This window comes from Diabrotica undecimpunctata, chromosome 3, assembly GCF_040954645.1.
Source record: "Diabrotica undecimpunctata isolate CICGRU chromosome 3, icDiaUnde3, whole genome shotgun sequence".
NCBI lineage: Eukaryota > Metazoa > Arthropoda > Insecta > Coleoptera > Chrysomelidae > Diabrotica > Diabrotica undecimpunctata.
The window spans coordinates 156,692,393-156,836,571 of NC_092805.1; the positions used below are offsets into that span (position 1 = coordinate 156,692,393).

Here is a 144,179-nt window from a genome sequence, read left to right on the forward strand (position 1 = left end):
GGTTAGGCAAAATTGAAAAAGAAAAACACCTAAACACACTTCGACAGCCAGAACAGCCGCCTACGAGATGGTACAAAACTTGGTCTTTGTCGTCTCAACTGTTACTGCTGAACCAATGAAGAAAACACAAGACGTATTAGTAATGTAAGAAGAAGAAGAAGAAAAAAGACTATTTTTAAACCAATTTTTGTTTTTTTTTTGTACGGTTGCTCTCCGATAATTCGCCTCTAGTTTGTACAGAGTTATAAATTGTTTAGTTATGTTGATTTCTGCCATTTCTAGAGTTTGGAGCGATTTATTCAGTTTCGTCATCCCAATGTTTGCTAATCTTTTTCCATTTATACTTCGTTCAGCAGCAGTTTTAGCAATTTTAAGTAGATTTATTTCATAATATTCTTCAGACTGTTTGACGACAAATTTCTAAATATAACTGTTTACAAATATTTCACTATTTTTTATAAGCAGTGTATCTATATTTATGTATCTCACAACATGATTTACACGTGTCTTGTGCAGCTGTGCTTCCAAACTATCGTAGTAATTTTGTCTTATCAGTTATTGTAGTACGTGATGACCTAATTTATTTTTTACATTTAATAAAGTTTGGCCACAAAGAATGGGTTCTTCCAAAATGAATGTGACAAGGGGATTAATCTCGGAATTGACAAGATAAGATGAGAATAATCCAGGAAAAACAAATTTCGTGTATTGGGTATTAGTTGTGAAATTTTTATATAGTTTATCTTTAACAAATAAATTAATATAACCATTAGCGGTGAGCTTTTCAAGTTTTTTATGGGAATTGGTTTAACTTCGATTTTCGACCCACTTTCTGTGATCTTGCAACATACTTTCACAAATAAAAAATATCTCCTTTGAGTTTTTTACTTTTCTATGAAAATATCAAGTACATGGGGCAAGTTCAGTGAACTAAATAATTTAAATGACAAAAACGCAAGAATTAGTGATTATCTTATATCAACATAGATATGCAATATGGAGAAAAGTGTATCAAATTCATTAGAAATGGCAAAAGATTTCAGTTAAACTGGTGCTGCATTTCTAAGATCTTCAAATATAAAATTATGTTAAGACATTAATCCACTGGATAACAACGCCAATAATTTTATATACAAGTCGAGTACAATATAAAGAGGAAATTTTATTCAGGTAATAGTAAGCAAATATTCTTCTTTTTCTTCTATCATACGATAATGCAAAGTTTTAAAAACGCAGATAATTTAATGAATGAATGACCAACATTAAGAACAATTATCAAATACATAGAGGAGTGTGCCCAAATCCTAATCCCTCCTCATAACGCGGACCTCTAGCCTTACGTACGTAGCTCAATGAGGAACAATTTTTGCAGTGCATCCTTCAGGTTGGATTCAAATCAACTCCTTCACTCAATGGTTTGTACTTTATCGACTTTGTCCATCCTACAAAGAAGAAAACTGTGCTGTTACTCTTAGATGGCCGTTATAGCTACACTCAAAATATTGAAGTGATCGATTTGGCCAAAATTCACCATGTTATCATAATGTCGATACCACCTTACTGCTCACACAAACTTCAACCTTTAGGCAAGAGTTTCATGGGTTGTCTCAAAATTTTTGCAGTGAGGAAATCAGGCAGTAGTTAAGAAATAATGAACGGCCACTTACAGCTTTTGACATAATGGAGCTCTTTGGCAAGCATACGTTAAATGTCAAGTATCTGAAAATGCAATCAATGGGTTTAAAGCCACAGGAATATGTCCACTGAGCAAGGAGCTGTTTTTGATGCCGAATATATTGAAGAAGCAAACAAAATTCAAGATTCTTCTTTCTACGAATCCATGCCAAAGCAAAAAATGGCAGGTAATGAAATCTTTACAAGGATCAGTGAAAAATGTGTTATGACGATGGATGAATCACAAGTGAATGTAGAGTTTGACCTGGATCAACGGTTAACATATCAGAGCAATCCTGTGTTACGATCTACATTTGATATTCCTCATAATAGTCCCATATCGTCTATGATAAGCCCGTTCGAGAGCACTCTCATTCCAAAAATCAAAAACGGAAAGCCTGCAGTTTAAAAATCATCACATCTTCGCCTTAGAAATTCAAGTTGCCAAGAAATGGAATCTAAAAATGCTAAAGAAGCCATGAAAACTGAACAGTAAGAACGTGCTTGAGGTTTCTAAAGAAAACCGCGACAGAAGACTTGCCAGCAGGATCTTCTAAAAAAAAGAGCTATTAAAGAAATGTCTCTATTTTGAGAAAAATATAAAGGAATCAGACACCGAAGATGAAATCAGTGTCTCTTCTAGAACATCTGAATTGGACATTATTTGGAAGATTGTAAAGGGAAACTTTGGGTATTCTGCATTATGTGTTCGTGGTATATAATGGCATGTCTTTAACAAGAGCAAGAAACAGCGGACGTGACAAACGATGAAGCTTTTGGGTTAGAAAAAGACAATTTAGCAACACGAAAATAATGGAGAATCCTCTGAAAAATCTAATGGTGAAGATCATACAGAACTTTCGAGAGAGTACGAAAATTTGGAGGAAAATGAAAATAAAAAGAAAGCCAATAGATTAGAAACAAAAAACATGGAGGAATCTAGAAAGGGAAGACCAAGAAAGGGTCGCAAGAGAGTCGAAAATCAATCTCGAAGACTTTTATATGAAATCAATAAGCCATACGTAAGTCAAAAGGACAAATCCGTAGAAGCCAGACAGTTTAGAGATTATCGCTGCAAAGACAATTGTTACGATAAAATAAGTTTAACAGAAATACTATAAGAATTTAACAGATTTTGGAGACTTAATAACTACCAAGCTAAATGGCTCTATGTATCATCTTCATTCATGGTTGTGCATATAAAAAGAAAAAGAGCTAAAATATCGACTAGAAGAACTCACAGAAGAATATACTACGTAGCTGGTAAAGTAGTATATTCAAACTTAGGTATTTAAAATAAAGTTGGTTCAAAAAAGTCATTAAAGAACATAGAAAAGAAAAGACGAAAAATGCCTGAAGATAAAAAACAATGAATTACTAATCACATCAGCAAATTTCCAAAAAAAAGGTCGCATTATTGTAGAAACCAAAGTGAACCTAAGACATAATGTTTAACTTGTATAAAGAAGAACATCAGGATAGTGTTTCTTTTTCTTCCTATAAACGGATATTTTATGACAAGTTTAATTTGCAAAGAAAAAAACTTAAAGAGGACACAAGCAATAAATGCGACAATTTTGCAGTTCAAATCCAAAGTTCTACATCTGAGCAAGAGAAAAAAGAATTTTGTGGCTTAATCGAAAACCTGTCTCTATCCCAAAACTGAATGACATAATGTCATTATTGCAGGTTATTCCATTGAATGCTAAACAATTCTACGAAAATATCGTAGGCAATGAAGGCATTCAAGAAGACATTGACAGCTTTAATGGATCATTTTATAGGTATTAAAGCTAAATTTAATAAAACAATATCCCTAATATGTATAATACATATTTTTTATTTTGAGACATCAGATTAAACGCCAAATATGTCTTTTAATCCGGTATTTTACTCAGACATATCGTTAAAAATCATTAACGAATTAAGCACCTTTGATCTATCAAAAAATATGAAACATGTCAGTACTATATTTTAGAAATATGTAACACCAAAAACAATTTATAAACTTTAAACCCATTTTTCTCAAAACTACACTTTGGCACTTTTTGGCACTTCTGGCAACTGTTATTACATAACGCGGTCCATTTCTGTTTGAATTCAAATTTCTTCAAATTCAAATAAGCAACATTTAAAGAAAATTGAAACAAAGTTTCAGCTTCATAAGTATTAAATGAATATACTTTTAACTAAATAGCAAGTGCTATTATAGCGAGTGAGTATTAGCGACTTGAAAAGCGCTCTCAATCAATACTTTTTGTTCACAGACTATTTTGCTTTTTAAAATAACGATTTAACAGAGTAAACAAATATACCTAATTGAAAAATATATTTTGAGTAGGTAACTTTAATTTGATGTTTAATAATGTTATAAGATGGATGTAAATCTTTATATTTTGTACAAAATTGTTCCATGGCGCTCTTAATTCAAGCCTACCTGTTTGAATTTGTACATATTTTCATTATTACAATTTTAACTGACAATACCTGAATGACCAGTTATTTTTTTAAATAAAATTTATCTTGTATCCATATGCTATTGATTTGATTATTTATCAGCATAATATTTAGTATGCAATAATTTAAATAGATTATCTAAGAATACATTTTTAAATTCAAACATTTAAACATCATGAACCGTTCCTCGATTTAAAAGTCAACGTGGCCTCCCCTAAACGCGAACCGCTTGGACGAATCCATTCTCTTCGTCTCACCTCTCCCACACTGCAACTCGCGTCAGTTCGCGTCAGCGCCGAGCAGTCGAGTCAAGCACATTTTCGATTCCACTGTTGTATGTGATAGTCGCAAACGCGTTCGTCGTCGATTTCAAAACTACGATCGGTGAATTTGTTTATGGATATTCATCAATCTACACGAAAACTGTGTTTTTGTTGTTCCTGAACTGTTGTTAGTGTGTGTTAACGACAATACGCGAAGTCTTTTGTGCCAGAAATTTCGGAAATTCGCCAATATTTGTGTGAATTTGGTTGCATAACCTCAAACGTAAACAAAACGCAAAAACATGTATTATAAACCCATTGAGCTTGTGTCATCCAAAACGCCACACTTCTGCAGACCAGAAATAAGAAAAGTCAAGAGAGTTCTTTTCGGAGCTGTCGATCACCTCGCCACTCAAAGATTCGTGGACGAAGAATTAGAAAAAGTCAGAGTGACGAAGTCAGAGAAATGGAACTTCGACTTCCAACATGAACGATCATTGAGCCCAAGCGGAGATTACCAGTGGAAACCTGCGACTCCTGTTAAAAAGCAACCTTTAAGTTTGAAACATGCCATAATTGAATTCGAAGGTCAAGATTTGTACCCCATTCCCGATGATATTATCAGACCTATTCCTATTATGCTTTCATCAACGCCGAGAGAAGAGGTGACGTCACCCAGAAAAACGCATCCAAGAACCCAACCACAGCGTCTTATTACCGGTGAGTAATTGATATAAATATAACTACTTTCAATTCTAATTAGACCATTAGCGTCTCAGCAACTATAGTAAAGGGTCTATTATACATTATACCTTCATAATCTTCTATTAGATAAATAAGTTTTGATGATTTCATGTAACAAAATATTAAGGAATTAAGTACTCTGGACCATTATTTATAAAAAAGTTGATTTTAATATAACTCAACTAAAATCGTCAAATGAGATATTTGTATCTTTTGCTTTTCATTTATGTTCATTTGTGGATTCTGAACTTAATCCATATTTTAAAATTCTTCTGAAATATCTTTGGTATGGTTGATTATTTGTTTTCGTCCTTGATTTTAATCTCTCATTAATACTCAATATCATATCCATTAAACAAGTAGGTATTATACATTCGTGTTCATTCTGAACCAAAATATTTAGATATGGTATGCTTTTGAAAGCCATCTCATTTAGAGTATTTTGGCAAAATAATCAAATGATTTGGTTACCCATTTTAAATCAATTAATGTCGTTTAGAGAATTCAAGCATTTTTAAGGACATGAATTTAAGATTTCCTATTCTTTCTTTTGTATTACTCCATTGTAATTCTAAAGTTCTATATTTTATCTAACTTTCTTTGCATACATTTGGCGTACATTTTTATTTCATCAGAAAATGTGCTATTGTATGATAATTATTGTTTTGAATGCATTTCGTAGCTCTGCTTGTCTTTTAAGATATTTATTTGTTATTGTACCGATTCAATTATTGGTTGTTGTATTTTAATGATACATGTAAATATGTTGATGGTTTTTTGATCTTATTTGTTAGTCTACTTTGGTCTACATTATATTGTTATGGTTTTATAACATTTCATTTTTACTTTTTCAGTTTAGTTTGCTAATTTTAGAGCTTTCTTAGCTGTGATTTTGCTCGTCTTAGTATAGTTGTGATTTGTAGATTTGAAGGCTTCTTAGATCTTTCCACACTGTGTCATAAATCATTATGTGTGCACCCTACACCTTACGTCGATATTTTAGTACAAAAGATTAAGTTGCATTAAATTCCCTTTCCAATTTTTGAATTTATTCCCACTTTGCGGCTTTTTGGTATATTTCAAAATCGCTGGTTCGATAAAAGCAGAATTAGCCACTTCTGTAGCAAAACTGTTCTTAGGCAATATCTTTACTAGTAGTTCCTGGCTTCTATATTAAATTTTTTGCTCTTTTATTGTTAATTCTCTCTGAAATATTTTTGGTATTTACCTATCAGTGAGTGCTTTTCTGATTTAAGTGATTCCGTTTTGTGAGAACACATTCATATCTGATATTTGGTGTTAATTCGCAATATTGTTTTGCACCCATAATAATTGTTCTAACCCTTTAAAGTGCCAGATGGCTAGTCAGGTCACCTTGTTTTATATGTTGAGCTCTTATAGTAAAGGTCAATTTTTATAGCGATCGTACTTACATGTGTATCTAGAGAGGGAAGGTCTAACATTTTTCTAAGGCTTTTATTTATACTTAATTCTTATTCTCTATTTAATAAAAATTCTAATCTTTGCATATATTTTCTCTCTTAAGAACGTACTTACGGTGATCTCTGATTCCGATTGAACAAACGAGTCGTAATTTTCTTTATAACCCGATAGTTTCGTATTCATATTTATTATCTTTTGACTATTTTAATTACTTAATCTTAAAGTTAATAAATATTTCTCGAAGAAATATACGTAAACCTCCATTTTGTGGAAGTGTTTGAATTTTCGCGTTAACGAAGCTATAAAAAAGATAAAGGTAGTGGCTATATTTTATGTTGTTTTAAAAACATGATGAATCGATCATGAAATCAATATACGACCTTGCATTGTACTACCATTTATTAAAATATCTGATGAATAATTGCTAAATTGAACATAATTTTGAATACAATTCGTTATTGATTGCTCTCTCGTTTAAGTGCATATAACGCTACTCGAATACCGGCAATTATCCTGGCTATTTGCAATGTGTAGATAATATGTAGATTGGTAGATTTGGGTCCATGGGAGTACGGAGGATTCGATTCGATACGAAAACATTAATCCCCTTTTCATTCTTTTGAATAACTACTTTGTGTAGCGTTTTAGCTCTTCAATGCTCTTCAATGTTTATTCCATTCGATTTTTCGTTTTGCTACTTGCTTTTGATTGCCTGCCATTAATGTGACTTATCCATCTTCTACTTAGACTTCTTTATGTTGATTTCTTATCCTATAGAAGTTGCTCTCCAGCTATTTTAAGTATGTTTCTTTACTCGTTTATAGTCGCCACATGCTTCTTTTGTTCCTAATGATCCACATCTTAAATATGCTTCTCGTTTTTCCTTGCATTTTCCATTCACTTCCTGTTGAACTGTCATTTTTTTGAGTTGGTCTTGTCTTTTTAGTGGATGATTTCGTAGTGCTTCCTTAGCTTCCATATCAATAGCATTTTAGTTTCTAAATTGACCCAGTATTCATTTAGAGTGTATATTTGATATTGCCGAATATTTTCTTATTATGAAATCAAAACAAAATAAATTACTGCTGTACCGGACAGAGAACAATTCTGTAGCACTATCTCTTTTGGCCAATTTCTGTATTTATTATAGTATTGAAGCCCATATGTTGGTTCATGGGCGGCTTTTTCGATTGTGAACCGCGTGTTGGCTAATGTGGCATGAGTTTGTTAATATCTTTGAAATATTTTAACTTTAATAGTGATAGAGGGCTCGTTTTTAAACAAATACCCTATCTTGTCAAGTACTTTTTGCGTGATGGCGCCTCGTGCATGAAAAATACGCTTACGCTTTATCTTCTTCTTTACGTACCATCTCCGCGACGGAGGTTGGCAATCATCATGGCTATTCTGATCTTGATGCTACCGCTCTGAATAGTTCGATTGATGTGCATCCGTATCATTCCCTCAAGTTATGCAACCATGAGATTCTTCTCCTTCCTACACTTCTCTTGCCCTGGATTTTCCCTTATATAATTAATTGGAGTATGTTGTATATTGCATTACGCATAACATGTCCCAGGTAATGCAGCTTTCGTGTCTTGATGGTTTCCAATATTTCCATTCTTTTGTTGACTCTTCTCATGACTTTGTTGTTTGTTACATGCTCGGTCCATGATATCTTCAGGATTCTTCTATACACCCATAGTTCAAATGCTTCCAACTTTTTAGCAGTCGACGCGTTAAGTGTCCATGCTTCTATCCCGTAAAGCAGAGTCGAGAAAATTTGCTAGCCTAACTCTCAAGTCTAATTTCAGTTCTCTTGCACAAAGTACCTTTCTCCTGTTATTGAAGTTTGTTCGTGCCAAGTATTGTGCCAAGATAATTGTAGTTTTCCACTTGTTCTAAAGTTTTACCGTTAATTGTCAGGCTTTCATCATTATTTTGGGTTTTTGATATCCTCATAAATTTAGTTTTCTTGGATGTTCATTGATCCATATTCTTCTCCTTACTCAACTATCTTGTTCATTAGCTTTTGGAGGTTGTCTGCTATTATGATAGTATCGTCCGCATATCAAATGTTATTAATTGGTGTTCCATTGTCCTTTATTCCTGCTGTGTCTTCCTCAAGAGCTCTTCTCATAATTTCTTCAGAGTATGCATTGAATAGTAGTAGTGCCAATACACACCGCTGTCGCACTACTCTTTTAATTTCGACCTCTTCTGATCTGTGTTCATTAATGCGTATGTGTGCCCTGCTGTTTATAATATAGATTTGTTACAATTCGAAGGTCATTGTATTGTAATTGTTTTGCTTTGAGGATGTTCATTAGCTCTTTGTGGCGGACTTTATCGAAAGCCTTGTTGTAATCTATGAAACAGACGTACATATCTTGGTTCAAATCCAAGCATCTCTGGATTAGTACGTTGAATGCAAATAGAGCTTCACGGGTACCTACGCCTCTACGGAATCCAAATTGGGTTTCTTCAATATCCATATCGAGTATTTGGTAAATGCGTTTATGGATGATCTTCAAAAACATTTTAAGTGTGTGAGACATCAGGCTTATGGTACGCTTTATCGCTTTCGCGCTAAAAGCTGCTCGAAGTGCGTGGGAGGTAGGGGGAGCCATTCGGAGCAAATAGTAAATCGGCGAGTTCAAAATCACAAGGTTTTTAATTTTTTTTTAATTCTCGAACGACAAGAATTTCAAATGTGATATTTTCAGACACCTATTTTAATTGCAAAATGGGAAATTTGTATAAACAATTTTGTCATTCAATAATCGTATTTTCTTTCTACGCTGTTTTTGTTTCTTAACTTGCAAATTATATAATGAAGCGAATTTTTAGTTTTAGTAATCATATAGTTTTGGTTTTAAGACAAAATCTAACTCAACTCTAATAATTTATAAAAAAATTAATTTATTTCAGCAGTCTTATAAAAAGTATTACTTAGTTTTAAAATCACTAAAATAATAATTTTAAAATAGTAATATTTGAAAAGGTATTTTTATTTGAAAAACACTATAACTGAAAACTGTAAGTAACTATGACTGAAAAATTTAAAGGAATTTTTTTTTTCGCTTTTTTCCTAATTATTGCTCTTATTTTTTAAACAAACACTAACTTTTCAATTTCTAGCTAGTTAAATACAGTATACTCCCTCTATAACGAACACGGTTATTACGAGGTTTCGCTTATAACGAGATACATTAGATGTCCTGTGAAATTTCTATTGAACTATAACCGTCTATAGCGAGGCAAATTTGGTTATAACGAGAGAGAATAATTTATATTTAAATGGGAATAAGCCACAATTAAAGGTTAAAATACATAAAACTAAAATATAAATTAATTTAAAATGCCACAAGAAAATAGCTTCAGAACAATAGAGAGAGAATAAGATTCAAAAACGTGTTTTTTACGTTTTTGGTCGGGTCGTGGCTATAAATAAATACCTTTTCAAACAGCCCCTCAATAAACTTCTTTGCAATGAATAAATACAACTGTTTCACATCTTTAGAAAATATGATAGAATGATACTGGACCATTTAAAGCAGTTAAAAATGACAGAATTCTTAAAATTGCAGAAGCAATAGTTTATGTTATCCTTGAAAATACGCTTTATACATTATGTAGTTGGAAACAAATATAAGTACAGATTTTTTGTTTTAACGTATATCATTGATAATAAAAGTAAACAACTCTTTTATTATGTTTTAATATATTTCATTGACAATAAAAGTAAATAACTTTTTTTCAAAAACGCCATTCAAACAATATTTATTAGCATCTTATATTGCTCCGAATGGCTTCACTATAGGAAATTAATGGTGTAGAAAACTACAGATTCATATGTATGCACAGTATTATTATTGTCTGATATAACGAGATCCGCTTATAACGAGGTAATTAGTCTGTCATTTCAGTTCTCGTTATAGAGGGAGTCTACTGTATTATGTAAAATTAAAAAACGAAAGTTTTATCTTGCGTACTTAGTTTTTTTCATAGGAGCAATATCTCTTGAGTTATCTAGGTGAAAATATAGGCGCAAAAAATAAACATCTTTGAGTTTTTCAGATTTTGTTAAATAAAAAATTCAAGCGTTTGCTCCTAGCCATATCGTGATTATGGTAGAAGGCACATCCTGAAGTGATTTAACAAAAAAAAAATAGACTCATATGGAAAATGTCCATTATGGTCAGCTTTTTGACATATTCTGCCAGGACTATAAAGCGTTATTTAAAAATATATGAAAGATTTCGTGGTCCAAAATTATGTCAGGTAAAGACGTTTTTATTTTATTTTTCAGGTTAGTCAAAGTTATAATTGTTGGACTGAAATGGTACTGCAATTCCATTATACTTTTTGAATTTATTTGGATACTTAATTGCACCATTTCGTGAATATTCTTAAACTGGTATCAGGATTCTTGTGTTAAAATATCAATATCTCTAAAATTACCGCTGCAAAATTAATATTTCGTTGTCATATCACATACAAAATAAATTTTCTACACGTCCCATAAATAAAGTTTACGTATTTCATTATGTTCTTTATATTTTTTGAGTTATTTATAACTCAGTTCTTATATAATTGCTTGTTGTACACTAAATATAAATGTCACGCCTCTGTGCGATAACTGTCGAGTGTTCACTGCTATCCGGCAATTTTTGCGTCACCAAGGTATAATATAAAGATGGCCGAATAAATATTTGTTGTTATTGTCGTTGTTATCTCCCGTTCTGTTTAAATTGGGTTATTAGTGGTAATTTTGATCTTTTTAATTAATGAGGTGATACATCGAACTGTGATATCCAAAATATAGAATTTTTGATAAAAGCACGTCGTTTTTGATAATAATCGGAATATGTAGGTAGATAATCATGTTGGTTCCAAAAAATGAGGCCCTTGTAGGTGTCGTAATATAGATTAAATGAGCGAATGTCCATTTAATTTGATGTAAATACATATTTTCCTCACAAGTTGGGACCTGTACAAGTTCGATTGTATTGACTTATAGTGTATTTTTATGTATGAGAGAGTAATAAAACAATAAATTATGTATGCAAATCCCTAAACTGTTGATACGGGTGACTCAATGAAAAACAGATATTTGTCAACAAGTTTACAGAAGTATATAGGAAAACAATTTTAAATTGAGTATGACCACCAGGTATAAAGGTTGGAGCAGAATAGAATACAATAGTTGTGAGGGTTACTAATCCCTAAATAATGTTGCCAGTGTCGGAGTGATGGAGGTTAACAGGTACTAATGAATTTGCAAGAAATGTAAGATGTTTATTTTATTGGTTATATATAACCAATAAAAGTTTAATAAGTACCTACCTATTTGCAAAATAAAGTTTAATTCTTTAGATAAAATAAAACGTTTTATTTTATCTGAAATGAGTGCATTCCACGAAGTAAGGGTTTCAACAATCAAACATTTAATTCTTTAATTCCAGGAATCTACGACAGTAATTGACTAGATAATTACCTTCTAAACTTATTCCACAGAAAATGTGATAGTGGGTTTTTCCATTTTGTAGGAAGGTCCAAGTGGCGTATTCAAAATTCTTAACAGTTCACTAAAAGTAGGTACTTCAGTTGCAAGGTGCAGTTTATTGTGTATACTAGTGTTATGGAAAATTTGGAAATGCCGTGTAAACGCCGAAAAATTGGTCCTTTAACAGTTAATGAAAAAACATTAATATTTAATTGTTTTAAATCATTTACAGACAAACGTTTATGTGAAAGTGTTGATGAGACCGTTGAGTTAGTTAGCAGTACACTTGGTGTTGGAAAATCTACGATTTACAGAGTTATTAAAGAAGAGAAATGTGGTAGTTTTCAAATGCCACGTAATGCTCCAGGGAAACCAAAATTTCAAATAGAATATCATTTTAAAGAAGGACTTCGACGGAAAGTGCATGAATTCTTCTTTAGACAAGAATTTCCAACATTGGATAAAGTTCTTGTCTCAGTTCGAGATGATAAGGATTACCCAGAAATGAGTCGAAGTACGTTATGGAAACTTTTAAAAGAAATAGGCTTCCGCTGGAAAAAGAATCCCAGAAAGTCTATTTTATTAGAAAGAAGCGATATTGTCATATGGAGAAGACATTTTCTAAGAACCATAAAGGAAATGAGAAACCAAAAAAGAAAAATATTTTATCTTGATGAAACATGGATCAACGAGGGTCATACACCAAATAAATTTTGGCAGGATGAAACTGTTACAAGTCAAAGGCACGCTTTTGTAAATAACTTATCTACTGGTTTAAACCCACCATCAGGAAAGGGACGCAGGCTGATAATAGTACACATTGGCAGTTCAGACGGTTTTGTTGAAGGTGGTTTATTAACTTTTGAATCAACTCGTACCGGTGACTACCATGAAGACATGAACGCTGATGTCTTTCAAGAATGGTTCGAACAAATGATAGATCTTCTTCCTAAGAACTGTGTAATAGTAATGGATAATGCAAGTTATCACTCCAGACTTATAGAAGGACTGCCCACAACCAAGTGGTTAAAAAAAGACTTGCAGAATTGGCTGAGTTCAAAAAATATTACGTACCATCCCGGATCTATAAGAAAGGAACTTTATTCGTTGTGTGCCCTTCATAAAGAAAAATTTAAAAAATACGAAATTGATGAAATTGCCAAAAATCGTGGAATGACAGTACTTAGATCCCCACCATATCATTGTGAATTAAACCCGATTGAACTGGTATGGGCACAGATAAAGAGTGAAGTTTCAAGAAAAAATACCACTTTTAAAATTCATGATGTTAAACAGTTGTTTTTGGAGGCCGTAAATAATGTAAAACCTGAAAACTGGGAAAAGGCAGTAAATCACACTATTAAAGAAGAGGAAAAAATGTGGAAGCTGGACAATATTACTGATAAAATGATCGAGCCAGTTATTATAAATCTTGGTTCTGAAAGTTCATCTTCTGAATCTGATTTGGATTTGTAACAAGTAGCTGTAAGTTTTATATTAATATTTTTATTCATCTATTTAACATACCTTAGACGGTTTTAAAAACTCTTTTTCTCTTTTGTAATTTATAAAAATTAAAAAAAATGTGAATTTTTTAAAACTCTTTTTAATGTAGGCCAGTCAGTTCTAATATAGTGTGTGATAAAAGAGGTCACTTTTGTTTACATACACATAACACTTTATAACACTGAAATAATTCATTTATTTTTTACAATTATTCAAAGTAATTTTTCAATTAATCTTGAGCACGCCCATGGAGTGGTCGGAGGTACCAGTTAAAATTATGCTAATTACTCTCTTGTTCATAAAAATAAACTATAGCATGAAGCAAATTTTCACCTCTAAAAGCCTCACCCTACCTCTCAAAATTCGACTTCTGAAATGTTATGTATTCCCGGTTTTGTTATATGGAATGGAGGCGTGGACAATGACAGCAACATTGATGAAAAAAGTAGAGGCCTTCGAAATGTGGGCTTACCGACGTATATTACGTATATCCTGGACTGAGCACGTGACCAACGAAGAGGTACTACGCCTGATAGGTAAAGAGAGAGAGGTAGGAATAAGTATAAATAAAAGAAAATTGGAATACTTGGACCACGTTATGAGACATAATAAATATAGAGTACTACAGCTGATCGTTCAAGGGAAAATAGACAGCAGAAGGGGTCCAGGGAGGAGAAGACACTCGTGGCTCCAAAACTTGCGGCAATGGTTCGGATTGTCATCTGCTGAACTATTCAGATCTGCCGTAAACAAAGTCAGAATAGCCATGTTGATTGCCAACGTTCGGAACGGACAAGGCACATGAAGAAGAAAGACCGTTTTAGTCTGTCGTTTTTTGATCTCTGATTATTTTCTTAGTCTTTTGACGATTTCCTATCAATCACTTCCGAATCTTTGGTGATTGGCCACACAATGGTTCTGGACCTACAACTGCTTCTCTGGAGCCTTGTATTGTCAACAAATCTGCTTGTTCATTCCCATGCATCCCTTCATGACCCAGCACCATTACAGAGACTTTATTGTCTTTTGCCAGGTTATTGAGTAGATCTTGCTATTCCTCACCAGTTTTTATTTGGTGAGTGGGTTCTTTATGTCTAAAATAGACGCTTGGCTGTCTGTATTAATATTAATTCCCTTTGCGTTGGGGTTTACGTTCAGGATTTCATCAATGCATGTCTTTTTCCAAGGTGAAGAACTCCATGGTTTTGTACAGAAGTGAAGGAAAAATGTAAAGAAAAGAAAAAAGGTTACCTGAAATACATGTCAACCAAAACACAAGACACGTACCATAATTAAAAGGCAATTAGAAACAAAACACATGCACTTTTAAGAAAAATAAAAAATGATCACTGGGAACGCTTTTCGAAAGAAATGGAACATGATTTTTACGGTCTGCAAAAGGAAGTAGAACCAAAACACATAGAAAAGGATACGTGGATTGATTACCTAAAAATGCTATATGCAGAGGAAGAACAAACGACGCTTGAACCGGAAAAACCAGAAATTATCACAAATATAGAACTTACTATAAATGTAATGTACAGGAATTTCGGAAAATACTTGAAAACCTGAAGAACAGAAAAGCTGCAGGTAAAGACGGGATACCAAAAGAGTTAAAATATTGTGGAGCAGCAATGACAGAACAATTAACAACATTAATTAATCAAATTTTAAAACACAATAAAATACCGGAAGAATGGAGCACGAGCGAACTAATTCTACTATTCAAAAAAGGAGATAAAAAACAGCCAGAAAACTACAGAGGTATAAACGTGTTAAATACTACGCTAAAACGTATGTACAACTAAAATTTTACAAGTGCTAATAAATCAGAGGGTAAGTTTAGAAGATGAACAACAGGGTTTTCGTAGTGGAAGATCGTGTACAGATGCAATATTCGTTATAAAGCAAATTACTCAGAAATCACTAGAGTATAATAGACCAGAATTTCTGTGTCTGATTGACCTAAAGAAAGCGTTTGACAGAGTAAGACTCAAAAATGTAATCCATCCCCTAAATATTATAAAAACTATGGAAAAAATCTACCAAAACAAAATGGAAGTCAGAATAGATGGACAACTTACAGAACCTATAGAAATAGGCAGCGGAATAGGACAAGGTGATTCATGCTCTTCAATTTGATCATGGATGAAATCATCAAAATCGTTAACAAAGGAAAAGGATATAGAATGGGAAACAAAGAAATCAAAATACTCTGTTACGCATACGACGCAATATTGATAGCCCAAGATGAAGGTAGTCTGCAAAGACTGGTCCACAGATTTAACATAAGAGGAAAAGAATTTAGTATGACAATCTCATCTCAGAAAACTAAAACAATAGTAGTCAGCAAAGAACCAACCAGATGTAAAATAGAAATTGATGGCATCAGTATTGAACAAGTAATGTAAATAAAATACCTGGGAATTACACTGTCTAGCTATGGAGACCTGGACAAAGAAGCGAGAGATCAAGTCCAAAAAGCAAGTAGACTGGCAGGATGCCTTAATAACACTATATGGCGAAACAGACACTAGAAGAACATTAGAAGAACATGTAACAGAATTGCTTATAAAGAGGAAGAAGAAGAAGAAGATCAATGCACACCACCAAAGCAAGTACTTCAGCCTGTAACACATCTGTATGGACATTTGTATTGACCTAGGCTATGATTAAGTTACTCTAAAATATTTATTACGGTAAATTTTATGTCTCCACGCATTATTTATCGACAGATGTTAGTTCTTTATTCGTTAGGATCAGTTCTGGTTTATTTTTTCACAAGAATACCGTTCTTGAGATTAACTACATCAATCTTTCATTCATTAATCTTAATCCGAACCCGAATTATGATTACTGGATTACGGGCATGAAAGACCTTGTTCATAAATTAACGTTATCAATTTCATTCGGTAGTTTGTTTTAAATTGTTGATGTATTCCTCGACAAGTGACAAATGACATTAAGATAAATGGATCCTTTTGTAATTAATGGATCCCTTAAGACCAGCCCATAAGATAGAAATAACATTATGTGATTAAATTGTGATTTACTTTATTGTTCTTCTGACGTTTATTCTTCTCTTTTTTACGTTAAATGGAATAACCAATGGAAATAAAATAATTAAATATCTTAATATTGAATCGTTCCAAGAAAAACAAAAACAATAAAATTAACATATTTTAGCTGTGTTTATTATATTACAGGATCCTTATTTATAGTAAAATATAAATATTAGGTGTCAAATGAAAGTTCTTAGCAGCGTGCCAAAAAACCCTCACTAACTTTAGGTCACTAACCTAAAAAACAAAAAAAACATAATAACAAAGTTAACCGTTTTATGTCCGATGTGAATAAAGTGAAAGTTATGACTTACTCTATTTACCATAAAACGTGTTTGGGATTTAAAAAATTTACATACCAACAACTATTGGTCATTTTAACACATATTTCATTAAAGTTATATTTAGATTAGTCATCTGGAAACACTCAAGGGTGAATATATTAATTGTTAAATTTGTTTTTGTGACAATTTAAAATCCCCTACATATTCGAGCTCCATTAATCTCTTAGATTTTACTTAATATTTGAATTAAATAATAAAATATACCTGTCTCGTATAATATCTGGATTGTTATCAAAAAGTTTATGTATAAAGCAAATAGGTACATGAACCCAAGCTATGATTCAATAGCTCTATCGATTTTTGGGGTTAGGAAAAACCGTTAGAGGAACACCCTCTCTGATCGTCACATGTTTACTAGATTGAGCGTGCACCCCCGTCTCGCGGCCTAGGGCTCTAATGTGTTTCGATTGTTTTGCATCTGTCTGCTATGCCGATACAAAATAATAAACAGCTGTGTCAGAAGCACGATGCGATGCTACTATATACGTCACGATTTAACTGGCGATTTTGAATATATGCACATGTGGTTTTCTCATACGAACGCACAAGCGTGAATATAGGGGTAGTTATAGTGATGTAGTTTGGTAATTGTTGACGTGTATGCTGAATTTTATGCCAATTTGATTTGTAGGTAAAACGTTATTCGTGTTAAAAAATTTTTTCAGTTAAATTGTGGTAAATATTCTGGTAGACAATTTTATCGGAAACTAAACTCCAGAAACAGTTTGTACAGTTAAGTAGTTAGTCCCTATACTCAAAACGGGAAACCCAATGAAATGCGACAACAAACAAGATTTACTTAATTCTATATGAATACAAATAATAGGATATACCACAGACTACAACCGTACGCAGAGAAAGTAATTGATTGTTAAAAAACATACTTCTTGTGACTTAAGGGTAACAATAGTTAACAAGGTACAAATGATGCAGATGATGTAAATATCACACACATCGCACATAACGATAAATATCGCAATATCGCACATAACGATAAATGCTGGAGTTTTGAAATGAACACTATCATCAACTCGAATCCAGGAAAACGGAATCCGTTAAAGATCGGTGTTAAATGTAACTTAATTCCTTGCAATTAACGATATCTTGGAACAATGTCAACAACCGGTTAAAGGAAGACTGTACGCAAACGATCTGGTTCTCCTACTAAGAAGAACAAATCTAGAATCCACCGAAAGAATCCTTCAAAGCACATCAAATAATCTCCAGTAATGGTCTGATAAAACAGGACTCAGCTTAGCTAACGAAAAAATAAAATGTTTTATCAAAATGTTCTCAAAAAACAAAAAGAGGATAATCCAATTTTAACATTGAATGTTAAGAATCTGATCTTTGTAAAAGAAATAAAATTGCTCGGTCTTACATTTGACAAAGCATTGGTTTGGAAAGGTCACATTAAAAATCTAAAAGGTACTTGCCAGCAAAGACTTCAATATGCTGCAAAGGAAAACAAACACGTGGTATTAATCTGGGTTCCATCTCATATTGGAGTACACAGTAACGAGGTTGTGAACCGCCTAGCTCACGAAGCAGCTACAAGTGATGGTCAAGTTCAACCAAATAGAATAGTGCCAAGTGATCTTAAATTGTGCTTAAAAAACATAGTCAGTTGTGCGTGGCAAAACAAATGGTCGTAGTGTTCTGAAAAACTTAGTCTAAGACAATTCTTTACAAAAACAAGACTTTTTGTTACTAGGAAAAAACAAGTCCCCTTTACTCGACTCCGACTTGGTCACATCCGCCATACACATCTTTACCGAATCAAAAGACACAACCCAGCATACTAAAAAAAACAGCCACCCTCACCAGCAAAACTAAATGCCGGATCTACAAAACAACGATTAGACCAGTGCTCGCCACATTGGCTCTGAAAACTATGTACTGAAAAAATAGGATGAATCGTAACTAGCAATATTTGTAAAAGATCATTAAAGAAAATGGCATTTGGAGGAGGCGATACAACTACCAAGTGTACGGAGAGCATAATTCGATAAAACTGATTAAGCTTAGTAGGCTGATATAAGTGGATCATGTATAGCGCACCAAACAACAACAAAACATGATAGGAAAGCGACCAAAAGTAAGATGAATAGACCAAGTCCAAGAAGAAGTGAAAACAGTAGAAGCTAAAAACTGGAGAGCAACCTCAAGTAGTTAGAATTAATGAACAGAACTATAATCAGGTCGTGGGGTCAATGTTCATGAGTCTATTAAGTTTTAACCATCTTTCCTCCAACTTTTTCTTTACGGCTCTGTTCTCTGCTATTAGATGTGGAAATGTTAGTTCTTCCTAGACTAATTATTCTCAGTCCTTCCTTATTTATTGTTCACTCAGTGCTTTTCTAGGACACTTATGGACGAGAATAGAACGCTAACACTCGTTAAATTTCTAGGAGATTTTCATTTCGGGTACTATCGTACTCATTTCCTTAAACTCTAAAAGTATATTATTAAATAAAAAAGTTGATTATCGCTATTACATAATAATTTTTACTATATTCAAGTAAATTCGTTTTTTTGTTAAATACTTCTGTAAATATTTAACTTTTGTAATTAATAAAAGTATTTTTCGTAATTCCCATTAATTAGCTTTCTAAACCTAGCGGATTTTATCTGATTCGGCGCTTACTATTCAGATGGAATATAAGATATCAGATACAGTATCAACTAAACCGTTTTTATTGTTGACCGAGACATCTCGTAACGCAGGAGTGTCCTTGAATGTTTCCCGCCATCTTTATATTGAGATTGTTGATTAATTATAATCGTGCTATTCATTAAAAAACAGTTACCGCCGAATTTTAATCTAATTTGTTTGGTCGATTGTGTATAATTCACAACAATGTAACGAGGATGAGCCAAAAAGTGCACTGTCTTTTCACAACAAACACTTTAACGCCTAACGAGTTTTTAATTGCCTAAATATTAGCCTGCAGTTGTCCAAATTTCATTAACAAAAGCATTATACAGCTGTACATTTTTTATTTAAATGGTTTGGTCATATCCAGTTATTTGTTAGACAATTTTAGAATATACCAGCCGCAAATTTTTTGCAGTAGAGTTTAATATGTATTCTTCAATGTATGAGTTTTGTTTATATAATTATTACAATAATGATTACTCTTTTCAAGTTGTAAAATGTATTTTTTCAAATTAAATGCGAATAATGTTGTGAAACAGATCTTTCTTTGCATTTTGACAAGATCAAAACTATAACAGCATGACCAACAGTCAAGTATGGAAGAGTCTTTTGTCCTCTCTGTGCCAGGTCCTGTTTCTGTCGCGTATGTCATTATTTGTCTGATGATCTTTCACTTCTTTCCCGATATTTTTATTGGTAACAATAAAACACTGAAAACTTTTGTTTTCAACAATTCCACAAACATTTATTATGATTTATTATCACTACAGCTGTTCTGACAAGTTCCCTTTCTTAAGTGTGTTAAATTAGGTGTTTCTTAAGGTTAAATGCGTACATAGAATTTGTTTTTCTATTATTGAAAGCTCTTTTGTGTTCTGCTATATGTTTGTCAAAAGTTTTACCCGTTTGACCGATGTAAGTTTTTGGGCAGTCGCCACATTTAAGTTTGTATACATCACTGTGTAAGTGCTTTTTGTTTTTTCTCTTAATATATTTGCTAAGTTGTTGTTTATTGTGAGAGCTTGTGTTGTTTCTTATATAATAAAACTCTGAAAATAGTGATTTTTGCAAATTTTGGAGTATTTTTCGATATATTTGTTGTTTCTATATTTATACATAAATATTTTGTTAAAAAATTACTAAGTACTAGAAATTGAGCATTTTTTTCAATATATTCTGCCACCATGTTTCAATATATTATGTAATTGAACTCATGAGATACAAATGGAAAAATTAAATTTGATTAGCACGCAATTAAATCAACTTTTTAGTTTAATGTTACCTACATGTAATTACAAATTTTAAGCTTAATAGCGCTTCTTCGTAAACAATTATCCTCTGGTGGGTTTATCATATTATCCCTCATCATCCTCATTAAAAAAACCTCTGTAATAACCCTTGAGACGTACACGTAACGCCCTTTCGAATTGTTTTTCATCCTAGACGCACCGTAGTTTTTTACCCACGATGGGAACATAACATACCAACGGATCATTAGACTCATAAAAAAGCTAGAGGTACCAATTGGACGGTCATCATCCCGTCTTGATCTTCTGTTTTTGGGTTATAGGTGAACGTACTGGTCAAGGTGATCAACACACACGCATCTTACGCATACGCAAGTGTGTTTATATAGTGGATTTATACATGTAAGGCCACAAGGCGTTCATCCGATGTTGCCAAGTCGAACAAATCAATATTCATAAGAAACTCATCCTCTTCGAAATGACCGTATTTACGAAAAGCATATGGCAGTATAATCTACGACTTAAGGACTGAAAAAATACATATGAAAAATTAAACACTGGAAAATAGAATGAAATACAGTAACAAATCTATTACAGGAATTAAAAACTGGGAATTCAACTGGGGAGAGAAAATAAGTGTATATAGGGAAAACGTCTTCTTGTAGTAGTTATTGGGCGTCACATACTTCTGGATTTCTAGATTCTAATACGGATTTCATGGGAGTGATCTCAATCTTCGTTCAGATTGCAGTGAAATTCCGAGCTCGTGTCACTATAATTAATCGATTAAGTCCCTTTGGGTTGTCAGAAAGTAAAGCGGTGACGTCAGTTTATCTGAAATTGTTTATGGAAATCCCGTTAATTGATTAATTAATTAATTTATCTTGAATGTCCTCCAAAGGTTCTCAAAAGAGATTAAGAGGTTAAGAGTAGATATTGAATAGCGTCGGCGACAAAACATATCCGTGACGAACTCATTGTAAATTGCTCAGAGTACTAAATGAACTTTGTTGTTTAAAGATATAGGCATAAAAACAACAAGCAAATGAAAATAAGAAGAAAGTGTAGAACATAGAAATATATGTAAGCTAAAAGGACAATTCTAATGAACGGATATGAAGCTGGATTTGAATAAATAATTCCACCTATTGTATGAAAAGCCAAAATTCTGGCAACATAGCCCACTAGACCAGACAAACAACATCCATGCACCCCTCCGCGATGATGTTTTCGACCGTAGGCCATACAAAACCTTCTGGGGTCTTTAAATCTATGCTCTAACCAAAATAAAGAAATGTTTTGATGAAATAAAAAAAAAGTAGGAAGGGAAGAGTTTATTAGGGTTGACTGCCCTTTTGAAGGGTAGCCAGGTAGAAGAACATGGAGATGCGGTAACGTAGGTGGTTGGTAGGCGGACATTAATATAATTTATTGTTGTTTAACAGAACATATTTAAATCCAGAATAGGAGAATAGTTCTGTCAACGAATAATAAATTTGTAAGTTCTTGTAAATAATGACACTACATGAAAATATTCTAAATAAAAATCAGATTTCGACTTAAGTTGAGCAAATTCGACCGCAGCTCGAAATAGTCCTGAAGTGGCCAAGGAAAACCATTTTCGTAAGTTCTGGAGCCAAGATATTCTTCTTCTTCCTGGTCCCCTCTTTCCGTAGACCTTTCCCTGTAATATAAGTTGTATCCCCATAATAATTATGAACAACAAATTGGCAAAAAATTCTAGATTTAAATTTTTTTTAACCATCCCCCTATATTATAGTTTAGCTTTAAAGATTCTCCCACCAACTATTTGCTGAATCATAAAACGTAGAAGTCATTTCGTAGTTTATATGATGTTTTAGTAACGTATTCATTAAACATGACGGATGGGCAGCATTTTATAAGACGATTTTAAGTGGGATCATATGGCAAGTAGTAATACAACGTTTGAAAGCTCTTGGCTCACTCACTATTATAGATCTTTGTGCTATTTTGTGCGGTGCTTTAATAAATTCTGAAAGTACTGTGAAAAATTTGATAGCCTTGAGCTTTTATAAAAAAACGCTTATATTATTGACCTTTTTCTGATGTGAGATTATATTAGGTAAAACTTTAATGGTATTCTCGAAGCGGTAATAAAGGTCTTCTCGAAGCGGCCACTCAAATATTTTTTGTCGTTACTCTCACAAGAATCGAGGAACATACTGAGTCAAGCAAAGGAGCTCTCAAATTATGTATTGCTTGCCTTATGATTCTATTTAAAATAATTTCACAAAATGTTGCCTCATGCAATTTTTAATGATTGTGTTAATAAAACACCATAATTACCAAATTATTTATAGGTTTCAGTTTTATTGTTCAGAAAATCGTTGGAGGGGGGGGGAGACCTTTATCACATTAATCTTGTATCCTTATTAGTTAACAAACCGCTTGTGAGATAACTAGGAAGCAGTGCAATTTAAGTATGTATAAAATAAATTTTCAAGTATTGGTCGAATCAATTATTATACATTTGTTAATAACCAATTTGTCCAAGAAATTAGTAACTTTGTTTATATTTTTTTTATTTGCGTTCAAATCTATTGCAAGTTTGTGGTGGGCGTATTGTGAGAATATATTTGAATAAATTTCGGAAATGAGGAAAGAATTATTCATTTAAGCATCTCTTACGCCCACAACGGGCTTGAGGACATATTCCGTATTTGTAGCCTTGATTTAAAGTGGCTAGAGATGGAGAACGTGTTTGGAACCAGATTTTAGAATTATTCTCGATGAATTTTGAAAAAGAGATAGGTGGGTTGGTTTTGAAGAGCACCCAGTTCTAGTTTGTCTTTCCCTCCGGTAGAAAAATAAAACCATCTTTGTTATTTGTAAATATCTGTCATATTATATAATAATAATTATATAATATAAGCTGCAAAGCTATAACACGATCCATGGAGTGCAAAGAACATTTTATAATCGATTCGATAATTTGTCTACAAGAAAGTTTTCTTTGATAATATTTTAAAGCATATAATGACAGGTTGGACGACTAAAATTCAGTCCAAATACCTGATGAAAACAATGTCGAAATTGAACTCCACTGACTCAGGTTTTAGCAACAAAAATACCTAATATAGTGACGAAGTAGAGATCATCTGCTATATATGCATGTGTCTTGTGTCAACTAGCGATATATCCCTGGAGGCGAATTTATCAGTCAACCTTCTTCTTCATGTGCCTTGTCCGTTCCGAACGTTGGCAATCAACATGGCTATTCTGACTTTGTTTACGGCAGATCTGAATAGTTCAGCAGATGACAATCCGAACCATTGCCGCAAGTTTTGGAGCCACGAGTGTCTTCTCCTCCCTGGACCCCTTCTGCTGTCTATTTTCCCTTAAACGATCAGTTGTAGTACTCTATATTTATTTTTCTTTATACTTATTCCTAACTCTCTCTCTCTTTACCTATCCGGCGTAGTACCTCTTCGTTGGTCACGTGCTCAGTCCAGGATATACGTAATATACGTCGGTAAGCCCACATTTCGAAGGCCTCTACTTTTTTCATCAATCAATCAGTCAACCTGAAGAACAGAAAACCAGCAGGTAAAGACGGGATACCAAACGAGTTGATGAAATAATGTGGAGCAGCAATGACAGAACAATTAACAACATTAATTAATACAAGTATAAAACATAATAAAATACCGGAAAAATGGAGAACGAGCGAACTAATTCTACTATTTAAAAAAACAGATAAAAAACAGCCAGAAAACTAAAGAGGTATAAATTTGTTAAATACTACGCTAAAACTAACAACTAAAATTTTACAAGTGCTAATAAATCAGAGGTTAAGTTTAGAAGATGAAAAACAAGGTTTTTGTAGTGGAAGATCGTTTACAGATGTAATATTCGTTATAAAGCAAATTACTGAGAAATCACTAGAGTATAATAGACCAGCATTTTTGTGTCTGATTGACCTAAAGAAAGCGTTTGACAGAGTAAGACTTAAAGATGTAATCTATCTTCTGTAAAATACAGAAGTTCCTCTAAATATTATAAAAACTGTCGAAAACAACTTAATAACACTATATGGCGAAACAGACACATTAACACTGAGATGAAGTCAAGAATTTATAAAGCCAGTGTAAGATCAATAATGGCATATGGTTTAGAACCAAGACTCGACACAGCTACAATTAAAAGGCTACTGGAAACGGTAGGGATGAGAGTACTGAGAAGAATTACAGAAAATACTCGGAGAGATCGAAAGAGAAGTGAAGACAGAAGAAAATGTAATGTACAGTGTATAAATGAATGGACACAACATAGAAAAACAGAATTGAATAACCACATAAGCAGAATGGAGGAGACCCTTGTCGTCAAAATAGCAAGAGATAAGTCACCAATTGGCAGAAGTATCGGACGACCGCGCAAAAAAAGGAGTGACAACCTTCCACAGAAGTATTAATCCGCCAATGAACAAGCAGAATTGCTTATAAAGAGGCAGAAGAAGAAGAAGAAGAGGTATATTTGCTGTCTTTCATTTCTATGGTGTCTTACAATGTTTATTATAATCATTATAAATCTTTGTACTAAAATCTGGATCTGAATTATCATCAAGATTTGGATATTTTTTATGCTTGCTCAATGTTGGCTCATCTACTATTTTCTACAGGTAGCGTAATAGATTTTTGATAAATCTCAAAAGATTTTTGGAACTGTCTAACCCTTTTCGATTAAAATTTAACGACTTTGGGACCAAAAATCGTTGTTTCATTGTTTTTTATTTCTAATTTTATTTCACTAGCACCGAGTTAACCTTCAGTTCGTATCTTATATAACAATGTTTTAGTTGTTCGATTATTCACACCGATGACCTAGAAACCTGTTTTTTCAAATAAGAATGTGTAATTTGCGTTTTTTGACAATTACCGGAATTTATGAACCTTTGCCTAATTTTAATAAATATCTACGCACAGCTGTAACCTTGTGTGCGTGTAGTTAGAGATTAATAGTAATACAACATTAGAAAAAACTGTTATGTTACGGTATTCTTGGTCAAAAGCGGGAAGAATGTGAATAAGCGGAAATATTAATGAGTTATAAGTTTGTTTACTCTTCAAAGTTTACTAATAGATGAAAACCAAACAAGAATCTCACGGGAATTTTTGTTGAGTAAAATTATCATATTTACCTTTACATGTAAACACTTAAAATTTCGAAAGTCTGATTCAAAAGGGTAAAAGAAAAGAAATTTAAATATAACAGTGTTGGTTGATTTTTTACTATTATTTAGATTTGGTATAAAAAAAATAGTGGTACAGTAGACCAGTGTAGTGGTAATTTTTTTTATTTATTTATTATTTCTTTTATAGACTTATATAGAATAAAATTATAGAATAAAATTGAAAAAGTTTGCATGTTATATAACGAACTCTCCTCATCTCGTAAATGGACTCGTTCAACTGTTTACTGTGACCACGAACCGCTAGTTGACGCTCGCCGCAACATTTTAAGTATTCTCTCTCCTCAATGGAAGTTGGCTGCTATAATTGCCTCTTAAATTCATCATCAATGTTTCTTAAAGCGGACTACCAGTGCTCATATATTTGGCAAACAAATTTATTAATGAGAAACCTATCGTTTGATGGTCGCCAACCTTCGGTAGAAGACGGCACATAAAGAAGAAGACAACAAATTTAAGATTATACCGAACTCTGATCCAACAAACACTTGCTGTAAGACAGTGACAGGCAGAGACATGTGGCAACAATGGTAGAAGGAAGATTGGCAAAAATACGTTGATGAGAGGTGTATACGACGAAGAAGGACACAACTATGAAAAAAAATGATTATAGGTGTGTAAACTAAAGAGCATATGTTGCGAATTTTTAGGCTCATCTTTAAGTTTTCAACAATTCTATAATTTCCTACTCTGTTGTTTGCCAACTTCCTTAAGTCCCCAAAAGAAGACCCCTAAGAAAAGTCATGTCTCTAAAATTCGTCAAAAATCAATGAATTTCAACAAAATCTAGAAGAAGCTCTTTCTTTAGACCAAGTAGATAGTGACCTCGAGAGCACTTGGATCTATCTCAAAGATAAGATAGTCGAGGCTGCAAAAGACTGTGAAGCAGCGGTTTCCACGGGCCGTAAGCCGTGGATATCCGATAAAAAATAAAACTAGATACGGAACAAACGATGAATACAGAGCGTTATCGAAAGAAATCAGAGAACAGTGCCGGAAAGACAAAGCTGATTACATCCCTCAAATATGCAGAGAGATAGAGGAACATGGCTGTCGAAAAGAACACAGGGATTTATTTCAGAAAATCAAACTCCTTACCAGAGAATTTAAATCTGAAACGTGGTCTGTAATAGATAAGGAAGGTAATCTAAAGACTGATACTGTCGAAATATTGGAAACATGGCGGAGCTACTATGGCGAGCTATATAAAAATAACGAGGTACCAGCAGAAAATCAGTGGTCCTCTGACTACCCTAGAGAACCTACTGTTTTACTCGCTGAAGTCAAAGATGCCATTAAATCGCTAAAGAGAAATAAATCCCCAGGCATTGATTCAATACCAGGTTAAATCCTACAGTTTACGACAAGACAAAAATGAGATTGAAAGTTGGGGCACTGGAACACAAACCTTGGACTGGGCTTCTTACAAACTCAACAATGGAACATGTTGTTATCCTTCAAAATTGTTGCAGGCGACACAAATCTCTTAGTTACTTAGAAAAATAGAAATAGTGATTACTCTTTTAAAACTGACATATTACATAGAGTATAATTCACTATTTTCTACAAATTTGCCGGTTTCTTTCCTACCCAACCAAACACGACCGCTAAAGTTGGGAAAGACAGATCTATCTCTCAAAATATCAAGAGGAGACTGGTGAATGCCCTTGTATTATCCATATTTCTATACGGGGCAGAGACTTAGACACTTCGCAGACGCGAGCGCCAAAAAATTGATGCCTTTGAGATGTGGTGCTGGAGAAGAATGCTGCGCATACCATGGACAGCTCATAGGACAAACGTTTCCATTTTAAACCAACTCGAGATTAAAAAGGCTGTCCACAATATGTCTGCAACGTATTCTCTGCAATTTTTCAGTCACGGGGTTCGCAGAAGTGACTATCGTTTGGAGAGATTAATTGTTTCTGGAAACGTTCCGGGGAGAAGATGAAGAGGACGATCACCAACTAGATGGTCTGACCAAATTAAGAATTTAGCTGGAAACCCATTCTGCGAAGCTCTCAGAGCAGCTGAAGATAGAGACCAATGGAGAAACATTGTTAGGAATATTGGAAGAATCTAAGGCAACTACAGGGGAATCTCACTAATCGGTACTACATATAAGATATTAGCTTCAGTTGTACTAAAACGATTACTGCCATATACAGAGGAAATTATTGGCGATTACCAATGCGGCTTTAGGCCTGGAAGATCAACAATCGACCAAATATTTACTATCAGACAAATGCTAGAAAAGTATTGGTAATATAATAAAGAAGTACACCAGATCTTCATAGATTTCAAACAAGCATATGATTCCATAGATCGCTTAAAACTGTAGAGTGCAATGATGGAGTTAGGCGTACCAAAGAAGCTGACCATGATTGCGCGAATGTGTGTCAACAATTCCTTTGCACAAATTAGAATAGGAGGCAAAACTTCAAAGGCTTTCGGCATAATCACCGGACTCAGACAGGGAGACCCGCTGTCCCCATTACTATTTAACCTAGCATTGGAATATGCAATGCGAAAAATCTATACCAGAGTCAAACCAGACATAACTGCCAGAGGAGCAAAGATTATTCTCGCATTTGCAGATGATGTAGATGCAGTAGCACAGACAACACTGGAAGTTAAGAATATAGTATCGAACTTTGAAGAAGCAACACTAAGCGTAGGCCTGGAAATAAACGAAGAAAAAACTAAATACATGGTCGTATCAAAAAAGGAACGACAGCGAATAAGACAAAACATTACCATAAACGATCATAATTTTGAGGTGGTCAAAGAATTCAAATACCTAGGAGCAACAATTACCAGTGAAAACACAGGAGAACGGGAGGTTGAAATACGAATACTGGCGGGAAATAAATCATTCTTTGCCATTCAACATCTAATGAGGTCAAAGCTTCTCTCAAGGCGTGCCAAAATCCAAATGTACAAAACCATAATACGACCAGCAGTGACATATGGAAGTGAAACATGGACATTGAGAAAGAAAGAAATCAATAAGCTATTAGTATGGGAACGCAAAATCCTGCGAATTATATAAGGTCCTTGCAGGGACAGCGTGACAAATGAATGGAGGAGCAGATACAACAATGAAATAGAGACTCTCTTCGGGAAAGGAAACATCGTAAGATACATAAAAGCCAATAGATTAAGATGGGCAGGCCACGTGGTACGGAGTGATGACGACAGACTGATTAGCAATGTGTTTTGGGAAAGACCAGATGGTAGAAGATCAACAGGAAGGCCTAGAAAAAGGTGGAAAGACCCAGTCAGGGAAGACCTGGAGAAGATGGAAGTAAGGCCATGGGAAATAATAGCACAGGATCGGAATCAATGGAAGGCGATAGTAAACGCGGCAAAAATTCACGAAGAGTTGTAAAAGCCAATGATGATGATGAATATTGGAAGAAATCACGATCCTCACTAATGGGGAAACGACACGAGAGAGAGAGTTGTTTGCCAATCATACTACTTTCTGAGAGACTATCTAGATTAACTGTCAGAAACAAAATAATTCATTTTTGGTTTCTATTTGTAGTAAAAATGAATACCACATTTTTTATAATTCTCCACTACTCTACAACCAACTGCAGTATTAAATATTTATTGTTTTTTTTTATTTATATTCCTTCATACTGTTTGTCGATAGCATGTCGTAGTCTTAAAATAATTCTACCAGTTCCTGTTTAATAACTAACCTTACATTACTTTTCGTTGACATTATAAATATCAAAATATTTTGAGGTTCCGATTAGTCATTATCATGTTTATTCGATTGTTTATTTTTATACCTTAATAATATCAGGTCGATATATTTATTTTCGAATTTATTTAACAAGATATTTAAAAACTTGTTGATACTTGTCCACCACAGTAAGTTGTAGATAAATAAAAAACTGGTCAACGGATATTCTTTATCGTAATAAATTCCAGACAGTTATAGATTCTTAAGGTCCTTAATATAAAAATAACGTTATAGAAATAAGCATACTTAACGTACATAAATTATATAAATGAGTACATGATACTCATTATTTTCTCGTACTTTTTGCCGGTTTCTTCGGTTTTCTGTCTTTTACTTTAGTTTTTTTACGTTTTTGTCTAGTTTTCCTCCCATTGCACGACAATTCCTAGATTTACCAACTTCTCTGAACTTACTCGACTAATTCCTTAATTTATCTGCTTTCGTATATTCCTCACATCCTCCAATAGTATCCTTTTTCGTCTTTTCTTTTCACTGCTTCCTCTTTTCTTATGTCTACACTTTTCCCCCCATGTTCTCTATGCTATCTCCTTTTTCCAATTATTTTTCTATTTCTGTCTTATCTTCCTCCTTTTTACGCCATTATAATCTGAGCAAACCTTTGATCTGTCTAGGCTTTTTTATTCCCCCCTGTTCTTTAATAAACAACATTTTTTATGAAAGAAAAATATCTACAAACATCAAAAAAATTCTTGTTTTTCCTGGTCTTAAAAATAAACTAAATTAGTTTCGCACATTAAGTAAACATTAAGTCAAGAATGACAGAGATAATTGTGTCAACGGTCCAGTGCCTTTTGGTATCAACGACAATAAAGGGGAGATTCGAGCAACGAATATGTAAGTTTTGCTTTAAATAAAAAAAAATTGTACGGAAACTATTAAAAGGAGCTTAATATGAGCAAAACACAGATAAGGCAATATTTTAATCGATTGAAAAATGGATGTGCTTCTATTGAAATTGATCTGCGTTCTAGCCGGTCTTCCAGCACAACAGCAACGTAAAATATCAAGCGGTTGAGACTTACAATTTTATTGAAAAAGCTCGTCGTTTAAAACAACAGGATAATGGAAACTTTTATGGTAGATTTGTTGATTTACCACGTTGATTTATTTTTATTATGAAGATTTTGTGCACCATCAATAAGCTCCAAGAGGAAAGACAATCAACAAAGAATTGAAAAAGATTAGCGACTGATTTTTTCATCACAATAATGCAGCAGCATATGCATGCAACAGTTTTGGCAAAATACAGGGCTACAACTCACCAGTCTCTATACAATCCTGACATCTAGCACGCTGTGAAATATTGGTGTTTCCAAGCTGAAAACCGCGCCTAAAGGGCAACGTTTGGACGCTGCATGTAGACTATTTAAACTAATGTGACGATGATAAAGGTGACACTGAATGAAATTACAAAAACTAAATTTTAGAATCGATTTAGCAACCGTCAGAAGCGTAATATTAAATCTATTGGGGAATCTGCACTTCGAAGGATGCTACGAGCTGGCTCATCATCATTATTAGCAGTTTTGAGTCCACTGCTGAACATAGGCCTCCCGTAAATAATTCCATTGCATCCTATTTTACAATAAAAGTACGCAAGACTGCATACCTTGGACACATACTGAGGAATGATAAATATAGTCTTCTGCAGGTCATCATGCAGGGTAGAGTCGATGGCAAAAAGGGAATAGGTAGAAAGAGGAATTCATGGCTGCGAAATATTCGAGACTGGACAAACATGACTGTAGACGAATTATTCCACGTTGCAAAATACAGAGAAACTTTTAGAAATGTGATCGCCAACCTCCGTTAATGGGACGGCATAGGAAGAAGAAGAAGATCCTATTTTGAGCATCCCGAATCTAGTTGTTTTGGATACGCTTGATGTCGTGCGACCATCTTGTTAAAGGACGTCCTTGGTTACGATAAGGATCGTGTCTCCATCTTCCATCTCTAACTCTGGCAACATGTCCTGTCTATTTCTATTTCAGCGTTGTAATTCTTTTAGCTGCGTCCGTAACACCAGTTTTTCTCATATTTGATTTGAAATTCTGTCTAAGTGATATATTCAACATCGACCTCGCCACTGCTCACTTTGCCACTTGTTTCTTATTGATTGGTTTTCTGTTAAGGGGCAATGTTTCTGCTCAAAGACCTTTCTTTTCAAGTACATGGGAATATCTGATCTAAAGACTTCCCTCAGTTTTCCGTGAGCTGCCCATGTTAGTCCTATTTTTCTGTTTAACCTTGTTTGATTGTCTCTTTCTAATTTAATCTCGTGGTCCAGTTACTTATGGGTATAAACTTGTTCAATTTGCATGTCGTTGATTGAAAGGCTTTTGGACCAGTACAAGGTTGTTCATGTATTGTGTTTTGGAAAAGTTAATTTTAAGAATAACTCGTGTAAAGGAGCTCTAAAGATCTTGAAGAAGATGGCAGACATGATCTACCGGGTCTGCAATAAGGACTATATCATCTGCAAATATTGCAGAAAGTTTTTCAGAAACTCCCCATTTATGCAATTGTTGTTTCTCATAGCACTCTGTAATAAAGCGGTGAATAGTTTAGGAGAGATGGTGTCTAATATGTACCCCCATCCCCCATCAAAGGGAAATGTGTTTGTGTCGCCATAGTACATTCTAACTGCAACTGTTGCGCTATTATTATATGCCGAAGAAGAGTTGTGGACAGAGTCAAATGCTGAATGACGGAGAATAACGTCTGGATGATGAGCTGGATGACGAAGAATAAAGCATGAGATGGTTATTAGCTCGCTTATTTTTCGGACAAACTTCGTACTGCAGCTAAAATGTACATGTTTTGGGTTTGCAATAAACCCGAAATCTCCGAAAATTGCTATTTTTGCCGTATTGATCTTTGAGGTTTGCTATTCATAAAATGTGATTGAAACTTGCATAATGTGAGTAACTGTGTGTAACTTGAAATCGTGTGTACTAATCATATTGTGTGATCCCGAGATTTGTTGTTTTAAGACAACCATAGTCATTTATGTAATTGGTCATAAATGCAGCCATTTATCTAACTTTAACGATATAATACCCCATTCTTATTTTCTTAACGATCCGAGTAAAATAATTTGTTTGCATTAGACTCATCATCCTGTTATTTAGAGAATGATTTGACCCGCATCGAGGAACGCATGCACCTTAAATTCATTAGATTGATACAGAACTGTACCAGTACCACCATAACTTTATAAAAAGTACACCTACAGATAACGAGTCGGGTCCCTTTTTTTATGTATACCAAATTGGTATGATAATAAACATAGCTTCGTACAAGCGACACCCACATATAACTGTTTTCGTCGTGGCTACTGCACCAACAAATATCGAATAAGTATTATTGATGAATGTGAGGTTATTTAGTGAATTTGTTGTAGATATGTTGTTGGTTATTGAGTCATTATTAGTTTCTAGACATCAGTTTTAATGTCTTTCGTTAACAAACATTTGTAAACCTGTTGAAAGACTTTTTTTATGTATGTAATATTATTTCGCGATACTTGTGCGATACAGTACAATATTAGTTTTTGTGTAAGTTTTGTCATCTTTAGGGTTATATTTTCTCCTCCATGTTTTAAAAGCTATTTTTGACTGAATTTATGGCTATCTCTACTTCCTGAAATCTGATTTTTATCTCGTGTCTTTAATTCAGGTACGTTATTGTGTTGCTTATTATTTTACTTTCCTTTAAACAGTTCCGTCAGGTATCTTTCACATTCGTTTGCTGGTATGTTATTGTATTCCTTTAATTCTGCCATTTCTTTCCGTTGGTTTCTTATGAATCTCTTCATTTTTTGTTCTTCTTACCAACTGCTTTGTTTCATTTCGTATTCTTCTATAGGTGTCTCGGGATTCTGGAGTATTTGATGTTTTGTGCTTCGTGTAGGCCTCTCGTTTCTCTTTACATTTCTCTTTTATTTCTTTTCTGAACCATGGTGTATTGTTGTTGTTTCTTTTGTTCAGTATGACTTTGCGTTTTCCTAGCTTAAATTTCTTCATCCTTATAAACAAATCTCTGGCGAATTTAAAAAAAAGGGGCTAACTAGGATTCTAAGGATCGTAGGATATAGTATTTTTTTAAATTGTGTAAAAATGCCAATATTTTGAATAAAAAAAAATTTTTAGTGCTTTTTTTTTAGAACAGTTATTAATTTTTAAAAATCGACTTTTGAATCTATTTTTGCAATAATTGAGCAACAAATTAACAAAAAGAACTTTACAAACTCTCATTTTAAAGAATTTTCTATGTTTTTTTAGTAAAATTATGTTGCTTTTCCATATACTGTAATTCTCTGGTCTAAATCACGATTTTCGCATTTCTATTAAGTGTAGGAAATGACACGTGATGTTGAGAAAAAAAAATAACATAAAAACAAATCGCTAAACCAATTATATTAAGAAACTAGTGACAAAAATACAATCTCAAACACAATAAATCTTGGAACGCACGTTTAAGCTGCCAGATTATATAAAATACATAAACAATTTAAACTACAAAAGTTGAAATCATTTAATCTAACGTATCCAATGTAGCCAACAAGTTAAACAAACACACTTTTTTTATTGGTATTTCGCATTAAAACTACGCAAAAATCGTTCGCCTTGTCCCACTTTTCTATCTAAAAAAATACTTCCAATCACTGTTGACATAAAAATGAAATCATAACGTTGCCCTTGAAATTTACGTCCAGACGATAATTCAGCTATTGTTGATACTGGATGAAAATCATTTTCTTGTAAATATAAACGACAGATAAGATTTTTCTAGTAAACAGGATATCTTAAAATGTTTAATTATTTTTATGAAGGAACATTTCACGATAACTTAGTTTAAAACAGAATGTTTTTCGTCGTTTGTTTTCCTAGTACCAACTCTCTTTTGTTGTTGTTTCTTAAGTTCAAACTTTAACCAATAAAATAAGCTTAGAAACTTTATTGTTAGTTTTTATCCTTTATTTATATGAAATATCCCATTCACCGCAGAGTGGAAAATTTTATGTATATTCCTATTCCCAAAAGTGGTAGATAATGTTTCTTTTAGTGTTATAACATGACAATAAATCAACATTAAGAAATGAAGATTGACACATTTTACCAGGAAACGTATTTAAATTTTACCTGAAACCTGGCCTTTTATACTATTATTGGTTAACCCAGGATGTTTATAGTCGGTACTAACTGAAGTCAACCATTTACTGCTAAACAAACTATCGATTTTGCTAAGTTATGCCTATTGTCGTTTATTGGTAGCAGAGCTGCTCCATTGTGTTCTTTACAAGAAAGAAAACAAAGACAATTTTATTTATTGGTGATTGAACACCTTAATGCTGACGCATTCAAATTATAATATACATGCTGCAAATCCCTCCGTTTGAGGAACTTTGCTTCATTAGCGAGCGTAGTTATGTTCCTTACGTATTTTTCGTAGGTTACAACCTTGAAATGTCCCTTTATTTTCTGAGAATCCGAGTTTATGGTTCTGCGGTAATACAGCGGTCATTTTTCAAGTACATAACAGAAATTGCCAGACCACCTCGTAATAACTTATTATGAAACGACAATGCAGTATTGGCATTTAAGTGCTTATTGACTAGAACCGCAAGTTACGTTCACAGCTCACTTCCTGATTTTTACATAGAATTCTAATTGATATTATTAAGATCTACGTTAGAAAGTTGTGTAGTACACAAAATTCTTTAATAAATATTTTAATAAGCAATCTTAACTGTCGTTTCTGCTTTCATTATTTATGCTATAATAATATAGTTTCTCAAGCCGTGTTTAAATTTACTTTAATAATTCACTGTGGATTTCTCTTAAGAAATGAGTTATTTCATTTTATCAAGAGTAAACATCAAGAGGTATATATAAAGAATATGAAAAAGAACTAAAACAAAACCTAATGGGTAAAATTTCGCTAATGTTTCATGTTTATTTTGTTCTTCACTATTTTCCAATTTTGATTTCGTATTACGCAATTCTTAATATCAATTATTGCGATAATACGATATCCACCGTGTATATAATGAGTACAACACACAATATGGAAGCGCTAGGAGAGCAATGTGAATGACCTTTGGTGGCCGCGATGGTATAAACATAACGCTCTACAAGAAGACAACGCCGTACCCTGACGACACAAAAGCTCTTAACAGTGCCGTCTTTTTGTCTATTTTTGGTCTTTAGAAAGTCGTGTAGTTTGCGGAAGTCATTGTAGAAAAGCATATCATGATCCTATTTCGTTTTTGTTTTTAAATCTGTAATGATTGTAGCTTTTTCTATATATTTTTTTGTATGCTGCCGATTGAAATCACAATAAAACTCAAAGAAGTACACATTCTTTTTAATTTTAAAACGGCATTGAAACAGGTAGTTGTTTTGTTGAATTTTTAACGATAGGAGTATGGAAAGAAAATACAATATATTACATAAAGTTAAAGTTGTTCTGAAATTTCTTAAGGTATTTTAACAGTATTTTCTATTTTATTGGGAATTAACCACAATTTTACTTTAAAGTACGCTATTCTGACGTTTCGATGACGATGGCGCATCAACATGTACGAAGTTCTTCTTCTAATGGCGCTACAACCCTTTGTGAGTCTTGGCCTGCTTAACAATGTTCTTCCATTCTGCCCTGTCGGATACTTTCCTTCGCCACTGCCTGATGTTCATGGTTTTAAGATCCCTCTCTACGTCGTCTATCCATCTTTTACGGGGCCTTCCTCTTGTTCTGTTTCCTTGGGGCTTCCATCTCTGGACTACTTTTACAGCTCGATTATCTGGCATTCTTTCTAGGTGACCAAGCCAGTTTAGTCTTTGTGATTTTACAAATCTGACAATATCTGCGCTCTGCATTAGTTCATCCAGCTCGTGGTTCATTTTAATTCTCCACGAACTATCGCTGCATTGGGTTGGTCCAAATATCTTCCTTAGTATTTTGCGCTCAAATATTCTCAGTTGATTTTCATCAGTGGTTGAGAGGGTCCACGTTTCACATCCATATGTGACCACTGGTCTAATTACTGTTTTGTAGGTTCTCAGCTTAGACTCACGATTCAGTAACTTACTTTTCATTAAGTCTTTGTATGCATAAAAGCACCTATTACCGCTAAGAATCCGTGCTTGTATTTCTTGACTGATGTTGTTGTTGTCATTTATTATTGAGCCTAGGTAGGGAAAAGTGGAGGCATATTTGTAGGTATGGTTGTCTACCTTCAGATTCTCATGTTCATTCGATTTTGTGCACTCCATATATTTTGTTTTGCTTTCATTTATATATAGACCAAACGTAGCAGCTTCTCGTTTCAGTTCTATAACTTTTTTGCTCAATACCCTTTTGTTGCGGCTTATTATGGCAACATCATCTGCATATGCGCATATTTGCATAGATCTTGTATTAATACAGCCGTTTACATCCAGTTTTCTAACAACAGCTTCTAAAGTTAGATTAAAAAGTGTTGTTGATAAGGCATCCCCTTGTCTAACTCCATTTTCAATATCAAAGGCCTGCGTCATATCTCCATCTATTCTTACCATAGCTTTGGAACCCTCCAGAGTCATTCGTATAAGTTTAACCAACTTATTGGGTATCCCTAACATAGATAGTTGCTTTAACATCTTTTGTCGATCTACTCCATCAAACGCCTGTTTGAAATCAATATACAAGTTGTAAATAGGTATGTTATATTCAACACATTTTTCATGTATACCTCTTATATATATACATGTACGAAGTTAGTTTTTTTTATTCAAAATTTTGGCATTTTTACACGAATTTAAATGAACATACAAACCCTTAAAACCCGAGTTAGCTCCTCTATTTCAAAAATTCACTGGGACTTTGCTTATAAAGATTATGAAATTTAAAAAGCAAGTTTTGACAAAAACTATAACACGATTATAAAAATGCGCTGTCTATGATGTGCCAAAGATGAATGGTTTAAAAGCGAAGCGATTTGCATGCTCTTGATTTTACCATTTTAAAAACGAAATTCATACTTCAAATTTATAAAATTTACAATATCTCCCGTTTTAATCAACGTAAATAAAAATAGTAAAATAAGTTTTAATGGATTTAATTATACAAAGTTGATAACAATTAATTTTGTTTAAAATATATATGTAATGTTTTTGGACAAAGAAAAAAAATAAACATAATTCAAGAAAAAAATAGCACATAGATTTGAAAATATATTTTTTTGTAAAATTGTAACTTAAGCCAACTATTTACTTAAGTATACAAACAATCTAGCCCTTTCTGCTCGCGTCGGAGAGTTTGGGTGCGGTTCTTTCATAAATCATGTTTATATTATTTTTAAAATTAAAATAATATGGGCGCCATTCCTTAATAGTTTATCCTCGTAAGAAAACGAGCTCAGACAAAGAAATAAAATTAAAAAATTTAAAACAAAACTATCCTTTTATTATTTTGTATCGAACAAAAAGTTATTAAAAGATTCTACGTTAAAAAGTTACGTAACCGAGAAAAAAAAATAGTATGTGTTTACGGCATTTAATTAGACAAAATTGTAAGAAAACAAACATCTATATCTTGGCATTAGGTTATGAATTAAAAATATATGAAAATAAAATTATACTTTATTCCAAATTTCAAAATGCGTTCACATAAAAAAATACATTGGTTTATTAGGTAGAATGTAGATATTTATTGTAATTAAAAGATCAATAATAAATCACTTTACTGTTATTTAGTTCATAGATAATCTTCACTGTTCAATAAAAAAGTATATAAAATGGGTACAACCTGAATTATCCAAATGCTTGTGTGGCGTGTAGAAAGGATATAATTTTTTTTACAATATCCGCCATAAAAATATATAGGATTGTGCAGCCAAGCAAACAGGATATTCTTGGTTTGTTGGTTTCAGAACACATACCATAAATCCATAGCTATTTAGATAACCTCGGGCCAAAAAACCTAATTCTAGCAACTATTAGGGCTCCCGGTAAGGGTCTAAAATAAATATTAATTTGAAAATATATTAGACAAAAGAAATTAGTTGGCTTACCTCGTCAAGAGACCACTCAAACAGAATTTTCGTCTCTGGACGTTCAAAGAGAAAACGAAAGACGGTCGGAGCTATTAGGAACTACAGTAGGGTCCTTAGGTAATTTAAATGCACGCAGCGGATAGATGGCGTGAGCAACATTGATTTGAATATTTACTAAATTTTTGAAACGGTGACAAACGGTGAAAATTATTGTTGAAAGATATTATTTATAACTGTAATACATAAAGATTTAAGTTGCTTATCATTTCATAACTTTTTCCAATACTAATAATAAGAGAATTAAATTTTTTCTTAGTAAATAAAAATACAGAAAAGACAGTTACGATTTGATTTCAGTATAGCGCTTCCACTATTCTACCATACATTCCCAATGTCATTCCATTCATCGTCTGTTTTGCTTTGAAAATAGTACAAGGCACAGATTTGGGCAATTATCTGAATTTTGGTTTCGAAAACTAAGACTTTTGTTTTTATCAAAATCTGTTAGATTAGATACCTGCATCAAAGAGTGTCTTGGTAAAATCGTTACTTCCCTTTTTTTAATTTAAAAGCTGTAAAATTTTATACATAAGTCCTATATAAGAGTGTATATTTAGTGTAAACATATTTGCGATACTTGTTTACGTCTCCCGAGCAATCCGGCACTGCCTTACTGAGGGCAGTGACCATGTTTAAACTTTTCTTTCTTTCGGGACTCTGCTTCTTGTACGCACACGCCTGCTCGAACGTCCCTCTTCCTCGTATCTTTGACTTTTTTCCTGCTTTTGATTTCTTTCTCTGCGACCTTGATTGAGCCACACATCAGTTAGTCGAGTGTTTGCGCGTATATTATTAAAATTGAGGAGATCTGTGCGTGAATTCCAACTAGCTTTTTTTGTCGATATTCATCAGTGTTTACTGTTGTGCTGGTTGAAGAAAATCTTTATTTAAATCGACAATAAAGTTAATATGTGAATGATTACTTTTATTATAAAATGACGATAATGTTTATACAATATTGGAGAAGGTTCAATATTATTGTGATATTGAACCTTCTGAGGTTTTATTATTATTCGATATTACTACAATCGGAATGGAAAAAATTATGTGTATAGGCAAAATTATGTGTATAGACAGATAAACACACATATAGATTCAGATTCAGACACCAAAAGCGACCAAAAAGTGAGAAAAATTTTGCTATCACAGAACATTATCAGGAGAGAAATAAAAAAAAATTATGAGACTCAAATTACTTTTTCTAAAAAGGTAGCAGTTTTCCCTTTTTACTTTAGTTAAATGGTCTACATTTCAATTCAATCTGTTGCTATTTTGGATAATATTGTGATACAATAAGTTAATTTCATCTTCTTGCTCTTACAAATCATAATATGTTTTTGATACTGAAGTATTGTTTCTTATGTGTAAGGTAAATGTGGGAGTAATTGACACTTCAATAAATTACACAACCTAAAATACATATAATAATTTAAAGAAAATTCTAATATGCTTTGTGGGGTATTAACAAACAAATGTACTATTACAAATTAATAGTACTTAATTAACAGAACTATTCCTTCGATAACTCTGGCGAGAAAATAATGGACTTTTCCTCATTGGTGCAAATAATTATTAAAATTTAAATGGTTGCAATAAACAATCAAAAACAATTTATAGGTTTAGGTAAAACTAGGTAAAAACTTACCGCTGGGTCGAATTACCAGGGTTTGCACTACAAAACAACGAACGAAATCAATTTAATATGCGTGCATGGGTTCACGTGCCGGGTTGCGTCTTTTCTTCTCAACGACTGGTGCTCTTCTGTCTTAAAGGGACGCATTCCACGAGCCCGATGGCGGTACTTATAGGGATCGTAGGAATACAGGGAGGACAAATGTATTGATTAATTTATACAACCATATTCAAATTTAAACATTCTCCCCCCTTTAAAGGCCATAAGGTCTTTAAAAAACAAAACGAATTCCAAATACTATAATTACTTAAACAACTAAAACGATAATTAATACAAACAATTCCTATACAAATCTTACACAAATATTCAAAACTTAAACTACAATAAAAAAATTAAAATTAAAATGGTGGTTTCGTCGCGGTTATATTGACAAAAGTCGAACAAAACAAAATCAGTAAAAAGGCTGACCATCTAATCTTCATCTATCGGCAAGGGACAGATTCGAACAAGAGGCCGTTTTAAGGTTCCGGTGATCGTACGCACGGTAGCCACTCGAGCTACACCGTCTTTACCCTCATGTAATTCAACAAGACGCGCGAGAGGCCATTTACACGGAGCCAAATTATCCTCCTTTAAAACAACTAAGGCACCGATTTTAGGTACAAAGCCAGAATCTAACCATTTGGACTTTTGTTGCAAGGTGTGCAAATATTCCTTTCGCCATCGAGCCCAAAAATCCCTATGGATGCGTTGTAACAACTGCCATCTGGACAAACGATTGAAGGATACCTCCGAAAAATCAGGCACAGACAATGATGTCAAGGGTTCAAGAGTCAGGAAATGTCCTGGGGTCAACGCATTGAGATCTTCAACATCATTGGTTAATGGGGTGAGAGGGCGTGAGTTTAAGACCGATTCAATTAAAGTTAAAACGGTATAAAATTCTTCGTAGGTCAAAATTTGAGCCCCGACTATACGAACAATATGTTCCTTTACAGAACGAATTCCCCGTTCATAAATACCACCAAAATGTGGAGCAGCGGGAGGAGCAAATGAAAACTTAATATTTTCTTTATCGAGAGCGCTCTCCATGAAGCTACTAAGCTGTCGATAAGCACTATGAAAATTAGTGCCATTATCACAAAACACTTGCGATACTCGACCTCTCCGAGCGATAAAACGTTGTAAAGCGGCCAAAAAGGCTTCCGCGGTCAAATCACTAGCTAATTCAAGATGTAAAGCCTTTGTAGCGCAACATACAAATAGACACAAATAGGCCTTTTGAGTTCTAACTCCCCTGTAACGAGACATGGTTATCGAGAACGGTCCACCATAATCTAACCCACAAATCGAAAAGGGTTTAATGGCACCGAGACGAAATTTAGGCAAATTACCCATAGGGGGTTGTAAGTTTTTAGGAGATTGTTTCCAACATCTAATACATTTGGACAATACCGAATTAACGGCTTGTTTAGAAGACATTATCCAAAACCTTTGACTAACCAAAAACTGAGTACTCTTAAATCCAGCATGTAAATACTTCTCATGATAATGACGAACTAGAAGAGTAGTAAGACGAGATTTTTTTGGTAACAAAAACGGGTGTTTTGCTTCATACGATAACGAAGACTGAGATAGACGACCACCTACTCTTAAACACTGAGTACTATCATCTAAAAATACTCCCAACTTACGAAATGGTTTTGGAAAAGAATTTGATTGAATATGTTCTTCAAAATACTTCTCCTGTGTAAATCTGACAAGAATAATCAAGGAGTCTTCTAATTCTACAAAAGTCAAGGGTCCTGACCGTTTCGACCTTTTATAACGAGAGTTGTGCGCGAATCGCAACATAAAAGCCAAAATTCTTTGGATCGAGGTAAAAGACGATTTATTTTTCAGCAAACAAGACAAAAAATGTTCCTCACGAGTGGAAACAAACACTAACGCTTTCTTTACCTCTTCCAAAGAGGATTTTTCCTGCAATGAGGGAGGAACCTCTGGAAAACTTAATGGAATATTATACAAAAACGAAGGACCTGTTAACCAGTCTAATTTTGATAGAAAAGCGGCCGGTAGCATGCCTCGCGAAGGCGCATCGGCTGCATTATTTCGAGATTCGATATAATGCCAAGAATAATTTTGACTATGGGACTGGATATACGAAATGCGATTTGCGACGAAAGTTTTGAACCTCGAGGGGGAGCTTTTAATCCAGTGCAATACGATTTGAGAATCTAACCAAGCATACACATTTTGAAATATTATATGCTTCCACGACTCTAACACAAACGACATAAGTTTTACCAAATGAACAGCAGCTAACAATTCTAATCTAGGTATAGTAATCTGTTTTATAGGAGCTACTTTCGATTTGGCACACAGTAAATTAACTTGAACTAGGTTACGAGTATCAATACTACGAATATAAACGACACAAGCATATCCCTTTTCACTAGCATCGGCAAATCCATGAAGCTCTAAGATGGGACATGAGGAAATATTCAAAAAACGAGGAATTTTGAACTGTGAAATAAGAGATAGTTCGCTCTTATATTGCTCCCATGCACGAATTATTTCCGAAGGAGGGCGATCATCCCATTTAAGACCGGTTGCCCAAAGTTGTTGGATTAAATGTTTAATGAAAAAGGTAATAGGTGTTAAGTAACCACAAGGATCATAAATTCGAGCTAATTCGGACAAAAACGATCTTTTGGTACAAGGGACGTCTTGCAATTTGACTGAAAATTGAAAGACGTCGGACTGTGCAATCCACTTCAAACCAAGGATTTTTAATGAAGGACCATTTGCTTCTGGATCAAAATTAATGGAGTGAGGATTAATATGGGATTCAGGAAACTGCGACAACAATTTGGGTTCATTCGAACACCATTTCCGTAACTCAAAGCCTCCTAACTTTAACAAAGCGACTAATTCGTCAACTAAAGTTTGTGCTTCTTCGAGAGTCGAAGCACCAAAAACAAAATCATCAATATACGAAGCATGACGAATAAGCGAGACGGCTTTAGGAAAACGAGAGCCTTCGTCTAATGCTAATTGTTGGAGAGTTCTTAAAGCGAGATACGGCGAAGATACTATTCCAAAAGTAACGGTTAATAAACGATATTCCTGAATATCCTCAAGGCTAGAAAATCTCCATAACACGCGTTGATAATCTGTGTGCTCAGGAGCGAGTAAAATATTACGATACATCTGACGAATGTCCGCACACAGCGCAAAACGATTAAGTCTAAAATTCAACAACAGCGAGACTATGTTCTGTTGCAGCTTAGGACCGACCAGTAAATAGTCGTTTAAAGATTTACCACGACCGGGACTTTTCTGAGACGCATCATATACAACTCGAATTTTACTTGAAACACTATCTGGTTTCACAACGCAATGATGTGGAATATAATACTTTCCCCTTTTCTTTTCGGCATTAGAGACTAACTGCATATGACCTAAATCAAGATACTCCTGCATATGAAAAGAATATTCTTTTTTCAAACTTGGTTGACGAGATAAGCGTCGTTCTAATGATAGCAATCTATTTAAAGCAATATCATAGCTATCTTGCAAACAAGGCGGCGATTCACGAAAAGGCAAAGATACAACATATTTACCCGAGACGTCCCGATTATGCGTTTCCAGATAAATGTTCTCACACAGAACGTCTTCTGGTTCTGAAACTGGCTTTTCCGGTACGTTTTCCAGTTCCCAAAATTTCGTTAACGAAGAATTTAGTGGGTCTTCAATATTTGAAAGGCAAACAAGCGAAGTCGACGAAAGGTTAGGTGTGCTAGTAGGTCCTAACAAAATATAACCAAAAACGGTATTTAGGGCATCTGGTTGTCCCGCTTTACCTTCAATTTTACCTTCTAACAACACCTTCGAAAATATGCTACAACCAATTAACAAATCTATAGATTGACTACAGTTAAATTCGGGATCGGCTAACTTCAAATTTTTAATATAATTCCACGTCGATATGTCAATTTTGGTGCTCGGCAACTCCGAGCAAACCCGATCTGTAATAATAGCCTCCAAGTGAAACACCGGTGACTCCTGATGACGAGGTTGGATAGAAAAACTTATTTGACCGTGATTCAGTTTCGTTTGCATCGAATTGAGTCCGTTAACTTCAAATGAACAAGGAGTTTTAGGCCAACCTAATCTACTGGCAGCTTTACGACTAATGAACGAACTCATTGAACCTGAATCTAGCAGACATCTCAAGGGCTGTTTACACCCCTTAATATCAATCGCGTGAACTAAAACGGTACCGAGCAAAATTTCCTTTTTTGTCTCGTTTTTCTTCCCTATAAAACTAGCAGCACAATGTGATATTTCAGGCGAATTTTGTTCGACTCCCGATGCCCCTGGATTATTAGTATTTTCTATGGACGACTGACTATTGGAACGATTTCTATCAAAGTGCAACAAACTATTATGAAGGTGACTATTACATTTACTACATTTAAAGGCCTTTGGACACGACTTGACAGAATGATTAGCCTGATTAAGACACCTAAAACACGAGGAAGATTCTTTACAAAATTGGTATCTTTCTTTTGGAGATTTTTTCAAAAACAACGAGCAATGGTTAAGAAAATGACTTTGTTTACATAAAGCACAACATATTGACGACGAATTTGTAACAAAGGATGAACTACTATTATGCCTTGACTCATTGGAATGTTTATAATTACACTTTGGCTCCGTATAAGTTGGAGCCCTCGACGATTTCTTAGATTCACTTAAGCTACTATTCAAATTATCGTAAGCAATGTACTGAGTTTCAATAAACTCTACCAATTTTTGAAATGACGGGATTTTATTCGATTTATTTTCTAACTCAAATAACTTTACTGAATCCGCGTCTAATTTCGACAAAAGTAAATTAAACATAATAAAATCCCAATGTTCTGTCGGAAGACCTAATGTTTTCAATGCGGCTAAATTTTCTAAAAACGTATCTACTAATTTAGCCAGATTTTTCGAATTAACTACCGATATTTTCTGTACGCCCAAGATCGCATCCCAATGCGCGGTCGCACAACGACGAACATTTGTGTAGCGTTTAACAATTAGATCGTAAGCAATTTGATAATTATCGCTATTTATTGACAAATTACGAATCAAACTAAGTGGAGTCCCTTCTAAACATCCTTTCAAATACTTAAACTTTTCTACGTCTGCTAGGCCTGCGTTATTATGTACAACCGAATTATATAAATCTAAAAATGAACTAAACTCCTTAAAATCACCCTTAAATTTAGGCAGCTCTATTTTAGGCAAGCGAATATTTGATTGTGGAACTACTACCGATCTAAATGGTTCTGGAGTTTCAAATTGTGGCTCAAATAATTCCGCACTAAATAGTTTTATTTTATAAAATTGTTCCAAAAATAATTCCCGAACATTTTCTTCAACCCTCGTATCCGCGTCTGGTACAGAAAGAATATTACTAATAATATTAGTGTGATGTTTTAAGAACTCTTCGCGAATCGAATCTAAATCCTCTAGTCTAATTTTAAATAAAGGCCGAATAGAAACGTCTGAAAGGGCCTTAAAACCTAAATCGAAAATTAACTGAATATCATTTAACGCAGTTTTTCTTAAAAATTTGAGCTTCCTATTCTTTTCTTCAAGTTTTTCCATTTTAAATTTCTAACAAGTTCCAATAATATTATACAAACGAAAATGTACAAAATGTGGTCTAAAACCCCGAAATTACCGATTTGTAATTCGATACTTTATTAAAACGACGATAGTTCCCTTCTAAAAAGTCCCATATGGTCGACTTTACAAAAAGGTCATAAATTATTCTCGAGCCACGACAAGAGACGCAAACTTAAGATAAGAACCCTCAAAACGATAAAAAATACGACGAGACGAAACCAACCATTCAAATTTAAATATAACAAAAAATATTTTTTCCATAAATGAGTTCAAATCCGGCTAGATAGGCCAATATGGGGTATTAACAAACAAATGTACTATTACAAATTAATAGTACTTAATTAACAGAACTATTCCTTCGATAACTCTGGCGAGAAAATAATGGACTTTTCCTCATTGGTGCAAATAATTATTAAAATTTAAATGGTTGCAATAAACAATCAAAAACAATTTATAGGTTTAGGTAAAACTAGGTAAAAACTTACCGCTGGGTCGAATTACCAGGGTTTGCACTACAAAACAACGAACGAAATCAATTTAATATGCGTGCATGGGTTCACGTGCCGGGTTGCGTCTTTTCTTCTCAACGACTGGTGCTCTTCTGTCTTAAAGGGACGCATTCCACGAGCCCGATGGCGGTACTTATAGGGATCGTAGGAATACAGGGAGGACAAATGTATTGATTAATTTATACAACCATATTCAAATTTAAACATGCTTGTTAATTTTTTACCAAGAAATTCTTCAGACAAAATACTTTCTTCTAGAATCTAGAGCTCTTTTATTAGGTGTTTAGAAAATAAGTGCAACTTTTAATGCCTTTATCTCTGCTTTTTTTAGTTTTCTATTTTTTGAAGCGTTTATTTTCTGCCTTTCCTTTTCTTCTTTTTGTTTTTCTTTTTTCTTAAATACTATTGATACGAATCGGAGGTTACTACAGAAGGGAGTTTTTCCTTCGGATGTCTTTTCAACATACAAGGTTTCTCTTCAGGCCAAAATTTAGGGATTTAAATTGAGATGGGATTATTTTACCATCCTTGTACACTGGAGCTTTCATTGGCGTGGAACAAGCCATTATTGCATCTTCAATCGTTGATACTGTGGAATTTTTGAGTATGTAATTTTCATCTATACTTTGTCCTGTTGTAATCACATGAAGTCTACTGGTTACGTTTTGCCACATAAGGAATAGAGATTTGTCTTATTCTTCACCATTCTAATCTTCATGACAATTTTTAAATACCAGCAACTTTTCCTCACCTATTTTCTTTACCAAGAAAGCAAGACCATCTTCATCATTCGATGTTTCAGTTATTGACTGTATTAAAGGATTTTGTAAGTCATTCTGGTTTTCGTGATGATTGTCTTTTTCACTTTTAAGTAATCTTATCCCAAGGCATTAAACCACTTTTTCTGAAGGCATTTTTCATTATCTGTTTGTCAAAATTTTCAAACGTTTTAAATACGAGAGGTGCAAGACTAGGTACGCCACTGGTGAACTATTGCTTTCCACCTTGTTTTCATAGGCTTAAAAAATCCTGTGTCAAGTGGCTGGAAAATATGAGTTGAATTTGGGTGTAATTCTTTGAGTATTATTCCATTTTTACTGCAAAATCCACTGGTATGCAATGTTAAATGACAAGTATGACCGTCAATAAATAATACAACAGGTATCTGTATGTTATGAGTTTTTAACCGAGTGTTATGGAATACTATGCGTTTATTTCTTCTCCGGACTAACTCTTTGTTTTGGAATTAAACAGAATATATTGACATGTATAAATTTATTATATTAGAGGATGAAAATTACACTCTGCTTGTTATTTCTTAAAACTATGAATATATAAGTTTTAACGATGTTTCTGGATGGATTTGAGTACAAGAGATTGGACTCAAATATTAATATTAAAATAGCAAATACGGATAGCTTATCGAACAAAGAAATAAGAGAAATAAATTATTATTATTCCATAGATACGAAGTATTAGGTGAATAAACTAGCGAAACTTATTTATTCTAAATAGGAAAATATTTATGAAGAGTATTGATTCTGATTTCTAACAGCAAATAATTATTAGTGATTATACATGAGAACTTTTCATAATTGTAAATAACATATACCAGGTGACTAAAAACTATATAGAAATACATAGATACTTTAATTATCTTACATGTGAGTAGGTAGGTACATTACACCTCCTTTTGTAAGAATGAAAATAATTGTAAAATGAATTTTCATTTAAATGGTATAAAACATTTGTATACATTATTATTTTATTTTAACACATTTAAATAGTTTCTTTTAGTCTCGATAGTCTTTCACTTCGTCTTATCGGTGTAGTCTCTGTGAAACTAGTCTCTTCACACTTTTTGGATTCACTATAATTATTGTCTTTATTATGTTTACAATCTATACTTAAATCTGTCTCATGTACATGTTTTCGTTTACTTTGACATATATTTAGTGTTAAACAATTTGTAATTTGTTGACAACTATGTGACGGATTTCTACGAAATCGTCGGTAAAAATATTTAATTATCCTGTATAAAATATAAAGTAACATACATTTTATCAAAAATAAGATTGCATAAGTGAAATAAGAACTATTTTTTATTGTGTCTGAAAAATTAATATTTGTTTCTGAGGTCATTTTCTCTAAATTATCTAGTTTATGGCTTGCTAAATTTAATGCATCTCGATCGAGATTATTTAATTATAAGGGAACAAGGTGTAATTTGGATTCATTATTTATCTTAATATCATCACAACAGACTTCTGGAAGGGATAAATCTGGAATGATAGACTGAAAATTACTTTCTTTTGGATTTGAGACAGATATCAAAATAGTTGATCCGGTGTAAGTTTTGCAATTATTCGAAGTAGAAAAAATACCTGTGTTTGAAAGAACAATAGATATTGGCGTACTAGTCTGACAGCTTAAAGTTAAATCTGTTGGTTTGGGTAAAACATATATCCAAGAATTTGGTTTGTTTAATTTATGCCAAATTTCATATTCTGTTTGAATTATACGAGTATCGCAACTAGATGGTATGTTTGTTATTGAAGTTAACAATTCAGTTTCACAAATTGGATTAGTGTGTGTAAATCGGAAAGTATCAGGATTTTTGCAAATAAGTTTTTCTTCATCTAATGAATAACAGTCTTCTAATGTATCAATAGTAACATAAATGTTTCTATTTTCTGAAAGAACAAGATATTTGACAGATGGAAGAATAAAGGTAAGTCTCTTTAATGTTGGATGAATTATAGGAAGAGATATTAGTTTAAAAAGAGAATAAGGAGTATTACTAACCAAAGGTATACTAACCGTAATTAAAATCTTGTTATCAAAATATATATATTTAAGTAAAATGATATCGAAATATTTATGAGCATAATCGATAGTCAATGGAAATGGATAAGTCGATGTACTAGGTAAATGCGTTACCGTTTTAGATAATTCTTGAATTAGTTGCTCAGGTGTTATAACAGAAGGATGAAGGTTATTATTTCTTGCAAATAGAATAACGTTTATTAAAGTAGAATATTCTTGTTGTAATTCTGTTATAAAGAAAGTTAGTAAGGTAAAATGTTCTTCAATTTTTTGTTTTAAATCTAAATTAAAATATTTATTATTCATTTTATCTGTGTAATTGGTAATTGATTCAAAATTTTTATCAAAAATCACTTTGTTTCGGTCTAGATTTGTAATAGAGTTATTAAAATTTGCAATCGTGGCTTTTACTACATGAATTTGTTGTTTTAGTAAATCAAGAAGATGATTTTCGTTACTTTCAGCTTTGTTAATAGCATTATTGAAATTTTCAGCATCATCACTGTCTAAGGTACCGAATAAGGTCCTGAAAACAGATCCAATTGCATTAAATAGAGCGCGTTTTGGTCTAAAATGTTCATGCAGAATTATGTTTTTTAAAGTTTGTTCATCTTGAAAGAGTCTAGGTATGATTTGTCCTAAGAGTTTTAGTGAAGTATCGCATAATCGTAATTCAATAAGAACTGGTTTGTTTTGACACAGTCTTAATGTTTTTTGATAGGTGAGATCTACAAAATTTAATTTGTCTGTAAAAGGTTGTAAAGGAATATGACTTAATATGTTCCAATGAGTTTCAATAAATTGAACATTTTTTATGTGTTCGTAATAGATTCCAGGTGATTTGTTGATAGGAGTATTGGTATATTTCTTGTGAATTTGTTCACTATTTGTCAGCCATATTATTGCATACCTGAAACAAAAGCATGTTTCAATCTATTCATGTGAACTTTTATTGGTTTTTTATTTACTAAAATTGTGCAATTGACAGGAGAATTTATCTCTAGAATTTTATAAGGTCCATTATAATTTTGTGTAAGTTTTTTGGTTTGACCCTTCTTTGTTTGCTCATTTTGGAGATATACTAATTGTCCTTCTAAGAAAACGGTGTCATTAATCTTTTGGTCATAATATTTTTTACTGACTACTTTAGATTCTAATAGATTCGTTTTTGCTAACTCATGAGATTTTCTAAGCTTAAGTGTTAAATTATCTAAATAATCTTCATATGTATATTTGAGTTCTACTGGTCGTATTATACTGCTAGGTAGATTAGGTGTATATCCAAATATTAGTTCATATGGTGTGAATTTGGTTGAAGTATGATTAGTTGTATTATATGAAAACATAGCAAAATCTAGCCATTCGTCCCAATCGGATTGATCAGCTTTAATATAATGTTTAAGGTAGTCTGCTAAAGTAGCGTGACTCCTTTCTAATGCAGCATTTGATTCTGGATGATAAGCAGTACAATTTATATGTCTGATTTTAAAAAGCTTGGCGATTTGAGAAAATAATTTGGAAGTAAAATCTCGGCCTTGATCAGTAACTATTATATCGGGTTTTCCAAACTTGCAAATAAATCCACGAACCAGATTTTCAGCGATAGTCTTGGTTTCATGATTCGGAATTGCATAAGCTTGAGAAAATTTTGTTAAGTCATCTTGTAATGTTAATATGAACTTATTACCTGACTCGGTTAAAGGTAAAGGACCTACTATATCTAAAAATATTTTTTCTAATGGATTTGAGCTTGTTGTTGTTATCTCCATGGGCTTTACGAATTTTTTTCTAACGAGTTTATTTTTCTGACAAGATTCACAGGTTTTTATAAAGTTTTTAATATCATTTTTCATATTATTCCATTTGAAATGTTTTTTTATACGATTGTATGTCCGATGAAAACCAGAGTGTCCAGCCGTAGGACTAGTGTGATTCTCTTGTAATATTGTAGTTATTTCCTCAGGTTCAGGATTTGTTAGTATATCATGATAAATGATAATAGATATATCAGTTTTTCTAAAAATAAATCTAATCATAGATCTAATTTTTCCCCAACTTAATTTATCGTAGCTAAAAGTTATTCTGGGTAGGCAAATTTTTAATATTTTATCGTTTAATAACCAGTCTCTTAATTTTATTAGGGAATTAAATATATCTTCATAAGAGGTATTGTCCCAATAATTATTTTTTATAAATATGTAATAAAAGTTTTTATTTTGATCAGAAATATATATAATGTCATTTAGTCTTGGATTTTTGGCTTTCAATTTTTCTATATGACTGAATTGTTTATTTATTTGTTTCTGAACGATCTCATTAAAATTTAAATCTACGGAAACAAACAATGCTAAATTTTGTGAAAATGATGTAATCTTTTCATTTGTTTCTTTTATATTATCATTTGTTATTAATATAGTTTCGGATTTAGATAAGAACTGTGAATAAGTGTCATTATTTTCTTTACTCATTTTGTTTATTTGTAAGGTGATTGTTGCCGGGTTTTTGTTTTCTTCGCAAATATTTGTTTCAGATATGGTTAAAGGAGGACGACTTAAACAATCAGCATTTTGATTTAATTTACCTGGTTTATAAATAATTTCATAGCTATATTCTTCTAATGCTAATCTCCACCTAACGAGTCTTGATCCGGGATCTTTTACATTAAATAGCCATGTGAGTGGTTTATGATCCGTATAAATGAAAAATTTATTTCCGTACAAATATGGTCTAAAGTGTTTAACACTCCATACAATTGCAAGTAATTCTTTTTCTGTTGTGCTATAGTTTGATTCCGCTTTGTTCAAGGTACGACTAGCATAAGCAATAGGTAAATCATCTGGTACTTTACCTTGAGAAAGTATGGACCCTATTGCATAATTACTAGCATCCGTTGTTAAGACAAAGGGTTTGGTAAAATCTGGATACTGAAGTATTGGTTCTGAACAAAGTATTGATTTCAGGTTCTCAAATGACTGTTGTTGAATGCTTGTCCAATTAAATTCAACATTTTTCCTCAGCAGTTTTGTTAAAGGTTGTGTTAAAGCACTGAAATTTTTTATAAAGCGTCTATAATAACCAGTGAGACCCAAAAAGCTCTTAATATCTTTTTGTGTTCTGGGTATAGGAAAATCTGTAACAGCACATACCTTTTTTTCGTCCGGTTTGACACCAAATTCAGTTATTAAATGTCCTAAATACATTACTTCGCGACGAAAAAATTCGCACTTATCTGGTTGTATTTTTAAGTTGAATGTAGACAATTTTTCGAATACTTCTTTTAATCTTTTATTATGATTTTCTAATGTATCGGCATGAATGACTATATCGTCGAGATAGACAAAACATCTGTAATTTTGTATTCCTGAGAGGACAGTATTCATTAGCCTTTGAAAAATACTGGGAGCATTTTTTAATCCAAATGGCATTCGTGAATATTGATAATGTCCAGACGGAGTTGAGAAAGCAGTCTTTGGAGAATCCTCAGGATCCATTTTGATCTGGTGAAATCCTGATGTTAAATCTATTGTTGAAAAATATTTTGAATGACCCAATTGGTCTAATATATCGACTATATTCGGAAGTGGAAATGAATCTCCTATAGTAATATCATTTAGTCGTCGATAGTCTATAACAATTCGCCATTTCTTCTTTGCTGAAGCATCGGCCTTTTTTGGCACAACCCAAAGGGGCGAATTCCATGGCGAAGTTGATTCTTCGATAATACCTTGATCTAGCATACCTTTTATTTGAGTTTCGACTTCATGTTTGTGTACTTCAGGATACCTGTATGATTTAGTGCTAATAGGTACATTAGAATTTAAAGGAATTTTGCAAGTTATGGCATTTGTACTGGTAAGTTGATCTCCTTCCAGATAAAAGATATGATTGTACTCCTTGCAAATAGAAATTAAAGATGATTTTTCTTCACTATTTAAATGATCTGTTCTCAAGGCATTTTTTAATTTAGCAATTCTGTTAGAATTCGTATTATCTTTATAAGAAGACATTTTTCGTATATTTGCATTGTTTTGTAAATTTGGAATTTTTTCTATTGCTACTTGAATATCGTTTAATTCAACATCCGTTTCAGTAGTGTTTACGATTGAGGTTAAAAAGAAATCATTTTTTACTTTAACAACACTAGGACATAAAAATACACCTTTAAAGATTTCGCGTTCGGGACATAATCCTTCGCTTAATTCATTATTTATTACTTTAATTTGAACAATTGTTTCAGTTCTTGCGGATAGAATAGTTTTATTACTTCTTGAGTTAGAATTAGAGTTTTGATTTAGTATAAGATCGTCTGAACAGGATTTTTCTTCTGAACAGGATTTTGATTTATGATTTCGTGAAGAGTTACAAGTTTTATTTGTGCATATCTCAGTGGATTTTACACATTTTGGACTTGAATTTTCTTTGGATTTAGAGTTAGATTTAGATTGAATTGGATTGGATAGTAGTTCTTCACTACTTAAGGTTATTTGGATATCATTGGTTTCTAAATAAGAATGATCCTCTATGGATTTAGCATCATAAGGAAATATTTCATCGATATTAGAACTTGTCTCGATATTTTGATCTCTCAGAAATTCGTCATTGTCATTGTTTAATGGAGATTTTATATATTCGATTGAAATAGAACAATTTTTAAAGTTTAATTTATTTTCTTTATAATCAATTTGGCATTTATTTATTTCAAAAAAATCGCTACCTAATATACCGTCGAAATGAAGAGGAAAATCGTCTTCTACGACATAGAAAACATGAGTTTGGACAAAATCTTTTATCTTGAAATTTACGTTACAACTACATATAGTTTTATTTGGATTTAAGACATTTTTATCAATGCCTCGTAGAGTAATAGACTTAGAATAAATTTTTGGAATGTTTAGTATTTTTGAATATTTAATTAAAGAAATATCTGCGCCTGTATCGATTAGAAACTTGCAAGAGGATGGATTAGAATTATTTACTAAGGGTAAATCTACATAGGAAGTGACTGAGAAGTTGATGGTTGTGATACGGCCTGAACTGAACGAACTCCTCGAGAATCGACCGTTGGTTGTCGAGGATTCTGGAAGTTTAAAGAATTTGTTGGATTTTTGTTTTTATTGTTAAATTCGCGTTTTCTACATTCTTCTATAACGTGACCTGGTTTTTTGCAGTATCTGCAAAAACGTTGGGAAGTGTTGGTATTTTCTTTTCTTAAGTTTGGAGGAAAATCAGAATTGGAATTTGAATTTGAAGGTTTATAATTTTGATTTTGAGAATTTGACCTTTGAAGATTTGAATTAGGATATTTTGGGTTTTGAAAACTAGAATTTTGAAGATGTCTAACATTTCTATCTGAATTGTTTTTATATCGACAGTTATTTGAGGAATGGTTATTTCGTTTGCAAATATTACAGAATGGTCTGAAAATTTCTTGTCTTGATAACTGTTCTTGTTCTTCGGCAATTGCTATAGCAACAGCTCTTTCTAAGGAATCTGGATTTCGGGCTTTGATTAAAATAGAGAGGTCTTTGTTTAATCCTCTAATAAAGACATTTAGTGCTTGAGTTTTTAAGAGTTTAGTACATGCATTTCTTGCATCTGGAGATAAGTCTGGATCAAGTGTATTTATTAATTTTATATAGCAATTTTCAACTTTATTTGCAAATGACATTACATTTTCACTGGGCATCTGACGTAAGGAATGTAATTCCAATTGCCACTGACCTTCAGTTCGGCGTTCAGAATAAGCATCTAATAAGAAGTCTTTTAAATCTTTCCATTCGTCAAATGTTCTGTTTCTAGTTATGGCCCTAGCTTTATCGGTTAATTTAGTTTCTATAATGGCTAATAAGATGGGTTTGGATTGCGGATTTACTAAATTGTATGCTTTATCACAATTGTCTATGAATTCGTATAATTTTGATTTTGTACCATCAAATCGAATGAGAAGTTTTTCAGCTATTTCAATTGATACTGACATTTTATTTGAATTAGAAGTAGAAGAATTTGAAAGAGAATTTGAGTCGGGAGAAGGTATTTGTTCGTCAAATAAGTTACTTATATCAGGATATAAAGTAGACATACGTTTACAAGATTTTTAAAATATGAGACAGAATTTAAGATAGAATGTACTTACAAGTAGAATATTGTTGTTGGTCGCATAGTCTATTATTCCACGGGTTCACCTCTACTTCCGATGGAACTACAATTGGGTTATGACTGGAACTGGATTTCGAACTGGATGTACTGGACCCCAATGTAATTAGTTGTAGTGGCGATTTTTCCACACTGACAGTTTTTTTTTGAATGATTCCTCGAAGGAAACAAGTCAATTCAAAAATTCCTCAGCTCTCCTTCTATCAGCAATCAGAGGAACTCTGCTACTAATATCCCACGTTCTGACACCAAATTTTGTTATGGAATACTATGCGTTTATTTCTTCTCCGGACTAACTCTTTGTTTTGGAATTAAACAGAATATATTGACATGTATAAATTTATTATATTAGAGGATGAAAATTACACTCTGCTTGTTATTTCTTAAAACTATGAATATATAAGTTTTAACGATGTTTCTGGATGGATTTGAGTACAAGAGATTGGACTCAAATATTAATATTAAAATAGCAAATACGGATAGCTTATCGAACAAAGAAATAAGAGAAATAAATTATTATTATTCCATAGATACGAAGTATTAGGTGAATAAACTAGCGAAACTTATTTATTCTAAATAGGAAAATATTTATGAAGAGTATTGATTCTGATTTCTAACAGCAAATAATTATTAGTGATTATACATGAGAACTTTTCATAATTGTAAATAACATATACCAGGTGACTAAAAACTATATAGAAATACATAGATACTTTAATTATCTTACATGTGAGTAGGTAGGTACATTACACGAGGATAAAAGACATCTGCTATGTATTTTTGCCCCATTGGGGCAAATGTTTGAAAGATATTTGCCCCAACCCTGCGGGGATTTTTTTATATTTCTAGACAATCATAGTAGGAGCAAAATTGCCATCAGCGTGTACAGTTATTAAACCTTTACGAACCAGTACCTTTTCGCGTTTTGATGATATAGAAATAATCGGTGTCATCTGCATTGACACGCGTGAATGATTTTGTAGTATCTGAAGTTGATCTTTGTTTGACAAATAATTTGTTATTTCATCAAACCAATTTATTATGCCATGCTTAGTTACTAAGGCTCTGGAAACTGTTCAATTTTGTGCTACTCGTTCTTTTAGACAAGGATGTCTTCTCAAAAAAACTTTCATACCATATACGGCCAGAGCGGTCATCAACAAATGGAATGTCTATTTTCATTCATTTTATTAAAATTTGTACACTATCCAGCAGCTGTCTTTTTGTTACTGGAAATTTTGCTTCCATTGTACAAGCAAGTTTTCTTTATCGGATGTTAGAATAGTCTTTGGCCCCATTCTAGAAATACGAGTTTTTCCTTTCACCTTGCACAGAAGATTTACTATGCGAACCTTTATCTTTTTCTACAGAGGCTACTGGCATCCCTGGTGAGGTTATAGTTGACATCTTGTGTTGCAATAGTTGACATGTTGTGTCAACTACTGGTTCCGACAATGGCAGATTAACAATAAAAAATACAAAAACTACTTCATTAGTTGACAGTCCAGAATTTCTGGGTATAAATTTCATATTTTTAACGTTCAACTTCAAATTACATTATTCCCAACTATCGTAAGATTAAAAAACTTTAGGAGTAAATGTAGGGAGTGAAAGTTGAAATAAATAATTCATATTACTAACATTTATTTAGATATATTATAAATATACTTCCAACATTCTTTACCATTAACCCATAATTCATAATCACAAACTAATCTAATATGATAGAATTACGCGAGTTTGCCTATTATTTTATCGCTAGTTCAGGTTAGCCACTTATTTTAATTGTATATTAGCTATTTCCATATGTTGCTCAAACGTAAAAAATCCATCACTTGTAATTATTTCCTTGAAAGAAGCCGCAACGCAATGTTCGAGATTGAGATCTTGTGCGTGAACTGGTCATTGTCCTCGTACCAATGTAAAGGAATAATTAATTCGTAGTTTTCTACAAATTGGTCTTCCACGCAACATATAAATTACGCCTCGAGGCTCAATTAGAGGATAAATGGAATCGATTAAAAGATTAAGGTTAATATGGGCAGATACTAGTATGTTATAAATGTTTGATTAATATTTTGAGTAGTCTTTTAACCAAGAAGTATTGGCACATTTTATGAAAGTTTGAAAAGTTTATTGATTGTTCTTATTGCTATAATAATTATAGTTTATAAGATAGTTAGTTAAGTTAAAACTTTTTGGTCCTTCGGACTCTTATCGGTGTTTTTACTATATCACACATTCCTATTAAGTTTATTTTGTGTAAGCAAAATTAAAGTTTACTGATTTTTTTGAATATAAGAATATTTTCTTGGAAGAAATTTGTTCGTAGAAGACTTAATTCCATGTTCACCCGGCGGGAATATTCACTCGGTCGACCACGAAGAAGGTCTCGCTTGGGGCGAAACCTTCTACATGGGCACTCTATTCAAACTGCAACAGTGACTCTCTTAGTGACTCTTGTTTTCGTTTTGATTCCAAACTCTGAATAGCTACTACGGAGTCTGAAGCCAAGCGTTTATGCGATTGTCAACGTAGTCTACATCGGAATTAGGAGAGGTTTTATCGAAACAGACATATTTGAACTTTAAGGGTAAAAGCGACTTTATCTGAACGAAGTTGATTTTATCTGTGAAAGCTTTTGTCGCGTTAAAACTATGGTTTAAGTGATAGATTTAAGAGTAAAAAATTGAGTACATGGTAAATAAAAAAATTAATGGGCGGGAAAAAATGCTACAATGTCACAGCTCAAGAAGAGGAAAACTTTCAGGATAAGCCAAAACTAGAAGAAAAATGGCGTAGTTGAGAATGCTTCATGAGACAAACTAAATCTGGTCAATGGACAGGACTGATTGCCGAAGATGACAAGGCTCTACTTAAGACTAGCACCAACGATAATGATATTTTGTATTATAGCCGGAACCCCAACTTCATGTACTAAACTTCATTTACATGTTCTAAACTAGTTTTTTACAAATTATTTATTCGACCACTATACACGACTCTACCTCTTTCTTTTTTAAATCTAATTATTTTTTTATTTTAATAGATCTGGTCATTGTTCTCTTAATCGCTAACGCTAACGAGCCTCATTGTTGTTGCACAATTATGAAACTATGGTATTTACTATTTTATCGTTGGTTATAAATTGGTAAATTATTGACGAAACAGCTATAAATATCTTCAACCTGAAGTATAATGTAAACACGGACAGAATTGAATTGGCTATTTTTATTTCGAAAAGGTGATACTGCATTTTGTTCATTCAGTTTTTTCAGCGGCGAAGTGTAAGTTAAGGTTAGTGTACGAGTTGTTGACTTCTTGTAGGGTAATCGGCCTTGCATTAATTGTAAAATTCATTAAATTAAATACGGACTTTTTATTTGATTAAAAGTGTGTGTAAAAGGTATTTATGCATATTCGTATATAAAAATAAAATTAAATCATCAAATTTACATATTGCAATTAACAATTTTAAATTGTAACATTTTTTTTAATTAATATATTAAATTAATTTTAATTTCTTTTACCCATGTGGATGATACGTTGATGGTCGTGTTTACGATCAGAAATTTTTATGGGAAAACTACCGAAATATGACTGAAGAATCTACCTCAGTATTTATTTAAAGACGCCGGTCTGGCGAATCCTTAGTTAATCCTTTTCCGGGTCCTTTGTCATAAATTCGGTAATTGTCGTCGAACGCCCGTTGTAATGTTTTTCGGGAAAAACCTAATCTAGGAGATTTGATATTCCATCACGTTTGTAGGTAGAAGTATACCGTTATGTTCAATGTTAATTAGAACCTTATCTTCTTAGAAATAGATACAGGCTGGCCTATCATTTTTGGGGGGAAGATACCCTCACCTTTTCTTGGGTAGCTTGGTAAAATTTTAGAGGAACCAAGTTACTTATCGGTGGGCATTCGTCGAGTTGAGACGCTTAGTTCACATTATCGTATCTGCTACCTTACCGTCTCTGTGCATTTTCTTTATAAGTGTGTATACACTTGTTATTTTGAGTTTCTTCATCCTATACTATATTAGATTAAATATAGTCATAAATTCAGTGTTTAATACAAGTACAGTATTAACTTCAGTGAATTAAAGCAGCAGTCGTCAGGAATAATTACTGTAAGTTGACATAATCTTAATATCTCCACCTATCTGAGCAAGTAACATGGTATAGCATCATATCATCTTCCATTATCTGGACGTATCGAACGATCATACATGTCTTCAAATGTAATTGAGAGTAGCTACTGAATTTGCAGTGAATTAAAGAACATTCTAAATTTTTTTCGACTTAACCAAGTGCGGTTTGGTTAAATTTTTATGTTTTCACTTCAGTAACTTTTTTGTATTTTTGTAAATTTAAATTTTATTAATTTTTGTTATCTTTGGTGTTTGTTATAATTTTTTATTCAATTTTTTGCTGCAATATCTCGAGATACGCCAAAACTTTATTTGTGCATGATTGTGTTATACTTATATCTTTGTAAAGATATTTTCTAATTATATTTCTGCCTATTTTTATATGTATACCACCATTTTATAGTTGTTGGTGTATTTTTATTACTTGTGTTGCATTCAGCAGCGTCATAATTTTGTTGTTGTTTAATATATTGTTATTGTTTCATGTATGTATTTTATTTGTCGACTCCTAACAAAGTTCCCTGATATATCTGCTTTTTACCTTTAAATATAACTATACCTTTGACCAGTAGAAAGATCAGGCTGATTCAAGTTTCGTAGGTGAGTAAGTGTAATACCTTATATATTTATTTTTTGTTTATGTAGAGTGTTGACCAAATTTATTCAATAATTAACAGTTGATATCTTTTCTTGGGTTTGATCTCTGAACCTAAATATCTTTCCTTATCTCTTTTCTTTTCTAAGGTTTCTTAATTTTCTCCTTAAACCCCAAAAAATTAAGTGGCGCCCTGTTCCCTATCTTATCTTATCTTTGGTAATTTTACCCATCTATCTTTTTGTTTATTTCTGTATCTTTTTCTAATATCTCCTATCGTATCTTTACTTATTTCGTCCGTTGGACCCATTCCTGGTTAAAAAACCTAGTTTCGAACCCACGACTCGCTCTCCACCAACCATCTGGCTGCCGTCCGCAGTGTCTCCATTGGTGACCTTTCTAGCACCATCAAAAAAAAGGTTTCCGAGGTTACAAAATTATCAACTGAACCAATGAGCAAAAGAAAGAGATTGCCTTGTCTTCTTCGCATTAATTTTAAGAAAATAATTGTGTCTGCTAATCAATTAAGATTGTACAAGTCTTAGTTTTGAATTTGATCCTGTAGTATGTATTTTATAAATTAACCATTTGGTAGTCATGTAATCTGTGATCTTTCTGATTAGCTTTTCGTGGGCTCTCAATAATTCTCCAATCTCTTGAGTCTTGACAATCTTGCCGTATCCTGTATTTTGTATTAAAATTGACTCTCGTTTTTCTTTTTAACTATTGCTATAAAGCATTTAATGGTTCTTGAGGGACTTACTTTGCTTGTCGTGAGGGTATCACTATTTTATTGCTCGTTCAGTTCATCTCTTCGCATGGCGATTACTTTTCAGTCATAGGTGAAATAACGAAGCTAGCAGACTAGATATGGTGCACATTGCGCGAAAGAAGGAACTGAACAGGAAGATCCGAGCCGAGAAGAAGAGGAGAGAACTGTGTGACAAAGTTGGATCGTTTTGGGACGTTTAGGGTCAATGGTACAAAATCATAATGAGCCAGTTTAAAGCTGTACCCTCTGTATGAGATACCACTGGACAGAAAGGTTAAGGTTATCCGAGAGCTGTTTCCATCTGGTTGTTGAACGAGCTGTACCTTTTACCGTAGACGAACTCAACGTTGAGCGAGGGTCAAAACGGAAGGTGGGGGAACAGTAAAGGCGGTAACTTAAGGAAATGCGGTGAGATCCGTTAGGGGGTTCATCCCATCGGAGAGCCCAAAACTGAGAGGAGGAGGGCCCTTCATTCTTTTGTGCGATCGATCGTCCTCTACGCGGGGCCTGTCTGGGGTACTGCAGTTTGAACAAAGGCGTATAGAAGTCAGATCATCCGAGTAGACAGGAAGAGTCTGTTGAGGGTGGCATGTGGATACAGAACAGTCTCTGTCGAGGCGCTGCGTTATCACCGGGTGTATTCCGATGCAGGTGCTAGTGAAGGAAAGAAGAAATGAAGACATAGCAACAGAACTTAAAAAAGAAGAAAGGGTGGCGCAGTGGACGCAGTCGCTGAATCCTAATCTGAGAAGATGGATGGACTGCGGGCATCGGCGATTGGATTATTTCCTGACGCAGATACTCACAAGACATGGTTGTTAAGGGGCATATCTTTACAGATTTTGTAAAGGCAGAAAATGACAAATGCTTGTAGGGTGCAATCACTCACGGAACTGGTGGAGGAGATGGTTAGGTCGTCAGATCGGTGGAAAACAGTTCAGAGATATGTGAAGAGAACGTTGGCGAGAGAGAGAGGAACAAGAAGAAAAAAGGGACAGGATGTCCAGGAGAAAGCAAGAAGATAAGGCAGAATGAGAAGTGGTGAGATTGAACAGGAAGGAACAGAGGGAAAGAACACGCGCGCTCGTTTATGTGTGTCATGTTCAATCAACAACTGTACAGTTAATGACATAGATGCTGTCATTTTATCAGTAGATCTGCGACTTTTATGGTCTTATACCCTATTCGCATCTATCCTATGTATCTATTAGAACGTGTTGTGTAAGGCATGAATACTTCTCTACCCAGTCGATCCATCGCGCACTAATGGGGAGCTGTTACTACGTTCACACCTGCTCACCTTCCCCCGCAAAGTTTGAGACCGGTACAGACTTGATTGCCAACCAATAACATAGATCTATTGGATCTTCTTCTTCTTCTTCAGTGCCTTATCCGGTCCGGATGTTGGCGATCATCAAGGCTATCATGGTTTTGTTGACTACTCTGCGAAATAGCTCCGCTGAGGTCATCCCAAACCATTGTCGGAGATTTTTCAACCACGAGATACGACGGCGTCCCGGTCCTCTTCTGCCAAATACTTTACCCTGCATAACAAGTTGAAGAATTCGATATTTTTCTTCGTTCCGCATCACGTGGCCGAGGTACTCAAGCTTGCGTTGTTTAATTAAATTAAGCACTTCTTTTTCTTTTGTCATGCGCTGTAGGACCTCAACGTTGGTGACATGGTCCACATAAGATATAAGATATTTTATCTATTGGATCTACTATCTCTTTATTTGTAAGAGGAAATCTCCTCTCTTAAATGGTCAGTGTTTTTTAATATTTCCGCAGGTGCATCCCTTTCGTTCCTATGATTTTCATAGATCTCTTTTAAGTGTCCAACTGCGTATATTCACATAGTTGGGCACTTACTCAGTATACTCACATTTATTTAGTAAGTTATTATAAATGAATTACTCCGGTAAACGCACAAATACCATTTGATTGATTATATTTTTTATACTCTTCTAATCTTCAGTTTGAGTAAATCGAGTACGCGTTCACCGGCCTTGATTTCTGCGGTTGCGGAGCGTGTTCTTTTATCACGCTGAAATCAAAATCATTTGCGTATCTTTTTGCGTAGCTTTTTTTGTTTCAGCAGGTCATTGTTCCTGTACAATGAACTACACGCAGATTACGCAATTTATTTAAAAGGATTTCTAACAAATTGTATTTGGGATTGGTAATTATGACTTTATTAGTTGTGATTGAGGAGATTTAAAAGATTTAGAATGATATAATTGTATTTGGCTTCGGATAATTGACTTACAAATAAAAATTCCGGAACAAAACCATAGGACAATTGGTAATAAATCGTTTATTAAAATAGTTATGACAATTAAATTTTATATGGTCATTTAACAATAAAAGAATAATAGATTTAACACTATTAAAAAGGTGATAGGTAGAGAGTATGAAGTTAAAAAGGTTTTTATAAAGAAAAAATATTGATTTAAAAGAAAAGAATACATTAATGGGGTAATAATATAGCGGTAATGTTAATAGGCAAAGACAACATACACTACCGATAACCTAAAAAAAACGAGAAACCAGATAATAGAACGATGTCAAAATAATTTGAACCTGCAAAAAACGAACTGTACAACTTTTTGAAGAGGGAGTATCTTAAATCTCCTTAAAAATTGTCTAAACATGGATGTTTCAGGGCCAGAAACACCAGTTTGTGAGTTTAACGTTACCATAAAGTGAATTGCCTTTCTGTTTAAAACTTAAACATCCTATAAAATTATCAGCAACCATCATTCAATCTTCGCTTATCCACTGCTGGACATAGATCTCCCTCATAATTTTCCATCTATTTCGATCTTGTGCCTCTTGCATCCAACTCCTATGACAACGTTTTAGATCGTCAGTCCAACGTGTTGGTGGACGACCTCTACTTCGGTAGGCATCATCTCTTAGTCTCCATTCCAGTATCCGCTTTGTCCATCTATTGTCTGTCATTCGAGCCACGTGACCTGCCCAGTTCCATTTTAGTGTTGTATATCAGCAACCATTTAATATAAAACCAATTTAATAACATTTAAAGGATTTTTACCCACATATTTAGTGGCTTGACACATTTATACCTGGTAAAAGCACTGATCGGAGTCGACTACAGAGACATTCGAACAATAGCGAGTCTCTATTGGGGCCAAACAGCTAAAGTGAAAGTAGGATCTACATTTACCAATAAAATTGAGATCAAGAAAGGGGTACGACAGGGCTGTATCTTGTCTCCTATTCTCTTTAATATATACTCAGAAGAAGTATTTAAGACAGCGCTGGAGGAAAGCACAGAAGGCATAAAGATAAATGGACAAATAATTAATAACATAAGGTATGCTGATGACACTGTGATTCTAGCAAGTAGCATGGAGGAACTGAGTTGCCTAATGAGTAAGATACAAAAAACAAGTGCACAATACGGACTCAGACTAAATATCACAAAAACCAAATGGATGTTAGTAAGCAAAACCCAACAACCACCACAGCAACTGATATTGGGCGATGAAAGAATTGAACACGTGGATTCGTACATCTACTTGGGAACAACAGTTAACTCAAATTGGGATCAAGCGAAGGAAATACGTATAAGAGTAGAAAAGGCAAGAGCATCGTTCACTAGCATGAAGCAAATTTTCACCTCTAAAAGCCTCACCCTACCTCTCAAAATTCGACTTCTGAAATGTTATGTATTCCCGGTTTTGTTATATGGAATGGAGGCGTGGACAATGACCGCAACATTGATGAAAAAAGTAGAGGCCTTCGAAATGTGGGCTTACCGACGTATATTACGTATATCCTGGACTGAGCACGTGACCAACGAAGAGGTACTACGCCGGATAGGTAAAGAGAGAGAGGTAGAAATAAGTATAAAGAAAAGAAAGTTGGAATACTTGGGTCACGTTATGAGACATAATAAATATAGAGTACTACAACTGATCGTCCAAGGGAAAATAGACAGCAGAAGGGGTCCAGGGAGGAGAAGACACTCGTGGCTCCAAAACTTGCGGCAATGGTTCGGATTGTCATCTGCTGAACTATTCAGATCTGCCGCAAACAAAGTCAGAATAGCCATGTTGATTGCCAACGTTCGGAACGGACAAGGCACATGAAGAAGAAGAAAAAGCACTGATGGAGGAATAGTAATTCCGAAAACGTTCTGTGATGTAGCCCGAAAGGGTTCATTTAAATAAATATTATAAAGGATTTTTTAATTAAAATTTTAAACATAGATAATGTAAACCCAGATTATTAAGGAACTGACTTCTTGATATTATGATGGTGTCTTTGCAAAAACTGTAAAAAGAAGTCTTGATACTTAATGCACTCAATCCTCATGTATCAAGCAATAATCCTATTGAATTTGGCCACAATATGTCAGAGGTCATCAAAGTTAGAGAGAACACCTGGTAAAAAGGGCGTGGAGTCTTGAAACTTGGAATTTAGATAATTAGGTCATAAAAATGCAAGATTAATGACTAGACCCATCTCTATTGGCGCGTTGGAAAGGACAGCGCACATATCTCTGGATTTATGAGTCTTATATACGACAATGTCCACGTCTTCTGCTTATGCTAATATTTGGGTGTAGGTCTATTAAAAATTGTGCGTCGGTTGTTTAGTTCTAGGCCAATATTAAAGAGAAGGCACGCCAGCGCATCCCCCCCCCCCCTATCCACGACCTCTATTTGTACTGAATTCTTCAGAGTAGCTGTTTTGGATTCTTATGTAAATATTGACATTTTATCGAAGATAATTTGTTTATTATCAAATCGGTAAGTGAAATTGTCCGAATAGGCCTAAAATAATGCTTGGACTAAATATAATTTGTAAATCTTCTATTTTCTACGGACAAAAATCACACTACATAAATGATTGTTGCTCTATCCATTCTCGATACACAAATTTACCGTCCATCCCACCTTGTTTCTATTCAAATCCTTTGGAACAATAGTTCCTATTGAAAATAGTCACTATACTGAAATATATTCATATATTCATCCTCGACAAAAGGATCAATCACGATCAATAACAAATATCTTTTCCACTCTAGACACGAACTCGTAACACGATCAGCATAATGCGATTGTATAAGAAAAAGACAAAAAAAAACAATAAAACTAAGTAAAAGAAATTGTCATTATACACAACGTTTTAACATAATCCAGAGGCGTGGAATAACATTGATGAACATCTGGTTTACTGATGTGTAATAATAATTTGCTTTAATCTAGTATGCAGAACAAAACACAAGGGTTTCATATCCCATGTTTTCCCACATATACTTCGACAGGTCCAAAGGGAAAGCTTTGGTTTTTTGGTTATTTGGCGTTCCATGTAATCCGCATATCAAGTATTAATTACTCCTACATACTTGACCTCATTCGGCTCTTTGACAGTATCTTCATACAGAGTGAGCATCCAGATGTTATCTAGGTTCCGTCTCCTTGTGAAAATGACTACTACTGTTTTACTAGGATTGGCAAAGTTTTTCTTTATCGTACTACCTAGTAAGAGTACTTAATGTCCTTTGGAGTGAGTTGGAAAGAACATTACCATATATTCCTCTTACCATAATTACTAGATCATCCGCATAGGTCTGCACTTCTAACCCCTGTGCTTGAAGGATCGAGATCAAGTCATTCAACACTAGTGACCACAGGAGGAGAGAAATCACTCCCCCTTGTGGGCACCTGTGTGTGTATAATTTTTTGGTAGTTTATCCGAATGTATAGAGATGATGTGTTGTTAATTATGTCAATTGACACGATTATGGAGACTTGAAGGAAAACAATTAACAATGTTACACGTGGGTTTAAGATTAGCAGATATGCTTTCTTAGATAATTCTTGGGTGGTGGAAGTGATTTGTATTATAGCGTTTAGTAATTGGAAATCTAGGTCGATGAAAATGCAAACTGCCAGAGGTCCTGATTAAGAACGTGCTATCTATATTGGAATACATCACAATTATATTAAAGATGATGAAGCACCAAGCTTAAACTTGGGGCGCAGCGATAGATAATTTGAAGGTTTTTTTTAAATTTAATATTTGGAGTGCACGATTTTTTTGATAAACATTTTATGTTGATCTAAAAGCCAAACATCTTTAAATTATATGAGGTAGACAAAAAATATTGTATTATAATAAAAGCCCACATTTGGAACGTCACTGATCCGAAACAGGCTCGATCGTGTCACGGCTTTTGATTTGCGATCAGGCCGGTTTCAACGAATCGAAGAAGTTGAAAGAAGAATAAGCAGAAGAACCACGCTCCTTGAACCGGTCTTCGAGTCGATTATGGTATTGATGGTGGTAGTGGTAGATGGGCCGAGACACTACGAGATGCTCGCGAAGGAGATGCTAATGATATTTATGTAATATTTAGTGTGTCACATTATACGGGAATTCATTAAATGCGAAAGCTGAAAATTGTGCTGTGCTTTAACAAGACATTAAAAGACAAGGTGATAAATAAACAGTTTAGGGTTCTGTTCGGGTCAACAAATTTGACAGTTAATAAATAAATCAGATTGTCTAGTCCTTTAGAAACGTCAAGACCAACGAGATCTAGAAAATTGCTTCATACATAACTAAAAATTCCAATGTACATGTTTAATATCATTTTTTCACTAGAATTCTTTCGTTTTTTTGTGCACAAAAACTAACTTTATAAGTAGAAAGTATGTAAGACGATGGTACAGTGTTTCAAAAAGTAATTAAAATCAAAGACTTGCTGCTTACAATAAAAATTCTTTGTAATCAATCGGTATACACAAGTTACTTCAGAAAACTTTCTGCTTTATATATAATTCGAATAATTTACACTTACAAATCAAAGTTTTGTAGGTGTAAATCCATCTTGGGCCACGTTTCATGGTTGGTGAAACAAGAGACCAACTAAATGATTGAAATACGGATCATCCAGCCTTCTGCGTCCAAAGTTGAACATAAATTTCTAGTTCTATCAGTCTTGAGCTTCCTGCAGCCAATTCCCAGCGATTCTTTTGACGTCGTCTGTCCATCGTGTACATGGTGTACCTCTGTTTCTTCTGTCATCTCGTGGTATACCCACTGTAATTTTTTGGGTCCACCGCTCGTCATTCGCTTCAGCCATGCTATACGCTCTATGACATCTGCGACTCCTGTCCTTCTTCTCATGGCGCCGTCTCCTTTCGAAGGTTGGCGATCCAAATGGCAATTAAAGTTTTGGAGACTCCTCAGGTCTTTCAGCCACGAGTTCTGGCGTCTTCCTACTGATCTTTTGCCCCGTACTTTTCCTTTCAGTATAACTTGAAGTAATTCGTATCTTTCGCCTCTTAACACAAGCGTGTCTTTATTTATTTGTTTCTAACTCTGTCTCTGAGAGTCGGTCCAAGTAGCGAGCATTCTATTCGTCTTTGGGCTATTCTAAGTTTGGTTGCTGTAGCCTGGGTTAAGAAAAATGTTTTGGCACTGTAAGTCATGACTGGAAGCACACTGTTGAAAATGTGTGATAGAGCTCCATATGCGGCCCTTACTAAAGTGATTCTTCTTTGCAGTTCAGCAGTTTGGTTGTCCCTAGCAATTTGAATTTCGTGACCTATAAGGGATTAGTGTCATTAAAAAAATAGATTGGGTATTCTACAAGGACTATTTTCATTAGAATAAATATTGCCTAACCACAGAAACAGAGGGTGTTCTATTACCCAGGGCACCCGAAGTAACTTCAAGATCATAAGTCTCCCCACGTAAGTCAGTCGTTGGGGAGCGGTGGAGGAAAAGCCTGGGGGTCAGATAGGTACCACTTCACAGTGAGGTGAGACCGGTTTGATCTTCAGACATGTGGATCCCACTGTACAATGGCATATACAATGACATGTTCTTCTAGGGGCGGGGTTGATTTACAGTTTTACTAGGGGAACAGTTTATTTTGCAACTATGTTATAAAAGGATACTTCTAGTAGAACTCATATCTGTTTTGTTATTTTAATTATATGTGTCGGTTGATTATACAGGAATTTTACGGTAAGCGGCGAGTCAATAATTTTATTTACTTTTAGAAATACTCCATTATGTCTCATAGTAAAGCAGAAATCTGGGCGCCAAGTTCTTAACTAATAAATTAGTATGTAAATGGCGTAAAAGTAATCAACTGAATAAATAGTTAAGTAACCTACTACGAAATCACTTCTACAACGGAAGCTAAAGCTATTGTAATTTACAGAAAAGTTGTGCCGGAAATAAATAAATCAATGGATCGTAAAGACACCACTTATTGGATTTATCTAGAAGACTTTAAACACCCTTCTAAAAGCCGCAAGGGTTCTTTTAAATAAATATACCTTTTATAAATGATTTTTTACTAAAAACTGTAATATATGGTATACAGCTGACTACAGGAAATTAACATTTTCCTTGTAAATTTGAATTCTTACATACTTCAGTTCTCTAAACTGTCACGTTTGTTTTTTTCCTTTAAGGTACCAAATTTCCCAACGATCCATCTGCATTGATTGCACCAATCATGCCAATTCCGTGCTACGAATTCAGTTTCTTCAAAAACAAAATAAACAAACTGTCTTACTTATAAAATTCGTTCACCTTTCAGTTATTTATGGACAATCTGCACGGTCTCGTGCTTTTATTATCATTATCGAAAATTACTGCAATTCAAATACATTGTTTATAAAATGTACACGACTTCAGTTTGCGTGCCGCCCAGAGACACGGTCTGATCGCTAATAATGCGTATTCTATAATTTCCAGCATATTTTCTTGGAACGTTTGTTGGCCGTCAGCGAGGAATGATTTATATATTTTTACGTTTTTTGTATGCTTTTATACCATAGGAAGAATAAAGAGAAGTCATGTTTTTTGTGTATGAGTTGCACGTAATAAGAAATAAGAGAGATTCTCAAGAAAAGCAAGAAAATAATGTTTGATCTAAATTTCTTTACAGAGATACTTTTAATGACGGCGAATTGTATTTCGAGTGATAAAGTACGAGTAAAGCAAGTTTGGTCTTTGGTCATCATTGATGACCAAAACATGATGTATGTAGATATGTAAGTTAGCTCTGCAGGCCTTGTAGACACCTGGCTTGTTGTTCTTATAGTCCAGGGAAATAAGATTATTCCCGTGACACTGACCCCTCCGGGCAAATGACATTTATGGACCTCTATAACAGGAAACTATATGTAAATTTTCACTTTTTTCGGCTATCGGCAAAAAGTGAGGCATTTGAAATATTTGAGAGTAAGAGTAAGTCATATAAACATCTTGAAAATGACGTTTTTTAAATTTACTGCAACTTTCTAAGCAACAAATAAGGATAGAACCATTAAAAAAACGCCATTTTGAAGGTTTTTATATGACATAAGTTTCTTCTCTGAAATTTGTTTCAAATGCTTCACTTTTAGCAGATAGACGAAAAAAAGCGAAAATTTACCGTTTTTGAACTTAATCTGTTAATAACTAAGTCCAAAAAATCGACTGCAGGAAACATATATTATAGGTTCTTGTTATAGAGGTTCATACTACCCAAAACAACTGTCATATTTCTGGAGAGGCTTGTGTCACAAACAGGATACTTTTTTGCTTCTTTCTCTGAACATACTGACGATGAGTTTCATAACTCCTCTGTAACTCTATACTTAATTCAATCGTTACTTAACCATATATGGTCATAAGTTTGTCACGACAGTATTCATCTCTGGATCCTAAACATATTTCCAAAAGTGGTGCTGATTAGGTACTTTAGTTCCAGGTTCCAGTTTGCTTGATTTAAATCTTACGTCTCATTTTTCCCTTCATCCCCGATCGGCCTTTTCGTTGGTTTTCTTTTATCGAGCTAGTTATAATTTTTATGGTAACCCTCCATTTGACATTTTTGGTATATCTTCATTCTCTTTAATTTTTAAATTTTTATTACGTCTATTATGGTAAGTTGCTATGGCCCTTCTAGGTTCTTATTTACCTTCTCATCTATAGTTCATTCATACTTAAATATAAATTTAGTCGTCCAACATTTGTTAATAAGCGTGCCAAAACATGGATTTCAACAATTAATTACACTCTAATTATCTATTTCATTTTACGACCTTATACATCTTGCGTAATACATGATCACATTTTAGTTTACGCAGCCGTAAATATGTAATCTTTAATTTTTCCAAAACATTTGTCTTTTTGGCATCCACTTCGTTTCTCGTTCTAAATCACCTTCTATTGACAACTTTATCGACCCAAATTAGACCCTCTTTAATATTGGAAGTCAAGATACCGAATCATTACCATTCTTTTATCTGCTGCTCGTGTTCCTGAATTGCCGATAGCACGAAATAAATCTCGCGCAACAATACGAAAGAAAGCGAAAATGACCTCGACGGACGTGCATACAAACGGTAGATATACCCCACTCGGCGGTGTCAACACGCGCATGAAATGAGCATGCGTAGGCGTATATGTTTTAGGAGCAGCAGTCGAGCGGGCAGGGGGGCGAACCTTGTGGTACATCTGAAAACTAATCGACTGTTGGAGGTGGGATCGACCGTAAATTAGTTTAATAGCATTTTTAAAGTTTAAAAGGATGTAGTGGTTGACCATGTATGACCGTAAAATGATTTAACGGCCAAAGACCGTACAAATAACGATGTGAAGATGACAATCATAGACTGCGGGTGATACAAAATTTAAAAATCAAGGAAAAAAAATAATTTACTAAAAAATAAACACTCCTGCCTTGGAAGAGAATTAGGATCTACTCATATACTCACAAACATGTCATGACCTAACCTAACCTAACCTAAAGCGAAGAATAATATTATTTTACAAAAATTAATATTAAACCCACCAAACTTCCGGGTTGAACCGCCTCGATTTTCACTTCGGCGAGCTTTCGACATCCTCTTTGATATCTTGTTATAGTCAACATAGGCTTTCTTTTTGGTATCTAACTCTCTTGCTTGTGACCACCACTCCGGATCTGGATTTCGCACATTTTTCTTATACCCTATGTCGTCTCGTGCTGCACTATGTACATTTTATTTGACAATATAATGTCATTTTAAAATCTAATACATTGAATTATTCTGAATTTATTAAATATGTGTATCAGTTGAATGTTTAGTAGAATAAGCACTGAAGAAGATAATTAATATACTTTCTTTATTTTCAGGTAAGCTAGCTTTTACTATGGGATTATTGTAAGTTATTTATTTTCTTTAATTTTATATTTGATGCTATAATTAGATGATTTCATTGCATTTTTCTACATGTGCATTGAGGTTTCAGCGCTCATCAGGAAGACTTATTTGTATAAAGAATCTTGATCTGAAGAATCTGAATAAAATGCTGTTATCTATATGGCCGTAATAGTAACATAACATGCCAGTGTACGCTAGTTGCGACGTCTATATGAAGCAACAAAAAGTCAGGAGACTTCTTGTTGCTTCAGTATTCAGTAAAGATTTCAGAAGAAAAAATATACAGGATGATCTATTTGAAAAGTGCATTATATGTTCAGAAAAAAACGGAAAATGTGACAACAATGTAAATACTATTTACTTACTTACTCCGTTTCGTTACAACCCTTCGTGGGTTTTAGCCCACTCGACAACATGCCTCCACTGTTTTCTGTCTTGAGCAACCTCCATCCAATTCTCCACGACCATAGTGCTTAGGTCTCCTGCTATATTATCTCGCCACCGGAGACGAGGGCGTCTGCGTGGTCTCCTTCCAGTCGGGACTTCCTCCCACACCAGTCTTACTGTTCGTTCGTCAGAATGTCTTCTGAGGTGTCCTGCCCATTGGAGTCTTCTGCACTTTATTTCTTTTATGATGTTGACGTCTGGGTAGTTCTTCGAGCTCTTTGTTAGTTCTTATCCTATATTGTCCTGATGCTTCATTCAGCACAGGGCCAAAGATCTTCCTTAGGATTTTTCTTTCTCAAACACATAGTCTCTCTTCGTTTGCCTTTGTTATCGTCCACGTTTCGCTTCCATACATCACAACGGGTCGTATGATTGTTTTATAGACCTGTATCTTCGTACGTCTTGTTAGTTGTTTCGATTTTATAAGGTTTTGGAGGGCAAAAAGACATCTGTTGCCTGCCTGGATCCTGTTGATTATTTCTTGTGATCCGTTATTGTCTTCAGTTATTGTAGTTCCAAGATACTTGAATTCTCTAACGCGTTCAAAGTTAAAGTCATCGATGGTGATGTTCTGACCGATTCTGTTTCTGCTTTGGTTATTGCGGCTCATATACATATATATTTCGTCTTGTTTTCGTTGATTTGGAGCCCCATCTTCTCTGCTTCCTTACGAAAGTCTCCTTCATCCTTAATCGTGTGTTTCCTATTAGATCGATATCGTCTGCAAATGCCAGTAGTAAGTTTGGTCCTTCTCGATGAAATACTGTATTGGGTTTTTCGATTCTTGCACTTCTGATTGTGTGTTCCAGAGCTAAGTTCAAGAGTTGTGGTGAAAGTGCATCTCCCTGTTTTAGTCCATTGTTTATTTAAAATGTCTCCGAGTATTGTTGTCCAACTCTCACCTTACATCGTAACCGTTTCATACATATCCGTATCAACCTGACTAGTTTTTTTGGAAAGCCAAGTTACTGCATCGCTGTCTGCACAGTCTGGCCCTGCATACTCTATCAAATGCTTGTTTAAAATCTATGAACATCTGATGAAGCTCACGATCAAACTTCCAGCATTTTTCCATTATCTGTTTTATTGTGAATATCTGGTCAATGGTAGAGCGGCCCGGTCTAAATCCGCATTGATAATCTCCAACGATTCCTTCTGTGTATGTTTTGGTTCTTTCTAGCAGGATGTTTGCAAGGATTTTGTAGATGGTGTTTAGGAGTGTTATTCCCCGGTAACTAGTAATACTATTACCCTCATAAATCAAAAATTTATATAAATCGTACAAGCCGTTTCCAAGATAATTGAGGCATTGCATACATAAAAATCACTCTGTATAACTGTAGTTTGGGTATAGGATTGATTTTATTTACTCTTCGTAAACATCTTTTCTATTTATTTTGTTCAAAGGCGTTTATGATAGAGAATTCTTTAATTTTTCATAGGCGCTCACTGCTTATTTATGAATTTTTAAACATTTCTCCAATAATTTGATGAAACTCAAAGGATATCATAAACGTTTTTTCGACATCAAAAATACTACATCATAATTTTAATCTCCTTCATAACCAAACGGTACTAGAAATTTATTAAACCTAATCGTAAACTGGAGGAAAGATTCTTGAATTTAACTTACAATTAGTTTACACGGTGTTTGTTGCATTAATGAACAAATTGTAGTTACAAAAATAACAACCGTTGTACCATCTCTATGGTACCTGCACTCTTTGTTGCGGATCAACTTCGTAACATTGTAAAGTCTTGGAGCGGGAGGAAAGGAGGGGGTTAAACGGGAGGACGGGTAAGACCGGTCTGGGTAGTTAATTGAATCAGATACCGTTTTCTCGATACCAATAATGTATGTAATTTGTTTCAAATAATAGCCATGAGTTTCAATCTGGTTGAGTTTATTTTTTGGTTGTTTATGGAACAGTTTTGTTTTAGATAAAAAATGGTAACGATGTTTACGACATTTTATGTTTGTATTTTATTACCACGAAGATGGTTGACGACCTTGTTTGATGGTGAGAAAACAGAGATATTGTTTTTAATTATTTATTTGGTTTTATTATATAGATACAGATAGAACAAGATGCTATCTGCAGATAGAATTCCTACCATCATACTTAATTTTTAGATTTAAATCGGCCTATTACCCAACATATATCTTAATTAACTCTGGCATTTATGCATAATTTTTCTGGAATTTCTGGTATTTGTATCTTAAGATCTCTGTACTGTGCCATTTTCTGTTTGTATTTAATACAGCTTCTTCTTCTTTCAGTGCCTATTCGTTCCGAATATTGGCAATCATTCTGGCTATAATTATTTTATTGACTGATGCTTTAAATAGATTCGTTGTTGTTGTGGAGAACCATTTCCTCAGGTTCTTCAACCATGATATTCTCCTTCTCCCAATTCCTCGCTTTCCGAATACTTTACCCTGTAGGATTACCTTCAGTAATCTGTATTTAGTGCTGTTTCTCATTATATGTCCGAGATATTCCAACTTTCTCCTTTTAATGGTATACATCACCTCTCTTTCTTTGCCCACTCTTCGTAATACGGTCTCGTTGGTTATCTTGTCTGTCCATGATATCCTTAGAATTCGCCTGTACAGCCACATCTCGAAGGCTTTAAGTTTTTTCTCCATTGCTTCAGTTAGTGTCCAGGATTCAACTCCGTAATACAATATTGAGAAGATATAACATCGTAGGAGCCTTACTTTTATCTCCAGATTAAGATTGTGGCTTTTAAAGAGTTTAGCCATGTTATTGAATGCACTCCTAGCCTTCTCTATTCTACATTTTATTTTTTTTTTTACATTTTACATTTTATTAAAATTTTATTAAAATTTTATTAAAATGTAGAATTTAATACAGCAGTACATCGAAAATCCCAATCAGTTGGGACTAAGCGGGACCTATCCGGACTACTGATTTATCCGGATTTTCAAACGATCTTTGATTTACTCGGTGCTATTGATATTTTATTAACAAAATTAGTGCTTGGAGTATCGTGTAACTTTGCATTAAAACACAAATGATTACAAAATAGAGAGGTCTCTAGAGGATAAAATACAAAAGAATTTGTATGTACTCTTACATAGAACAGAAAGTAAAAAAACAGCCTATTGGTCATTTATTTCTTCACTCATCACTGTCTTCCCAGTCATTGGCTTTTGTTACAATGTCCTTGTCCTTGATTTACGATTTCGTCAGCATTCAAATACTGATGACCAAGGTCACTAGTACCATCATTTCAAACCACTATTTTGCATCAGTTCATCGCATTGATCAAAACCAGGCAATGTTTGGAATAGAACCACGGCAATTTGATAACATGTAAATTAGGTTCTTCAGATTGAGGTTTTTTACAAGTTGCATCGTAAGGTAACTTGGCCTGGAAAAGAGAAAAGAAGAATTCAAGGAACAAGTACGTTCACCTTGTGCCTGGAGCCGGAAAGTGCTCTATAAAATCTCTGTAAGCGGAGCAAGGAAAAACCGGATTAAGAAGAGAGAGTAAATAGTTCTCCCTTTCGAAAACAACTCTCGGCTATAAAGTAAACAAAAAATCATAGTGGTTCAAACTTCTTTTTTAAAACGCAACAATGTATTCGCCATATCGATTTTTGTGACCTACTTTATGGAAAAGAAAATGCTACACATTAAATAAAATTATATGAACATTTATTTAATTCTTTCCGTTTGTATTTCAATAGCTTAAAAAATGAAAAAGAAAATATTACAGCACTAGACTTTGATAGTATATATTTCAAATAGTTTTTAGTTTGAATTTTTTTTTCTCCTGAATAGGGTTTATCTTTTTCGGGATACACTTTTTCTGATCTCAATCAATGTATTGTCGATATACCATTGGTTGACTTCATTGGAAAGGTTTTTCCATTCAGAAGCGCATTATTACTTCCTTAGATATATGGTTTTGAGCATTTCATGTTCCTTTAGTTTAAAGAGGTGTTTGTCATCGACTGCACAAATTAGGCGATGTACAATCGATGTTTCAGCCTGCGTCTGATTCTTCTTAAAGTTCTTAAATTAGCAACCTCTTTTTCTAATTGGTCACCTATGCCCACAATTCCTCTTTCCCCTAGGTACCGCGGTAATTTTGTGCCTTTGTAAAAAGTGTTCTTCATTTTCACCGAGAATACGCCGCCCTCCATAAAGCAAATTACCAAAATTTCTTTCTTACCAAGACTTGAGGTATTTTAATATTATAATATGTTAAAAATACGCTTTTGATAATATATCGCATCCGTTTGTGTCTTAGTGGTTTGGGAAAAATGAGAAATTAATTACTTATTACCACTACTACGTATATACGGTAATTTTTATTTGTACCAACAGTTGATAATCTCCGGCGTCGGCTAGTTGTTAAACAACAGGGTGCAGAGAGAAGAAAACGCGAACGGTACAAGAAGAAAGACCACTACGACTACGAAAACGGGTACCAAGGCGAACAGCTTCTGTGTTACAAATCTGGTACCCGTACTCTCAGTTCTTTTACGCTTAGTATGAGTGTACATATGAATACGACGTTCAAAAACAGAAGCCGAACCATGGGCACGAGCGTAAGTGGGATGAGGTAGCGTGGAGGAGGGGGATCCAAAGACAGGGGGCGGAAAAAAAAGGCGAAAGAGAAAAGGCACATGTGGCGTGGATTACCACTCGTTCTGACAGAGTCGGTTTTACATATGCAATCGTTTAAGTAGTGGCTGGTAAACTTTTTTATCTTGGCGTTGGTTAATTATTCAGAAAAGCAATAATCCGTAATATGTGTAGATAATACTTATTTTTCAACATCTTATAAAGTGGGATATAGCGATTGCTTGATAATAATATTGGAGCATGTCCCAACTTGTACATAGACTAAATATTTGAAAATTTGTCATTTAAATACTTTTCGATAGAAGTGTAGTTTGTGGATACTTTATCCCTTATGTATTATTATTTATGGGATAACTCCGTTAGCTGTAAGATAAAATAAAATAGGATAGACACATACATCTTTTATGTATAAACAAACAGTGTAAAGTTTTGGCAACTATAATTTATTGAAAGTTAGTAATTATTATCGTTTAATTTAACTTTCGGTTAAAGTCTAGATATTGGCATGGCCGAAATACTGAAAAGTAGAGGCAAATCATGACAGGAAGCAAAACAAATGACACATAATAGAAAATAATAAAAAAAAGTTTAAAACAAAAATTTGATGCACGAACCCTCAACACCTGTCGGTATCAAACGATTATTTATGTATGTATGCATTTTAGCTTCGTAATAAAGTCCAAAGAGATGGAGAGTAGCCTAAAATATCATGAAATTATTAGTACTGAATTCTTATTCATGTCTCTATACCTCCAATAGACTATCTGGCATTTTTGTGGCGAGTATTTTATGTATCTCCAATTTTTTTAGTTTTTACTAGTAGAAGCAGTATTACCTAAAAAACGACTACTTAAATGATTTTTAATAAAAATAATCCCTATATCACTACTAGATGTTAATGGGGATTTTTACACCGGTCCTGTCTACCCAAAAGAAAAGACATACATAAAACAGCTTGTATTTGTCCTAGAGTGTGCTATTTTGGTACGCGTGTTTGGGTGTGTTTAGGTGTAGGTGTGGGTGCATCTGATGATGGATAGTGGGGGAGGAATGTCTTCGCAGAGGCGGCTAGAAATTTATTAAGCAGGGTTGAAGAATAAGTCATTTAAATGCCTTTTACTTGATTATTACACAGTTGTAGATCATTTCGTACAAAACACCACTAATGTCTTAACAGCGTAGTTTATCAGATACGAAAAACACAATAGATTTAAGAAAAAGTCATTTTTTGTAGGAGAATTTAATTTTGTAAGTTTTTATATTCTTATAGGTAAACTAAAATATTATCGTATGACATCATTTATTTTACTTTTTTTATATATAATTAGGCTATCGAAATTTAAAGAATTTTTACTTAAATCTTCTTGCTTCTCTATCGGCAAACTAAATATCGTTTTCGCTAAATATTATTAAGATCAAGTATATTGATTAGAGTCAGTTTCTTCGAAATCGTTCTTTTCGCCTTATTGGCATTCTTTTTTTTTTTACTTTAGCTGTCTTTTCTTCAAGTGCAATCTTCTCTTATGTGTTTCTGTTAATATAGCTGTTTTCCTCTTTTATTTGTGGTATGTCTTAATAGTCGTAGAAGCTTTTGAAAATGGGCGAATACTTTCCAATAGCTCCTTAGAATTATTTAACTTGATATAGATTGAAGTGGTTCTTTAGAGGTTGATGTCAGTGATGACACAGGTTCTCTTGTGGCAGATTCAACAAGTGTAGGATCATATGGCTTTGTCAGTGGGTAAAGATAGTGTCATGAAGAATGGACATATGGTGAGTGAAAACGTAACCATTTCGAGAGGGGTTAGACAGGGCTGTATTCTTTCGCCACTGCTTTTCAACCTGTACACGGAACAAATATTTCTAGAGGCACTGGAAGAGTACAACGAGGACATCAAGATTAATGGCGTACCAATAAGTTATTTTCGATATGCAGATGATACTGTTATACTGGCCGATAACATCGAAGATTTACAGATGATGCTAAATAGAGTAAATACAACTGGCAATCAATTTGGACTGAAGATCAATAGAAAGAAAACGAAATTTATGGTGATCAGTAAAAAGAACATTCAATATATCGACCTCAATATTGAAGCCGAACGTATTGAAAGAGTACACCGATTTAAATATCTGGGATATACAGTAAATGATAAGTGGGACCCAGATGTAGAGATTAAGATCCGAATTGAAATTGCAAGATTCAAATTCATCAAAATGAGAAAGCTCTTAAGCAACCGCCACCTAAGCGTTAACCTCCGATGGCGCGCCACGAAATGCTACGTACTCTCTACGCTACTTTACAGAGTTGAAGGGTGCACGTCAACAGCAGCAATTATAAAGAAGTTAGCGGCTCTAGAAATGTGGCTGTATCGACGCATACTGAGAATACCTTGGACAGAGTGACCAACACAGAGGTATTAAGACGAATGGGTAAATAAGTGGAATTGTTAACAACCGTTAAAGGGTGGAAAGCGTCATACCTGGGCCATGTGTTCCGTAATGATAAGTATAGTCTGCTACAGCTTATATTGGAAGGCAAGATTGAAGGTAGAAGAGGTTTGGGCAGAAAGAAGAAATCTTGGCTGAGAAACTTGAGAGAATGGTTTCAAATACCAGAAGCTGCGAACATAATACATGCGGCACAAAACAGAGAAACCTATCGTTTGATGGTCGGCAACCTTCGGTAGAAGACGGCACATAAAGAAGAAAGATAGTGCAAACTCGTGTTTTTCAAATATATCCCTATTAAAAAGGAATATCCCAGTCACTTTAAAACCACTTAGTATATTGGCTGGAGAATTTGGGTAGCTACTAGGTAGGGATAAGTCCAGGTAAGTCATAAATGGTCGACCGAGATTATTCGTCATCCACGCATCCTTATAATTGTTCAGATAAGATTTTAGTGGTCCGTGGACACTGTGGTCTAAGGGCTGTAATTTGTGTGATGTGTGGGGAGGGAAAGAAAAGAACAATGCCAGCTTATCGATAGGAGTCAATAGTTTGAATACCTAGGGCGATCTGTGGTTGTCCAGTACAAGTAGTACCCTATTTTCAGGGGATGGCTTAGTCAAGCTTGCACAATTTTTCATGAAGATAAAAAAATGTCAGTGTCCATCCAACCGGAACCATTAGCTTCTTCGCTTGAACCTACTGGAGCTCGAGTCATGAAGTATGGTTTGAACCGCTTCCTTGAAAATAGGAACATTGGCCGTGGAAGGTATTCCCTATTGCGTTTAGTCAGGTAAAGAGTTACTAACATATCTCTTTCCGCATATGTAACGGCTCATACTTGTTTTGTTGGCACAATTTTGCTCGGCTTTTGCACAGTTGTAACCCCTGTCTCATCTAAATGGTATATATTCACAGGTTCAAATCTATCCCTCTCCATCGCTCTGGCCAAATTGTCAAAAAATTTATTAACATTTGCCGTGTTAAAATTTACAGCCCTTTCGTGACTTAGGTACAGCGCTTCTGGTACTCTTATTGATAAGGTGGAGTTTCTCTTCATGAAATTGGAAAACCAATCCCTTTATGCTATTTTCGTAACCTGCCACTGTTCTGGATCCTTCAAGTTTTCCTTTATGCAAAATTCATAGGACAAATAACGAACGTCAGTTGGTGTAAGCCCATAATACAGGTCCCAAATTTCGTATATATTCGCACAATATTAATTCATCTTACACTGGTAATACTTTGTTATGTGAAATACGGGGCGTGTTTTTTAAGTAAGTACCGTTTTGGAATTAAAAAAAGACAAGATATGGCAATAATTTTATTTTTACATGAAAGCCTGTATCTACTTTTCTACATAACTCCCAATTTCCGTGAATATTGAGGCACATGTCATAACGTGGCACCAGTTTTTGAATAACCTCCTGATAAAATCCTGCCGCCTGACTTGTTAACCACTGCATCACAAATGTTTTGACTTCGTTATCGTCTTGAAGACGCTGACCGCCCAGGTGTTTCTTCAAGTGCTGGAACAAATGGTAGTCGCTGGGCGCCAGATCAGGGCTGTATGGAGGATGATCTAAGAGTTTCCCATTTAAATGATTTGATGAGATCTTTGGTCTGATTAGCCACATGTGGACGGGCATTGTCATGCAGCAAAACGATACCCTTACTCAACTTGTCACGTCTTTTGTTCTGGATTGCACGACGCAGATTTTTCAATGTCTCACAATAAGACGCTGCATTGATTGTCTCATTACGAGGCAGAAACTCCACTAGCAATACTCCTTTTCTGTCCCAAAAAAATGTGCACATGATTTTCCGGGCAGAAATTGTTTGCTTAAACTTCACTCTTTTGGGTGATGATGAATGTCGCCATTCCATGGATTGTTGTTTCGATTCTGGTGTGACGTAGGCCACCCACGTTTCGTCACCAGTAACAATTTGGTCTAAAAAATCTTCACCTTCACTGTGGTACCGCTCAAGGAAAGTCAATGCACTGCCTAAACGTTGGGTTTTGTGCAAATCCGTCAACATTTTTGGAACCCAACGTGAACACAATTTCCGGTAATTCAAGTTCTCGGTAACAATGCGATACAAAACACTACGAGAATACTCAGGAAAGCGGTCGGACAATGATGAAATTGTAAAGCGTCTGTTTTCTCTCACCTTTTCGTCCACTTTCTGCACCAAATTTTCATTAACGACCAAAGGGCGCCCACTCCGTTCTTCATCATGCACATTTGTGCGGCCATCTTTAAATGATCTCACCCATTTCCTTACCATTCCATCACTCATAATGTTTTGTCCGTAAACTTCAACGATCTCACGATGAATATCGATCGGTTTTACGCCTTTAGCACTAAGAAATCGTATAACAGCCCTTACTTCACAATCAGCGTGACTCACGATTGTTGGAGGCATCTTAAACACTGGAGTAAACAAGTATACAATGAAGAATCAGACTGTAATGGCGTCAGTGCGTAGATAAGAGATGTAGGTAACCAGCGCTCATGCGCGGAACGCCGACCGTAGCGCTGCGGTGGCGGAATCGCAAAACGGTACTTACTTAAAAAACATGCCTCGTATAACCAACATTAGGATTGTTAATACCGTTTTAAATTTTTTTAATGTATCTGTACAGTTGTGTCGAATGCCCTCTGTAATGGTTCTAGAACCAATTTACTTTTCGTTTTTCTTATTCTGGAACCTGACATATTTCTGCAAACCAAAATATAAAATTAGAATTAAATTTGCAAATCATTTTGCATGGGGACAATTGTTACAATGTTACGATCGTCTCTCATCAGTGTTACAAATTTCTCCGTTCTTAATATTGTCGTAAAACAATAATTCTTCAAGAAAGCATTTATTTTGTCCTTTGTAACATTTACATTAAATAGTAGAGTAGCCACGGAACGTACGGTGATATTTTCAAAGCACTTGCAGCACATACAAAATAATTATAGTAATCAGATATTACATATCTGTCTAAACTTACGCGTCTCTTATGTCAAACTCGTCAACAAAAACGCGGCGCCAAATTTGAATCATTCCAACAATGAATATGGCTATTGTTACAACTGTACAATGTTATAACTGTCCCCGGTCTCCCCTACTATAACCTTCGCGAAATACCTTGTTCAACAGACTGGTAACTATCGGACTTATTTGATAGTCTGTTGGTAATTATTTTGGAAAGCAGTTTGTACGGATATAGTAACAGGCTTATTGGTTTGTGATTTTTGAGTTTCTGTTTCTCGTTTCTTGCATAGTTTAAGTACCTGCTCATTTTGCCAAGAGGTTGGAATCGCACTCCCTAAAGAGACACTTGTTCATTATGATTTTAACATGACTCCAAAGTAGTTTGATCTCCAGCTGTAATCATCTCTTTTGATATTTTGTCGTCTCCAGGAGCTTTTTGATTTTTTTTAGTTTCTCAATAATTTTATAACTCATATTAGCACTTGCTCGATTTGTAGTGTTGTCAGTAAAGGTGACTATAGTGTTATTTTCAGAGTGAACTTTTGTCGTGATAAACTACAACGCTTTTACACTTAAAAATATTGATTCATTTTATCGTCTTTGTTACTTATATAAACAATGATTTATCTAGTCAGTTTTATTTCGTAATGTTTGTATTCTTAAAATTGCCTCATTTATTTTTGATGCTCTTAATAATTTTCAAGATGTGTAACAGTAACATTGACCTTATCTGCACCTATCGCTATATACATATTGAAAACACTAAATATAGATATTCTCAATATATTTTTCAGTTGAGTTGGTTTCTTTTTAAAAATTTAAGATACTGCTACCCTAGAAGAGTACTTCAAGAGTATTCACATTAAATTTGAAGTAAATACTCCCAAAGTTATAGAGATTTGAATACCGCGGCGCGGTCGCTACGTGCGCTCTCAGTTTAAAAACTTCAAACGTGTTTTTCTCGAGACTTTGTTTTTCCGTGCGGTAGGCATGATTTTGCTGAAAATTTGCACAGTTCAGCTTTATAGTATTGCTTTATAGTATTAGTATTATGTATAAGTTTGAATGAATTTTCGTCTCATATATTTTTTAGCATTTTCCCGATTCTCATCATTTTTAAAACATTTTTCTTGTATAAAACAAGAAACAGTACTATAGAGATAAAGTGTGCAACGTTTCAGCAAAATCGCTAGATTCGTTCTCGAGAAGTCGACCGCGCGGTATTCAAATCTCTATAACTCCGGTAATATTGCTTAAATTTACTTCAAATTTGGTGTGAATACTCGTGAAATACTATACTATATGGAATAAGAAAATAAATCGATTATTTGAAAATACAAGACATATGTAACCCCTTAATGTTAATAAGATAAAGTGACGAGTTGAAAACGTGGTTTAACTAAAGAATTTACGCAAAATATAGCAAACTGTGGACATAATATCTGACAGTTTTATCTATAAATTAAGTAAAAAAGATGCGACTTTTCCAGAGATAACGTTGTATACATTGTATATATGTATTGACATTATTTACATTATAAACAAGCAATATTGTATACAAATTTTTCGATTAAATACGGATAATTATTCCTTGAAACCTTCAATTAAAAAAAATCAAATATTCTAAATACCACATCAAGTGTGCAATACATAAATATTACATTTCCTATATCTGTACCCATAATTATGCTCACGTCATAATACTGCAGATGTTCATTTATTTAAATCTCCCAAGTTGATATTCGCGAACCATATCTGTGGAATAGAATCACCATTTGTTTGTTAGAACTGATGCCCTCAATTGCTTTTTCTCGGACAGAGGTCATCTAAGTCAAACTGATACGGGGCATTATTGTTTTCAAATTGTGATTTTAGGTTATTTAAAATAGAGCACTAGAGCTGAGTACTGTTATAATATTTTTTTTTAATTTCAAGGAAGGTGTTTTTAAATAAAAAAGTGGCTAACTTTGACCTAATTGACCTAGGCAAAATTCGTATACGTTTTTGAAAATTCGAAAAACAGCTTTTCAAATATCAAAGTGGATTTAGTCAATATTAATAAAGTTATTCCAATTATTTATAAACCAAAATGACTCTACTTCAGTGAAATGTTTTTGCAGTTTTAAAAATTACTTTTATCGATTTTTTTAATTATATTGAAAATATTAGTCTTCTTGTTTCATGTGGTTCCCGCAGATTCGAAAAAAAATCCCTCGAAAAAAGCTCTGTGGGATAAACAAATTAAATAAAATTTAAACTAATTAACGAATAGTGTTGAAATTTTGTGCATTATAAGGACCACTCGACTCAACTTTTCATGCAATATCAAACTCCTAAGTTCATTTTTCCAAAAGTTATAGCAAATTTTTAATTTTCGAATGTTAGCCTTATTTTGCAATTTCCGAAGCAATAAATGATCTTACCAAAATTCAAAACTGTCATTACATACCTTTGCCCATCTACTAAAAGATGAATATTCTAAATAATATATTTAATTATTACCCTATTTTTAACTGTAGCGATTTAAACGAAAAAACTACCGTTTTGACCCTTATTTGTATACTAGTATATGCCTCCGAACTGTGACGGGCATTTTTGCATTTATAATGTATTAGGTATACGGCCTGGGAAATAATCTATCGTCAGTATTGACCTTACGTGAGCTGGAGTGAGAAACACCTGCTTAAAAAGAGAGAGGTATATCAAAGATAATCAAATTTGGCAACCCTGCCGCTGTGTCTTACGTACAAGCTGGATCGGAAATAACCGTCTGGCGTTCACTAATGGGCGTGCATGAGGAATGTGGAGGGGAGACCAAGGGGAAATATGATTTTTATCTTTGTCTATTCGCTGAAAATATGATTTTATATCTGTGTTAAATATCCTGTTAAATTCTGCTATACCGATCATAAACTTTTACCTACACTGTATAGTACCCAAAAACCTGGCTGGGTCAGTGTTCCGACAAAAACCTTATTTTCCTTGACTAAAAAAACAAAAATATAAATTATTTACTCGATGCATTTTCTTCATTGTGGTTTAGTTGACTATTTTTCAGTAGTTCTTCACCTTTCTCTGCTTGTGCTGGTGACAATTCAGTGATCTTATTCCCTTACGTCTTACGGGAACAGTGTATATTGTCATCTTTACATTCTTATCAAAAGTGTTAAGAATTTGGTAGAACATGACTTACATATCATAGCAATCATATGTAAGATATGAATATTATTTCAAGTTATATATGAAAATGAGAATTTGGAACGTTAGTGTCGATAGTTTTAGCAGCTACATCAACATCTCTATAAAGCTGTTTAAATTTTTAAAGTCCATCCGGATGATTGACAGCTAGCCTTCTAGAGTTGTTTTTGCAAAATTTAAAAACCTAATCTCAAAACTTATTTTTATTTTTTTCATATATCGTTATTAAATGTTTGTTATCAGTTAATGGCTTATTGCTTGCCACATATTAATCATTACACGATATTTGTTGACAATTATGTCGAAGCGAAGTCTGTAGTAATGGTTTCGTCGATAAGAAATAAAAAAACTACATGCGATAATTAAAACTACTATTCTTCATAAAAGATAAGTTGCACAAGTTCGTATAAACAATTAGGGAAAACATAAAAATATTTTTATTGCACGAGTATGCTTTAGAGTTACGTTAATTGGTCAGAAATATTTTGAAATTTTTATAGCGTAGACAGTACCGAATAACATTAATGTTACATTTAATTGAAATAAGGAATACCTAAAGACTCACTCCAGTATCGTTTGTCTTTAAAAACTCATGCTGTTAATCAGAATACTCAAACTCGTCCACTGCTGAACATAGGTTCTCAAGAAAGTCCCCTTCGGAGTATTCTGTTGCAATCCAATTGGTACGGATCCTCTTAATGTCGTTACTCCATCCTGTTAGGAGTCTTCCCAGATTTCGTTTATCTCTGTCTTCTTAAAAATTTCTGGACCATCTTTTGTCTTTCTTTCTGGCCATATGTCCTGCTGACCTCCATTGGTAGTTTATTGGAGCCTCACACCAACGCCAACTTTTTCAAACTTAGTAGTACAATATCCAAATTGATAGGAATTTGCTATTCTACAATTGCCTGAATTGTCTATGACGATGTTGCGTCTCGGTAAAGCTCATCCAAGTACTCCATTGTATCCTAGAAATCAAGAATATCGATAGCCTGTAGCGGTGCTATAATATTATGTTATACCTTCTCCATCTTCTCAATTCATTACCCCGTCATATGCCAGGTTCCATAGCGTGGGCTGAAGACCGATCCCTGTGGGACTCCAGCCGTTACGTCAACGAGCATGCCCTTCTCAACCATGATCCTTCTCTCTTCCACTGCAGAGTGTTAAATCCTTTCTAATATCGAGGAGAAGCAGAGCCGCCAGCACTGTTCGTTCCTCATGTTGTTCAATGCCGCGAGTACACTAAAAATTGCGTCAATTGTGCTGTTCCCCTTGCAGAATCCGCTTCCCCGCTACTCGAGTCTTAGACCCTTTACGGCTTCGGCCGGTATCTGGTCTAGTCCGGGAGGGCTACGCCTCTTGAGTGCATCCAATGACTCGACTAATCCATGGTAAAGTTCCTCCACACTCCATGCCATCTGCCGGACAAAAGAGCTCTCGTGTTACCTCAAGCTGTTTGTCCAGTGGCATGTCGTATGAGGAGTAAGGATGGAACTCCTTCATTGCCATCCTATATCCCTGACCAAAGATGTCCTCATCCTGCTTATCACACAGTTCTGTCCAGTGCCTTCTTTTTTCTGTACGAATCTTTCTGTAGTTCTGTATCCCTGCTCTGCCCCTCGCCCTCGTTATCGTTCTCTTCATGACTATGCATTCATCTCTCAGCTCTTCGATGTCAGCACTCCACCAGTACGGCATCCTGCTTACCTGTCGCCGGCCTATTCTACTGTCTTCTATTGTTTTTTTTCATGATTTTCCCAGGTGATTCGTACTGACAGGTGTCTGACTTCTTTCAATGTTTAGAACATAATGACAGGAAGAGATGAGACTTTTTACAATAAATAAACAACTGCAGACCTGGACATGTACCTGGTATTAAAAAGTTGGTAGTTACGTACGGTAGTATGTCTTTTCAGCAACCCTTGCGACAAGAACAGAAAGACTACAAGAAAAACGTAAACCAAAAATATCTTTACTTTTAAATTTATACGATTACAATATAGGGAGCATTGTAATCCTATCTAAGTGTCTACTTTACGCAAGATCTGATAAGATGAGGATCAATGACCATCAAAACATCGTACAATATCTAAATAGGCGCGCGTGTTACGCCAGAGCATTAAAACATTTATTTACGAATTAGTTATCTTTGGTAAGATGCTTATCTAATTTGGCACAACTCTCCCATGACACAATAATTGCTGGAATTTTTGGTGTAATAACTCTTCTACTACAAACCGGAGGATGCGTGCGGTCGATAAGAGACGGCCTCGATAACGTTTGGCGTCATTATTTTTAACAGGAAACAATGAACATTACCCGCCATGTTTAGTAGGATGAGATTTTCTATTTAAAACAGATAGTTAACGCGAACGATAACAGTAACCAATGTTTATTTGCGCTTTGAGGCAATGCACTCTGCTGGGAAGACAGTTAGTGGACAGTGGTTGTAAATATTTGAAGTGCTTCGACCTCTTGCGTGACTTAAAAATTCTTTAAAAATATTGAATGAAAAAAAATCGCGATATTGAAAAATGTAGACTACACCATTAACACTTAAACAAAACAAAAGTAAAAAAAGGTGTAAATATATAGAAGAAATATTTTACTATGACAAGGTGCAGCTGGAAAAATTGCTGGACCAGAAATTATGACTAAAGAAGTAATTTGTAACATAAATTGTAACAATTTAGTAAAGTCAAATCCGTCATATGAAAAAATAAACTTTTATATTATCGCCATATTTTAAGTTTAATTAATACCACTCTCTGGTTTTATTACGATATCTCCTCAATTATTTTGCACAGATCTTAATTTACGAGGGTGAATTGTTGTCCAGATATAAACATCTTGTTTTTACTGGTTAAAAATAATATAAAATTGGAAAGGGGTGCCTTTTTATAGACACAAAAAATTGTTAGGCTAGGCAAAGTACCGTTTCCGAATTTGACTAAAAATATTAGAAATCTTGGTTGGTCTTAACGGTAAATTTTAGAATATTTAGAATGCAAACAAAACGTGGCAGAATCGGCACATTTAGCGGCATTTTGGTAAAACCTTTTACGGAGTTACAGCGGGTAGTTGAACAAAAGAACCTAAGGGTAATTTTATTAGCACGGCTAAAATTTATTTGTTGTTAACTTTACACAAAAATTAAAGTTATATACTGAGTGTTTTTATTAAATTCGATAAAATAGACGAAAATTGGACAAGCTGTAACTAACGTTTCTGATTTTTGACACTTACAATACAATTGCTGTTTAGCAGTCACTCAATACAAAAGTTTTTAGTGCAAATCGGTGTCCTTTGAGAAGAATATATTGCTTGACATGAAGTTTGCTTTTGATTCTCAAAACGCATCTCTAATTTTCCATAATTTATCATTTTGTACTGGATTTGTATTCTTGGCGAAATGTTTAGTATCTAAACAATTAAATGAATCAATCTCTAGCCTTATATTTAGTAAAATACTCCGTATATTTTCATCTTTTGACCGATATTTATTTATAAAATAGTGTGTATATTTATAAGAGGAATGAGCATCGCTTACGCGGAGAAAGTATAAATATAATTTACTCGCTGTTACATCAATCCATTTCATTCATTTGATACTTTCATTAGATTAGATACAAAATAATCGTAATAATTTTTTTTTTGCGATAAATTGCATAAAAATCTTGATAAAAAAATAAAAGTGTTCAAATTTCCATGAGTGAAACTGCCTACAACTCTTTATTTATAACTGCCACTCTTTGTATCACTATTGCCACTACTTTTTGTGCCACTCAACTGTTATTCATGATCTAGTTGATGATATGTTCATTGTATAAAAATAAATTTGGAATATGACCTAATGTACCTTATTAAGTTTCTGACTGATTCCTGAGGAATCTCTTCAGCTAATGCAGTTTTTAGCTCCGCCACTGTCGCTGGAGCTGATATCGAGCTTTATCATGCATTAGCATGAAGCCGCCTCCAATGTAGCCGGAGTGAGGAACTGCATGGTCTTGGAGAATATCCTTAATGTAACGATCCGCTGCCAAATTCCCTCCGTGACCACCAACGGGCACGAGTACATGCTTTGTCTTTCCTTCTAAAGATATACCATCCCGAAAAATACACGAACCACCTCCATAACTTACTGTTTCGACACTGCAGCACTGGATAGATCGTTCGCCGGGCCTCCGATAGACGCGTCGTCTTCTTTCATTGCTATACAAGCACATTCGACTATCGTCAAAAAATAAAGCTCTGCTCAATTTTAAAAAGGTCCCAATTGATGTCTTATCGGGCAAACTGAAGTCGAGCTTGTTTCTGACGTGCGTTAAATTTGGGCTTTGTGTTAGCTCGTCTGAGAATCAAAGTGGCAGCCCTAAATCTTCTCCTGTCTATCCACTGAGTAATGGTGACACCTCGTCTATTCCTCAAGGATTGTTCAAGCTCAACTCCTGTCGCGTGCCGATTCCGCAAGGCACTCAGGACAATGAATCGATCGTCCCTCTCTGTCGTTACAAGTCGCCGACTCGAACCTGGTTGTCGACTGTAGCTATCGGTCTACTGGTATCGACGGTAAGCACTTGAGACTGCAGACTGCGCCATAGTAGGCGAAGGGCGACAGTCCTATGACTATAGCCCTTTTGTAATAATGCACTTACCTGAACAGGGTTTGTGACGCAAAAATGCTGACGTAATTTTACATTAAAATAAAAATAATAAATGAAATTGAATTTTAACACTTAAAACAAAAAAAAATTTAGAAGCGTCGCTTTGTTTTTGCGAGCTACAGATAGAATGCATTTCTTGGTGCGGTTGATCGACAGATGTATGAAAAAATAAAAACAACTAAAACGCAATGTAACGACAGATCGTGCAACCACACACTACGTTGAGTAGTAAACGTAGTCCCGTATGCGTTTCTTGATAAAATAAAATGAAATGAATTAAAATAAAATAAATTTAGATAAATTTAGTTGTTGCCTATCATACCATCTATATTTGTTTCTCACAGTTGACTTGAAATTGTCTTTCTGAATTCTGACACATCATTTGTAACGTGTTCCTTAATCATTTCGTGTACTTACTCAACGTTATTTGTTCCCTGTTCAAATATTTTGAATGGCTTAAAAGCAGTGTTAAATATTAAAATAAAAAGTAGGTTATTGAGATAAAAAAAACATGGATGATATATCGACTAGTTCCATTGTATTAACGAAACCGTTTTTAAAATGTGTTTATTTATGTAGAAGCTATTTAGGAAGTCTTTCAAATGTGTGTCCCAGAAACTAACGCATCTGCTTTCTCGATACGACATCTGATAGTTTCATAAAACGCGTTTTTTAACATAACATTTTCTAGTAGTAAGTTATAGTAACTGCGTGTCCTACTTTATAACAGCGGCCGTTCACTTTTTATGTTTTAAGTTTTAGGTAATAGGATTGTTTATACTGTTGTTTCAAACATATGTGATTCTTTGTGTTTTTTTCTCATGCAGTATATTTCGATCATAATCCCAAGAAATATATAGGTATACGGAAAGGTGGATAATCGTCTACTCAAGAAAAAAATGCTTATATAATAATTAATGCTATCGCTTTATGGTCAAGCCCATGTCATGACCCTCACAGGGTGCTTCATACAACCGTAGTACATTGGGGCAAAACGTCTTCCATATCGATAAAACCTCAAAAATACAATCAAAGCACATTGTCTACTGTTCTACTTTTTAATACTATTCGTAATAGTATTCTATTGTTTTGTTTTGATCGTCACATAAAATTAACCGACAGCATCAACTGTTTGTTTTCAATTTTTTTTAACGTCGATGAGGAGGTTATTTATTTGGAACGTGGGTGGTAGCGATGTAATTTTATCCGGCAGATTCATCTTATTTGATCCTGTCGGACAGGACAGTTTGTACATATTTACATTTCGAACGAAATACCACGTTTGGCAATCATCGGCGGAGAGAGCGTTTAGTAAAAAGATGTGGCTTGTATAAATATTTGTTTTTGCATATATTTTTAACAAAGCAATTTATTATGCATAAGATCAACTGGATCGAATACAAAGGTACTTATTATTATTATAAAAGCTCTCTTCAAAAAAGGAAATTTATTTATAGTATCCTTAATAACTGCTTTCTTCTATAAGATTTAAGGAAAGAATTTTTATTAAAATGTAGGATTAGAACATACTGACATTACTCTTGTACAGTGTATATATATATTTTTATCAATATAGCAGCTTACATTATACATATTGGAAATATCGAACCTAAGGTTTTAAAGTTTTACAAGGCTCTTGAACTCCTAAGTGGAGTATAGAGCATAGAGCTCTTTCCTTGACCTCTCACCCCCTCCATAATTGATCTTCTATAAGTTTGTGGTGGATGTGCTCTTTTTCTTTTCTTTGGGGATTCCACTCTAGGGCAGTCTTTGCAATACAGGAGCTATTTTTACGATGTGTGTTGCCGATCCAATCCCATTTTCAGGAAATTATTTCGTTATCTATCCCCTTCTGTTCGGTCAGATGTAGCAGATCTTGGTTTCTGATGGGTTACGCCAAAAAATACGAACAATTCTTGATGGGCATTTGTTTTAAGAAAGTTAAGCAGTTTGTTTACAAGGAGTTTTATTATTTTCCAAGTTTCACATCCGTAAAGTAGAACAGACTTGACATTCGACTGAAATATTCGGTTCTTTGTCTTTAGAGTATACTGACCAGACCTCCAAACGGGGTTGGGCATGCTGAGTGACTTCTGAGCTTTTCATATTCTCATAAGAAGATCAAGAGGACGATCACCAACTAGATGGTCCAACCAAAATAAGAATTCAGCTCATTGGAAACTGATTCTTTGAAGCTCTCAGAGCAGCTGAAGATAGAGGCCAATAGAGAAAAATTGTTAGGAATATTGGAAGAGAGAGATACGAATATAGTTTTCCGTACCTCTGCTTTCTGTGATGACATTTTCAAGGTGTTTAAAATTATCCACAATTCTGCGAGTTGGTAATGATAATAGTAAATACTTAGTATGTTATTTCTTGCATTGATTCTAATGGATTTGGTTTTATTAATATTGATTTTTAAACCTATTTTATTGGAATAAGTGGAAAGTATTGCCAATTGGTCAGTCACATCTTGGAACTTTAGACCTAAGAGCAGATATCATCGGCGTAATCTAGATCGCTTAGGCGTGTAGTTAACGTGAATTGTATACCTCTTGTATGTTACTCCGGTAATAATGTCAAATCTGTCATTATTGATCCTATTGTGTGTCAGCAGCATTTCGCCTCTTCGACTTTTTTTTAGTCAGAAGTATTATCTTCACCGGAAAAGCTAAAAATACGATAGTCAGATAATCTATGAAACCGAGGAATAAACAAAAAGAAGGGGTAGCAAAACCGGACAAATATGTCTACGCACAACAGGAGAAAGAACGATTTAAAGTTCTTCTGTTTCGTAGACTTTATAGCTAAAACTTATATAGCTATACGACAATGAAATGAAATGAAAAAGGTATCAATGAATCCTCGTGTTGGGGCTAAGGGCTTTAGCACCGCTGCTGATGATGATAATGACTGTATGTCGAAGTTTAAAAAATTGAGATGACCATTCTTAATTATTGAACTGTCGTTTTCTATCAATGCAATCTATAGTTTGTAGGAAACGCACAGTAATATCGTTATGCGCGATAAAATTGGTTAAAATTTAATGAACATGATGATAATCTGTCTGAACATCACACCAATAATCTGACTATTATCCCAATATATGCAAATTACACCTCATCATCAATGGCGCTACAACTCTTCGTGAGTCTTTGCCGCGTTTACTATTGCCTTCCATGTTTGTCGGTTCTGTGCCAGTAATATTACACACCACGAACTAATAGGGAAAACAGGTTGGACTCAACTCAGAATCCGAACAGGTTTCCTTATTGGGCATGCAAAAGTGACGCCATAAAGATATACCCATCTACTAGACTTGTACAAACTGTTATACGGATCCATTATTCCGAAAAGTTTATCACGAATAAATGGAAGATGTACAATAGGCCAACTGGCCGCAGTAGGACCGATATACAGTAGACAACTTCCAGGAAACAGACAAAATGCTTGGATATCTTTAAAATATATAAATGCCGCAGATCAACTCAGTTCTGATAAGAAAATTTTACCTTCTTTTCAAATATCATATCATCAATGAACATTAGTGATTATTCTGATCCACATAAAGTTTGTTGATATTTTACCAGTTCACTGTCTGATATTAAAAAAAAAAGGTAAACTCAGTGGCGGTTGGCGCTTAGCACTGGTCAGGTACTCTTACCTTATTTGTATACAGTAGGTCCTAAGAAAACAACAGAGTACCCTTTTGTACTTTCATAACCTGCACTATAAACAGAATATCTCTTTAAAGCACTATCATTACAATACATTCACATATGGTTCATGTACACTTCTTATAATATATTGAAACTTTACCAATCTCCAAACCTGCTGAGCACAAGAACGTCAATCGGCATAAATCTATGATTTCCATGATATTCAGAGAAGATAAAATTATGAATTTTAATCCATTACTGTATCGCAATGGACTCAAAAGTTGAATAGGGTGTTGCTAAAAGTAACTAATTTCTACAGTTATCGATATTTGTTTACTTTTATATAGTTTCCAGGTATTCCTGTTATTTTAGTGTATCTACTTTAATTAATGAACAATTTATTCATTATTGTAGAATCACCAATTACCACAGCTGCAAAATCAAAAGTTTCAATTATAATGTACAGAATAATATAAATTACACCAAGACCTACATTAATTACTTCATTCAAGCAATATATTCAACATAGTTATGGACTCAAAATGTTTTCCTATTGTTTAACGAACGCCACTGAGAATAAAAAGGAACACGTGTGATGGTTCGTCTCGATTTCTGCATTATGTTACTATGTAAATCTTTAATAGTATTCAAGGACTCCTACGACACAATGGTCGGTTCTGTTCTTCTTTCTTCGTCATCATCTCAAATAAATGATGATGCCCTTTTGAACATTAAGTATTATAATGAAGGCACTCTCTTTAACCTCTTGTATGTATGTGCCCCTATGCAATAAAAACTATCATACGGTTAATTTCAAATCTGGAGATTTGATTAAGTATTCGGTAGTGGTTTTGAGTATGTAATAGCTTTACGTAATGTCTGGTTAGCTTGAATATATTTTATCTATAATATACTAGGACGGAGAGGTTTGATGTAGATTTAATTACATGCGAATAATTTGCAGTTAGACAATTTCATCAACAAGCATCTTAGGAATATAGTCATATTAACATTCACAATAAAGGTGAACAATTATTCAAAAACTCGCAAGTCAAAAATAAAAAAACAAAGTGGATAGTATTATTAATGATACCATACAAAAGAGTATACTTAATTCCTTCAGAAATTATTCCCCTAATCCATTATCGTAATTAAAATTGCAGTAAAACGAAAATTAACCATAAAGTTGGTACATAAAGATATTGACTAATGCAATTTCAGATAAGAGTTTATTTCTGTCACAACATTAAAACATGTTTGTGTTGACTATTTTTTTATAAGAGTTGTGAACTGTATGCAATAAATTCTTAGGAGGTTAAAAAAGCATTGATAATCTTTCATACATTTGATCACTGATTAATTGCAATTTTTAACATTTACACTTCATTTAGTAGATTATTTCAATATATGAAGCATTCTTATCGGAGAAGATGTGTCCATTTTTTGTTTTTCAAAATGTATTACGCATGTTGAATGTTTAAATGTGTCCGATGTTAAGGCGCTAAATGGACATCATGTTTGATAAAAAATCAATAATAAAGTAATAATAATAATAATAATGTTTCTACGGTATCAAAAGGATTGAGCTCTGGTGGGACTCTTTCCATGTTATCGAGTCCTAGGTGACTTGGTATGTCGGTGTATCTCCCAAAAATTTTCGTACGCATCTGGTCGTCGAAAGTAACACATAATGCATAATCTTATATAGATGTTCATTTAGACCCAGCTTTTTTATGTTTTCTAGGAGGCTCTTCGGGATGACTAGAATAGAAAGATATTTCCCGAGACTGAGGGTTTCCTACTTGCCATTCAGGATCAGGTTATTCCAACTAAAAATTACCTGAAATATATTGTTAAAGATCCTCAAGTCCAAAATGACAAATGCCGATATGGATGCCAAGCCCAAGAAACCATCCAACATCTTACCGGTGGCTGCCAGGCATTTGTCGGTACTGATTGTAAAGAACGTCATGACTCAGTAGGAAAGATTATCCACCAAGAACTAGCTGACAAACTGGGACTTCTCCAAACCGACCATCTTCCTTATTATCAATACGTCCCTGATAGAATGCTTGAAAATGACAACTACAAGCTATACTGGGACCGCACTGTGTTTACAGACCAACCAGTGGCCCATAATAGACCCGATCTCATACTAGTTAATAAAATTACTAGGCAAACAACACTTATTGATGTGGCGATACCCAACACCAATAATTTACGTGTTAAATACAACGAAAAGATCGCCAAGTACAGAGATCTAGAAATACAAATCAGGAGACAATGGAGAATGAAAAGTACCCAGACGATACCTATTATTCTTTCTACCACTGAAGTCATACCGAAGAGCTTCCTAGAAAACATAAAAAAGCTGGGTCTAAATGAACATCTATATAAGATTATGCAGAAAGCTGTGTTACTTTCGACGTCCAGATGCGTACGAAAATTTTCCAGATACACCGACATACCAAGTCACCTAGACCTCGATAACATGGTAAGAGTCCCACCAGAGCTCAATCCTTTTGATACCGTAGGTATCTGGGATGAGTGAATTTTCCCCTTAGAGGGAGTGTGAGCCGTATGGCTAAATCTGGATAATAATAATAATAACAAATAAAAATGTTACAAAGTATTTTTGATTGAGAGTACTGTTTCTACACTATAACAATTTATTAGATAAGCAGAAGAAAAACTTCCTTCTGCTAACCTGAGTAACCTGAAGAAAATGTTGGAACGGTATCAATCAAAAGAGTAAATAATCAACAGGCCAAGGAAGCTGCCAATGTTCTACTAGACTATTTTGAGCATTAAGAACCTTCGGACCTTGTTTATATTTTGCGCAGAATAAGTCAGAAAATCGAAGACTTTTAACACTGAGTGTTAAAAGGCAAAAGTGACTGACCTTCTTGCGCCACTTAAAATATATACTTAACCGGTTTATGAAGTGCAAGTTAATCTACTGTTTTATTTTCTGTTTTTATCTTTATGTATCTTTTTAGGCAATTTAAAAGTTAGTTACGACGTTTGATATTTATTTTAGTCATCTTTGTTGGGCAGTTGTAGCAGACATGTTTAATAGCACTCTGCAGCTAAGTACTGGTTTTTTGTGTTATTTCATAACACTTAAAACGAAGTTTCTATCCCTCGTTTAATTTTTAATGCTACTTTTTCTTTTTAATACATATTTTAATTTTTATCATTTATTGCTGCTAATTCGTCCATTCGTTTTTATATCGAAATAAGAACACTAACCCCGCGCGGTCGATACAGATAATTACGAATAAAAAAGAACATACTTACTAAGTAGAAGAAAAGTAGCGGTAATATCTGTCAGTAAATGTTAATTTGCACTAATTGTAATGCGTTTGTCATGTAAAAGTTATCGACTAGTTAACAAGTTACGGTAGGTGAAGCGTGAAACGTATCTAATTGCACATGAGATACTCGTCTAATGGCCGACGTGTTCTTTCGAATGATAATGACTTTGTATCAATATAGTTGCACGTCAACCGAATGGGGGCAAAATTATGACATTGTTAACAAATTATCAGGATTGTTTAGATGGTGATATAAGCCTCAACCAATATACGACACGAAAATACCAACTAGTAAACTACACAGGATACTGATTAACCAACAATTATTTTGATACGTTTCAATATGCAGGCAGGAAAATTGGGGCTACAAAATGTAGCAAAAATATACGATATGACTAAGTCCATAATTTTAGCCACAAATCCAAATACAGTAGAATCTCGATTATCCATCTCTCTATTAACCGTCACCTCGGTTAACCGTCAGGGTCCATACATAAGTTATATTGACTACAAAAGTAAAAATTTAGTCATCAATTCATTTTGTTGCATTGCGATAAGCCAAACGAAATTCGTTGAAATGTACACGGTTTTTTATTTTTTTTTTTACTAAAGACACAGAAGTGTACTTACATTAAAATCTGGTCAGTAAGACCAATTATCAATTTGTGTTTAACTTAAATTACTAATGAAATCTTAAAATTAGGTGTCTACTCACTAGTATCTTTCCTATTATTTCTAATAACTAGCATTAAATTTAGCATGCATACTAGCACAACACTTTACTCTGCTTCTCACTCACTCATTATACCAGTTCAAAAGGCTTTGTTCTTTTGAGCCTTCTCTCTAGGTTTGTATTGTCGAGGAGCTGGATAGCCTCGACGTTTACATGATGATGGAGTCGTTGTTCATGGCTCCCTGCAAATTTCTTGATTATCTGATTGACGTCTTCCATCTTGAGGTCCCGGTGAAGGTCGTTGTTCCTAACGTACCAAGGCGCATCTACGATGTTCTTCAGCACTTTATTCTGGAATATCTGGATAAATTTGATGTTACTAGGCTTGGCACAGCCCCAGAGTTGGCAGCCATAGGTCCATACTGGTCTCAGTATTTGTTTATAGATTAGGAGTTTATTATTTATGGATAGAGAGGAATGTCTTCCCATCAACCAATACATTTTCTTGTAGCGGATGCCTAGTTCTTCTCTTTTCTTCTTCACGTGAGCTTTCCAGCGAAGTTTCGCATCAAGAGTGATCTTCAAGTACTTTGCTGATGTTGCAATAGGCACTTGGACATCATTTATTGGAATATTATTAATTCTCTTATTGGTAAAATTTATATGGACTGATTTATTCTTATTCAGCTTAATTTTTCATTTTTTGGTCCATTCATGGATTTTATTTATTGAATTTTGTAGTTTTTCTGTAGCTTCTTCGACGGTGTCACTTACCGCTAAGACAGCAGTGTCATCTGCGAAGGTAGCTATGGTGTCGTCTTCTAGTTCAGGTATATCACACGTCTATATTAGGTATAGGACTGGACCCAATACACTCCCTTGTGGAACACCTGCTTCAATATCCTTGAGATCAGTGTATGCATCTTCTTGTTTAACTCTAAAATGTCTGTTCGCTAGATATGATTGTAATATATTTGAATATTGTTTGGGCATGAATGATTTAAGTTAATGTATCAAACCCTTATGCCAGACTTTATCAAACGCCTGTGCCACATCTAAGAAGGTTGCAGAACAGACATTTCTTTTCTCTAATGATCTTTCAATTATAGCAATTATTCTATGCACCTGGTCAATTGTCGAATGCTTATTTCTAAATCCAAATTGATGATCTGGAATTATTTTCTTTTCTTCAAATATTGGTAGGATTCTTCGCAGGAGGAGTTTTTCAAACACCTTGGACATCACAGGTAGGAGTGATATTGGTCTATATGATGTCACCTCATTGGGGGGTTTACCAGGCTTTGGTATCATGATCACCTCAGCTATCTTCCATAAATCTGGAACATAATGTAGTCTAAAGGCAGCATTTATTAAATTTGTTAGTTTTACGATAGCTTTTCTTGGTAGATTGTTTAGCAGTCTTTCGGTAATGAGGTCATAACCTGGTGCTTTATTTGGGTCGATTTGTTCTTTAATTAACTCAGCTACTTCTTTTGGGGAAGTTGGCTTGATATTCTCATCTATTTGCTTTGGTTCGGGCCAATCCTGGTCATCGTCTTGGTCATCTTGCAACTTAAATGTGTTCTCTAGATGAGTTTCAAATCTCTCTGCCTTCTGCTGATTATTTCTGGCCCAACTACCGTCTTCCAGTTTTATTGGAGGAGAATGTAATATTGGCCTTTTATTTCTTTTTGTAGCTTTCCAAAGCGAGTACTCTGTGCTGCTGTCGTTTGTTAGCTCTTCCAGATAAGATTTATTAGATTCATTCTTAATTTTCTGGATTTCTCTTTTAAGTTGCTGCCTGGCATTGTTTAGGTTAGTTTTGTCTCGAGGGGCTCTCGTTTGCTGCCATTTTCTTCTTAGTTTTCTTTTTTCTTTTATTAATTCACGAATTTCTTTAGGGTAGTTATTCCCTTTAACTTTTGTTTTCAGTATGGGAGTGCAATCCCATGCTGAATCTTGAATATCTTTGACAAATAAATCTAATTCTTGATCTATCAGTTCAATAAATTGTCTTTAGTGGCACGGCTAAAATGATCTTTTCTTCAAGAGTTACTTTAAAACTTTCCCAGTCTGTGAGCTTATTAGTTAAGGTTGGGTTGTTCTCTTTTCTAATAATCATATCACTCATGGTTAGAATTATGGGTGAATGATCGGAGTTCATATCCCATCCTTCACAAATGTCCAAATGTACACGGTACACGCATTTTTTTGTATGCCACCACCGCATTTTTTTATGTAAATAATTTTTTTCTTATTCAGGGCTCTGGATTAAATTTTAATTTAAATCGGTAATGATAAATGATACCGAGCTTTAAGATACACAGCACAATATTTATTACAGTCAATATGTGTGTGTCACCATAATACAGTTTGATTGAAATTCGAACATTGATTGTGTCACTTAGTTGTATGATCTAAGTTTTGAAAAATGAAGCTTACACAACTGGAACATCAAAAAGAAAACATGTTGTTTTGTCAGTTGAACAAAAAATAGAAATGATTGCAGAACTAAAGAAAGGTGTTTCTGGTGTCGCATTGAGCAAAAATTATGATGTTCTGAGTACAAATGAATCACTCGACACGGCTCTGTATTTGTGGTTCATTCAAAAAAGAAGCGAAGGTGTTCCTTTGGCTGGACCAATTGTTGCCGAAAAAGCGTTGATTTTCAACATAAAATTGAATGGCGATCCTTCATTCAAAGGGAGCAGCGTAAAGAAACTAGAGAAGCTGCGTCGCACATACAACAATTCATCGAGTGGTATTCTCGGCAAGAAGAAGCAAATAAGGTAGATTTTTGATGATTTTACGTCGATTAAGAAATTCAGCCGTTGCAAAATGTGAAGTAACAATAAAACAAACAAAGATTTCGGAATATTTTAAATCAAATTGATTCGACTGTACCAACATAAATCGCTCTTATATTGTCAAATAAAACTTGAGAGTTAAAAATTCGAGAGTTATACTATGAAGTTTTATTTATTAATTTTTTTAATGTTCTCTTAACCGTCTTTTCGATTATCTGTCATACCCTTGGTCCGGTGCCCTGACGGATAATCGAGGTTCCACTGTAACGTAAACCGTTTGGAAAGCTAAAAGGAACAGATTCAGAAAATTCCGCGAAGGAATGCACTCAACGCCAACGGCGGCAAAACTACACAAAAAGATACGCCAAGGAAAATGTATGCCAATAACGGACCCATTAAAACGAAATGGATGACCTCAGAAATCGAACCAGTAGGCTGCATCAGTCGCCAAACACGTATATATGCAACAGCAGAGAGTTGAAGTTAACATAAAGATCTTCCAACTATACAAATTCTCAGGAGTAGCTTAGAACTGGGAAATATATCAGAAATCTCAGAAAGGCTTGAGTTACCTTCTTTCCCAAAGTAGAGAAAAAGGATGCAATACGCCCAAAATCTCTAAGATCTAACTTGATTTAAGAAAATGCAAGAAGCTGTTGATAATTATATCAGTCATATCAGTCAGCATGCTTAATAAGCGGTAAAATCGACAAAAACCGCATTGGTATCATCATGTTCAAGGCCTTTCATTTCTGATGGAATGTTTGCCGCTCCTACTTAGAACTCTGATTCGCTGATTGCAGTGAATCACTTCGCATTCTTCTGCTGTATTGTCAAAGTTTGTTGTATGACTTGGCTTTCGTACAATTTTCTTCCACTCATTTCAATCTGTGCGTAGGTCCCTCCAGTTTTTCACTTTCAGGATTTTAATAGCTCTCGTGACCTGGTTCTCCCATCTCTCTGTAGGCCTTCTCTTAGGTCTTTCAGTTTCTGGCTTCCATCTGGTGACCTTCTTAATGAATAGGTCGTTTTCCTTTTCTCTGTGTCCCAGCCATCTCAGTCTCTACGCTTTATTAAATCCAACTATATCTTCTCTCTTCATTATATCTCTTATTTCGTGGTTCATTTTTCTTTTCATTTCTCCCTTTTCCTTTCTTCTTATAGGGACCATACTTCTTATCTGTGAGGCATATCAGCTGCGTGTGTAACTACTGGTCCGATTGCAACTGTATATTTTTAGTTTTGTATTTCTGGATAATTTCTTGTCGTTCATTAGTTCGTTCTATCTCCAGTACGTTTTGTTCTCTGCTAGTATGCGCTCCTTTTCTTTTTTACTTTTCTTAGTTTTGCCACAGCATTGGTATAATGCAATGAAAAATTAAATATATGATGCTTTAAATAAAAACGAAATAGTGATGGTTGCCTTTTTAAATGGCCCAAAGGCGTTTGATAACATTCTACGTGAAACAGTCATCAGATAACAGAATGAAAGAGCGGTTGATAGTACAACATCCAAGTCGATGACAGAATCACTCGCATACGAATGGTAGAAATGGAAATAGAGCAAAATATATTTTCCATCTCAACGACAAGAGGGTTTTAGCAAATGGAGTTGCGTCTCCGCTCATATGGTGTCTACTCGTAGAACTTTTATGCGATATTACAGACCTACTGGAGTATCTTGCCAAGGTATGATAAATTAAAAAGACGATATCCGATTATCAAGCAGCCATCAAAGCACTGAAATCACCTTTAATCAGCTCCAAAATAGCATAGGAAAATTGAGTTACTTTCCTATGGATTCCGGTAGCACCTGAAAACATTAGATAAAACCTTTATAAAGCCTGAGCTCTAAGTATCTCTAGAGCACGTTATCTGTAAGTTTCCACAATACTCCACGCGTTTGCTATAGAAAGGCCAACAATTTAAAAAAATAAAATTTTGTTTGTATGCTCTAGGTTGCGATTTTGATTGACTACCTTTGATTGATACTGATACTACTTTTGATTGATTGAGACAATAAACTTTTAACTACGTCTCAATCCCTACGAAAAACAGAAGAGAATGCAAAACAAGTACCGAGCAACGTCAATATTAATAAATATTTCATTACTTGAAGAGACAATATCAAATCCAGACATGTCACCCAGATTTAATCCCAAACTTCTCAGTATTCCCAAAGAGAGAAAATGACCAGGTTAAATCTCCACTAACAGTACTAAAATTAAAGTAATGTGATTCCTACTCGACGAAGGAATACTGAGGTTCTGTTCCAAAAGGAGAAGAGAAGACATCTGTGCCATAAAGTAGCAACATTTAATTTTTTTTATAAACGAAAACCGTTATCTGTAAGTGCATCAATAAAACATAATTTCTATCATCGTTATGCCCTTTTGGTGTAAAATTGCTTTCATCGCCTTGTAGAAATACACAGAAACCAGTTTTTTGTACCCATTATCATGTTGGAGAGTAAGATCAACATATTTGTTTGTAACTTAATAAAAACAATACGATCAACAAAGATTTATGGGGCAGTGACGAAGAAACCTTGAAATTTTCACTTATCTGGCTCGTGTCGTATTTTGTGTCTTTTCGCGCCAATTCTTTCCCTCTCGATCCCCACCTACACATGTGTGACGCTGCGAAATCTTCCCGCGAAACGTATTCTCTCGTAAAAACGATACTCACGCGAGGTTAGTCGTGTTTGCGAGTATTATCTGTCGTAGTAGTAGTAGTATTTAGTATTTCAGTGTTCAAAAACCCAAATATGAGCGGTTATCAACAATCTTGTCGCCTGATTATTTAAATTTCATTTCTTCATATATTTGATTATCAGAGACGGCTCTATGAAATGTTATATCAGTCGGTAAAGAAGGTACTTAGGATTAGTATGAAATGGCCGGATTAGTATGAAATGGCCTAAAATAATGTGAGATATTTATGGAAAAATTTTGAGCTGATTTAAATAAACAATATTCGAACCAAAAGCATTTAGGGGAAGGAAGGGTAAAATCGCACGGCTAAGCAGAAACATCTAGGAAATTTGCATTTTACACAATAAATAATTGACAAATTTTGGTTTAAGAGAAGCATTAAAAAAATAAAATATGTACATATTACTAAAATATTTAAGAAATCCACGTGCTTTTCGCGGGTCATATTATTTGAGCTGGAAAAGTAACAAAAAGTAAAAATAATTGAAGAAATTTTTAACAGACACAGACAACTCAACACATTATCAATGTACAACAAATTTTTCAAATCTTGTCTTAAAATAAACGTCGTTTTGATACTTTAGCTTTCTTAATATTTTTTTGCACCCATTGCATTGAAAACCTTCAGCTGACGCCCAGCCATTACACGCTGCATGTGCCAATACTCCACACCCAATGGTGCGATACCAAAGTTCCTTGTTTTTCCAAATTCATCGCATATGATTCATACTTCATTGGCTACAGGAGGATTGTGATATTGTTGATTTCACAGAGATCCGATACATCTTCTCTTTTCCCTAGTTTTATTATTCCTAGCAACATTAACGTTTAGTTTTATTTTTTTACTTTCACCATTCTGCTCTTTCCTCACTTGCTTCTTAGTTTTCGCTTAGCTTTTGTGTCCAGGAGAATATCCTTCTCTGCTGTAGCAGTCCAAATTTCTAATTGTTGTTTCCTTGTTTTTGTACTAGACTTTTTTCTTTATGATAGCAGCTACATGTGATACTTCAACGCCACCTAAATGTGGAGGTAAAGGAGCAGGTTTAAAGCTCTTGATGTGAGTGGTGTCTATTTCGTAGTAGCTCTTATGTTAATGGTGTTTATTCAGAAATGTTTTCATTTTCTTCTTGTTCAGCCTCTAAAACAAGTTCTCTAAACAGTTAAGCTAATGCAGTCTTCCTGTAAAAACTTAATGGGGGTTCAAAGGAAATACTCTGGTTGTTCTGAAACCCGATGTTCCCTTTTTCCGCAGTTGCTATCTTCATGTTTGCTTGATTGAACAAGCGAGCGAGATCGTACACCGTGATCTTCTCATGTGCAGTCGAAATCATATGAGAATCGTAAATGGCAAAGAGAGCTTTTTTAAGAGGCCCAAAAAAATGCCAAATCTAGGGAGTGGATGTGGTTTGACGTATACGAGGTTCACTTGAATCTGTGTTTCAAGCCCTTAAATGGTATGAATGAAGTGAAAATGAAATGAATGTACTTATTTTGGCAAATGTATTAATGGCACTATAGCGTTGTTAAGCTGATCAATTGACCAGAATTATCGTGGGTATTTTGTTTTGTGGTTCCTCGCCATCTGAAAAGAAAAGGAAACGTTATCAATAAATGTGAATATCTTCTCTCTTTTTTTATAAAATATTCTTTCCTGGGATTTGGTAAAAATAAACAAAAATAGTTAAACGAGGATCATCTCGTCATTAATGTTGATTGTGATACCGACCTTGATTTCGTTTTTTAACCTTCGCTCCAATAATTAAAAACCAAATATGGACAAAGATCACACCAGAATTGACGAAATTATCTGTACTTACGAATGTTAATTTGCTTTAAAATTACCACTTACCTTTCTCAATTCAGAAGAGCAAAAAATTATAAGAAAAACTATCTACTTCAAGCTTTGTTGTACATATTTGGGGCCTGCGCGATATTACCCACCGCGTGATACTATCCCTCCTTCCCCGAACATTTTGCGCTTCAGTTCAGAACCTATCTCTTGATTAAACCGAATGATTTTCATAATTTCATATATTTATGTTATATGATACTCCTGAGATAGATACAGATACGAGATGATTAATAAAAAAAAAATATATGCCAATCTACCACGATTAGATACCTTAACATCTCAAGAGACGAATAAGTGGTTAAAAAAGGAAACTTGATAATATTGAAAATACATTATTTTTATCTGTGTGATAGCGTCTTGCTGTTGCTAAAATTAGATAATAACACTGACAAATGTATATTATAGTGACACTAATTTATCTATTCTTGAACTAGTTTCGGACTAGATCCATTTTAGGGTCGTATTCTTTGTTCGCGACTATGTTTACCCTCTACTACCGTAAGCAAAGCATAAATCTCGCAATTATCTCCCTAATGACAACCCCGAAAATGACACAATATTCCACTATCCATCCGTTAAACTGACTTCGCCTTTTTTCTATTGCAGAAACCGGTACGGGTCAACAATGCAGCAATTAATTGTTTTTCTGCAAAACCCACCGCTCTCTTTTCTTTCTTCTTCACCCTTTTCCGCAAACTATAACTGTCAGCAAGTGACGAAAAATGTCCATCATCTCGGCAGAAAAGATCCTAGAGCGAAGGGGCTTTTATCTTTTGTTGTGTACATTGTAGAGAACAAGTTAAGGTCATGCCGCAAGTTAAAAACTACCCCTTCTTTCTTATTCATAGTCCATGAATAATAATAGTAATAACGGCACACGTGGCTTTGGGCTCAATTACGCACCCTGACTAACAGAAGAACCGCGTTCTCACGGTGAGATATCGAAATACGAACCACCTAAAGATAAAACATTAATAATTCTCAGTATATTTCGACGATCGGTCTCTTGTTGAGGATAATAAATAATAAAAATATAAAAGTTTAAAACAGAAAGAACGAACAATACAAGAAATTTAAAATGTTGAAAATGATAACTCTTTCAAAGACATGTAATAAACACACATTAAATAGTACAAATTATTCTTCGTTAGACATAATAATATATTCTCCATCCAATTGGCTGACAGTAATATTATAATAAAAATTTCACATTACGAAAGACGCATCAATACATTGCAAGACGCAAGCATTGCTGAATTTGCTACTATTTGGGCCAACATTAATCCAATATTTGCTTTTCTTATCAACATAATCGATTAATCACACTACAACCCTATCAACAAAATAATCTATGAGAAAAAGGGCTGTAGATACACCAATCTGGTTCTCACGTTAAATCTATTAAATAATTCAGCGACCGTTCGTTTGACCTACTTCATATCCGGGTAGGGTGAACACACTCCACAATTACACATCTCGAACCTTTTTAATAAGCTTCACGACAATAATTTAACTCTCATAGACGTCACTAGCGTATGGTCCTCGAGGGATTTTAGTCAAATATGCAAAAACTTAATTAACTTAATTAACTACTGAATTACTTGTCTAGGGAAAACAACTCAACAAAAAAGTAATCATAAGAAAGTATTAAAGAAACATACAATAAGAAGAATTCACAAAATACACCGTGTCTTGGGTAGACCCAAATTTCGAAGGAGTCGATCTCACTTCTATTAATTTTTTTAGAGTTCATGTTTCAGCTGCGTATGTAATAATGAGAAAAATAAGAACATTGACCAATCTGAACTTAGTATTCTCTGTTATTATTCCGTCTTTCCATATTATAATTAATCTAGCCATTGCATTTCGAGCCATTGCTAGTCTTTGCTTGATTTCTGAGAGGCTGTCGCCATTGTTGGTCATTAGGGAGCCCATATATAGCCCGTATACAATTTTGTCTAACTACTTTGACGATAAAATTTGATATGTCACTGAATTGTAATATTCTCTAACATTGTCATTGTATTTTTGGTCATGACATTTTATCATCCTCGTTGATTACTTCCTGAGCTCATTTAACGGTAATGTAACAACTAATATGGAAAACAACTCGAACAAAAATTCTTCTTCTTTAAGTGCCTTCTCCCGATCGGAGGTTGGCCTGTTCGTGCCAGTTCTGAGCTGACCGTTGAATGGCGGCCGAAGAGGACATCCAAGCACCCGAAAGTAACTCAGAGCCTCGCAGCAAGACGGTTCCGTGGGAAGCCAAGGCACGGGACCGAACTCGAATCCATGAACCAACTCGTAAGAATTAGCCTCACTTCACCTCACCCAGGCCCGGCACGTCTACCGTGACCCGCTTCCTCGCCAAGCCCAACACGCTCCGATCCTCAGAGCCAATCCTTATCCCGAAGTTACGGATCCAATTTGCCGACTTCCCTTACCTATATTATTCTATCGACTAGAGGCTCTTCACCTTGGAGACCTGCTGCGGATATAATATGGGTACGAACCGGCGCGAGGCTCCACGTGGCCTCGTTCAAGGTCCGAGAGGAAGATCCGGACACCGCTGCAACTGCTATGCTCTTCGCGATCATCATCACTATCTTTACTCTATCTACTGCTGCTCTGAAGAGTTCTATAGAACTGCATTTAAACCAGTCAGGGGAGGTTTGTTTCAATTTGGTCATTTAGAATTATATCTATATTTTTTAATTCGTTAATTTCCATAGATTCTAATAAAGATAGCTTATTGCCTTTATTTTTTGAATGTGAAAAATTTGGAATTGGTCATTAAAAGAATGATTATGGTTTAGAAGGTGAAATGCGTATGTAGAATCTGTTTTTCTATTATTGAAATCCATTTGTGTTCTGCTATACGTTTGTTAAAAGTTCTACAGGTTTGACCGATGTAATTTTTGGGCAGTCGCCACATTTAAGTTTGTATACACCAATGTGTAATTGCTTTTTTTTTCTTCCTTGTTTTTAATATATTTTTAAACGCATACCAAAAATAGATCACTTGAGCACTCTGCCGAAACAGCTATAGTGATAATAAATTATAATAAATTTTGTGGAAGTTTTGAAAACAAAAGTTTTCAGCGTTTTATTGTTAGATAAAATTAATTTCTTTCAAGTAACGGTCGAATCCTTATTAAAAAAAAAGTAATCATAAGAAAGTACTACAGAAACATACAATAAGAAGAATTCACCACACACTTTGAAAGAAATATTAAAATATTAACACCAGCTTATATTTTTAAATTCTGCACTCTTTCTTAATTCTTAAAGGGTTGTTTATTATCGTTAATCCTAGAGGGACGCCCCTGAGTACGAATTACCAGCAGAAAACCAAAGGGCCATTGACTCCAAGCTTATTTTCTTTGCTAGTAAACAAAGCCGATCATACACATGTGTTCACACTCGATAATTTTCTCTTCACTTTAATTTTTTTATCCTCGGTTTTCCTTTTGTAGTGCCTCCACACATTGTTTACTACTGCTACAACCGATGACTCGTAGTTGTACGATAATTATTAAGGACGACATTTGATCCCAGTATTCTCAGAACGCAGTAAGACGTTTTGAGAAACGCATATGATTGATTTGTTTGCCAGTGCGCATGGGAAACTTGTCGAGATGGCTAACAAATGTGCGTACGGTAAAGAGTATTTATTTCCTTAATGCCATGCAGATTGTAGATAAACATTTTCTATGAATGTTTATGTTCCATAGTTAGCTTAATTTTCAGCGGTAATTGGTGAAAAGAACAATATTGAATTTTCTCATTTAAAGGCATTTGGATTTTCAATGTTTGAACTCTGCTTCCCACAGTTCTGCAGATACTATTCTATAAGATATAAAAATTTCTATATTTTTGGGAATCACTGGTTCTAATATTATTATCATTAGCAAATATGCCAAAATAGTGAAAAATATGCACTAATTTACCCAAAAATATGCGTTAAATATGTATTTCTTCTAGAAAATATGCATTACTAACATTCTCAACCTGAGTACTTTCCTTCACATCAACATTCATACCATTATCTTCTTTATTAATACTAGCCAGGCATCTGCTTTGGGTGTTATTTTTTAAATGAGATCCTTCTTGAACAGCAGTACTCTTTGGAGTCCTACTTGAGGATTCTTCTTGAAAGGTCCCATAAACTTGTTCAAAGCCTTATTTGCTTTTTTTCCAATCTTCTCCATGACGGCTCTTAAGTTCTGCGACTTCCTCTTTAGAATGTGAATTTCGATTGGTAGTACATTCATTCTGGTCAATATCAGGATTTGCTTTTAGACTTTCTAGTGCTGATTTGACCATTCTCGAAGCCCGACTTGCCTAAAAATGTACCAAAAAACACTTTTTTTCAAAGGAACCTCGTATATCAATATATATTTTGAAAAATTTATTGAAATACATTATTTTGGAAATTCTTGTACCAACTGACAGTTTCTGCTTTTCCTTAATTGATTTATATAATTTGTTACAGTTGGTCAACTGAAATATAATAATTGAATCATCATAACCTCAAATTTTTTGAAATAATAATAGTTATATTTCTGTTTAACGTCAAACAATGCGTCTACGTATTATTAAAACAAAGTATCAATATATTTTTACTTACCATAGCTTCTAATAAACAGATATAATTCTTATAAACCTATATAACTGCACAAAAATATTTAGTATTTTACAATTTTTCACACACGTGTGACTTACGTGGTTTTGTGTACAACATGTGAGATACAAGATTTTTGAATTCAAGTGACTAAGGTGCAATTTCACATGCTTTGTGATAAGAAGTTTCTCAATCGATGCAGCTCGATTTCCTAATATAGACCACCCAAAAAAATGCAAAACCATCGAAAATTGAGATACGGGGTTTTGACGTCTTAGCGACGATTTAGTGAAAATGTTAGATAAATAAGTAATAAAAATTACTTCTACGTATGGTTCGTCAACACACGGAGTACAAGGAGTTGACATGATTCCTCGTTAGAGTCCTTTCACTCGAAATATTCAATTTACAATATTTTTTTAAAAGAAGTTAAGCTTTTTTTGATAATTTTGAAAGCGGTATATCTAAAGAGATTGATGCACGGCACAAGTTTTCATTAATAGTATCTTGTTCGATTCCTTCTTTCGAACTTGACCGAAAAGGCTTAGAAACCGACGCTTGCTACTTTTCTCCTGATTTAGTTTTGTCTTTTTTCGCTAAATGTGACGCAGTTTTGATATACTGATCTATCTGAAATTTCTTATCGCGGGCAACCTGTAATAGATTTTTTAATATAAATAACTATTTTAATCTTAAAATCTAGTTTCTTGTGTTTTTTTTATTATTATTTCGTTTAGTTTTGGGATTATTGTCCCACTTCCAATAAATTTATTTCAACACTTAGTAACAAAATTGGTGGATACGCCTAAATTAATCCACTATTTGAGGACTTTCGTTTGACACATACATCTTGATTGAGGATCATGTAAAATTATGTTTTCATTCAAAATTTAGTTTACTTTTAAAGTATCTTTTATTAATATATTTTTATTTTGTTTCAGATTTCATGTCCGTGAAGAAACGCTCCTCGTCGGACTTTGCGAAGAAATCTGATTGGATCTCATCAGTCGAGAGACCGACGAAGCTACCGAGACTATCAGAATTGAGTAGTTAAAAGACATACAAACCCTTCCCCTAACAAATGTCTTTTACCCCCTCCCCTGAACCCTCTTCCACTTTTGTTACAAATTTCGATCTCGAAGAAAATTATTATATTGTAAAGTACAATTTAAGTTTTGTTTCAAGAAATTTAATTAATTATAAGTTTTTTGTACAGTTTAAGTACTATATTTTGTTTGTCTTTTTAGAGACTATATGTATTTATTTTTAAAGTAGAGTTTTTTCTTTCTTTTGATCTCCAAAATCTTTCATTTTGTTACGAGTTTGCTCGTGAATTACTTCAAACTTAAACTGCGTTCATACATAATACGAATATTTTATATATATATATATATATATATATATATATATATATATATATATATATATATATATATTCAATTGTCGTAACCTAACATTACGAGAGTTAGATCGAGTAACAGTACAATACAGAGGTGTCCAAATTTTAGATTAGGTAAATTTCAATAAAACGGTTTGGTTTTTTCGGTAATTTCGCGTATACTTTTATCGTTTCTTCTGTCATATTCAGTTATATCTTCGCCAGTATATTTCCCTTTTTTCGCTTTTAATTTTTAATTTTGGTAACTTTTTGTTTATCAGCTTGTACATTCAACTGTCAGAATTATAAAATTTTCGTTCCTTAGAATTATATTATCTCCATTTTTTAATCCGATTCGTATCTACTTTGTTTATTTCCTTCTCTTCGTTGTTTGGTTATCACTTTTATAATTATTTATAAACAATTACGTGTAAGTTTAAATATTGTGAAAATATTATTACTCGAACTAATCAAACCGTATACGTGATAGCTTTTTATTGATGGCATTTTAAAAATCCTTAATAAAACTTAATGAGGCAATTAATAATCCTACATGTACAGGTATTTTTGCATGAGCGAGCAAAAATCGTAGGCACGTTGTTGATTTCTATGCAAATTTAAATTTTTTACCGCCATCATAGTGGATAACGAAAAGCTTGAATACTGTTACTTGTTTTTAAAATAAATCTCAATATATTATGTATGGATTCGGTGAAACGGTGTTTTTTACACGAAAATAGGTAACTTCACCATTACAATATCGCTTGGATGACCTTGAATTTTTACGCGACTTAATTACGAATGTGCCAAAATTTGAATTAGCCCAAGTCAAAAATAGCGAATCTACCAAAATACGTAATACTGACTGAAAAAATGAATATAAATTGTTTAGTTACGGATTGATTCAATTTTGATGAATTTGCTCCCAAATAAATACAGTACCTTTGTTCTGGCTAGCATGTCACTAGCTACATCTTACGAATCAGTGTAGGATAAACCGCAGTCACATAAAAATATGACTTAAGTCATATTTTTATGTGACTTATCTTAAGTATTTATCTTAATAATATCCGTTCCACGTGTCATTCCATTTTGTGGAATTGTTAGTATTGCTCAGATTGGTTTATCGCTGTGTCAAATACTGGTAAAAGGATCCTTTGATAGTTCAGAAGGACTCAGCTTCGTGGCCGCACAATAATAATAGACAAAAACAACTTTTGTTGGCGTTTTATTACAATAAATCAGGCACAACTTGTAACATCCATGAAATATGTAAATCCACTGATTGCGCTGATGTGTTTTTGCCGCTAATCGCGTAATGGTATTTGGAAATTACCAATTTTTCGCCTGTATCAGCAATTATTTCATCATATTTTTTTCTCATCTCTTCAGTATCTGCGCATTCTTCTTTAAGTGATGAAGAGTTGTATCTTAGCTTGCTATTTTTTTTTTAACTCTTTATATTTTCCTTTGAAATCCCAAGCTGCGGATCCCACTTTTGGTTGCTTAGCTTCTTTGGCTTCCGCAATAGCTTCTGCTGTTTTAAGAGTATATTTAATATTTCTCGCTACACTACTTGGATCTTTAAAATTTAGTTTGGTTGAAGATTCAGCTACAACTCTTCTGGGTGCAGAGTTAGCCCTTTTAAGTTCACCATAAATCTAGATCTTCTTGTAGCAAACTTTCCATGGACATTTCTGTTAGAAGCTGCGGTGATTATGGCAGTACTCCAAGAAATGTTCCTACCCTAAGAAGGTCCAGTGGTTCTCAGAGTAGTTTAAGCAATTTGTACAGACTTAAACCTCCGTCAATTGGATCTTAGATTTTTTTAGTTCTTTACGGATGTGCATCTTGGATGCTAAGTGGAAACAAGAAAGGTATACGCCACTCAAAGACGAGCAAAGTCCGTCTCCAACAATTAAAATACTTGGGATCTGTTATGAGAGCAGACACAGATAGCATAGAAAGACTGATTATCCAAGGAAAGGTAGAAGACCGAAGATCACGAGGAAGATCCCTAACAAGATGGATGGACTTTTGGATTAAACTTTATATATGATATGACTTAAAGTCAGATTTGTATGTGACTTATCTTAAGTATTTATCTTAATAATATCCGTGACACGTGTTATTTCATTTTGTGGAATTGTTAGTATTGCTCAGATTGGTTTGTCGCTGTGTCAAATACTGGTAAAAGGATCCTTTGATAGTTCAGGGCTCAGCTTCGTGGGTGCAGAATAATAATAGACAAAAAACAACTTTTGTTGGCGTTTTATTAAAATAAATCAGGCACAACTTGATGAAGAATCCGACCAGTAAATTTGGAATTAACTAATCAGAGACGATGTGCTAGATTCGATTCCAGTATAATACATTCGTGTTAAACGGTAAGACTGTGACTGGAGACATTAAGTAATTTAGTAGAGCATTGTCAGAACATTAATTGCTGCCAAAATCCAGTGGTTTTCATAATAAATAGATGGGAATAACTAAGTCAGTAACATCCTCTAATGTAAGTTAACCATCTGATAGCTGTTCCGGTGAATAACATTCTCTCGAGCCCGTATGGTAAAAGCGAATTATCAAAATTGAATCAATTGAATAATACCCTTACTACCACCGTAGATATTGTTTTATTAATAATTATTATATTTATCAGCTTACATCACATATTTCTAACGATTTAATGGACATGGTACAAGTATTATCATATTTGATCATTACCAATAGTTTTTGTTTTATTGCTTGAGAAATGAAAAGATCTAATACCAAGTATTATTTATATTTTTAGTATAGGGTAAAGGGAGGAGAGATGGACCACCTTTTAGAAAACTGAAGCCTGTTTCTTTATTAAATAAACATCAGAATAGAAAAAAATTCTATACCATAACTTAACATTGGTATTTATTTTGGTATAAGTAAAAACTAGTAATTATATTGAAGATGTAATGAAGAGAGAGAGAGAGATATTGAAGATATAATGATCGTAAGAGATTTAAAATGAAGATTGCTTCGACAGAAAACGCTGAAAATTAGGATACGAGAAACGACGCCAGCTGTAGAAGACTCGCTATCTTTATCTTTATTGTGTAAAGACACCATTATAGTTTGCAAACTAGATAATGTCTTTTTTTTTGGTTTCCATACGACTATCTCCTTCATTTGTCTTTGCCGATTCTTTCTTCTTCTTTTTATATAGACATGACTCTGCCTGTTATTCAATGTGCTTCCAGTAAGTTGTCGTTCCATCGTTTTCGTGGTCTTCCTACTGATCGTCTTCGTATTGGGGAACCGTCTCTTGCCGTCTTTACTACTCTATTTGTTGTCATTCGGCTTATATGATCGTTCCATTCTACTCTTCTATTTCTTACCCAGTTTTGGTGTTCTCCACCTTGCATCTACGTCGTATATCTGTGTTTCTAGCTCTGGTCCCAAGCAACAGGTCACTTACATTTTTATTATATATCTATTAAACAGCTGGCAGTAATTGCCATTTACACAATTTCTGGTCTTTAATCGTGTCGAAAATTAAATTAATGGTTCTGGAATCATTCCAATGTGCACGGGATTCTCCAAGCTTGGCATTGTATATGTTTTGCCAGATCCCGTTTGTCCCTTTTCGAAAACACACATTGTACCCACCAATGGCTGATTGCACTATTGTCAGGTTGGTTAAAATAATTCTACAAAAAATTCTTGTCCAAAGTACTCACGCTGTCTCTTCTTGATATTTTTTATAATCTCAGTAGACTTGGTGAGAGGTTCTAATATTGTGGAGTTTCAAATCTTCCCTAGAAACTTTTAAAATTCTTTCATCTCAAGGCGATTTAGTTACTTGGACTTGTGGGAATCTGAAAAGGTAGCTACGGTAGCAGTCATGGCCTATGAGCATCTGTGTCAGTTAATAATCTAGCTGTCCATGCCCACAGTCCACCTAGCTTCGCAGTTTCGAGATTAATGACTTCGTCCACTCCGCCACGTCACGTATTGACTTCCACTCTTTCTGCCACTAATCGATTGAAATAAGCTCTCGGGCATCTTCATCTTACTTGATATCTTCGTCTCCATGTTCGGCCTCCTATGACTATGAACCCTACGTAGTGCTGTCCACGCGTACCATGAGCCTCTTGTAATTTGGTATTTCTACCGCTTCACTCCAGATTAGGGCGGCTTAGACTGCACAACACCGTGAAGCGCCTTCCTTTTGGAGTTATTTCCATCGATATTGGGCATTATGCTCCTTCAACGCAGCCATTCTCTGAGTAACTCTGCCGGTCATTCCCCGCAGATGTTAATTGCACTCTGATTCATTTGTATACACAAAGACACTCAATTTCCTATCGTCTTGGTGCGTTCCATCGCCGGCCGGTTCGGGCAAGTATGCGCCTATCTTAAATCTTGTTCAGTTTAACATCTGTATAGTTTTTTAAACAGGTTAAAAGAAATTTTAATAGATAAAACCATTTCTGTGCAATGAAGCTACGTGATATGTTACAATATTCCACATTATACCTTGCAACTGCTTCTAATAATTGTTAACAAACTTAAACCGACATTTGGCAAAAGTTAAACAAATTGCATAAAATTGTTATTGAACTTATACGATAATATTTGAGCAAACTATGTTCCAAATTTTGACTGTATGATTGCATCGGATATATATTTTTGTGGTTTAATTATTTTAGGATTAATTTTATGAAGTGCGTTTTCGACCTAATGTGCAATGTTAATCTGTAAATAAGAAAATAAGGTCGATAACTTGTTTAACTAAATATTTATTTAGGATTAAGTACTAGTTTTTAAAAATATTTTTCATCCAAGCGATATTTTGATACTACATGTATTTGCTACTTGTTCTGGTAATCCCAATGAGATTGTTTATTTTTAAAAATCTGCCCGAAAAGTGTATATTTTTTTATTTGATTTTTGGGCCCTTTATAAACTGTGTGCTTATTTTAGGACCGATTACAGTAGAAGATTTTGTTTGTAATTGACAGCCCCGGATTTTTAAAAATACGACCAGATACAATGTATGTAAACCACATGTGATATGTATGTAGGTACAAATCATGGTCTTTTAAAGATTTTTTCTTAAAATACTAAGAGGCAGTGGAAGTTGGAAGATTTTTGTATTTTTCTAGGATATTTTGTAAATTGCGTGTTGTCAGTAGCTGACAATTTTGTTAATATTAATTTGCTGATGAAGGTACGAATTTTTTATTGTTTATTTATTTTAGAATACAATATAATACCACAATAAAAAAAGCCAAAATTAAATACCTCGGTCACATCATGAGGAACAGCGAAAGTTATGGGTTGCTGCAATTAATTCTTCAAGGAAAAGTAGAAGAAAGGCGAAGAATTTCCTGGCTGAAAAATCTACGTACGTGGTTCAACACAGCAACCACAAATCTTTTCAGAGCCGCAGTTTGCAAAATACAGATTGCCATTATGGTCGCCAACATCCGAAACGGATAGGCACTACACGAAGAAGAAGATATTAAAAAGATTTTTCGCATACGGATCCTATTCTCAAATTATACAATTGGCGTAGATTATCATGGCGTACCACATCCACCATCCGTATGCTGAGATTCTTAAAATGCCAATATTTGAGCTTTCGTACTATTATAATCTGACCATAAAGGTATACGCGCACTCGACGGACCGGCCGATAACGGAACGCAGCGCTACAACCGCCGTAACGCGCTTTTACAGGCAAAATGACGTCAGCTCAGAGAGTGGATTTACATGTTTCATGGAAGATTTGTTTCCATCTTTTCAAAGCGCTTTCGAGGTATATTTTAAATAAAATGGAGGAAAGATATAGGGGGATGTTAAAAACCCTGTTATTTGTATCCCAGTTTAATATTCTCACTTTCCATTGATTGTCACAGCTTCTTCAGTGGGACGCTATCGTAGGATTTTCGTAGGTCGACGAATAGCATATAAATTTTTTGATACTGTGCTATCTTTTTTTCGATTATTTGGTTTAAAGAGAAAATATGATCAATAGTGAATCGTCGCGTACGAAATCCTGCTTGTTTTTGTGCTTTAGAATCTAAATATTCTTTCTCGATTCGATTCATCAAAACTTCCCCGTATATTCTACTCATATATCCGATTACAGCTATTCCTCGGTAATTTTCACAATTGTTTGTCACCGTTTTATGTACAGGAATGAGATATAATATTTTCCATCACTTAGGCATTTCGCTTGTTTTTATGCATTCTTGAAATAGTTGCCGAAGATGATCGTATAATTTGTTCATTTCGTACTTAAACAATTCTCCGGGCATATCTCCTGGTCCGAGTGTTTTATTTTTCTTCAGATGTTTATATACATTTTTAATTTCTTTCGCTGTTAATCTTATTGATGAGCCTATTATTGCAATCTTGGTTTTGATTTCCACGTTCTTGAATACACAAAGCCATTAAATTGCCGATCGTCGTGGTACGTTCCGGGGCCGGCCGGTTCCGTCAAATGCGCCCGTACCTTAAATGATAAAAAAGTAAGTTTATTTCATATCATTTCTATAGGAATTTTATTATATTCTGCCAAAGTTTTTTTCCGGTATTTGAGAAATTCTACCGATCTAAATTATATTTGTGCCTCTGTATCCGTCTGGCATCATTTGAGTAACGTTTTCTGAAACATACGGGATTGTTTTTGGCATAAAAAACAAAATTTTGTACGACTGGTCCCTCCTTTTAGTGGTTCCACTTTATTAAAAAATAATTTGATAACTACAGACTATGTTTTATCAAAAGAATAGATAGTAATTCACTTCTAACTCTATTCCTAAAGTTTCGATGGATTTAGAGCAAAAAGCTATCTTTTTTAACACGTCTACAGCCGCACCTTCATCAGCGACAATTAACAATTTTTTTATATACGTAGGAAATAAAAATGAGAGATTTTCTTAAAGATATTGATAGATTTTCAAAATCACGGTTTGGTCTGGTTATACTATTTTTTTGTAGTATTTTATTTGTAGAATAATTTCTGTATAACAGCCCAAAGAAAATTTTAGTACAAAGTTTAAAAAGGAAAAATGCAGAATTACTTTTTGGCAGCTTTGCCAGCTTGTTTGTCAAGTTACACAGCGTTTCGGAAATAAAGGGCTTTTTATTATGTTTTGATAATTTTTAGTCGTCAGGATTTGCAAAAAACTGAGTTGGAAGATGAAAATTGATAAAAAAAAATGAAAAATAAGAAATCACAGAATGCTGAGTCCAATAGTTGCTCTTTCCTGTTATAATTATATCAATTCCATGTGTAAAACATTTTTAATTTTCTGTTTGCTTACCAATTTTATCCTAAATGTATTATCAATTAGCTTCAAAAACTCTGAGGGGGTTTTAATCTATAAAATAGATCCAATCTGTATGGCAATCTCAGCATTTTGTTAAATAATAAATTGTTTTCATTGATTGAAAATGTTACGTACTATTGATGAGCTTTAATAAAGTTAATTATAAAAATACAGTTCCAATTCAGTTGACCGTTTAGATAAGACATTTTTGGAAGTTTATTACGACAAACTTTTTCTCGCAGAGTTGCAGATCTCTACAATTCTGCTAAGACAGGATTCGTTAGGATTTTACCAGTCTTTTGTCTGGCGAACTACACAAATGGAAGAGTTTTCTAAATACGATTTTCTCACAACCCAATTTGTAGACTTTCTACTACGTAATCGCAATAGTTGCATAGTAAGGCAACAACAATAAAAAAACAACAAACCCAAACGGAATAACTTGAACAAAATAGTTCATAATATCCACAATGAACACCAATTTTTTTAATGATTGATTTTCATGAGAATGTGCATGAAGCCGTTATGTTTGCTACATCATTCACATTTGATGTACATGTGCGCTAACTGTATTGCTTTATGCGTTTATGTTTGTGCTCAAGTTTTTTGTAAACAGAAGTAAATTATATAACTCACATTAAAATATAAAAAGTAAATGGTTGCCTTTGCACTAGACCTAAAAAATTGGTAAAATCCTAAGGAAATCCCATATATTTATTAAGAAATTTTGAGATATTAAATACATAATATATTTTTCGACATCTGTGATGTTTAGAATATGATCTCAAAATATAATTTTTATATATTAATATATAAACTTAGCACACATTTGTTTCTGGCATATCTCCGCATTTTCTGTGCGTTTGAGATGGCCGATTCAAACGTTTGCTATGACAAATAATGTAGATTTAATTAATGTAAATTTGTTGTAAAAAATAACATATATTAGCACTAAAAATATAGCTTTGTTTTGTTAGTGTATATTTGAGTTTCATTTCCTACCTTAAATCTCCTGTACTATGCTCGGACAAGAAAATGAAGACGGTGACTCATTTTCACTCATCATTTAATTTTGGTCAAAATACTGTACCAGGTGCAGTTTATATTATGAGGTTTACAAGACCTGAACACCGACTGTAACCGCTTGAAAATCTTCTGATTGCCCTTTGTATCAACCGTGACGACATTCAGTAAAGTTAGCCAACTGTAGTGTCAACGACAGTACGCGTGTTACTTTTAAGTAATTAATTTGTTGCATATCAGATAACCGAAATAAAGTCATAACATATATATATTCCATCAATCAGTGGCGTATCCACATAGACATAAATATTTAGTATGTATACAATATAGATATTGTAAAATTCTTAAAAATGAATTTACGTGGTTAATAAAGAATACTGTTCTCACCTTTATAGAACAATGGTCACTTAGACGTTAGTAGCAAATATGGACTAAAAATTAACACTTATAAAACTAAAGTCATGATAGTGTGCCAAAAGTAGAATGTGTGCCAAAATACACGTACCTTGGCACTACATTAAATGAGCAGTGGGACCACTCCCAAGAAATAAAAGCTCGAATAGAAAAAGCTAGGGCAGCGTTCATCCGAATGTCCAAGCTGTTCAAATCGCACAATTTGAATTTAGAACTGAAACTCGGACTCCTCCGATGTTATAATATTCTCCATCTTATTATATGGAGTAGAGTCTTGGACTCTAACGGAAGCAACAACGAAGAGTCTGGAAGCGTTCGAAATGTGGATATATAGAAGAATTCCTAAGATATCATAAGATATATCAAAACTTAATAAAGAGAAGGAAATAATGTGCACGATGAAAAGAAGAAAATTAGAATATTTTGGCCACATCACAAGAAATGAAACAAAATATAACCTGTTAAAATGCATTTTGCAGGGAAAGGTGAATGGTAAAAGAGGCGTCGGAAGAAGAAGAATATCTTGGCCCAAAAACTTTAGGACCTGGTTTGAGACATCCACTACAGGGCTTTTCAAGGCAACAGCTAATAAGATTATCATTGCCAGAATGATTGCCAACATTCGTAACGGATATGCACTAGAAGAAGAAGTCACTTATCTAATTTAGACCTATTGACTACTTACTATACATAGAGTGCCGTTACAATTTTTAAAATACTAATTTTTATAAACACATTGTTGTAGTATATCCAAAGTCAACTGAACCACGTAAGAAACTGATAACTTTAAGATAAAATGACTCCAGTTAAGAGAAAACCGAATTTGTGATTTTTTTTGTAATATAAAAGCCTTAAGATGTTTTCATTTTCAGGATTTTTTATTTTGTTTCATGAATTTACTCAATAAAATCTTTAGTGTTTGCAGAACTAATCAATTAATCATAACTGAACCAACTTTTTAATAATATCAGGAGGTGCAGTTAAAACCTCTCTAATTATCTTGTTTCCACACCACCCATGAGGTAAAGTTACCGGTGCGTTTTATTTTTATGTGGTGTCCCCAATAGGCCTAATCCACAATGCAATATTCATTCAGAGTCTTTCTGACTAAGAAGACGAATCAAAATGAGATTGTATTACTATAAGAGTAATAAGTTTTTTTCACAAGACTGGTAAATGCGACTGGTTCAATTAATTTTATAAGCACGTATGTACCTCGTCTATCTAACTATGAAAAGCTCGAAACAGTATGGATGATAAAGGCATAATTTATAAAACGAGTCATAAGAGAGGACATAAAGAATACTAGAAACAGCAGGGATAAAAACTTCACGCACAATCCGCTCCACTGTCGAGGCTGGCACCCCTGTTAAAATCGAACAGCGATCTACACCTTCCATTGTAGGATGTGTTTTCTTAAGTCCATCATACACTTTCCACACGATTTGTTTCTCAGCTTTTGAAAGTTGTTTGTGCCGATGAGATTTTGTGGTACTTGCGCCAGCAGCTGTATCCATTTTTATTTCTATAAAGACGAAAATATACTCTTATTAATATTGCCGAATTTTATTATTTATTACATGTTTTAACTTCTGTATTAAACAACGTCAATGAAATGTCAATTAAAGTATTTTTATTATTGAATGTTGCTTTATTACCCAGTAAACTTGAACAACAATTGAAAGGACATAATGAACAATATTTCTTACCTTAACTTAAATATTGCGATAAACGTTTTTAACAGTATCCGGACCTTTTTTAAAATTATTTGGCGACCCCCGTTCTATATATTTTACGAAATTTTCTTAATTAAAAAAAATTGATAATACAATAATTAATTACTGATTTTTCGATTAAAAAACCAGGAATTATGTAATGGTTTTGCTTTATTACAATATAATAATTAATTGTGCACTACAGTACGCTACTGACATACGCTAGATTTGCCAATTTGCAATCCCTGCAAATGTATGCGTCACCGTCTTCAATATCTTGTCCGAGTTTAGTTTATATTTATCCAAAAATAGGGTCTATAAGAGACAAGTCGGTGCAAACAGTTTCAAAGAATAATATGCGGAAAATATATTTATTAGAATCAGAAAGAAATGGAAGACAAGACGATAATAAATCGACGCAAAGGGAGTATGGTGGTAATCACAACATTAAAGGATAGGAAAGCTGTAACATATCAGAGAACTATAAGTAGGAAGTAGACTCAGGACACTGATATACTTTGTGTCTCGAAGGCACCGTTGCTCAGTAGATGATGGGTGGGTTCGTTTAGGGAGGTGAGCAACACGCTAAAGATATGTTTAAACAAAAAAGAAATGAGAAAAACAAACAAAAAATTGACGCCACTGTTTTTAAATATTTGAATCCTAAAAGAAATCGATAAAAATGTGAAAAAGAAACAAAAGTATATTTAATGTATAGGTAGATACGAGTATAAATAAACATTTAACAGGTGTAAAAAGAGCACAAATAATAAAAAAATTAAATAATTCACTATATAAAAAAGTATATAGTTACAATATCGTATACAAATTCTAGTTTGTGTACTAAAAATAAAAAATCTCAACTTACTCACACCTCTTTGGAACAGACTAACTGTATGTCAAAATAATTAACGTAAAATAAAAAAAAATAGCGAAGTTTTATACGTATATAAAGAAAATATAAAATTAATGTTGTTAATCCCATTTACCTTTAATCATGATTAAACTAGAGACGGTACACAAAAAAGAGTATTGCATAACACGTACTGCTTAAATTAAATGCCATGTAAATCTATCGAATATAAAAAGTAAATGTGACTTAAATCGATTCGATATTTCTAAGTAACTGACTAGTTTCGAAGTTTGCAATAGAAACTCAAATAAAGAGGTTGGAAAATACCTGCAGCCTTAACTCCAAAGAAAGTCCATACATGGCGGTAATTGGATTAGCGTAGATTAATATGTAATGAGGATTTGGCAGATTACCAGTCGAAATTAAGACTGTTGGAAGGTTACCAGTAGACATTAAAATTGGTAGAGTATCAGCCGAAATTAAGAATATTGATGACATCATTATAGTGTACAGAAGTATGAGAGACGTACTGCAGTGTTTTATGACATTTACGAACGCGGTATGTGAAGTAGCACTTGTTGTAAACGAGGAAAAACCAAATATATCCATCCAATCATGCTTTATTTCTAAAGCTTCTTGAAGTGATTCAAGAAGGGAGTCTATGTTGACATGGAATGGGTCAATTGAAATTCTGAAAATACTGTCATGTCACAAGTGTTTGGGAAGTATTTCTGGAACTCTTCAATTAGGCTCTGCAAATGGTTTGATATTTGGATTTTCAAACTTGGTCCTTCTGAGGACCATAAATAAATGTCCTTGAAGCGTGTTTCTTCTGAGATTTCCTCTGTTCAACGGGTCATTGACAAATAAGCCAATATTACTTGGGTACAATGTTTTTTAAAGGTCACGCTTAGTTCATTTAGCTTTTGCTGTTCCAAGAAGGTTATTACTTCATCTCGAAGGGCAAATAATCTTACCAACATGTTTCCTTTTGAGCCATCGTGTTTTGTGATCACTCCCTAAATCTTCACAAAGAGTTTTAAACAGTCGAGTATTCAACGAACTGTTTTTTTATAGAATTCACTAGTACACAACTGTAAGACCATTGATTCAGTTGGTTCTAAAAGGCAAGATTGAGGGTAAGAGAGGCCCTGGACGTAGGCGTATATCCCGGCTGGCTAATCTTAGGAAGTGGACTGGTCTAACGTCAACTGATTTATGTCGAGCTGCTGTGAATAGAATAAGATGGGTCAATGTGGTCGCCAACATCTCTAGAAGAGGCACATTTAGAAGAAGAAGACAGCATTCAGTTCATTTGAAAGAGTTTTTGCTGCCAAGGCTTGTCGATGTATAGCACAATGTATCCCAGTCATATCAGCATTTTTCTCTCTTACTACTTGTACAAATCTTGAGCGAGAACCAAGCATTGAAGGCGCGCTATCCGTACATTCATTGAACAGTTTTTGCCAAGAGAGTTCCATGTTTGTCAAAAAAGTCTGACACTGCTTTTATAAAATCAATAGCTTTTGTCGCGGTCTCCAACTGAGTAGCTCGTTTTTCATTCTTTCGTTTTTAATATACCGAACATAAACAGTTAACTGAGAACATTGCGCTATGGCTGTACTATCATCTAGCTGAATAGCAAAAAATGGCGATTGTTTTACTGCATCAACTACCTGGTTTTGTATGTCTTCGGCCATATCATCAATGCGACGTTTCACAGCATTGTCAGAAAGAGGTATATATATATATATATATATATATAAATATATATATATATATATATATATATATATATATATATATATATATATATATATATATCATTGTAGTATCGGAAAAACCTAGCAAACCGATTCCTTTAACCGTAACCAATAGATCGAGGTGAACAGAAGTTACAAGCAAACGTAAACATATGCAACGCCCCTGTGGGATAAAAGACTTGAACGTGCTAAATTACAATATTGCATATATTTTATAGTTCTTGAACAATGGTCTCTGAAGGTGACTCAAACGTACTTGTGTTATATTACAGCAAAACAGTTACAGTTTCACACTCGTAAATTTTATGAAGAATGGCTCTCTAAAATGTTTTATGGCTTTTCATTTTGTAAGGTCGTTACAATTTTTAAAGAAGAGAAAATATAAGTGGTCGAGGTAATACTAAGAAAAGTTAATGTTACATCACACACATTCGTACAAGCTACAGATATTTTTAGGACTTATTCCTTTTTAAGATCTTAAATATGAATAAAATTAGGAATTCTAAAAAGATCGCTTTGATAGGTGACTTTAACAACAACATAATTCCTAAGAGCTTGAAGCTAAGGCCTTTTTATTCAAGCAGAAGATTGGACAAAATTCTATATAGGGCCCATTTAGCCTAAACAAGGGATAGAAAACAAAATATGAATTGTAAGTATTGAAGACTCTCTTTATTACACAATATCAAATTCAGATTTCAAGACTAATACACAACATAAATAGAGTATACACTAACACAAATACCATAGACAATAAACTACACACATAAATAAATTCAACAGCTGAACTCAGCTTGATACTCTCGAAAGATCTAAAATCTGCTGTAATTATATATCTGCTGTAAAATTGATTATAAAAAAGATTTTTATCGAATCAAACACCAAAAATTAATAGAAATTTTCCAACAGATATTTTTGAAGACCATCGAGAGTTCTGTTTGCTATTGCTGTGCGTCTTTTTACTTCGTCGCTTGTCGTGTTAGTTGTATTTACTACCGATCCAAGATATGTTGTTAATTTGTGCTCTCTGTTGAACATTTAAGGGGTTTTAGCTAGATCAGGGCTTCTCAAACTGGAGGGCATGAGAACATGTCAGGAGGGGCACGAGACCAGTCGAAAATTAAATTAAATTGAGGTAGTCTTTCTAAAATTCTAAATTAATCATGTTTAGAAAATTAAAACCAACCACTGTAACATCTGACTTAGCACATAAATTTGAAATCGAATGCTTGAAAGAATGGAATGTGAGCCGTTCAGTAAACTGTCCAAATATGGTATAAAGATAATAAGTAGATAGCAAATATGCTATAATATGGAGATTTACTGTGGAACACAACCAAGTGCACCTTTTGAAACTGATTGTAGTTGCACATAGATTGCTAAAAGAATGATTAAACCCTTAAAAGGATCGAGCAGAAATATAACCATAGATAACTGGTTTAGCAGTATACATGTGGCCATGGATTTGTTTCAAAAGCGATTAACTATTATTGCTATGATCCGTAAAAATAAGAGGGAGCTACCACCAGAATTTATAACGTCTACAAACCGAGACATATATTCTTCACTATTCGAATTCTTTCAAGAGAAATGTACCTCGGTAACGTATGTTCTAAAAAAATAAGGTCGTATTAGCTGTTTCAATCATGCACCATAATAGCAGTATTAATCTTGAAACAGAGAACAAGAACAAACCGCAAATAATAACAGATTACAATAAAAAAAAATTCGGTGAATCTGGTTGACCACTTGTGTACACAATATGATGTTTCCCGAAACTCTCGGTGTTGGTCACTCACCGTGTACTTTGATTTATCAAATATATCAGGAATTTTCACTGCATTTTCACTGTATAACGCTAATAATGTCTCTGCAGCACTCCCAAGAAGCATCTTTCTTCAGGACATTTCGTTTCTTCTTCTCTACGTGCCATCCCCGCGACGGAGGTTGACAATCATCATGGCTATTCTGATCTTAGATACTGCCGCTCTGAATAGTTCGATTGATGTGCATCCTTACGATTTCCTCAAGTTACGCAACCATGCGTAATACGTATATGTATCTTTCATTACTCATAACATGTCCCAGGTATTGCAGCTTTCGTATCTTGATGGTTTCCAATATTTCCATTCTTTTGTTGACTCTTCTCATGACTTCGTTGTTTGTTAGATGCGCGGTTCATGATACCTTTAGGATTCTTCTATACACCCACAGTTCAAATGCTTTCAACTTTTTAGTAGTCGACGCGTTAAGTGTCCATGCTTCTATCCCGTAAAGCAGAGTTAAGAAAATATAACACCTTGCCAGACTAACTCTTAAGTCTAATTTCAGTTCCCTTGCACAAAGTACCTTTCTCATTTTATTGAATTTTGTTCGTGCTTTCTCTATTCGATCTTTGATAGTATCGTCTGCTATTATGATAGTATCGTCCGCATATCTAATGTTGTTAATTGGTGCTCCATTGACCTTTATTCCTGCTGTGTCTCCCTCAAGAGCTCTTTTCATAATTTCTTCAGAATATGCATTGAATAGTAGTGGTGACAATACAATTTCCTGTCGCACTCCTCTTTTAATTTTAAACTCTTCTGATGTGTGTTCATTAATGCGTATGCGTGCCTGCTGTTTATAATATAGATTTGTTATAATTCGAAGGTCATTGTATTGTAATTGTTTTGCTTTGAGGACGTCCATTAGCTCTTTGTGGCGGACTTTATCGAAAGCCCTGTTGTAATCTATGAAACAGACGTACATATCTTGGTTCACATCCAAGCATCTCTGGATTAGTACGTTCAATGCAAAGAGAGCTTCACGAAGCCTCTACGGAATCCAAATTGGACTTCTTCAATATCCATATCAAGTATTTGGTAATGGCGTTTATGGATAATCTTCAAAAGCAATTTAAGTGTGTGAGACATCAGGCTTATGGTGCGGTGGTCTCTGCATTCTCTAGCATTTTTCTTTTTTGAGAGACAAATAAATGTTGAGGTCAACCATTCATTAAAGAGCTTTAAGAGGACATCCATGTACTTGTTTTCTATTATTTTAATGATATCAATAGTCAGTTGATCTGGCCCCGGGCTTTTTCCGATTCTGCTGTTCTTTAGTGCATACAATATTTCTTCCTTTGTAATTCCTATACATGTTTCTCTGTCCTCGAAATCTTGGCTTGTCTTCTTTGGTCCATCCTGCCGAGTATTTCGTAGGTCATCTAGTTGTCTCTCTTTCTTATCGTTTCTTTTAATATCTCTTTGCATGAAACGAGGAGGCAGCTTTTTAATGTTTCCCATTGTTGATTTATCTCGTAGATGTTAGTATCTAATTTATCAAAGTTTTCGTATATTATCTGTTGAAGTTTGTTTTTTATATCAGCTTCTTTCAATTTTCTAACATCTAATTTTGGAGTTTTTTAATACGTTTAAGCTTAAGCGTGACATTAGCGATTAGTGGGTTAAGGTCTGATCTGACATCTGCTCCTGGATATGTTTTAACTGATTTGATGATGGTACGATACCTCTCTTTAATCATTATCTAATCGATTTGGTTTCTTACCACTTTTTCCGGTTTATCTGCTGGTGAGCGCTGTGTATATAACCGTCTCATAGGTAATTTAAAGAACGTGTTTGTGATTATTAGACTTTGTTTTTGGCAGAATTGTATTAGACGATCTCCTCTATCGTTACGTTCCCCTAGTCCTTGATCCCCCATTATTGTTCCAGCTCTTCCCTTGCCGACTTTTACATTGAAATCGCCCATAACTACCGTGATTTCTCTGTTCTTTGTCATCTTTGTTGGTAGAATGTTTCTACTTTATCTTCTGTTGCATCCGTCATTCGCGCATATACTTGAATCAAATTTTGTTTTGTGTGTAATGTCCTTATTTGTAGTAGCATCACTTATTCGGAGATTGGGACAAAACCCTCTATTCACTTGTCGAGTTTGAGTTTTGACATTTCGTTTGAGTTAATAAAACTATACAGGCGACTAAAGAACATTCACAAATCAACACAAATAAAAAGAAAAAATTAAATTTCTTTTAAAAATAAATAAGAAAACTCCTATACAAGTTGCGACTCGATCTTCGGTCCTTTGCGGACGAGCAAGGAATAAGAGCACAAGAAAATGGTGTAGCAGCTGTGATCAGTGAACTTGCCCAGGACATTTAAAAATATGTGTACGTTAAAATGTTAAATATGTGTGTATGTTAAAATAAAACAAAACATGCAGTCTGAATCAGATTAAGATATTATATTTAGGATATTATAGGACGCAGTTTGGTTTGTAGTAATTTTGATTATCGCGTCCGAATCTAATATATTTATTTTAAATAAATGTGCAGGATAACATGCATGGCCAAATTTAAGTTTACTTGTCGTGGCTATGTATTTACGAGGGAGGGTGAAATTCTTATATCAAGGTTTGTTCGGAATTATCGATTGTGTCAAACCGTATTGTGTTGTTGAAATGAAAAAAAAAAAATTCTAGTGTATTTTCCAGTTGCTCATTTGTTCAGTTCTTGACAAGTTAAATATAAGTGAAAAATCTGGTAAAGCTTTTATCCTAATCAAACTGCTAGTATAATTTTTGTTAATTAATGTTATACAAATTTTAAAAAAAATACGTTTTTTAATATTTTATTTGCTATTGTAATAGTTCCTTCGACCTTGCAAGGTGCCATTTAAAATCAATACGTCCGTAAACTCTGCGAAGTCTGGCTCATAAAACAATCATAACTTCTTGTTATATTTTTGAATGTCGTTGGGAACAAATAGAGCTTCGTTCGAGAGCTTTTTATGGGCCATTGTTTCTACTACGATACCGAGCAACGTGATATTGGAGAACAAAGTGACCCTGAAGGACACGAAACACCTGACCGTTTCTGATGGCTCTGCACTTTGTGTAAACATTAATGTACCAGTTCATTTTTGGAAAATAAGAATAATGGTCAGTGGCGGCGCAATAGGGAGAAATATATTTTATTTGATTAAACTTCACAACTATGTTTACGAAATTGCTATTCTTAGAATTATGCCTGGTGCAGTTGTGATTAGCGGTCACTGCCGGTCAAAAACTGGGATACAGGAGGAGGGTAGTAGGATTAGGTTAGCAGTCTGACGGAATAGGATGGAATACATGGTACTAGCAAAGGCCTAGAAAAAGGATGACGAACTGGAAAACAAAAAACAAAATGAAAGTGGCTACTTGAAATATAAACCGCCTTAATAACAGAGATCAGGTAATAAAAAAGAAATTTAGAGAACGTCAAATAGACATCTACGTTCTGCAGAAAACAAAGAGGAAAGGAAAAGACAAACGATGATGGGAGGATATTTATTCAACTATAGTGAGGTTCCAAAACAAAAAAAGGCATAATGATCAAAATAGAATATGAAAATTAAACAAAAGTTGATGGTATATGGTTGATGGCCTAAAGAATACTTTCGCTAAAGTTGAAGACGAACAGCAAAATTTTAAATGTAATAGAGGTATATGCACCAAAAGTGCAAACTTAAAAACGAGAAAAACCAACGATATAATGAGTTCCAGATAGTAGTGGAAAACGAAAAAAGGATGGTGGGCTGCTTCACGACAATCGAACTAATGATAACTAACGATATAATGATGATAACCAGCAGATCGAAAACGGATGTAGTTATGTGTGGATATATGTGGTTAGAAAGTAGAGGAATGGATGAGGGCATATAATTGCTTGGAGAAAAACTAGGAAGAGTAGAAGAATTTAAATATCTTGACTCCTATCTGGTTAGTCAATACAGTCTGTTTGGTTTAACTGAAAGCAATAAGCGGGGAACTTTGTGATCGAAAATCGGGAAAGGGCTGAAAAAAAGATACACAAGAGTGTGGTGAGATATGCGTTGGTGTATGGCGGTGAAGTGTGACCTGAAAAGATGATTGAGGAAAAGAAGATGGAGTTAGATGAAATGAAAATGTTACGGTGGTTGTTGGGTAAGATTAGAAGGGACAGGATCAGGAACAACTTAATTAGAGAAAGAGCCAAGGAGCCACTACAGTCTCAAAAAATAAATAAGAACAAATACTGCAATGGTGCTGATGGAAGGAGAGGTAGAGGAAAACCGGGGAGAGGATGGAAGGACTGAGGGGCAAAAGACTTGAGAGGGAAAAGTTTAGGTGAAGAACACCCGATGGACAGAAATAAATGGCAAAGAAGAGTAAGGAACAGCGACCCCTGAAAAGAGAAAAGCTGAGGAAAAAGAAGTATTGCTATAACTTTTGAATGTTTAAATTCTCGTGGGATTCTGCCGGTCTAAATTATGTTTTTGAAGAAATGTTGTAGCTAGGTTTTTGTGTATTTCCCGCCATTGAGTATGAATTCAGGATGGATGTCGTCAAAATCTGGAGTTTTTTACGAGAAACGTCTTTAAGGGTATTGTCTATTTCTTCACTTGTGAAAGGCCTAGAATATTCGGTTTCGATCGATTCCGGTTTCAAGCTTTTTAAATGTTTCTTTACGTCTAATTTGTGAGCTTTATCTCTGGTAGCTTATGATGTAATAATTAGAGCTGCCACTGGGTTTGGTTTATAGGCACTTTCCGCTGGTAAAAGCTTTTACCATCAACAAGTTTTTTTATTAGAGCTCAAGCTTGACGACTTGATTTTTAAAAGTTCAGATTTACTACTATGAGAATATCAGTAGAAAAAACTAAATGTATAGTGATCAGTAAAGAGCCGCGTAGATGCAAACTAGAAATAGACGGCAAAATTGTAGAACAAGTAATGAAATTCAATTACCTAGTAGTAGAGATCACTAGTGACAGGGATATAAGAACAGAGACCACAAGTCAAGCATCAAAAGCGGCAAGAGTAAGTGGTTGCCTCCGAGAAACCATATGGAGAAACAAATATCTGACCACGGAAAGCAAAATGAAAGTATACAAGACAACAGTAAGACCAATCCTAACATATGCAACGGAGACAAGGACCAATACAAGAAAGACGAAACAACAAATCAACAATATCGAAATGAAAGTATTAAGATCAATAGCGGGCATATCATTAAGAGACAGATAAACCAATAGAAGTATATGCGAACAATGCAAAATTCAAAATATTAACAGGTGGATAAAAACAAGAAACAAAAACTGGAACGAGCATGTAAACCGAATGGGACCAAATAGATTAGTGAACATCTGTAAAAACAACAAGCCGTATAGCAGAAGCCCCTTTGAAAGGCCGCCAAAAAGGTGGAAAGATAATGTACAGTCAACAGCGACTGAAACACAATAAGAGGCAGACAAACAGGAGTAATGCTAGTCACGCGAAGAAGAAGAAGAAGATTTACTACTGCCTCAGTCCATTTTGGCTATCGTTCTGCATTTAAACTGTAAATAAGATGGTAGTTGATAGTTTTAAGAAAATTCTGGTATAATATATCACTATTTCGAGAACATTCCGAGATTAATCATTTTCGACAACCTCTAGGCATGCTCTTCTTGGCTGTACTTATCACAGCCCCGGCAAAACAAGCATAGTTCTTACTGAGAGTATCCATCCCGGGCACCCAAGGTCAAAATCGAACTTTCTCCAGTTTGCTTGTATAAAGCAAACATCAATCCAGGTCTTGGAATTGACTTGATTAGGTAAATTTGTTTGTCCAGCCCTACAGACGTCTACATATCCCGCTGGATAAAGTAAGTTTCTGGAACGTGAGTTGTAACAAGATTTGTATGTCGTTCGAATATTTTACAGACGTTAACGAATAATTGCACAGGGAATAAACTGTTGATCAATATTGGTGAGCAATATTCAGCAACAGAATAAATGAGAGCTAAGCCAGAAGTCCTGACTGTCGATGCCAATGCTCCGCATGTTGTGCCGCAGAGTTAATTTCTCCTTAAGGGTACTTAAATGTTTTCTAAAGCTTAACGTGCTGTCCACAATCACGCTTAGGTAGGTATCGTAATGGAAACAAAGAATATAATAAAACTAGTACTGACAAAGACCTTACATTGATTTCAATATTTTGACATAGCCACATGGGAATAGAATGAAAAAAGACTGGATTATTGCTAACAAAGCATATACTATCAAAGTATAAAACTCTTGATCTGAACATCACAAAAAATGCTCAGAATAAACTAAAGCATAATGGACTTATCAGACGATCGTCCTATTAAAAAGTAAAGAAGAGAGAAGAAATTTTTAAAAATGAAAACGCGAAGAAAAGTAATTAAAAAGAGAATAAATTTGAGAACATAGTTTTTATGATTGCAAAACAAACCAAAGATTTTAAAATTTTTTATATTGTATCAAATAAAAAATTGTAGGTATTACGAACACAGATCCCGAACTGGAGGCCGTCAAATGAAGAGTGTAGTTATTATATAAATGTGATTTATTCCACACAAAATATGAGATAAAAGCTAGATATAAGAAGAAATACCTTTAGGAAACTATTAAGTTAATGGCAAGTTTAAAAATCAAACTGATGAAAACTAAATTGAATGATTTTTTTTAACACCCTACATCCTTCTTTTTTTGGAACAGTCCATTTATTTTAATAGCTAAACCGACCATAAAAAATATTTTGAGAGCTACGTTACATGGACCCTTATACATATACAACAACATTTACAATACTGGTAGCTAGACGCTTTATTGGTCTCTATATTGTTAAGTATCCAAGCTCCAATAAAAATGAAGCTACTGGTCGTAAAATCACGGCTTTGCACAAATAATAAAATCACAAATTTATTAGTTGCATTAACTAGGGAACTTAAAATGGACTATTAAGCATAACAGGGATTTATTTCGTGAGAAAAATTAATATGAAATATGAGTCTTCTGTTAATAGTTTCCTGTTATTTTAGATATACAATACACTCAAGATAATTAAAGAGCATATTTAAAAAGTGTCTTAAATGAAAAATTTCTACTTTTTAATGTTTTTAAAAACGTTATAGATCTCTTCAGGTCTAGAATAAAGTTTTATGCAGCAAAACGGCAAATTTACCATTTAAAAATGCATTTGAAATTTTATTTGTTTTCAAAACGTCTCATCTCCCTACTGGTTTTATTTGCAAGGCGTCTTAAATCCGCCTGGCCAATCTACGAGCGCATAAACGTCACGTGACTCATCATTGCTGTTTACTCGTTTGCTTCTAGTTGATGCGTACAGTAAGCGGCACAGCGGCAGGCATCTGTGTTACAAAATGTGCATTGTTTTCTGTGTTTATTTGTATGAATACAGTAATGGCTAGTTTCGAAGAAGAGGTAAGGTACTTGTACAAAAGATATTAATCAGCCAGTGTACGATTTTTTTTTAATTACAACAAAGCCTTCGATAAGTTCAAACATAATGGCATTATCAAATTACTTGAAAAGAAAAATTCAGACATGAGAGATACCCGAATCATTAGCGCTCTTTATGATAATCAGATATACATCGTCTCAAAGTGACTAGTCTGTACAGGGTAAGATATGCAATGCTAACCTTACGGGAATTTCGCCAAGACGTTGCCAGTTTTATGCAGTGAGCGATGGCGTTCTCTATTGCCTATCTTTCAAAATAAACGGAATAAACCAGGAGTTCTCAACAAGTCCTCACGTAAAATTTTATGTAATTTACAAATATCGTTTGCTCATAATTTTACATAATACTATACATTATTTGTTTCTAGTAGTAACTTATCAACTTTTATCTTTTATTAGTAGCAGTAGTATAATAAAATAAGCATTAAATAAACATTTGTTTCAAAGTTTTAAATAATTTCGGTAATTTCTACTAACCGCCAAATTGAAAATGCTCACGTTTTTGGCAAAGAAAAATACTCAGGACTACCACGACGAAATGGATGGACCAACCTTCGAAGATTGGTTCGAAAATAACAGAGCTAGTAAAATTCCAGATTCCAAAATTCCAGACCTAGTAAAATTCGCCTGTAAAACCAGTAAAAGGACTTAACATTTTCAAATAAATTCCACCCAGAACAAGATGTATGACACTGATATACTATTTCCGCAGCTATTTAATATGTTCTTCTTTAAGTTCCTTGTCCTATCAAAGATCGGCAACAATTTTGGCAAATTATTCTCTGTTTTCTGTCTTTCTCAGCAAATCGTTAAAGTCCAAGTCTGTCCAACCTCCTATGCTTTTAAGCCAGAAGCACTGTCTTCTTCCCTTCCAATGTTTTAAATGCTTCAGCTTCAAGTTTGTTCAAGCTAGCAGTAGCGTCCACGGCGAATCTATGGAGCAGTGAATGACAATGGAGTGTGGAGAAGATGCTATAACGTAGAACTTTATAGAATATACCAGGAGGCTGATATCGTACAACATATTAAGATAGGACGTCTGATGTGGATAGAGCATATAATGCGGAATGAACTAAATGACCCAGCTAGAAAAAGGATCCTTGATAGACCCATTGGTCAGAGAAGAAGACTTCCTCTTCTAGAAGAACCCAGAACAAGGTTCTTTGATAACATCGATGACGACATGAGAAATATGGGAATATTTGGGAATATAAATATGGGTTTGATATTGTAAACCTATGCTTGTATCTAGGATCATTGATTACAAACACAGGGATATTTCAGGAGGAGATAAAACGTAGAGATCTAGCTAAGATGGTTATGGAAAAGAACACCAATATATGAGAGCGCCCCAATAATAAAAAACCCTAAAAATGAGATTGAAGAAATGTTTTGAGAGTTTACATTGAGAAAAAGAAATGTTTTGCTGTAGACGAATGTTGCGAATTCCATGAACCGACCATTAAACAATTAATTATATTTTAAAAGAGCTAAAGATCATAAAATGGCTCTTCGAAAAAATCTAACTGCAACAATTAACACATTTTTGACATGTTATGAGGTCGGACATAGACAATATGGAGAGACTCGGCATTCAAGGGAAGGTAGAAGACTGAAGATCACGAGGAAGATCTCCAACGAGATGCATTGACCAGATCATAGGGTGCAAAAGGCCTATGCACGATGTAATATAAATGACCAAAGACAGAAGTCTATGGAAACGGAATATATATCATACATATATATATATATATATATATATACATATATGTATATGGAAAGCATAATTCCCTACCTGTGTTATTATTTCTATGAATGCCGTCTACTTCTCTATTTGTTAAATCTAAATATAATACACTTAAATTAAAATTGATATACTGGTGCTTAATCTTAGTATATAAGTTTAGCATATTATCAAACTTAAGACTATTCCTAATTCTTTTTGACGTGACAACGTCTTAAATTAGGTTGTGGCTCGGAGTCATTCATGAAAAAGTGTAACGCCCGCTCACGTCTGTTACAGTGAGTCACCGAACGAGAGAGAGGCCCGCCGGACCGGCGAATGCCTTGCGTCTCTCTCCCACTCAAACATGATCGGTCCGCTGCGCGCGCAGCACTAGAGAATTAGGCGCGTTGAATCGGTGCGTGCTTCCGTGCTTGTGTCTCTGTCTTTCTCGAGCGTTCTTGGCGTTCAAGACACATTACAGCAGAAACACTTCCTTTAATTTCATATTTCTCCTATCATCGTCCTATCCTCAACAAAATCACTCAAATAGAAATTAGTTAAGTTTAAGTTTACATGTACAATGTTTTAGTAAACAAAATATATTTCTATAGTTAATTCTTATTTTCATTCAATTCCTTGTTCCTATTGTGCAATTTAATAATATTCATATCAATAAATATTCTACCGAGAAAAAGACGTTGTCACGTAAAATCTTCGCCCGTAATACCGACTTTACAGGCAACCGATTTTTTTTTTGTTTTTTTTTTAATGGCTTTGGCTTGAAACCTTTAGCCACATAATTACATATAGATATTAGTATTCATTCATACAGGATTGTACAAGGAGGACACTTTTCACGCTCAGGGATTCATCAGAGCGGCTTTATTGTAACAAACAAGACATAAACCACGGTTAGGTAGGTGGGCAACATATATGGTAAACATACAAAGGAAATATTCACGCATACGATCAATTTTACACTCATACCTTTAATTTAATTTTTACAAGAAATATCATAATTATTTTAAAGATTTTTATATTGTCTTCACTTAATAGAAGATTTACGTTTAATGGTGTACTTAAACCCTCTTTTATCAATTCTTTTAGCAGCCACGTACTTGTATTACGATGTAGTAGGCAGTTGAAGTATATGTGATTTAAATCAGCTATACTAGTTCCACACTCACATCGGTCTGTTGAGAGAACTCCTATTTTGTGTAGATGTTTCGGAAAACATCCATGATTTACTTTTAATCAAGTATTCCTAATTCTATTTTCGAGTATTTTCGTTTGTTAGCAATTCACTGGCGAGCAAAAATGTGTCGTTTAAAACTTGGCTTCAGTCCTCCGGCTTAATTAGAAATTATGAAAACTCCTTATTACTATTATATAAATAGGAGTGTTGTATGATTTGTATACTAGGGGAACCTTGGCTACTTGCTCTCACTGGCCTTGATGAAGTTCTGAGAAAGCATATATTATTAGTGTATTTTAAAATGAAAGTCACAGAAACTCAAATAGTGCTGAGTAATCTTCAATCTTGTAAACGGTTCTCTTTTTTTTCACTCTCTTTTTCAACAGTAATAAGTGAATACTCATCGACACGAGTGTCGTAGTTTAGTTCTACAAATAGATCCGCTACTGTCACATTTACTCCATTTTTTTAATTAGCATCTTACATAATGTTGGTATACAAGTAAAAGTTTGTAAGACGCAAGTCGTTTGTTTAAAAATACTGTAAATGTCGAGAAAAATTTCACGGGTAAATTTTTTTTCCGAAATAGTTTTAGTATAAATATCACAAAAGTCAAATAGAAGTCAAGAATATATTTATTTTTCTTTAAAATGGACACTTTTCTTTAAAATGGACCTGCCTTGTATAACTTCAAGCTAATTTAGCTATTTCTGAATCCTCACGTATTTTTCGATTTTTTATTCTTTTACTGACTGACAGAAGTCACAAAGACAAGTTCTTTCTGGGATCTGTCTCAAGACGGAGATTCTGGTCTCTTCTAGATTTCTGCCTACAGAAACTGAATTGATATCGTTCAATAGTCAAACAACTGTTTGTTCCACATAAAAGAATTTTCATTTCATAGATTCTTGTAAGCTATATTTCAAAAACGGGTTTGTCTTAGAGTTTTTGCATTAAAGTTAATCTCTCATTTTGTGTAGTGGCATGATCACTCCGGTATTCCATCCATTCCTGTTGGAGTTGTTTATATATGCTATTAAATAGGAGGTCTCCGCCTTCTTTTATCAATTCAGTGCTATTTTTGTCTAATTTAGCTGACTTCCAGTTATTTTTCAGTGTAGTGACTGCCTCTTTCATTTCAGCTACTGAGTGACGGTTGATTTCTTTATTTATGTAAACCCAACCACTGTTTGGTTTTGAGGTTATTTTGCAAGTACTGCAAAGTTCACTAAAGATGTACTGATCAGTCTAAAAACGTTTTGAACTTAATCCGTTTGAATTGTTTAAATTCAATTTTAATTAAATGTCTCAGTTACAATAGAAGTGTTTTACTTCGATGTTTAAGTTTTTTAACTACATGGTGTACAGCCCGGGAACGAACCCCTGGCTAAGGTTTATTTCTCTTTTATCCATTTCGTTTTCTTCATGTACCATGTCTTTTCAGAACGTTGGTTATGATCATAGCTATCGTAATTTTATTCACTAAGTAGCATGCTTGTATCAATACCATACCTGGAACGGGAGGGATTCTCTAACATCGTTCAAGTCTTCTTCTTCTTCCTTCTTGTGTGTAGGCTTTAAAGCCTGTTTCTTCTTCAATATTAGCCTCCTAAATTGTTTAAATTTTCGCACCATCTTTTGCTTGGTCTGCCAAGGTTAGTCTACAAAGGTAAATGGAAAACAGTGTATACCAGTACAAAGCTGAGTCAGGCAGGGTAACTCGTTAAGCCCACTTCTCTTTAATATAATAATGGACGAAATAAGCAAATGTATGACAACATCTAAATACCCACTACGATGTAAAATCGAAATTAATGGGAAGATAATAAAGCAGGAAGCAAGGTTTAGATATCTGGGAATAGATATAACTAGTTACGGAGATGTTGAGGAAGAAGTACGACAACAGAGCTTAAAAGCAAGTAAAGCGGCGGGATCTCTTAACGACACAATCTGGAAGAACAAACACCTAAGACAAGACACAAAAACAAGAATCTATAAAGCACCAATTAGACCTATATTAACATACACGACGGAGACAATACCTGACACATCTAAAACAAGACGACTACTAGAAGCAAGAGAGATGAAAATACTCCAACTAATATCAGGGAAAAGTCAGTTGGATAGGAAGAGAAGCGAAAACATAAGAAGAGCATGAAATATAGAAGACATAAATGGATGGGTGAAAAAACGGAAACGGGAGTGGAACGAACACATTAGTAGAATGGCGGAGGATAGGATAGTACGAATAGCACGAGATAAGTCACCAAATAAACGAAGAAGTATTGGTAGACCAAGCAAAAGATGGTGCGAAAATTTAAACAATTTAGGAGGCTAATATTGAAGAAGAAACAGGCTTTAAAGCCTACATACAAGAAGGAAGAAGAAGAAGACTTGGACGATGTTAGAGAACCCCTCCCGTTCCAGGTATGGTATTGATACAAGCATGCTACTTAGTGAATAAAATTACGATAGCTATGATCATAACCAACGTTCTGAAAAGACATGGTAAATGAAGAAGACGAAATGGATAAAAGAAAAATAAACCTTAGCAAGGGTTCGTTCCCGGGCTGTATACCATATAGTTAAAAAACTCGAAAATCGAAGTAAAACACTTCTATTGTAACTGAGACATTTAATTAAAATTGAATTTAAACAATCCAAAAGGATAAGCCAAAAACCAAGCTGATTTGATACAGTTTCTAAATCGAGTTTTTATTAGAATGAAGTTATATTTTATTCTCTGATTCTGTATTTGACTTCCAAGTGTAGAGTCTTCTCGGTGGTAATTTGAAGTGAGTATTTGATATAATGAAATCGTGTTCTTGTCATAACTGGACAAGTCAATTTCCACGTTTATTTGTGATAAGGCATAATTGTCCACAATATTCAAACAGCGCCCTTTGCCCACTTTGGCGTTAGAATCCCCGAGGACTATGGTATTTTCTGCTACATTAACAAGATCTACAGCATCAACAAGATTTTTGCAAAATGTTTCACGGCTTTCAACTAAATTTCACTAGGATTACTCTGTCAGATATGGGGATATTTACAATTGATTGAGCTAAGTGTTTTGCAACTATGATTGCAACTCCATTATAGTGATTAGCATCGTTATTTCCGGCATAGTGCACTTGATATCCATCAACATCACATACACTCGATGCCGGCCACATTTCATCATCATCATATAACGGGGGTCCTACGGCGATTGCCGCTTCCCGCATTTCAGCCTCCATCTTTTCCTATCTCTCCAATCTCCCTCTTCTAAGCCTCTAGATTGCATTGTTTTTGTAATTTCTCTTCTCCGGGAATTTGGTGGTCTTCCCCTTTTCCTTCTTTCTGGCGGAACATACATTAAGGCTTTCTTTGGCCACCGCTTTTCCTCCATTCTCATCACTTGACCATACCATTGTAATTGCCTTCCTTGTATTCTATCTAAAAGAGTATCTCTAATTCCTGTACGGTTTCGTATTTCCTCATTCCTGATTCTTTCCATTCTCCATACTCGACATGACCTTCTAAGATAATCCATTTCCACAACGTCTACTTTATCTCGTTCATTCTTTGTCATCGTCCAACATTCGGCACCATATGTGGTAATTGGTTCTACAATTGCTCTGTATACGCGAAGTTTGGTATGCAATTTTATTTTATTAGACCACAGAAATGAATTCAGTATTCGGATGCATTTTTTCCCTTGGGTTATTCGGTTTTGTACATCTATCTTAACTCTGCCATCTGCTGATATGATGCTTCCTAGATATTTATACTGGTTGCAGCCTTTTATGACTGCCTTTCAAGCCTCAGATCTGTGGTATTTCCTCCAATTTTTAAATATTCTGTTTTGCTTATGTTTACAGTAAGCCCCCATTTGGCATATTCCTCAAATAATTTTCGATTCATATAATTTATATCTTCCTCATCGGTTGCAACCACCACCTGATCATCTGCAAACAACAATGTATACAGAGTTTCTTGTCCCACTTCGATGCCCATAAATCTACATTTACATATTTCTCCAATTCCTCAATGCTTCTTGGACGTATATTTTAAAGAGTGTCGGTGACAAACAGCATCCTTGCTTTAGGCCTTTAGTGACTTTAAATTCATTTGAGGTTTTGGATCCAATTTTTACACAACTAACTGCATTTTCGTACAATTTATATATCGCTCGGATATACGTCGAATCCAATCCGGACCTTTCGAGGACCTCAAACATTTTCTTTAACTTAGGTATTCCGAGGATGCTGATTTGCATTTCTTTTATAGTATTATGTATTTTACCTACCTCAAACATACTTCTGACGTTACATGTGGCTATTTTGTAAGGATTTCGCATATTAACGACGTGATTGAGATTGTTCTTTCCTGTTGGATCTTGCGTTCCGGGATCCATGATTATTAATGTTTTGACTTAAATTATTTATAGCCATTATAGTTAAAACTAAGAGTCCCAACAGGCCTTTAATGCAGTAGTTTTCCTTTATTCTATTTGGTAGTATCTATTTGATACCTTCTCTTTATCCATTTGGTCCACCGCAACTCCATCACATAGTGCATCCCCGTTTTCTTAAACTTTTTCTTTGAAGAATTTTGTCCATCTGTTTACTATTTTGTATTGTTGTGTTACTATATCTCCTTCTTCGACTCTGCACATTATTGTTTTTAATAAAACCCCGATAACTTACGTTTATTTAATTAATATCGTAAACACACACATTCTTCTGAGTTCATTAAAATTTATTATTTACGGTGAAAAATAAAATAATAAGTTTAATGAAGTTTTTATCCCTTAAAAAATGTTTAATGTGGATTGGGGCAGTTTTGTGGATAAGTCGTCTCAATTTTTCTTTTATAAAATTACAATACGATAATTTACCCCGTATTCTGATGTATTTGATCAAAAAATAATTATGGATTACCAATATAAACAAGTGAAAAATAAACATATTTAGTATTTACACCGAATACACAAACTTCCTATTGCATCTAATCAAAATTCACATAAACGAGGACGTTCAAGGTTCCTGAATTTTGGGACCAGTTGACCTTAAAATGCTCCCTCAAATGACGACGCTACAACTTTTACGATATGAGTTGGCGCCAAACGGCTTAAAAGCATCTTATTGTTTTATTTTTAAGAAATAATAATACAGGTTTACTTTTCGAAGGAGCTTTGTCAATATTTATCACTGTCAAGGATAATCCTTTACTTGCTTAAAAAACGAGGTACCTTTCAGATTGTGGCGAGTTTGTATTTCGGGTGGATGCGCTAAAAAAGTACAGGTAGCAAAACAGGTTTAATTTCTCTCTATTTTCTTTTCCTAGTATTTTAATATTTTTCCAGATACATGGTTTAAATTGATATTTTATAAGGTCAAAATCTAACATCAAGGGAAACAACAAAACTCTTTATACAGTGTGTCAATTTTAAAACTTACAATGGGCTATATCTCACGAACAAAAACTGATATCGAAAAATGCTTGAAACCGTTTCTAGGATCTTATAAAAAAAGTTATTGTGTGATAAGATTTATGCTGTTAGTACGATGAGATCACATAGAAAGGGATTACCAGATATGTATAAAAGTAAAACGAAGATGTGCCGTGGAGAATTAGTTTATGGACTAATGAGAATGGAGAATTAGTTTTAGTACAAAACAAAAGGTATCTGCAAAAAAGTGGATGGATAATCAACCAGTCCACATCTTGAGCACCTGTTTCTCTCCACGAGATACAGAATTTGTCAGTCGTAAAAACAAAGATGGCTCCACAACAAATGTGTCATGCCCTAAAACTGTACTCATTTCTAATCATACAATGGGCGGTGTCGATAAGTTCGACAAATATCACGAAAGATATTGCTATAATCAATTATAACAGAGTTAAGATATGAGTCCGCTAGATGCAAAACTCTGTATTTGCAAAAATTGTAAAAATTGAGTTTTAGCTGACAGTTATTTGTCACATGTTATAGCTATCTGCTGATGTAGAAATTCAGCAGCAAAGTAAGGTATTTACTAAGAAAAAGGCGTTAGAAATCTTGAATCAGACGCAAAACTCTGTATTTGTCAGCCTATGCCAGTTGCATATCTGTGTAATTGCAATTGGCCAATCGCTTACATTGTTTGAGTCACATGACACGTCTCATGTGCACATATCAATTATTCCATCATTCGCCATTACCGGTTTCACTGTTTGTTATTTGAGTACTAAAAACACCAAGTTTATTGCAAATAATTAACATTATGGATCTTCATGTGCATATTAGACCTTGTGAAAAAGGAAAAGGGAGAAAACGAGTTGTACAAACAGAAAAATGGAAACGAAATGTAATGAAACTTAAGAGGTAAGAGGTGTCTACAATTAACTAGATAGGTTTGGGACTTATTGTCAATATTTTTAGGCATAAACCTAAGGATTTACCCGGTTTTCCCACCTGTAACCATACAAAGAAAGTGTATTGTTGTATAGATTTAAAGATGCGAGACATTCAGCGTTTCCATAATAATCTGTATTCAACAACTGACAAAATAAAACAAGATATTTTTTTGCTGGAATTTTGTGAAGGTCAAAAGCCCAAGAGATCAGGTACAAACCTACATGGAATTTCAATTAAATATTTTGTTCCTACAGTAGAGGGTGGACTTTTAAGAGTATGCAAGACAGCATTTCTTGGAATAACTCATTTAAGTTCTGAAAGAATAGAGCGTGTTGTAAGAACGTTTGTTATCCGGGGTGAAATACCAAAAGAGAGAAGAGGGGGAGATACAACAAAAGGTAGATTTGATCCAATAAAATTATCTATCCAAACATTTATGGGGCGTTGCAGAGAGTCATTATAATAGAGGACAATCGACTAGATTGTATTTACCATGTGATCTGAATTTTACAAAGCTTTACAGAATGTATTGTCAACGTCATCCACATCATTCCGTAAAGTTATCATATTTC

General features: G+C 34.2%; 1 protein-coding gene across 1 annotated transcript; it reads left to right on the plus strand.

Annotated features, from left to right (window-relative positions):
• Positions 1 to 4,426: 4,426 nt before the first annotated feature.
• LOC140437644 (uncharacterized) lies at positions 4,427 to 120,226 on the plus strand. The gene is made up of 2 exons (XM_072527272.1): positions 4,427 to 5,114; positions 111,493 to 120,226. The coding sequence occupies exons 1-2, from the start codon at positions 4,697 to 4,699 to the stop codon at positions 111,603 to 111,605; spliced, it is 531 nt and encodes a 176-aa protein (XP_072383373.1). The 5' UTR covers positions 4,427 to 4,696; the 3' UTR covers positions 111,606 to 120,226.
• The last annotated feature ends 23,953 nt before the right edge of the window (positions 120,227 to 144,179 follow it).

Coding starts and splice junctions, on each gene's coding strand:
- LOC140437644 (XM_072527272.1), top strand. CDS start 4,697: ATGTATTATAAACCCATTGAGCTTGTGTCATCCAAAACGCCACACTTC. Junction 5,115..111,492: donor ACCACAGCGTCTTATTACCG/GTGAGTAATTGA, acceptor ATTTTGTTTCAG/ATTTCATGTCCGTGAAGAAA.